Source organism: Fringilla coelebs (assembly GCF_963513975.1).
Source record: "Fringilla coelebs genome assembly, chromosome: 10".
Classification (NCBI taxonomy): domain Eukaryota; kingdom Metazoa; phylum Chordata; class Aves; order Passeriformes; family Fringillidae; genus Fringilla; species Fringilla coelebs.
In genome coordinates, this window is record NC_140036.1 from 6,925,767 (window position 1) to 7,069,945 (window position 144,179).

A 144,179-nucleotide genomic window follows, 5' to 3' on the forward strand; every position below is an offset into this window, starting at 1 on the left:
CCAAACAGAAACATTTGCAAAGCTGCACAAGGAACTGAACTTCAGCTCTGGGCTAAGAGCAGTTTTAACACTTCATCAAAGGAGATGGGAGTTTTACTTTGGACAGTAGACTTTATTAGAAATTTTCTCCTCATTCATCAGTAAATTCACATTAAAATATGCTGAAGGCAGCTCAGTCTAAACATTTGACATTCTGCCCTAACAACAACTTCCAGTTTAAAAACTAGATAACTGATTCAGGCAGATAACTTGAAACACATGTAAGAAACACAAACAGAAAGCAGCATCTTAAAAAAAAGGGATGAGCCTGAAAACTGATATATTTCAGATGGAGCTGGGGAAAAAACCAGAATCAGTCACCCCAAGATGGGAAACAGTTAAATGAGAACTCCAGACGCTAAACAGATAAATAAACATTATAACCACACATACATTAATAAGAAAACAAAGTACTTAGAGTTCATACCACATAAAAATTATAAATTTGTTTGAAAAAAAAAAGTGACAAGCTTCCTAAAATATGAATATCCTAAATTCTTGGGACAATGAACACTTTGTTATAAACTGCAGAACTTTGGAGGGACTAGATTTGGTCTTGAAAACAATGAACGGCACCTTACTGTTACCAAGTCCAGAAACTGATCTGACACATGAACCATTTGTTTCCTCTCATGTTTTTAAACCACATTCTCTTCTTTTAGACAATACTTTGCATTTTTTAAACATCAGAGCTTTTAGATATTATAGGCCGAATTATGCTGAGCCCTGAACACGCAGAACTCTCAACAACTCTGCATACCAAGGCTTAAATATTTTTTTTTAAGAGTTACTGTCAAGACTTTTCCTTTTGCTAATTTATTTTTATTTATTGGAGTAAAGTGTAGGAGAGAGAACATAAAATGAAAATCATAATATTGAAAAATGGTCTGCCTTCAGGAGACTGAATCTTGCAGGTCAGATTTTCTATTGGCATTTACCAGAAGCAACAAAGATAAACCAATCAGTGTATGAGAGATGAGAATTATAGCCTTCAGGACTGTAAACACAAAAGGCAACAGGTAACACATGAACCTCAATCAAATCAATGTTTTCACATTCTTTAGTAGTCCCCCACAGTGATCTGCTTTCACTGGTTCAGAAAAAAATACATATATTAAAAATTAAATAACACTTCAGTGTCCATCACAAAGATTTATATTTTGCTGTAAACAATTTTCTGCCATTTGCATTGATGAAGTCCAATGTGAGGCCAGAGGGTTCTAGATTTCTTATTGGTACTGTAAATAATTTTTCAGAGACAGAGGCAAAGGTAGAATTTCTATGTCATGCAGGCGGTCTCTGCCAAGAGCAAAACGAATTGATCTTCGGCACAAGTCCATTAAAGGCAGGGGTTCCGCTGGAAAAACAGGAGAAAGAAGAGAAAAGAAAACAAAGAGTTAATTTTTCAGCATCTCCATTTACAGACAATGTTTTGTTTATGAACAGAGATTCTGTATTCTATCGATCAGTCACAAAGATAGTAATGGTATTGGGAAAACCTTTGAATCCTGAGGCAATTAAGATAATCAATAGAAGCCAAGGCAGAATTTTCTACATTTCACCATAGTCAGGGGCTGCAAAGTTTCACACTGAGCTTCTTTATCTGCCAGGTTTAAATCAATAATGCCAAACCATTCTTCAGGCTGCTCTACCAAGCACGAGAAGTTACATTTCCAGATCTCAAAAAAGACAGTTTCTACTGCGTTTATAACACAACATTCATCATTTCGTGTTAGCATCAACTACACTGGCAACTTCTGACCTTTACATGCCAGCTCCTTCTGCATCTTAGGAACTGGAAATGGCACTTAGGGGTAACCAAACTTCTCAGCCAACAGTGCTTTTCCTGCAACACTCTCTTAGCCCTTCTTTCTAGGAACTCCTTTGGAAGAAAAAACTAAACAAAACACCCTCCAAAATCTAGAGGAAACATAACCTTTTCCTCTGAGAATAAATTAGCAGAGGAGGATTTGGCTGACTGGAAGGCAGAGTGCATGTTCCCATATGTATGCACACAAACGCCCCCCAAATATATAAACAACATCTTCAGATGTCTTAAGTTTAATTTAATCAAAGTGAATTAAGTATCTGCCAGAAATGCCTCGCTGATAGCACTTAAGACTGGAAACCCAAACTCTGATCCCCAGCATCTCAAACCATCTCACCCCTATATCCCATCCTGGCCTGCAAAACTAGCACAGAATTGCAGGAACATCATAAAATTTCCACCTCATAGTAGCAAGAATCATCTCTGTGACTGCAGTGCTGGCAATGGAAATCCTCTTGCAACAGGAGCTGGAATAAAGCTGTGAAGTCTTGTACCAGTTACTGCTATCTTTAAGAATTCCAACCAGAGGATTTTGTTGCACATGCTGGCTTAAAAGGGTAAGAACTTAAAAGATTAGAGGAAACTTTTCTTCTTTACATGATAAAAGAGTAGGAGCCTTAAAAACCTTACTAGCACTTTCAAATGGAAGGAGAAAAAAGTATTGTGCCTATATTGTAATGACAGCATTTATAAACTTGACTGATTTCTTACAAGTGCTCAACATTGCTCAGCACTCAGTGGTTTTATCCAGATCTGTTGCATGAGCCATGTGCAGATTTACACACACTGCCTAGTGGAAGGTGTCCCCTCATGGCAGGGGGGTGGAACCAGATGACCTTTAAGGTCCCTTTTAGGGACCATTCCATGATTTTATTCTATAATTCTGTGTTAATCCATCAATCTGTTAGCTGATACTTTTAAAACTACTTGGAGAAAAAAATCATTACAAAGCACAAAACACCCAGTTAAGGACTGGATTTATATGCTAGAATTGTCTGCTCTGGTGACACACCACTGACTTAATGGATTTTCCATCATTCATCCCAACATCACATTTGATTTGTGTCGTCCACAGTTCACGATGATATTTCCCCAAAGTGGCTGCAAAAAAGCTTAGAAAGCATTCTGAAAGACTAAAAGGTTTTTTTTAGGTTATAACCACTTCAGTGACTTGATATGGAGTCTACTTCTTGACAATACACCTCATTGATAATTTTACCTATTAAAAATTACAGAATAAGAGCCCTCACATTCCATTAATAAAGCAACATTTTCTCTGCATAGGTGATCTTAGTTTTCATTGTTTCCACAGCAGAATTATGGATGTTAAATCTTAAGGGATGAAGCTGTGAAATTCATTAACCAGGATTAATAAGCAGGAGCAAAAATAGCTCATGAGTTCTGGGACACAGAATACAACACATCTTACAAGCCTTACACCATAAACAACAATTTTCTGAGTATCTTCCCACAATCTCTGAGGTCCCATTAGGAAGATATAAAATGAGGACTAGGAGTGTTTAAAGCCATTAACTGACCATGTGGTCTCTTGTTTTTTTCCTAGACAAAGGAATATGTAAAATGTAACCATCTGTGCAGCCAGGCACAGTGTTAATCCCAAACTTCAAAACACAATTTAGGGAAAGGTTAAATTATTTTTCAAGCTTGAAATGCTAAATGAATGTCTCCTGTCTCACTTCTACAGGGAATTTTCAAATGCTGAAGAAAATGCCTTCAAGTGTTTGCAACAGCTGCTAAATGCACATACTAAATGTGTTTTTGCAACTTGAAAATTGAACTATATTCTTTTTATTCTACCCAACAGCAGTTCAAACCTACAACAAATTCAGAACAGGTTAGTCCTACAATACTAAATGAAAACTATGTTTTCTGGGGTGCTGGGTGTAAGAACTTGAGAAAAAATTGTAATAATAGTATTTTAAGTTAAAAGCGTATGTAGCTGTGCATAGTCCTAAATGAATAAAAATTAAATCCAGAAAAAGAAATCCTCTTAGTTCTGAAACAGTTTATGGGAGAAAGGTTGAACTCCAGAATTAAAGACTGATAATTCTCAGGCAGTCTAACTTGACAGAAGTATTATTTACCATTTGGTGTGTACCTTAATGCTGGCACTCCCACCACATCTCACATTTTCACTACGTATTTCACAAAGCAGGAATCAAAGTACCATGAGTAACTCAGTCCTTTCACAGGGGAAAGGACTGGTTCAACCTGAAGATGTTGCCATGTCAGCACAAAATACTCCACAGCACATTCAAATGTTCAAGCCATACTTCCAAAATGCTGTTTTCATTTGACATCAGAGAAACACTGCCAAGAACACTCCAATAATGCAAGAGATGGGAAAAGATGAATACACTGAAGGCACATCATTAGCTTTACCTTGGCTACAGAAAAAGCCTTTCCTTCCCACCTTTAAATATTTACCTTCAAAAAACTTTAAAGTTCAGGGATATTAACTGTTTGTCAGAACATCCCACTAATTCTAAAGAATATTAGGTGTACCAAGAGTTGTATTTTTAAAACAGCTCCCAATGGATTGGAACTGAAATATTCAAGGCCCCCAGAAGAACCTGAACTAACAATTTTTCCAAAGTTATGTGAACTCCAGTAAAGTCCTTGCCATTAGGAAAAAAAAAAAAACAAGAGGAATGAATTGTTGAGCTGGAATGCAAAATTGCAAAGAAAACATGATTCACAAGAATGGCTCTTTGTACTAAATTCCCGACCAGGCTAAAAAATCCAAGGTGAGACACTGCAGGGCAAGGGAGCAAGCTTTGCACAGGAAACCCAGCACTTCCTCCGGGCTGCAGCAGTGCCCGAGAGAAACTGCAGCTTTGGGAAACAGCTCCCGGCTGGGCCAGCCCCAGGCACCTTCCTGAACTCTGTAACCAATCACCTCCTCATCCAAAGTTTACTCTGAGACCTCCTCACCCAAAGGTAGCTCCTCATATCTGCCACATTACAGGAAAGTATTTCTCAAGAGAAGAAAAAATGAATTTTAAAAATACTGCTTAATTGACATGTCAGAGTTTCATTCCTGTGTCTCCCCTTTTGGCACCAGTAGTTTAAAAAAAGGCCCATTTGCAAACCTTCCTTTCCATACACCACAGTCACACCCAGGGGGACACTCTGGCAGCAGAGCCACAGCCACTCCTCTTACCCAGAGCTGCATTTCACCAAGAGGGCACAATATAGCTTAAATGGCTATTTAACATAGTAGCTAATAACTTAAAAATCTCTTAAATATATATTTGGTTAATTACATTAATTAAAACAGCTATTAACTATTCAGCTGTTAATAACACAAAATAACTGTGTCATTATACATAGAGATATAGTCATTCTAATGGTGTCACTGCTGGGTTAAGGACAAAGGCAAAGAAATGTTTGTAACCAGACACAACCCTGTCCTTGTGAGCATTCCTCCAGTGCACATACATTTTTGTGAGCAATTTGCACATCATTACCAGCTGAAAAGTTCATTTAGTTTTGGCAACCTGTAGTTATTTAACAATCTGGCACTCCAGCAAGGCTGCCTCCTCTCTGCAAACAGGCTTTTGTAGAGGAGATAAAGTCATCGAGCAGCTGATAACGCTAAATGTTATTAACTGCAATGTTACATACGGCTCACACAAAGAGCAGCCCTTAGCAGACAACACTTCTTTGCCAAATGACAATACTATTTTTTAAAATAAATTTGTAAAGCTCTAACAGCACCTCATGTTCATGGCTTTCATTAATCTATGAAGAATGTATTTTTATCTCATGTTATAAAAGCAGAGATGAGTGGGAGGGGGAACCACAACCAGCAAAATTAAAGCTGGGTGAAAGACAAAGGAAGTTTTAAGAACTGATGTCACCAGAACTTAAATTTTTTTAGTTATTTTATATATGTACCTAAGACATTGAGCTACCTTATATTTTTATATTTTGACCTTAAACTTATTAAAAAGCACTTAAATTCAGCAATCCATGTTAATGTTAACAATTGCTGAAAGGCACTTTAAAAGTCAGATTTAAAAAACAAAAACAAAAGCCAACAAAAACCCCAGTATTAGGAGAGAGAGTTTTGCAAACCATTAAATAAGTGAGGGCCATCTCTCCAGTCCTAACTTTGCTTTTCTCAAAATGGACAAGCCAGCTCATTAAGGAGCTGAAGCCACAATGCCTCAAGGAAGGGCACGTGAAGTCTTGCAGAAGTGCTGTATGCCTGGTGCAGAGAGGAGTCAGGAAAGGAGGGAAAGGGGTGCCACTGTTCATATCCTGATGCCACTGCTTGTGTCCTACCTGGGGTCATGGTTTAACACTGGCCAAATGCCAGGCACCCACAAAAGTCATCTGCTCAGCCTCTTCTGCTATAGTTGAGCCTTCCCTGCCTACCAAAAACCAGGCTGTGCCCAATCAACACACCTGGGCACAAGGTTTTCTTTATTTTCTGTACTTTCTGGCTACTGCCCTATTCTCTCCTTCCTGCCCCCTAGTCTTCACCTCTCTAAGTCAGCAGCACTCCAGTTCTGCCCAGCACTGCCTTACATTGCTCCATTTTTACCTCATTCTTCACCAAGATCAGTGAGCATCATGATGGGATGGTGTCCTCCAAAGACTGATCCCTTGGAATGAGCTCCAAGATGGACACAAAGTCTTACACTGGGGCCTGCTGGCACTTCCACATCCAGCAAGTGGGAAGGGAAAGCTTCTCCATGGCTTATCAGCACTCAGCTGATATCTCCCTGCTCTGAGGGACAGTCCTCTGTCCCCTGTCAGAGCACCTGAGTGCCCACTGCACAGACTACAGCATGCTTTTGTTAAATTCTTTTTCCTCAATTTTCATCCCTCCTCCAGTTATTAAGACACCTGCTAAGAGGTAATGTGGCCTAAGTGCTTCCATTAGGGTGATTTAGAATATGCAGAAACTTGTAACTACCATTTAATTATAACACACAATAAGCATACAAATATATGTAAGCCAGGAGTTTTCCTTCCAACCTTTGTGTCAAAGCCTAATTATTGTTTTAATTTTACAGAGTACAGGCCAAATTCTTTCCAACACATAATAGGGTACATAAATACACCCCTTGTGACATATTTATGGCTTCCCTGATGCAACTGATGGAAAATTTGAGTTGTGTTCCTCAAATGGCACAATCTGGAGAAAGGAAATTGCAAATAATATATTAAAGAACACAGGCTATGACCAGCCATAAAAAATGCTAATAAATCTCCTAACAGCAATGGAAACTGGGACAAAGGATAACACTTATCTATTTTCCCTGCAGATGTCTTCAAGCTCCGCAGGCTAAACCAGTGAAGCACCTTAGAAATCCCATTTAAAACACGGTCCAGGCGATCCAGAGCAATCACCTCTCTGAAGAATTCTGCAGTCCCAAAGGGCGTGGTGTGATTTTCAGGAGAGCTTTGTGATTTTTCCCAAAGTCACAGGTTTATCCATCCTCCCAGGGGCAGCCCCTTCCCAGCAGCTGGCAGCTTTAGCAGTGTCTTCCAAAGCTCCCGGGTGGCAGATGGGAGATTCTGTGTTATCAGGCACGGCTGATAAGGAGACACTGTCTCCAGCAGCAGTCTGCCAGCACAAATAAAGCTTTGTGCTGTCCACACCCGCCCTTGCTCTTAGCAGGCACCGTGGGGAAGGTGAAATACATAAAACAACACAAACACCGCCCTGTAGCTGAGCTCACCGGCATCCCACAAAAATTCGGCACTTGAAATTTAATATGTTAAAGGGAGAAAGGAAGGCAAGAAAGCTTGAACAGAGGGAGGACACAAGGGTAACCCTCCCCCCAATCCTCTGCTGCATACCTTGGGCTGGGACGGGAGAACTGGCTTACAGATTTATCTTTTAAGTGTTAAATGCAGTTAAGGGCAGTTCAAAACTTGAATTAAGCAGCATTTAGCAGAATTAAGCTGAAAAAGCAGCAGTGAACAAGCAGATATTCTGCAACATCATTTGTTTCCAGTTAATGCTCTCCAGCTGTGCTTTCTTGAGAGGAAAATGGTTGAAAGGCAGAACAGAATGAAAACAACCATAACCTACCCCCAAAGCCAGTGGCTGTTGCATACAAGTAGAAATATTATAAAAGAAAGGCCTTATAAAATCAAGCCTTGCTGTGCTAAATTACCAGCTAGCCTGTTAATTCTTCTAAGTGCAGCTAGCTAACTTCCCATGTGAAAAACCGTAAGAGTGAAAGCAGTTAACACAACAAGCTATTCTAGTCAGAGAACCATTTACACCTGTAATAACAAAAGATCTGTCCCATGAGAATCTACAAAAGAAAAATGTAAACATCTGAGTAAAACAAAAAGTCTTAGCATGTACACACAAAACACCTTTTAACCAATGAATTAAGTGGCAAGAAAACTATTAGCCAATCAAAGTTAAACACAAACTCTGTAAAAACTATATAAAAATAAGTAATGTGAATAAAAAATCAGCTTTTCTACATAAAGAAACTGAGTCCTGTCTGCTTATTACTGCAACAAGTGGCCTCTTGTTCTGGGCTGGATAAAGAATCTGTCCTTCAAGCACAAATACACAGCTCCATGCAATGTCTTTTTTGCAATTCAGACTTTGAAATCTCCTGGGAGGCAGACACACAAGACTCAGACAACTGATCCTGACTCAGGAGCACCAGAGCCTAAATTCAATTAATTCAACACAGGCTTAAAATTCTCTCCTAAAGATTTCAATTTACTAGGCTTAAACATAGGCCTAAACATTTATCATATTGGTCATAGGAGTGTTCTTAGAAAAGTAATTTTTGTCTGTGTCTCTTTGTAGGAAAGCTGTATTTACAGTCATACACATCTACACCAGCAGCAGCCCCTCTGAGAAGCTCCTTGTGGTCTCTAATAGTTCTTACCCTCTAGGTAGGTTTATTACCCACCCAAAAAAAGGGCCCTGACCCACCACATTTCATTTGAAGAACAGGCACAGTAAAAAATGTGGCCCAGGCCAAATCTACATGCACACCTTACTGTTGAAACTCTAAAAATCTTCTTTTCTGAATAACAACTTCTAATTTAAATGTACATATGCATCATAATGATGCAATTTCCACCAAAATCAAGGGTATAATTAATATTTTAAAACTTTTTACTACACTATTTCTACAGTTTAGATTACTGATAAATTGTACTGTTCTGATTCAGAAACTGCAAAACAGTCAGATAATAAGGAATTTTAACAGCAAACAAATGGCTTTTTTAAAAATGCAGCAAAACCATGTAATAAACTTGTTTTGCCATATCTTGATAAATCTGCATGGTGACAAAGAGCACAAGCAAAAACAGTGGCAACTTCCCTTCTGAAAGAGAAAAGACACATGAATTCATTCCCTATGTGCATCAGGAAAATGCAAATAAAGAGGATGGGCTGGAAAGATTTCCTTTCTGGCCTTGATTTGTTTGCTCTTCTCCTCCCCTCAGACACTTCCCCATTTCAAGCTTTGCTCTTGAACACAGTGTGAAGGTAAATTGGGACAGTTGCTTCAGTGATGATTTAAATGTTCTGTTTTAGCAATGACACCAAAAATGAATAGACACTCTTTAAAAACAACAAACAAAACCATGTGATTGACATTAGAGATGATCCTAAGGCTCCTTGGCTCCTCCCTGATCAACCTTCCCCAAATTTACCACATTGAGAATAAAGATTTGGCTCTGATTAATCTGTAATGTATTCTTTATAGCTTTTAATCTCAGAAATACATTTTTCACCATTAAATTCAGTTTGTGTACCAGCCCATAAAGAGGGGAGTTAAAATATATCAAGGTGAGAGAAGATTAAAGCTTGGATGAGAATTTCACTGAGTAGATGCACTGGAGTTCAAAGACAATGTTGTTCAGGGGTTATGGACAGATTTATAGAAAAAGTAATAACAGAAAAAGTTGAAAGAAAGTTCAAGATTCAAGGACAAACCACTGCAGACAACTATTGCAACAGGCACCTGCACACTGCGAGCAACATCCTGACTGAAATATGCTGAAACAATTCCCTACATTTTATCTCTTCATGAGATGTGCTTCATAAATGGGCATATAAAATAACATGCATAGGTACACACCTATAATTGCCTTTATGACTGTGAACAAGTCCTTATTGCTCAGGAAAAGGGGGCAAGGAAGTCAAAGAAATTTTTGGTGAACCTCTTCCAATTCCTTTAATTCATTTACACATTTCTGCCTTAATAGCACGAGAGCAGATGAGATTTCTTGGTGGGAAACCTAATCATACTGATTAAAATATCCTAAAATCCAAATTTGTACATTTTCACCGCTGTTCTTAAACACATTTTTTTTATTTTGGCTTGGCTAATCAAGGATGAGAGGGGGACGGGGAAAAGGGAAGAGAATGAATGAGAAGCATGCAAAGAACAAAAATGTTGGCACGATGTGCTGAACCCAGTGGGTTCCTGGTTACCTGATTGCCCCCTCTGCCCTTCTCCCATCTGTCTCTTTTTTACCTGTTGCATTTTGTATGACATATTCATTGTGTGGGACAGTGAAGTACTCCCTGTCACCTTTTCTCGTGCTGCACCCAGCATGCTGGAGCCTCAGCACAATTTCTCCGCCCTACCACACTGAAATAACACACCCTCATTCAACATTTCCACTGCTTACAACTCCCAACAATAGTTTCCTGTGTGCCTGTTTAGTATTACACCAAAGTTGTTTACCCTAGTTAGCAATTAAATTGATTCAAAGCATCTTTTGCACCACACTTTAAAGTTTCACCATATTGACAGGGTAACAGAACTGATGACTCACCTACTTATATTAATACAGATTGTGCTGAGCTGTTTAAGACAATTAATATTTGACTGCATTCCTCATATCATTGTTACATGACATTTTCTCAACTACTTCAATTTAAATTACCCAGAGGCTCCAACATATGCAGATTTTCTCAAACCAAGCGAAAAAATTACAGCAGCATGTCATTTAAATTTTAATGCAGTTGTATACAAGCTAATGATCTCTAGTGGAGATTTACAAACAATAGACCTGACTCATCACTTTATTATTCTAGTTTTGGTATTAACAGAACTACATTGGAATAAATCTGGAGCCATGAAGTTGCAATTAAGCTCAATATAATGAATTTGATCCCATTAGTTTAGTACCATTTATATTTTGGACTTGTTGAAAGTGATTTTTTTTCTTAAGCACCATAATCTTCACCAGCAGTAAATGGGTGCTGGAGATTATCTGAATTATTTTCATACTGAATTTAGGATTCATCATTGTTCCTGGCACGCAAACACAGCTGATGCTCTGTGAACACATTTCTAAAGCATTCAGTTTGAACACAAATGTACTCTCATAGCACAGACAGAGCACACAGGGCTGCCTCCACTCACCATTGTGCAGCTCTTCTCCATCACGAACTCTTGTTACCATCTTTCAATGCTGGCAAAGCTCTGTCTGAAATATCACACCCCTTTGCCCCACCTACAATCAGCACTCCTGCCATGTCATCTTACAAACCTATTTTCTGAGAAATATGAGTGTGGAAAGAGGATTTCCATATTATGCCTTCTACAGCCACTGTATGAGATGTGTTATCAGCTCCCAAGCCTCTGAAGCACCAGAACAAATCCAGTGGTGGGATGGGAGAGATGAAAGGGTAGGTGGGCCACAGAGTGTTTTAGGCGGGTTACAGAGCGGTCTGCACACTGAAGTGAGTTTTCTTGTTCCTAGGCAGGTGGGGCAGGGGGATACAATATGAAGATAAACATTAAAACTCACAGAAACACCCCCTGGAATTTCACACAGGATTCCTAGAATCTGATAGCTAACTCGAGTTTTCCTCACAGTGAATTTCTTCACCTCTAGGGCAGCATCACTGAGCAAAGCTTTCTTGTACTTGGTCCTTCTGGGTACAGGGACAGCAGGAGCCCTCTCTGAGCTGCCTTCTCTGGCCAGGACAGCTGAAAGGGGGGTGGCAGCTGGGATGGACATGCTGCCATTCTCCAACCATCCTCAGCCTACTCCTATACACTGCTTAATATACTTTGAGAACTCGGCCTGCAGGCTAATACCACTCACAGCTTCTCCCTGTCCTCGGCAGCCCACCAGATCCAGCCAACACATTTCCTTGGGATCTCAAACTCTGCACAATGACCCTCCCTCCCCCAGGGGTGTTCATTTGTTGTTCCAATGAATTCAAGCACAAAAGGGAGGGTAAGGAATGACCAGGGGGACATTAACCCCAGCCCTGCCTCCTCACATATCTCCCAGCTTCACACTTGGTGCCTTCTGTCCCCACTCATGGTTTTAGGGTCACCATCTGCACAGGACCCCCAGGTGTAAGAGCAGGAGGAGAAGAGGAGAAAGCCAGGAAGAGCTGAAGCCCTGAGTGCTGTGGCTGTGCTCTGGGGTTATTGCTTCTCACTGATTCATTAGCAAACACGCCCTGTCCATGAACAGCCTGCTCCAGCTCGCTCTGCCCCAGCTGCCAGCTGGCAGCAGATGCACAGGTGTAAATGAAAGCATCATTTGGCCTGCAGGAGAGCTATTATGAACAAAGATTTATCTAGAATTTCAGGTCCCAAAGTCAATCTGTGAGGCTGGCAATTAAAAAAGGCATCTGGGAACAACAAAGCAAAGCTGAGCAATTCACCCACCTCTTTCATGTACTTGCACACCTGACTTCTTTAGGAAAGGGAATCTCATCCACCCACTAATACAGCTGATAGCAAATAAAAACTAAAATTAAAGAAACTGAATATGTATGAAAAACCTTATCACAGTTTCTACATGTTTCTGTTTTCAGATTCCTGAAGGAATTCACGCAGGAGCTCGAGGCACTCAGCTCACTATTAACATGTGAGTGTGATTAATATCATAGGAAAAAACCCCATTTCTAGAATTCAACAACCTGAGCAGATGTGCAATAATTTCTTAATACAAAATATAAACTGTTTTCAACATGGTTTTAGCTTCATTAGGGTCTATTTTCTGATCTGTGGATTGGTAAATATGCAGGAAACAGTTTTCTACAGGAAGTGAGTTTATGCAAGCCCATACTGAGGTCCCACAATAAATGACTTGGTTCATTCCAGTGCCAAGCAGACAGCACAGCTCACTGAACACAATGAAGCTATTTCTAGACCCTACAACACGGATGGGGGTTTTGTCATTTTGGGGGATTTTGACATTTTATTTACAGTTTGGAATATCAATTTTGAACTTACACAGTAAGTTCTTCAATGGGAATAATAGTGGGGATTTCTGTTTCAGCTTTTTTCAGATAATGGATTATCAATTTCATGTTAAATTTCCACTATATTTAAATAAATTCTGGACAGACTCCTTAACTATCAGACTCATATTTTGCATTTTTAGGGTTTTATTAATGAGATTACAAGACCAAAAAGGTGAGAGACAAATATCAATCCTATTTTAAGCTTGTGTGGCAGATATAAACATACATAATTTTAATAGTGTATACATAAAACTCCATTCTGACACTTTTCAGTCAAATCTTCTGACCTATTAGACCATTTGTCTTATTTTCTGTCTTATCAGCTGTCTCCTTCCCTGTCTCCTAATCTCCTACTCTCAAACTGTGTCACTCAGTGAACTGGGGTTTAAAAAGAAAATGCCCTTCTACCTGTGGGTGGAAGGGAAACATCAGGCACAGAGTATTTTACTTGTTTTATCTAAAAATCTAGGTGACATTGGTGCAACAGATGAAATGCTAAATTATAAGCCTAAATTCTTTCAAATGGTACTTAGTCCAAAATACAACTCACCCAATTCAGAATTACACAGAGCACAAAAGAAGGCTTCCCACCAAATTCCTTCTGCTCCCTGGCGACTCAGCCTTTCTGACTCTACCAGTGCTGTCAGCAAAGCCAAAGGGATTTTTGCCAGGGTAAATACTGCTAAATGGGGTCCCCCATCCATATATATTTCACTTTATCTCTGCTGCCAAGTCCTTTCTGATTGCCAAGTCAATCTGCCTGTAAGATTAACTGGATTTTTTTCCCCAAGCACTCAGAGTTTTGAGATAAACACTGGCTCCTCGGGCACAGGAACATGCCCAGGCCATTCTGATGTCTTGGATATTTCTTAACTAATTAAGTTAATCATGTAGACAATGACTGAGCAAAAAGCTACACAGAGCTTTCCAAAACCACCCTTCTCAGGGGTGGGAATAGCCAACCAGAGCAGACTTCCTGGGGAGCATTCCAAACCCATCCTCTAAACCCATGGCATTAGTTCATTGTTTACTTTGGATTTGCTTTTACCCCAGGAGGAGAGACCAAGACCTCGTGCTTGTTTTACATCTTACTCAACCATACAGAGAATCAAACCCACCCCCCCAAAGCAGACTGCAGTCCAGCAGTAAAGGGAAGAAAAAGGATGTATCCCACTTCCCAAAGTGCTGAGACCTGGTTTGCATCTCCTTGTCCTTTCAAAAATCAGAAAAAATAATCTTCCATAAGAAGGACTAACACATCAAGAAAGATGCTTTCCTTCAGAGCTGGGAGACAGCAGCAGAAACCAAAGGGGCACCAGAGGAAAGAGAACTGGGCTGGCTTTATCCTCCCAAGTTCCAGAGGTGATGAGGAAAGAAGGGCAGTGACCATCCACATACCTCCCTGGGAACTCAAAATGCAGCTCTGTGTGTGCTGCAGTGACAGATGGGGGATCTGGAGCCCTCCACAGCCTGTCCCTCCTGCCTTCCTCTGCAGACATTCCCAGGGAGGCAGGGCATGCTTCCTCCTGCTGACCCCCTGCCTGGGGAGGTTGAGAGAGCAGGAGATTCCTAATGGACAAAGACAAAAGCAATTTGGGACTGGCCAGCACCATACCAAGATCAGTGTTAAAATGTCAATGAACAAAGGAAAAATGAAGGCTTTCCTTTCTCTGTGTTTCTGTTCAGTGCATTGCTTTCATAATCTCTGCTTGATATATTTGAATGTTGATGTCATGAATTTCATATTCTGAACTAAATATTTTTATAATATATACGGTAATATTTATTTACTGACATAAAACCAGAGTTCTGGGCTTTGGATATTTTGAATCTTGGTGGCAATTGAAATATGCATTTCACTGTCTCTAAGGTAACTTTCCAGATTAGTAAAAAGGGCAATGTTTTAATTTCTTTGTTTTCCTGAAATGTCTTCCAAAGACAAAAGCAGAACTATATATTTTTCCTCACTGCCTCTTCCTTGGTAGGTAACATTAATTAAAACTGACCTTCCAAGACATTGTCCCCTTCAAAACAACACAGCCAAATGACAATTCTTCAAAACTCCTGGACTCCTCTCCCCTTCAGCTTTGAACAAGAACTTCTATGCCTGGACACAAGCAAACTTCATAGACAGCAACGTGTATCACTGCTTGAGGGTCTCACAGAAAAGCAACACTCACCCTGCAGCAACAGGAGACCACAGCTCTTCCAAGCTGATTTCCAGTGTGGACCAGGACTGGGACATTGTGTTTGTAACCTTCCAGCACCATGTGAACACATTCCCAACAAAATAATTTCATCCACTTCTCTCTTAGAAGCATCCCATATTATTTTAGAAGCCAATTGTGCATGACACTTGTAATTTCATCAAATTCATGCCTAGGATGATCCATATGGATTTAGCAATTACTACTGACAGGAAAGGTCTCAGAATTTTGCTGGTTCCAAACCTATCTGTTCCTCTTCAACTCTTGCTCAGTAGTCACAGCAGGACTGAAACCTTGCTTCCAATATTATTCCCCAAGTATGCAAAGCTCAATTAATTTTATGCACATTTTTCCTTATGGGCTTTACCCAGTTTTGATGAAAGATTCAGCTTGTTGCCATGCTCTTGGCAGCAGGGATACAGTTCCTCCCTGAGTTAAACTGTGCCACTGCCCCCCAGAATTCCAACCATGCCCAGGACTTGTGGTTCCTCTTAGGACAAGTGCACCAGAGGGGGAAAGGAGAGGAAGGGGAGGGCATTTATCAGTAGTAACAAAATATTTAGAGAAAAAGTACTTCAGAGCAAGCCTACACGAATTTCTGTCTTCCCTAAGGTCCCAGTGCCTGGTGACCCCTTAGGTGCTGATGGCTCCCTACAGACATTTCAGTGCTGCTCTAAATAGCTACTGCCTGTTTCCTTCCTCAAAACCCATTGCAGAGTTTGGCATTTGTTTCTCCACTGCCTATCCAGGCCAAAGCTGCAGTTCAGAGAAAATGAAGGCCAAGATCAGCACGTAAACAGGTCAACCCCAAAATTATTTTTGGCTGACAGGTAGCCATGATGACACCTGCCATACTTTGGCTTTCCTGTTTCCCCAAAACACACCTCCTGGGCAGCATGGCCCTTTAGACACACAAGTATTACAACAAATACACTGCTAATATACAGCTACACCCATTGCCATCCAGATGGGACATGTCCATAATGAATTTCCAACCCATTACTAAAACCTTAGTAATTAAATTTGACAATTAAACTAATTATATGTGCACGCACAAAGTAATCTAGAGCCCATGAAGCAGGGGAGTTGAAAGAATGACAAAGAAAGCAAAAAGTAAGCGAAGCAGCAGCTCTCTAGAGCCTCCAGCTCTTCTGAGGATTCCTCTCTGCAAGCTGTACTCTGCAGATCTAATATGGGGGGTATGGTCTTAACCCTGCAGCCTCACTAAAATGCCTACTGGAAGCACTCAGCCACGTTTTTGGGAAGCTCAGAATAATGTAAAAGTAAGAACTGTTATCTGAAATTTTAAAAATTGTTATTCCCCCACCGTGCTGTAAATTGGTTTATTTTTTCAGTGTAATAAATAGCATGACCCTCTGAATTTACCATTTGTGAGAATTTCAAACATCAGTTCACTACCCTGAAGTGTATCTGATAAGGGCAAAATAGCACTGCTCATGCAATGCCAGAACAGTTTAAATCTTATGCAGGTCTTTACCCTGGGGTTTCAGGAACAGTAATTTAAATTTCTAGTTGCACCTCTGTGACTCTGTTTTCTCCAAGGAGAAACAGGCTGTTTCTTACTGCTCCTCTATGACCTGTGGGCAGTGCAGGGAGCCCCAGCCTGGCAGCTGTGCCAGCCACCCCGCTCAGCTCCTTCCCAGGAGCCCCAGGCAGCCTCCAGGTGAGAAGCCCAGGCTACATTTTCCCAGGGATGTGGTCTGTGATGTAAATGAGGCTGCTCCCTAAGCCTGCCTTCTGAAAATACTCTCAGGAACCCAGATCTGCCATTTCCTCCTTGAAATCTCTCACTCCTGGAAGGAAAGAGAAAAAAACCTAAGCTTCCCTAGCAATAAACATCTGCCAAGAAATTTTAAGTTTTCCCATCCAAACCCTCCTCCTTTTTCTTCAGCTTTCCATTTCTTGCTCTATTATAAATCACTCTGGGGAAATACCACAGACTCTGAACATTTAAGAATGTTTCTAAGTGGTAAACCATCAAGTTTTACTAGACTCTTTAAAATAGTGTGGTCCATCTGCATAAACAAATTATACATTGCTTTTTCTACATTAATTATATGTTGCACAGACTAACAGCCATATAGAGAGAAAGTTAAACCAGCCCTTATTATGGAAATAATAATTTGTTCTGAAACAGAACAAATATTGCAAGGGTTCAAGAAAGCTTTGGGGAAGGCACCAAAACACTGCAAAGAATAGTTCACTTTCAGGAACTCCAAAATAGTTTGTTAAATAACAGCAAAGTTGTTGTTTTTTTTTTTCATTTGAGTAAAAGCATCTGACCTGTGGTTGGGCAACAACCACAGGCAGCATCTTTCAAAGTCCTGCAGCTCTGGTACACAACAGCAGGCACCTTTTTCCCTACAAGAGCTCCTCCTACACACACCTCCTCCAGTTCTGCTAATCATCTGCTTTCTGCCCAGAAATGGCTGCTGGATCTTTAGCTGGACCAGGGCAGGGTTGGAGCCCAGGAACCCTGGGCACAGTTCTGAGTGATCTCTCTCCGGTGTGCTCCGGACAGCGTGGAGCAGGGATGCTGCACTGTTCCTTTTGCTGGACTGGTTTTCGGCCAGCTTGAAGCAAGAAGGTTTTTCTTCCCTTCCCTTCCCGTCCCTCCAGCAGCTTTTTCCAGTTTTTTGTTCCCTTGAGCTGTTTCTGGCTTGTTTTTCTTTTCAGCCCATCCGAGGAGCAAGTGGGACCACCCCAAACCTGAGAGCTCAGAGGAGCTGAACCAACACGAGCAAGGACATTAAAATCCATCAGCTTCAGCTGCTGCAAGGAGGAAACCCACACCAGAAATTCAACATGCTCCCCATCTACTCTTTTTTGTTTTGGTTTGTTTTTTTTTTTTTTTTTTTAATTGTTTTTTGTTTTTGGTGGTTTTTTTGGTTTGGTTTTTTTTGGTTCTGCTGGCAGTGGGTGTGTGGCTCTGTGTGTGTGGGTGGAGGGTGTCTGGGAGTTCATACCTAGCATTTATTCAATAATTTTCTGTGCCTTGTGGCCCCCCCACCCCCACCCCTTTCCCCCCCCCTGTTAATAAACAGCTCTTTTTTCCCCTGCTTTCACCTGCTGGTATAAATTTTTGTCATTGGCAGAAAAAAAGGGAGTTACTGAAACCCTTTTTCCTTGGAGGAATGCTCATTCCTGGGAGTTTTCTCCTGAAATTTCTCTCCAAAATCGAGATACCAAGTCATTGAAAGGAGGTGACCTTTCTGCCAGGCTGGCTTCCGTGACAGTAGTTTTCACACAGTGAAGAAAATTATAAAGATATTAACAGAATGAGCACCTGCCTCCTCCATGAAATGAAATATGCTCAGTTAAAAGCAATGCCAAAGAAAGGAGTTCTGAAAACAAAGTGGCTGTGCCACTCAGGAGGAACAGTGAGGGAGACAGTGCATTAAACCACATGCTTGTTTCTTTCTTGTTACCAATAAAAACGAGTGAAGCAAAATACTTCTTTATTTTTCAAGAATGCAGAAGAGATGCAACAATATCTAAGCTGGACAAATGAACTGTAACATCTGGTCACCTCTTGAGGAGCTCCAGTGTTTATTTTGCTTAGCCTGGGCCCTTCACCTGGTTCACACACAGCACATTGTGGGACAGAAGGGCCCTACCTGTACCTGAGCAAGCTGTGAAACCACCTTGTCCTGCACAGAGGGAGGAAGCAAGGGCTTTGGGAATGGTGTGAGCCCCAGCAACCCCACAGCCCTCCTTCCCCAGCAATACACATCCCTTGCCTGCCTGTCCTGCTGCAGGGCAGGGCAGCAAAGCCAGGAGCAGTAACCATGAGCCACCACAGCTTGACTCACTGCAGCTTTCTCAACTCTAAAATGAAAGTTTCACCTTCACTTCAACTCAGTCACTGCCCATAAAGGGTAAAATATGGTTCCACAACCAGTGGCAACCATGGCCTAAATTATTTACCAACAGTTTCATCGCTCTGTCAGCATCCTTGCCTTTGAAGCACAATTACCAAACTAAGCTTTAAAAAAACCAAAAGGACTGCCTTTGGAGCATTTTTCTAAAGTGGATGAAAAGAAAATGGCTCATCTAAGTGCCAGCAGTTCCTGCAAATAAACCAAGAGGTGAGGTTACTCACTTGCCAGCACCAAGAGCCAGCCTGGGTACTGCTGACAAAACTCCCAGTGCTAATTTAGTGGCAAAAGCACCTGTCAAATTCATTTTTCAGAAGATGAATACTGTCTTCTTATTCTGGTTTATCATGACAAGCTGGAAAGAATCACACTGGCTGTTCAGGCAGGCAGGAATGACATCGAAGCACTCTGGGTTTGGATGTGCCTGGCCTAATTCCATTATTAAACCATTCAGTCTTGAAAAGCAAAGCTAGACATCACTCATTCCACACAGTCAGACTTATGAGTCTGAAAAAAAAATCTCTTCCTTAAGCAGCTTTCAGCATATTTGAATAACAGTGACTGTGAAATACACTGAGAGCATAACAGATGGCTTGCTCTGAGACCGGGCAGCAAAACATGCCAAGGGGATGGACACACAAAATGTCACTCAGAGGTGAATTATGGAGCGTGACTCCAAGGCAAAGCCCAGCCATGTCTCCAGCTCCTTCCAGTTCATAGCAAGGAAAAAAAAAGTCTTCAACTCCCCTAATCCACTTTCCTGGTGCAGAACCATTAAATTGTATATTGTATATCACTGCATTACGGGAGTACAGTTCTAATGTTCTGACACTTGTATGCAATATTACATTTACATCTGATCTAAGGTTGACTAAATTTAGCTTAGGAGGGGAGATTAAAAGAACTCACACCAAAGAATTTGTTAAAATGAAAGCAGTAATGAGGAGATGGTGGGACAGAAAAACATCAAATGTGGCAGCTCTCTGCATGAAGAACAACTGCTCAGGAAATACTACAAGTTTGGAAACAAAAATGGTCCAAAATGAATACCAGAAATGAGCTGTGAAATAATCTCCTGAGCCAGACTATGGGAGTTTTATAATTTGGTACTTGTAGAATAGGAATGGATGTGTGGAGATGAAAAAGATGCTAAAACTGTTCAGCCCAGAAAAAACAAAGTCTTCAGGCAGATGAACAAAAGCCTTGAAAAAAAAACAAAGTGAAAGGGTCATTGAGTTTACTGTGTTGCTACTCTAAGTAGTGCAGCACACACTTTCATTACCTGATTCTCATCTTAGAGCATGCTGAGTTTCCTTCCCTTGTAACAAGTATTAGAGTAGCAAAAGGTCAGTTCCAACACCTAAAAATAAACTGGGAATTGGAAAAGGGATAGGTAAGTAAAAAATTTTATTTTCTATCCTCTTATTACTCCAACAGGCACTAGAAAATGAAACACCGAATATACAGCTATAATCTGAAGAGAAATATTGTTTCCTACAGGACCTACAGGAAAGTTACTTTGCATTTTTGCAATAAACTTCTAGTTGCCTTCCATTCAAGGGCCTTTTAAAATAAACTGGTTTAGAATAGATGGCTGAGGAATCCAATAAAACACACCTTTTTCATTAATTTTTTAGTTTTATTTTTTAAATTGACTCCTGCTACAAAATATACCCACTATTACCATGGAGCAATGCAAAATGTGCCTTTTGAGCAGGCTCCACGTGGTGTTTGTGCCGGTTGGCAGCTCCCAGGCACGCTCTGGCTGGAGCACCAGAGCAGCAGCACTGCAGCAGGGGCAGGGCTGGGCAGCTGACACAGGCTCACAGGACAGGTGGCTCTCCTTGCTGGCCACATCTGACCCCTGGAACGCAGCCCCACTGATGGATGAGTGACTGCTGCCCAAATTAAAGCTTGTCACTGCCCTGTTGCAGACAGAGGGATAGTTCAAGGAAGGTGGGCCTCAGGTATAAACTGTTTTTCCTCAGAAATTGCCTGGTCGGTTGAACAAAGCTGTGGCCTTTAGTTTAAATTAGTATTCAACTAAATTAATTTAGTTTAATTTTTGTATGTACTACCTGTCTTCATGTCAGTGCTCCAACTACCCCTTCTGTCCTCCTGCAAATCTTTTAGGCAGACAAAAAAGAAGGGAAAAGCCCTGTCCTCTCTGCACACAGTAGCACATGTGAACATTCAGAGTCGTGTCACTAGCTGAGGGAATTGCTAATTACAGTGCTTCTGAAATGGCTGGGTTTCAAGTTGATAATATGGTTAGAACTATTAGCTTCTTCCATTTCCAGATGGGCTGGATAATGTGAAACACTTCCCAGGGTTGCTTAAATGACTGATTTGTAGCTGCAGGCACCTAGTAAGTTATGAATGATTGCTGATGTAAAAGAACAACTCTACTGGGGAGGACAGTAATTAGTCTCTACAAAATTCATTGAAACACTGTCAGGGAGAACAAGACATGTAAGTAATTTATGCACCAATTAAACAATTGTTAGAACTTGCAAAAATTTAAACAAGATAAGTACTGCCTATAACATGCAGCACCTGTGGATTTAAAAGCTTATCTTACAATACCACTTTTCTTTTAGAATAAATATCTCTTAAGAAAAGAAAATAACGCAGGGTTGTCAGCCTAAGTTACTTTTACCATCACCTATTGTTTTCTAAAATGTTTCTCATGTACTGTGAGATGATGTAAGTGGCCTCCCTTTCTCATTTTAGAATGAATAAGAAATAAGACAACACCGAGCTGTTATGCCAATGAATCTCACCTATTGTCAACTATTTAGGACTGTATATAAATGTCACTAGATTCCACAAAAGGCTTTAAATGTTCCTGATTTGCCAGTCCAGCTACAGCTTGCCATGAATCAAAAATAATTTTGTTAGGGTTCAGTTATTCTTTACAGGGGTCAGCACATCAACTTAACCAGATGAAAAATTGTGCCTTGAGAAAAAGCACAATGTGTCACGACCTGGTTCTACCTCCTGTTAACCAGACAGCCTGAGGCTTACTCAGCTATCATCACACACTTCACAGCCTGCCAACCAAGGTATTTCCTTTTAAAGTAAACGTTTGAATTACAGATTATAAAACGCAGTCTGTTTTAGCAGGTGCTTTGTCAATCCCTTCCTTTTGAAGTTTTGCCTTACCTACTCAACATGGAGAGAACATGTCTCTAAACTGAACAGACCACGCCAAAATTCTCCCTGCAGCTGTGCTGGGTAAACAGGAGAAAAAGCTTTAAGCTTTAAGTAAGACTTTCAAAAGGATATTCTATATGGATAAACAAAGAAAGGCAGGTTTCTCTTCTCTAGCCATCCTAGGAAGGGTGCATCTGTGTTCCAACAGCTGCCTGACCTTCAGATATGGTATCGAACATAGAGAAAGGACTGCAAAGGGCACCCTGCCAGCACCTCAGTGCCAGGCTCACTGGCAAGGCCAGGAGAACAGGTGGGACCAGCTGCAGCTCCTGCCTGGTGTGGGCAGCTCCCTGCTCTGCCCTGCCCACCTCGCCCACACAGCAACGCCCAGGGGCTTTCACTGCATCCAATAAAGCTTTACACACAACACTGGCTGAATATTGGCAGGCCAACTGTGTCCACAGCACAAGAGGGATGTTTAGTAAATCCAGAGAGACAAATCTCTGCTGAAGAATTTGAACTCTGGAGCTGCTTTACCCATATAATGTTATTGTCTCCTACATTCACCAGCCTTTGTAGTCTTGAATGTTTGTGGTTAATTCGTTCCCTTCCAACAGGATAGCAGCTAAGTAATAACAGGGAGAAAAAACCCATAAAGGCCAAGAGAATTAACTGTATCTTACTAAAGCCATGAGGTCCTGCATTATTCATGCATGGACAGGAGTACACTCAGCTAAGAGGGCTACAGGGAACTTGAACTCTGAAGCTCCCATGATTTGTAGCCATTAAAAAGGCAAGCTGCATTATTTTATCTGGAAGCAAAAGATAGCTAACTGCTGCATCTCCTACAGAGCCACATGGAGACAAAGGGATTGCTTCTGCTTCTCACAGACAAGGCAGGAGCTTCTGCTGCAGAGCTCACTGAACTTGGTTGTTTTTTCTCAGGGAAACAAGGAAACATGAAGGAATATTTAAGCCAACTGATATTCCTAAAGGCAAGAAAGAACTCTTGGGTTACTAGAAGATGTCAGTGCATGTGGCTATTACACAGGTGCTTTCCTGGGCCCTAATGAGACCATCAGCACTTAATGCTGGCCAGTACACAATCCTTTAAATTAATAAACCAACAGAAAATAGCTACTTTGTACTAAAAGCAGCCCTTTACATTTAAGCTATTTACATTCACTGTGAAGTGCCAGTCCAAACTAACTTTTCATGTTTGGAACCTTCTTTCTAAAAATACACCCTCATAGTACAGTAGCTATTATTTCTCTACAGTATAATAATGGAAACTGCATGACTAGTCCATATGTGTTAAATAAGTGAGCTAAATTTGTAGAAAATTTCTCACCCATGTCTGCAATCTGTTACAATACAGTATTTACTTTTTACTTGGGCTGTAAACTATTAAAACCACAACACCAAATCCTGTAGCTAAAACTCACATTCACTGAAATCCTAATTGAAAACTGCAGAATTGTGAGCAATGATGCTCATGCCACAGACATTGCTGGTGAAGGAAGGCTGAAGAACTTCAAATAATTATTTCATATTTGACAACAAGATGTTTTGAAGGGGGTCTGCTCCCTCAAACCAAGCTTTACAATTTGGCTACCCTTATTTCTAATTTCTACTTCTCCATTCTTTCCCATATGCTGATATGAGCTGTTGCATAATATCCTTAACCACCCCCATCTCACAAGCAGAGTCTCCAGAGCAGATGAACTATTGATCCCTTTTCTGCTTCTTTCACTCCATAAGTCTAATGAACTATTGATTCTTTCCTCCTTCCCCCATTTTCTGCTTTGGCTATGCATGTCCCTCCTCCACTGTCTAAATATCCTTTTCTGTGCAGCCTTAGGCTCATCCTTGTCCATTCTGTCTGTATCTGAGGCACTGCTGCTCTGGCCTGTGGAGGGTGTGCGACATCAAAGATCCAGAGTCAGAAATACAGACATACAATTGCACATGGAGCTATGTCCAGCAATGAAGAGCATTGGAAAGGAGCTGGTTCTCAACTCCACACACTGAAGCTGCAGTAGGACATAACCTGCCACCTCCTGCCCTCCCCATGGCCTGATCCCACAGCCGTGAGAACCACCAGACTGGGCATCCAGCTGCCGGTGAAGAGGCTTCAGTTTTCCATTGTTTTGTAAGTCAGTCAAGGTGCTCTGCAAATAAACTCCAAGTGAGCTTTTTTGATTCCTCTACAAGCAAAACCTATGAGCTCAGTCCCTTATTGTGAGGGAAATATTTAATGCTTCAAACCTCTTTGCTTGCTTATTTTTCTATCCCTAACCAGCTTCCTTCTTCCCCTGCTCCAAAGACAGCCTGGGTGCTACGAGCTGCCCCCAGCTTCAGCCCTGCACACTGTCCCTGCCAGCACAGCCACCCCAGCACAGCCACCACACTGTCCCTGCCAGCACAGCACTCTGCAGCCACCAGCACCAGCTCCTGCTGCCCGACCCATCTCCAAACTCCAGCACCCTGCGACAGACAGAGGCATTGGTAGTTTCACTGTTTACAAGAGATTTAGCTGTACTTTCCCCCACTGAATCCTCTTCTTTACTGCTGACAGCTCCTCTGCAGGCAGGGCAAATGAGAAGAGAGCACTCCCAGCCTCACACAGCCCAGAGATGTGGACAGAGAAGAGCAATGTGCTTGACCGCTTCAGACAGATCTCCCATAATCAAAACTTAACTAAAATTATAAAAGTCCGTAGTTTTCAAGTAAACTTTTGCTATTATTCTGTAGATGCATGATGACTTATCTGTCAAACATCATTTCAGCCAAGAGTTTTCCCCCCATGCTCTCTCTTTGCAGGTCACCAGAGTGATTAATTACCACTTCATTACAGCATCACCACAGACCTTTCCATTGCTCCATGCAGCCTACTTTCCCTTCTCAAATCCCACTCTCCTCTCCAGAGCATACAGACATTAAATCCCATGACAAAGCTCTGCTATAAACTCATTAGCACGTGTCACCCCAGTCAAACACCTTCCTTGCTGCATCTTGTGTAATATTCACCATAACCAGCTGAATCCAGCTGCTTCATCACATGCACACAGCAGTTCTGCAGATCTCAAGTATTTAGAGCAAATACATTCTCTCTGGCTTGTTATTCTATTCACAGAAATGAGAGCTTAAAAAATTTACTTGCTCCTTAATATTTGGAGAGCAATAGAAAAGGACATGCAAGTCTGCAAATATTTTGGGAAAGATCGTCTGAAACCTTTACCCTAAAGTAAGCATTCCAGAGACACCCATTTTCAAAGCCTCATTTCACCAGAACAAACTAGAACAAGAAAATGTTAAACAATTAAACTTGTCTCCCATAGGTAATACAAGCCGAGTGAGAAGGTTTGCAGAGAAACCTCCTGCCATGGTTTGGCACCGAGCTCCTGTCATCTGGCTTGCCTTTTGCTCCTCCACTCAGCCCTTTTCCGGGCTGGAAGGAATTCCTCCAGCACATCCACAGAGAAGCTGTTTCTTCCATTGCCTCAGAGACACAAACCTTGGCCATGCCTCAGCTTCCTGCTCCTTCTGGCAGCCACTGAGTCCTGCTGAGCTCGAGGTCACCTCGGGGCTGTGTCCGGCTTCCTCCCAGCCCCTGGCAGCATGGCCGGGGCCGCTTTCGAGGAAGGAACCGGCACTCCTGGCTCTCCCGCATGCTGGCAGGGGCAACCCCAGGAGCAAACAGAGCAGAGCTCCTCCAGGCTGCCCAGACCCTCCCCTTTTAAAAACACAACATTCAGTAAATGGGGAATGAAGGCATTAAGTTTATCACCAGTCATACCTTCTTAACTTTTGGGAGGATTGCTCAGCCTTCACTGTGAAACCAATATGTGTCTGTTCTGGTTCTGACTTTGTTAAAAACATGTATCTGTAGAAATCTTACCGACTGCTTAAAAGCTGAATGAGAGTAAGTTTTGATGTGCATGAAAAAAGAAATCTGTAACTCAAGCACTGGACTAGGAAGAGGTTGGGTGGGCACAGACTGTGCCCATTCCCTTATTGAGTATGGGGACACTGAGAGGATGGGGGGCAGCAGTGTGACCAGCAGAAAGGCCCTCTGGCAATCCAGGGGCAGGAGTCCTCACTCTCAATCTTAAAGCATATCTACTGAAAGACCTGGGGAAAACCAACAAGAAAAAAAACCACCCCCAACTTGCCCACCTAAACAGCTTTGAGCCACTTTTGTTATTAAGGAAGAGGATGAGAGCAAACATTAATACAGACTTGTAAAGGTTTCCTTTGGGTTCTGCTTTTTGATCAGACACTAAACTCTTTTGCTTAATGGGAAAAAAGTAACTTGGTTGCATAGCACTGTTATGGTATACATTATTACCAATAATATAAAATATTAACAACAAAAGCAATAAACTTGACATTTAGAGTTTGTTTTTACAAACTGCCTTCCCTCCCTCAATTCTGAGAGAGTTTTAGGAGCTCATGTTATTATGAATCATCTACTCAAATATTATTTCCCACCTGGAATGGCATTTGACTTCTTTAATATTCCTGTAAACTTATATGTGAGTGCTTCAGATCTATTACTACTAAATAATTTAATCAACATGTGTCTCCAAAGCTGGCTGCAGCAGGAGACCAAATGAAATAACTGAATGCAAAGCCATTGTTGAATCAAAGCTACGAGAGATGAAAGGCAGTAAAACTTCCCCTTCATGAGCCCTGCTTCTGTAGCTTGCCCAGATCCCAGCTCCCACTCATTAAGGAGGCCACAAAAAGCTCCAGAGGATGATTTCCTCTACAAGGTTTAACTTCTCTTGTGACAAAGTTGCTCAAGTTTCCTTACCAGGCAACAGATCACTGCATCAGCAGCACCAACCCAAGGGTGATGGGAAACATGCTAGGATGAGCTGCCACCCCCCAGGATAATTTTCACACAGCCTCCTCCTCTCCCAAAATACTCCATGTAGCAGAAGTCTCATTGTTGTGGCTCCAACACAGAGCGTGCAGATGCTCGCCAGATGCTGTCAGAGTGGGAATGAGGTGGAAAAAGGAGCTTCAGCTGTTACAAACATGACAGGGCTTGATCAGCTGCTATTGCAGTCAGCAAAACATCACTGCACCTCATGGCAGCAGTGCTGACTGACAAAGGCTTATCCTCTGCAGGCAGACGGCCACAATGACCTAAAAAAAGCTCTGTGAAATGTGGCCTCATCTTTCTATCACTTCTCAGGCTCAGGAAATGCATCCACTAATTTGTCTTGCCGTGTCCATCAAGAGATGCCCTCCCTGTCAAGGCCAGGTGTTCCCAGGCTGGGCAGCACAGGACACACAGATGGCTCCTGAGAGGCTGTGCTCTGTCTAAGGGGCTCTCCAGTGCCTCAGCCAGGAATCTAATTTTATTTTCTGCTGATATAAACTGAGCATTGCTTACAATTATCTCTCTGTGCACATTCCAAAGTTTATTGTCTCAATCATGGGGGGCTCATGATACTGTGATAAGTGTTTTGAAAAACTAACAAATGTTGTAGCCTGAGTTATGAAAACTCTGAAGTTCATCAGGACTTGTGAAAGGAGGAATGATGGAAAACCTGCAGTGATGAGGAAAGAAAATTAATACAGCTGGTAGCATGTATTGCACACCTAAAAATACTGCAATTACATTTTTTGCCATAAACATATTTAATACCTTGACAAATGTGGAAAGCTGCCCCACTGCCCATTGGGTTATCAACATTTATCAACTGATGTGGCTTGGCCAAGCACCTGGCCTGGGCCCAGGGCTCAGTGTGCTGCTGGTGCTGCACTGCAGGCCTGGATAAACCTCTGCCAATGGATTCACCACACCTGCTTGAGCTTGACAAATGATGCCTGAACAACAGCAAAAGCCAGAACAAAAAGACTTTTTTAAAAAATTGTCTTTTGTATTTTAACAGAAAGAAGTTGAAACATGAATAAATGTCTGGTCATCTCAGAGCTAGTTGTGTGCTTTAGGTTGCAGCCATCTAACACAGATAAGAGGCAGTTCCACTTGTCTTTTCCTCCTCCCAGCTTCCAGAAAACACTGCAATAAATGTAGATAAAAATGGTGATTTCTAATGCATTAAAGGAATATCCTGATTGATTTAAAAAAACCCACAAATTTCCCTGCCCCTCCAAAATTTTAAATACACAGACACACCCCAAAACAGATGAAAAAGAGATGTAGAGATAGTAGGGAGAGAAGGAAAATGGGAAAGGAATTTTTAATCTCCTCTTTCAGATAATTATGACATGCTTTGTGACTTTTAGATAACTGAGAAAGCCACAGCTGTTACTAATAAGCACTGCATCCATGTGAGCTGCACTGGGGCTGGAAAGACTTTTCTGGAAACCAAGAGTTTCTTCTGAGAGTGCTCAGGATAACTCTGCTTGCCTGGTGCTGCCACTAAAATTTTATGATCCAATGCTGAGAGGGTGTGCATGTGCATACACTTGTACATGTACTCTGAGCATCTGCACACATACACATCAACATGGTACTTTCTACAAAAGGCAAATTATAAGAAGCAGTAGTTTATGAAGCAGCATCCTCTGATTTTCTGCTTGTAAATACCCATGTCTGCTTACATAAACCACACAATTTCAGACCTCTGCACAGGTACAGGAATGGTGGATCTGACCTGAGGCTTATCAGTCCAATTCTTTCAAATGAAATCACTGAAATACAGCAGCCACCTGGGTCTACATAAATGACATTACCAAAAAGTTGCACAGTCCTTGTAAGGCCAGTTGCATCTTCACAAAGTTATCTCCAGGCACTTTAAGAGGAAGAAAGAAAGATACAAGAAAAAGTACTTGTTTCAGAAGAAAGCCCCTGTAATTACACAGAAATCTTTGTGCTTGCATTAGATTATACAAGAGCTTAAAATGTTGTTTGGTTTTTTCCCCTCATATTATGCAAACATTCTGCACACAAAACAGCCATTGATCTGGCATTACAGAGAAAGATGGGAAAAGACTGATCCCAAGAGACTACACTGTCAGTCTTCAGTATTCCCAGTCTAAAAATAGGTTTTAAAGGGCTCATCAGTGCCACCAGGCTTCTGAGCTCCTGTTAAATCAGAACCTCCTGGAGTCCTGTCTCCATCAGTGCCAGTTCAGCACATGAGAGAAGCAGCACAACCACAGTTCAGCATTTTTCTATGCTTTAACATTCTGAAGATGAGGTTCAAGAAACAGAAACATACCCATTTATTCACTTTGGAACACTGTGGGAGTTTCTGTGCTGCAGGGAGGTTGGAAGGACAGGAGCAGGCAGTGCCTAGGGCAGCATGGAGGGTGACTGAGCCCTGCTGCAGTGACACCTCCTCCAGTGGGCAAAGGAACTGATGTGGGGCTCCAACAAGGAGCCTTCTGTGACTTTCTGTTTGTCAGTCCTCGTGATGCAAGGGCTGCCTGTGTTTACCATAAAGCAGATCAGTGAGTCCACACATGGGGCTGAAACACCCTGTGCTAAAGCAGGGCCAAGAACTGATACCACTGGCCCTGAGCAGCAGCTGCTCCAGATTATCACTTCCATGGAGAGCAACAGGTGCTCATTCATGAAAAACAGATTTATTCCCTGAGACTGTCTTGCTGAGGATCATTATTCACAGACACACATGAGGCCTGGATTGGGTTTCTTCTCCTCATACTCTTATTCAAAGATCTTAAGAAAAAAATCCAGCAGTCTGCAGCAATATGTCAATGGGTTTCCATCACCTTGGATCACAACTAGCCAGGATAGAACCAGACTCCTGGAACACCCCTCTCCCTGGGAGCCTCATGGCTTCTCCACACAGGCTGATCCTGGCTTCTTCAGCTCTTGCATTCACTGACTTTATTTCTGTGCTCAAACTTCCTGTAAGAGTATATTTTCAGATTTCTAATAAAGGAGAAATAAAGTGGAAGGAAATATGTTTCAAAAAACCATCCTGTTAATCCTAATCTGATAATTTCTCTTTTATGAACTGCAGTGTGACACAATTACAAGTTTCTGATCTTGTTTCCTTGGTTAACAAAAGGATAAAAGTTGCCCTTGATTATAGCAACACACCTGGAAGAATATGAGCACAATTCAGAATACGAGCACAATTCAGAATACACAGAGCTACAGCACATCAGCTGAAACCAAAAGGTTGAGGGGTTGGAAACAGCAAGAAAAAGGGTAAGATGCCCACAGGGATGAGGAGGTGTCAGGCCCAGAGCTGGTGAAGCAAGTCCACAGCACTTACTGCAAACTCTGCTGACAGCAGGGAGTGCAGGATTTCCTCCTGCATGACACCACTATGAAGCAAAGGCACAGAAATTTTCCTGGGCTGCTGACAGCTACTCATCCCCAGGTTTTTAAAGGAGAAAGTAGACCACAATACAGAAAAACAAACACTTCATCACAGAAAAGGAAAAGAATAATAAAGAATAAAAGAGAATTTCACGTTCCATATTGCATACAATGTATTCAACAACTTTCTGCATATTCTCCATTACCTAAAATAATATGTAGCATTCAAGTGAAGATTTTTTCCAAATTAAAATACAGGAACAACACTTCCTGTAATACCAATTCCAAGAGCCATAAGAAGCAGGTATCACCACACCATTTGTGCCAGCAGCTTGAGCTGCTGTACAAATTCCTAGAAAACACACAGAAACATAAGCTCCTGATCTGCACCCAGTTATGACCTTCCTTAGCACAGTGCTCACCAGACACCCCCCTGAAATTTCCTAATTACACCTATATGAAATACGCTACTATTTTAGTTTGCTTGATTTTACATGAGAAGAGAGGCTCTCTAAAACTGATTCTGCCCTGGTTTCCCAGACTGTCCCCCATAAACATTGTGTTAATTCATTCAGGTCAGCCCCTAAAGACACAGCCAGCTCTGCAGAGAACACTATCAGCCTGTTCTGAATCAGCAGAGATGCTGGCAGCCTTTCAAGTCATCTGAAAAAGATGAGGTAGCTGCACAAGGAATAAACCCTTAAGTGCTCATCCAGAATTACCTCTGGGAAAGACCAGGCATTTTGCACATGCTAATTCCAACAATTAACCCGAGCTGCTTATGTACAAACTTCTGAATACATTTTTAAATGCAAATAACAAATTTCACATTAAATCCTAAGTCCTTAGAGGAAGACACCACATTTATGCTATACTGCACAAAAACAGTATGTTCACTTTCCAGCCAAAGTTCAAAGGATCCCCAAGAGGATGATTCAGCAGTTAAGGCACATCTTTCAGTATTAAACTGGTGAATCTCTCCCTCAGACCACACACAGTCACCATCCTCCTCTTCTTTTGAAATTTTTAATGCATGACAACTAGTCCTGAATCAGAAGAGGAAACTTTTCATTATCTGTACTGTATGAATGAGAGAGGGCTGCTGCTCTGGCTGGTTCAAGTCCTGCCCTTCATTAGCAGCACTGCCACCTATACTCTGCCCAGCAACAGCAGGGACAGCAGACCTGCTGCTGCTTCAAGGAAGAAGACACCAGAAAAACTAAAATTACAATTAATAATATTAGGTTCCAAAAACTTGGAGGAAAACAAGGAGAAGAAGAACAAAACCCAAACAATGTAATAGCATTAACTCATTAACTCATACAGGTTTCCACAGAGACACTATTTCCAGGATTAAGCAACTTAAACCTCAGTCTAGGAGCTCCATTTCCTGCTAGTTTTGAGCCACACACAGTGTCTGGGGCCCAGGACTGCCAGTACACCAAATCTGGAGCCTCCTGAAGGCACAGGAGCCTGGGGAGCCACAAGCCAAGCTGGATTTTCAGGCTCCCTGCTTCCAGATCTATATGTAGATCCTACTGCACCTATGTTTGATGTGAACATTTCAAACATTTGTTTAACAGAATTACAGACTTTATGTTAATCTGAGACGTTTCCAACAGAAGCTGCAACTCTTTGAATATGAACTATATACAGCTAGGGTGAAATGAAAAAAGAGGATTTGGTGCTTTAGTTATTAAAATATCTTTCACTTCTTTCCTGCCTCCTGTAGCAGCACTAGCAAGACTATCAGAACTCATAAAAGCAACATTTTTGTTTTGCAACCAATTTCCATTTCAAAACAGCAAATCTAGGCATTACTGTTTGAGTGATTTCTTAAATCTCATTTCATATGCCAGGCAGAGACCTGCTTCTTCTGGTCTGTACTGTGGAAGCTTCCAACCTACAGATCCATCTGAGAAGGGCATGAAAACAAAGTACACACATGCTCCCTGGAGCTTTTTGATAAAGAGTTGATTTGCATGAGGCACAACAAATTAGCCTTTTTCAAATGAATGCAAAAGCCCTAATTTACACTGTGCACATATTCAACAGATTATGAAACTCATAATATTGGGTAAAATAAAACTTACCAATTGTAACTGCTGGTTTGGACAGGGCTATTATGGAGTGAACCTAATCACTCTAGTAACTCGAGATAGAAAAAGGGGATTAAATAAAGACTCACTGCTAAAATGCTATTCCTGAAGGAACTAGCAGCTGGCCATAGCAATGTTAGAGAGTGCAATCTCTTCCTCAGTCTCTACTGGATATTAGTTGTCTCTCTGGCTGCTGTTTCAGCCAGACAGAAAATAATGTCAATCCTCATGCTATTCCTAGCTCTTGGCCATGTTTCTCATTTGCCTTTGGAAGCAGATATTTTGCCTTAATGACTTGCTAGCTTTGAGCATTCCAAATAAACACAAGATATGCAGGGGAAACTGGTTCACTTCACTCACTTCCACTTCTTTGAGACTTCAAGTGGAGACATGCAAGTCACAAGTCTTGAACCACACACATACAAAAGCCATGCTCATAAAAAACAAATATACATCCCATTTTGGCCACATCCTCCTCAAATATTTCTGCAAGCAAAATTGAAGATTTCAACCCAAGCTGTCTACAGTTAAGAAGGGTACCATGATGTGCCTGTTCCCCATGCCACGAGTTTAGCTCTAAGCACAGAAACTGCTGTGCCCTCGTGTCTAGATTTTTATTACTAATATTTTTTAAAAGAAAGCCATATTAAGATACACAGCAACAGTGTGCAAGTGAATTGTTCCCATGCAGTTTGTAGAGGCCACAAACACCACAGGGACACACATGATATACACAAGAAGGAGTATTGCTCTTTGCTATTTTAGCACCATTAATCCCTTTCCCCCACCCCCTTTTTTTGAGCAAGATGAGCTCAGAGTTACCCTGTGTGATGTCAATGGTTATTTTGTGCTGATTACTGCAATCCAATCTCCAGACAGGATATATTTACAGCTGTCTACACTGTCTTAGAATAAGCTGATGGATGACTCATCCTTTTTCCCCCTTCAGCTGAAATTACACAAAGGAAGATGGAGACAGAATGACAGCCCATGGGAAGCAGGGAGAGGTGAACTGCAAAGACTTTGCTCTGTGTTTAAAACAGATTAGAATACAAGTCTTATTATTTGAGAGTTCCAGTACCTGTGTGCTTGCAAAGGCTGATATCCCAGTGCCATGAGTGCATGTCTCCTTGCCATGCACATTAAACAGCATGCAATAAATTAAAAATCAATTATCATAAATTTAATACATTACAGGAAGATGAAGCATCAGAAAAAACAAAAACTTGACATTTTCCATCAATGATCTCAATGGGGCACATTTGCCAGCAGAATAAAAATATGACCAGATGATGGGCTGATAGCACAGAGTGGTGACAGAGACAGTCAACTCAGCAAGGCTGCAGGCAAGAAGCATGTCTGCTCTGTGTGTCAATGGGCAAGGATGCCAGTCTGCATTGCCACAGACAAATTCAAAAGAGGGTGAAGTGTATTCACAGCTTTGCCTGCTCTCATTCCTGTCAGCATCAGCAAAAGAATATTTGATAAAAGGCTGGAAAGAGCTTGTGGTTTTGTTTTGTTTTTTTAAACTGGCTAAGTCAGTCTATAATCACAGCCTATTACCTTAATGCAGGGCGTACAAGAGGAGAGCCAGGATCCCTAAGCTCCATTGGCAATGACAGATCAGCTGGCTCAGCAGGATGTGCAGGATGTGTCACCAGCTCCTGCCACAGGTGGGTTGGGCTCTTTCTCTTTTTACAGATTTTGACCAGGCACCAGGAGGTCCTCAAGGACATGCCTACATGTCCTCAAGCTTATGCCTACATGTTGTTGAGTTTCAATGAATTTACAGAATCACAGAATCACTAGGTTGGAAGGGATCTTCAAATCTTTGAGTCCAACCAATGCCCCAACACCTCAACAAGACCATGGCACCAAGGGCCACATCCAATCTGTTTTAAAACACAGCCAGGGATGGTGACTCCACCACCTCCCCAGGCAGACAATTCCAGTACCTTATCACTCTTTCCATAAAACAAAGAAAAAAGCAAGATATTAATCTGGAAATGCTACCTAAACACTGCCCTTTCATCAACAAATAATCTCCATTAGATTACTGAATTAAAAGTGAATTAACAGTAACAGCCATAAGACTTTTGAAGTATTTGCTGCACAGAAATGCTGCATCTTGAACAGAAAGTCTTCAGTACCACAGAGATAAGCAAAAGCTTCACGTGAAATCCTTTCCACTTAAAAAAACAAACAAATGAACAAACAACTTTGTGTTTAAAATATCAGTTCTTGCACAACATGTCCTCAAATACACGTTTGCTACAAATGTTTGAATATATACTTACAATGTGCAAAACAAAAAAATCAAATTGTAGAAACAAACACAGCAATTCTGTTTTTTCAATACTTAATATGCAGGGTAAACAAAGCCAAGCAGGTGTATGTCAGCTCATGCATACAAACTCCAGACTTCTGCAGTGTTCAATGCTGAATTAAAAGCTTCCTGTCAGCCTTCAGGGGAAGCTTTGTCAACCAAACCTGCAACTTGTAGAAGTCCATTCCTTGCTTTATCTAGAAGAGGCAAACACTGCCAATGCTCTCTACTGCCCCATGGAATTGCCATCTCCTTTTGGATATGCTCCTGCCTTGGATTATTTCTGCTAAGTCACAGCGTTCCCTCACCATCTGCAAAGGCACAGGCAAGCTGAAGTTATTCCTCCTTTTGGAGGCAGCTTAGAGGATGCCACTGATCCTCTCAAAGGACACAGCAAACTTGGCACTAGCAAATAGAAGTGCTGATTTTCTCTGAGTGAAGAACAGGCGTGGAAATAGCACGTGCAAGAATTAACAATTCTACTCACAGGCTACCCCATGGAGAAAGAAAAAAAAAAACCAAACCAACAAAACCAAACAAACTCAACAAACCAACACCCAGTTTGCAGAAACATTTAAATACTGATATTACAACCTATGCAGCATAGCAATACAACCAGAATAATCCTACACACTAACCTGTCTTTGCAGTACAACTTGCTTTGCTCCAGGGGTATTGATTTTATTGCATGGCTGTAATTTAGGGAGTCATCCAAAGTAATTACAAAATTCCACTAATTAGCCTCCTTGCTTATAGATGTGACTTCAAGGTCACAACCAGAATCTACATTAAACTGGAGTTACAGAAAGAAATCCCTCACTGTCAAGAGTCAAATTATCTTTCTGCTTCCTTCCCCAAACATACACCAAAAAAATCAATTCTTGATGTGGCCCACACTGCATTATTGATGTAGAGATGACATAAAATATCCCTAATTCCATTAGCTGCTGTCTGAAAGAAATGTTAGTAACTACATGATATTTAATGACAAAGAGACAAGAACCCCATGGCACAGATCTCTCAAACAGCCCCTCATCCTGCCCAGGGATCCATAGAAGCAGCTGCCAGCCAGGCATTACTCAAGGGCATCAGAGGCTTTGCATACCAAAAAATCTGTCACAGCTTTATGCTTTATCCAGCCACCCATTGAAATGACCCAGTATTAAGGGTGACTTTGCAGCATGTTGTACCTGAAAACCTTTAATTTCCAGATGGGAGGCAGAGGGAGAGGAGAGGCTGTGCCCAGTAACTGACAGATCCCCAGCCTGGGCTGATTTTCCATTTCCCAATGGAGACACAATGGCCACATTATGTGCCTCATCACAGCAATAAAACTGCTCTGAGCAGCAACAGGAGAGTCACCTTGGCTGCCATAGCTGAAACTACTCCAGTGGCCAGGGAGGGGCATTTCCAGAGTTGCTCAGTTGTGCACTCATGGAAAAATCAGAAGTGGAGCTGCCCTCACTGTGACAGAACAAAGCCAAGGCAGAATTTGCCTCTACTGTGACTGAATAAATCTCAGCAGCTCCTCTTCATCCAGGAGAACCAAAATCACCCAACTTCGACCCTGCACAGGAACAGCCACAAAATCACCCTATAACTCCCTGATCTGATCCAGTGAGCAGAATTAGCAGCTGTGTCAAGGTAGCTGAACTTAAATGAAAAAGCCACACAACTGGGCAATTTACTGCACATCCCAATAAAGTGTACCAAAGGATAATAAATTACCCTAACTACTAAAACATACAACTTGTAGTTCATATTTTCCTTCTAACCAGCAGCTCCTGCTGGGCCCTGCACATCTGAACTTCAAAGGGCTCTTTCTTGTCATTTTTTCCTTGAATACCAACTCCTAGAGCATGATGTGGGTTCTGGCTGCAGGAGCATTCAGCCAGGAGCACTGAACCATGCAGGGAGTGGAGCAAGGCAGCTGACAGCTGAGTACAGAGGGCAACCTCATCCCTGATGGACTAAGACAGAAGAGGGTTATTCAAGCTCAAGAACCTTATGGTTATTATTTATACCTATAAAAATATGGAGAGGGAGAGAAAAATCTGATACAGGACTTGATGTAGAGTTTTCTGAAAAGCAAACTTTTCCAAACTTTTTAAAACAAAACTCAAAGAAACAAACAAGGCTTGAGTGTGATTTCAAGAAAAATACACATTTCAACAGTTTCAGTGAGTTTTAATAAGGATTTATGGTTTGCTGGTTGGCTTACACATATTTTAAAATCTAACATTGAAGTACACATTTAAACAGCAATGGAAAAATGCATGGATTCACCCACACATTTCTCAACACTTCCTCTCAGGGAAAACAGGAATCCCTCACCTACAGGAACTGCCTGCTTGTCAAGGCAGATGCAGTAAAGTTTCTCTTCAAATGGTCAAAGAATTGGAATTTTATTTCTCCCCAGATGCTCTCCATGTATTTGTTCCACACAACAGTGGGATCCATAGAGTCTGCATGCAGCCCCTGAGCAATGGCAGGAGTGCCAGGGAACCCCAACAGCTGAGGAGAGATGCAAATCATAAATGTGGAGGTGTTTAGCTTGGCCTCATCCCAACACAAGCTCTTCAGCTCAAGAAGTGTTAAGCTTTTTTCCCTGCCTTATGAACCTTCTAGGAGCACATGGCCATGTTAATGCTGCAGCAATCTCAGCTAAAGCAAGAGACAACCATTTTCTCCACAAAAAGTTCCTCTGTAATAAAGCAATGTCAAGCAGGACATGTCTTAATAATAGGGTCTGTGTTTCTATACAGTGGTACTGCAGTCAAAAGAGCTTTGTAACAGAATTTAATAGCAAATAAAAATTTGCAGAGAGCTAATGCAGCAAACAAATGCTTCAAAAACAGAGAATAACAACAAGAAAAAGTATCTGATAAAACTGTTTCTTATACAAAAGCCTCTTCTGTCAGTTTTTCATGTTTCTTATTTTTTAAGTATGCTGATGTCTACTTAAATGGGAGTGAGTCCTATTTGAAGCTCAAATAATATCCTTAATGAAAACATATTTAATAACTCTATCTTCCAATCATCCTATAGCCCAAAGTGACCATACTAGGAAGTTACCCTCCTTTTCAGTCCAAGACTTATCACAGTTTCATTAAAATATATGTTACTCTCCCAGATACTTGAGAACATGAGTGTTACAAATAACACCAAGAGTTATCCTGTGTGATTTCATATACTTTTCTTCCCCCTCTAAGCTGAACTCAGTATGTTCAACACAGCCTCAGTATCTAAACTTAGCTCCTATGCTCTGGGAGCAATCTAGTCAAGTATTAAATGTCAATGGACAACACTGACCCTCAGAGTCCCTTCTTATCTTGAGACTGCAGTCCAAGTTTGCTTACTTCAGTGTTTTCACTTTCCCAAGAGAAAGCAAATTCAGTGCTTGCAAAGGATGAAAAATCAAACTACGAACTGAACATCAAAAGTGACCCCAAGTACACAGAGTGCTGGGGAAGGGGGTGGGGGGGGAAAGAGACTTTTTTAAAAAGGGGGTAGATTATTTTTTTCAATTTCACCCAGACAACAAACCCAAAATATCAACATTAAAAGGAAAGCAATGTTTTTCACAGTCAAGTCCTTTGTATGATGTGCACAACATGTTATCAGTCCCCTTCCTGGGGACTGGGTAATTTTGGCACTTTATTAGGACCTTAACATCAAGAAAGAACATGAAGTGTTTCAAAACCCTGACATCATCACAGCACTGTTACATTATTGTCTTTGAAGAGATCACTTTCACTCAATAAAACAGCAGCAAGGAGTGTAGAGGAGGATTGCACAGACCTCACTATGAAGTTACAGGACATAATAAACAACACTTGGAAAAAAAGAGCAATTTAGAGACACCAAAAAAAAGAAAAAAGTGAGAAAGATTCAGAGCTTAGGTAACTCCTTTAGAAGGACACACACTCGGCTCTGAAAGGATCCGAATGCTGAGGCACAAGCCCAGCAGCTGAGGGGTGACCCCCTGCATCCCCACCTCAGGAAAACACAACCTCCCCAGGCAAAGGGAATTTAAACAGCACTCAATTTAAAGCAACCAACCAAATACAAAACCCAAATGGTGTGGTTTCAAACTGTCATGCAGAAGCTGCTGCAAGTTCTCCCACTAAATTAATTAAATATCTCAGTTTGATTTTGTTTTTTTAAATTCCAAGTACTTATCACTAGGTGCCAACAACAAAACATCCCCTCATTCACTCACTCTCTCACACAGAATTAAACATTAAAAATGCACACTGCTTTCACATGCCACTTCAGGCATTTTATTTTCCTCTGAAATCAACTTTTTTTTTTTTAAATAGGTCAACTGCTGACCTCCCCAACACTGCAGTGCAACAGTCTGACAATAAACAGGCCCAGGAGGTTTGCTGAAAACATAAGCTTGTAGAACATCTGGTGCTACTGAAGGATAAAACCTGGAAGAAACAAGGCAGGGATTGGTGGTGTCATTCTGAGCTGGGAGAAAACTTCCTTACCTAATGAAAGACCTTGCCAAAGTTGGCCAGTTTGGAATCTTAAGCTCCAATTCAGGCAATAACAAGAAAGTGACCTTCTTTAATAGACTGGATCAATGGATGTCAAATAGATTAAGGCTGCTGGCAGATAAGTCAATCTGCAAATGAACTACTCCCAGCTGGTTCAGGGATCCAAGGTATCCATAACTAATTTTCCTAAAATCTCAATATCTTTTCCAATAAACTTTTCAGGTTAAAAAAGAGGAAAGTTAAAAAAAAACCCTTTTTTTTTAATCCATCTTTTTTAGATAGCAAAGTGTTGCTAATAGACACCTCCACTGGGACATTATTTCAGTGATGTATTTGTCAGCAATGCTTTGGTGGAGGTGAGGATTTCCAACAAAGAGTCACTCTAACCCACTGACTGCCAGAAGTGTGTCCTGATGCTTCACTGCTTGCCCTCAGATTCATCAGCAATGATGTTCCACAACCAGCCCACTGAAAGCCAGCTTACAGCAAGGCTTAGACTGACAGCCTTGCAAGGACCTGAGGCAAAATGCAGCTTTTGTCCCATGCCAAACAACACTTCAGGGATATATCATGGAATATAAATGTCCAGCTGTTTGCAGAAACAAGGCAGAGCAGACTGGTGTCAGTCACCAAATGTTTATGATGTAAGTACACCATCTCCAAAAGGAATCAATGCACACACAGTGCAAGCAGACCAGAAAGGGCAGATTTCCCCTAAGTCAGAGAAAACTCACCTTAGGCAAGGCATTTCAAGGATACCTATCAGCAATTTTAGCGATAGCTGTTTCTCCCTGTTTTTTTAACACAACTCCTATTTCAGATACTGTACCAGTTATGTGATCAGTGCCAACAGAACTCTTCTAAAGTTGTGTCTAATTAAGTCAATCTAAAATTAGTCAAGAGGAAGCATTTGCTTCCTTTGCTATGCTGAAGCACTGGTGCTGGGTTTTTATTAACAGCTGATTTTTAGCTTAGGCTTCATAAAGCGCTTAATTCTAAACAGAATATTTTCCCTCTTCATAGGTGAGGCTGTTTCTACTTTCTGCAGTGAGAGAGAAGGCAAAGGATCTGCATCCATTCTTCACCAGGGGAGGTTTTACATTTACAGTGAGTTTGTGATGGCCAGTTCTGAATGAACAGCTGGTCAGTAGCCATAAGGATACCTGCAAACAACATGCACAGCTTCCTTTTAGGTGTAAAGGTTACCTAACTATGAACAGATGCCCATACTCAGCTCAAGAAAAAAGAATTAACTTCACTACCAAGCAACAGCAGGAATTCTGCCACGGTCTAATCTTTATTGAGGGCAGTTTTTAGGCTTACCTATAATAATCCATTTTAAGCTGTTTCCATTTTAAGTGGTTGAAACTATTTTATAAACTGTGTCTGACAAAAACTTGTTTTCAGTCTCCTGGAACTATTTTAAGCATTTACTTGGTAATAGAAAACACATGTGACAAACAGAATATCAAATAATTCTAGCAGCAGTATTTCTATATTTTATTTTCATCTTATTCATAGAGGTGAAGTGGAAATGAAATTCACCTTACATGACCAGACAAACCTGTAATCCCTGCTGCAACTCCTGCAGCAGCTTTAGTGCTCTTCAGAAATACTTGACATTTTACTAAATATCACATTATCCTGTCTCTCCTGTCAGAGATCACAGAATGTGCATATCACAGATTCCCTTCTATTACCTTATGGTGTTTCAAAAAACATATAGCTAAATCTTGTACTTATTTTAATATATGAGGAAGCACCATATCAAATTTCAACTTTTTTTTATGAGCAGATAATTTTATGACAGCTTGGCCTGGCATTCTTTTGGTTTTTGTTTTATTACATTTCCTGTGCTGAAGGATGTAACTGAACTGCATGTCCAACAAATATCAGTAGATCCTTGGATGAATATATGAATGAATATATTTCATTCCTTTTTCAAGCCCATTCATACTTTTGATTTTCACTTAATCTCAGTGCAATAATTTATTAGGCTGATTTTTTCCATGTATAATTTATTTTTTTTTTAACAGGGCACCTGGTATTTTGCTGGAACACCTCCATCATGTGATTTTGACACAGAACCTTCCACAGTCAATGCTTTCTGTGCCATTTATGAATGCACAGCCATTTTTTTTAATATTCTCTGCAGTTATTTTTCAGGCTGAAGAGTTAAGCCAAAACAAATCAAGAGAGGTGTTTTGTCACATAACACATATGTAAGCTGCCACAACGTGCTCTGGATGCAAAAAGCTTACATGGCTCCACAGAAGAAGACCAGACCTTTTAGGAGAGTACCTATTAAGGGTTACTAAACACATATCCATCTGGCAAAGTATGAAATCCAGATGATTACAGGCTAGGAGATCACCCACATGAACTGAAGCTTCAGAGGAATCAGCAAAAAAAAAAGGGTTCACTCTGTCTCTAACCTTACCCAGCTCCCACACTGTTCCTTAGCCAGCTAGTAATTGTTGCTGTTGAGGACTGGATACAGATGTAGTTGTGCTATCAGTCAGATCCTGGTCCAGATATTTATTCTTTCCTTTTGCAGAAGCCATGCTTTTCTTCCTATTCAAACTAATTTTTAGTATCTGTTTGGTTTAGTATTTATTTACATATTTTAACATCTGGGGAGAAGGGGTAGCAGAGGGCAGGTATGGACAAGAGCACGCAGTAATCAAGACACAAGCTGGCCACACCAACATCACCAGTTCCCTGCTCTGTCCCAGTTCACAACATCACATTCACCCTGTGGGTCACTCATTGGTAACATTTTCATCATATGATGCACAATGTCTCCAGGACCTCTTTCCAGGTGGCAACGGTTCATCCTGCACAGAACTCCTCACACACCACACAGAAGGAGATTTGTTCCCCTCACCCTATCCAATTACACAGTGCTGGGCACAAAACATCACCAAACCTCACCTACTTTTTTACTGTCAATTACTACAAGACTCTGCTCAGAGTCCTGTGTTTAGATTTATCTACCTTGAAAGACTGTGTCCAAATTATTTCACCTTATTTTCCAATCCACTGTTACTGTACTGAGCAGAGTAGATCCCAGAAGAGAACCTGCTAATATGCTCCTCCCAACATACAACCTGACCATTTGCTTCCATCTTTTCTTGCCTGTTTTTAAAGAAGGTTCCCAAAAGAACTGCTCAGCCTTCACCAAAATACAGGTTTTTCAGAAGGGATTCTTTCATCAGGTTCTCTGAAGTATCTGAAATTTCAAAACCTATTGGACTGCCCTTACTCCCACACATTCCCACCTTCAGCAACTAAAAAGCATTACATTCCCTTCCATGAAATAATCATATATATTCACCAGCCTAATCATACTATCCTTTGTTACAGTTTCTAGTACCAAAAGCCCAAATTCTTGTTAGATTTTTAACTTGATCTTTATCTAAACACTGGATCTCCAGCTCGGATCAATGGAAGCACAAACTAGATGAGGCGCCCTCTGTAATGGACTCTATTGTACATAATGTGGACTAGATAATTGAAAATATTTCTGTTTTCTCAACTGGAACATCTAGATAAATACAAAAGCAATGCCAAAGTAAGTCTGAGGTGCCAACAGGAGAGATGTGAGAATTGCTGTAGCTTGGACACAAAAGGCCAGAAAGGGATGCAGAGTCACCACAAAACAAAGCCAAAAAAGATGCTGCACACCAGCAAAGCCCCGACAGGGCAGAAATGCCTCCAGGGACACGACACTTAATGACTGTCTCTCCTAATATACTTCAGGGCAGAATCGCTGTCAGCCTAATTAAAACCAGAAATCATTTACTGCTCCTTGTTTTTCCCTTTGAGGCAGGAAACGACTGGAGACCGCTGGCAGAAGTGCCCCAGGAGGCACCGAATTCCCTGCTACAATTACCTGGCAAAAAGAGCAGTAACATCTTTGGAGACTGCTCCACACAACTACGTGTTTAATAAAGGACTTGGTTTCACTTTTCCAAAAATAGCCAAATGTGTTCTATGAGAATTTGAAGAGAGGCCCTAAAATGGATAAGAATTACACACACAGACACACAAATATATATCTGAAATATATGTACCATTCATCTTGGATGGCCATTTAGCACATAAGTAGTTTGGCTCTGTCTGCAGAAGCTTATTTTTAAAATTATAATGTGGCCAAATGTGGAAGATATTACCTAAAAAAAACCCAGATAAAGATCTAAAAAATTACAGATATAATCCTGCTTAATCCAGAACACTTCATTCTTTGGACGTGTTGTGTAATACAGAACATCAGCCCTTTTGTGAAAAGGCTCCCTTTGCTTACCCATTTACTGCAGCCTAGGTAGAACAGAGTAAAAACTGTCAAACAAAACCAAAGAGCCTCTAAAAACTCCTGTGACTGCAACTAACCTGGACAGAGAAACAGAAGAACAGGTCTTTCAAAGCAGTGGCAGCAAGAAGATTCAGAAGGGCCTTTACTCAGTACCTCCCCCATCTACCACCTGAAAATCCATCTCTTTGGCTCCTCCTTACTCTGCAAGGTTAAAGGGGTGTTCTACATTTGAATCAGCTTTATCAAGATTTACCACATTAAACAAAACTAGAGACTTCGTGACAGTCAAAAAAATAGTTCTTTTTTTTAAAAACACAAGAATTTTAGAGTTTATTCAGGGGATCAAGTAAAGTCTAGTTGTGTTCAAGACACATCTAGACAGCTTTGCACAATTGCATTTGTGTAACTCACTTGGTTTACCCCGATTTCTTCAAAGGTAATTTTTCACATTTTAGCTCAAAAGACTACTTTAAAATACTGTTTTTGCAAAATAACTGGCAGAATCAGCTGATCAGAGCCCATTTCAAATCTGTGCAAATAGAGACAGTATCATTCTCATATTAAAGAAAGGACAGAATGAGTAAAAGACAGCTTACAGCTGCACACTCAGAGGAGGACACCAAAAGCACTCTTCTTCCCCAACTCCTGAAAAAACATTGTCATACTTCCTGCAGAGAAACTAGAGAAACAGTATTGCCCACCTGCTCATTAAAAGGAGATATTCCTCCATCTCCAGCTAAAGCAGAGAAGACTTTCGTGTACAAGGAGATACCATTTCCCAGCAGCCAGTGGATTTCAGAGGAGCACACAGCATTACTGAGCTCCACAGAGGATCAGAACATTACTGTCAGATTAGCATTGGGAAATGGATTTACCATCTGCCTTTTTGGCTCAAAATCTTAATCCTAAAAGCCTGAAAAACAAAGTTTATTTACACTTAATGTGTGTTCTTATATTGGTTATATAAAGGTGGTTTTCTTCTTTTCACAGTACTCAGCAATGTCCCAAGTAGAGAGAACACTGGATTTCACTGTCACCTGCTCCAAGAGCAGCTCCTACCAAACACCACCTTTAATGCATTACTTCATAAACTAATACTGCAGAGTTAGCCAAAAGGTCTAGTTGAAAAGCCTAATCTCTTTTTTAAAAATCACCACTGCAAAGGCAATTGTGTACTGAGAACAAAGCAAGAAGGTGCTAAAACTGATAGGGTTTTGGGCCTACAGCTTAGCCAGCTTATAAAGGTAGCTAAACATATAGCAGGGGAAAATAGCGAACAATGCCATTTGTTATTGCAAGGAATTATCAGTGATGGGAAAACAAATAATTCTACAAAATTGTTTGTTATTTTCTACCTAGGAAAGCAAACCTTTTTCCTATTTAACATTACATCCCTACTGAAACAATTTGTTAAGATGTCTTATAAAGCAAATGAGTAGCTTAGAGTAAACTGCTGTTAAACCAAAATAACTGTGATTCACAATCATGGGCAATAAGTGATTTAGTGTACCATGGTAAAAGTGACCCTTAGATTTAATGTCCATATTTCATACAAAACGTTCCTTGGTATATTGCATTTTAAGGAAATTTATATCAGCACAATAATCTGGGGAACAGAAAGCAGATGGTGGTTCCTTGAGCTGTGCATTTGTTGACCAGGATTTTGCTGTGGGCTGCTGAGAAACCCATCCAGCACCACAGTGTAATGGCTCCTCTTGCTCCAGGGCAGCACGGACCAAGGGTCTGCTTCCCCCTCTAGGAGAGAGCCTCTAATGACAGCAGCCAAACTGCCAGACACCCCTCCCCAAACTCCTTTTTCTGTAGTAGTCAATTCCTGGCCAATTCCTCCTGCAGCTCCTTCTCTGCAGAGCTGTCACCACTAACTGCTGCTGTGTGCAGCACCTCGCATCCAACCCAGCCAGGAGCTGAGACATCAAGAACCACAAAAGTACAGAACTGCTGTGGCCAGGGAAGCTGCTGAAAGCATCACCCCCTTTGGTACCAAATCCAAAACATACTGGTTTGTTCCTTCTCTGTTCTGTTTAAAAGACAAACTTATTTTCATGAACATTTTAAGATTATAGTCTATGTATGCATTATGTATTAAAGGTGTTTGGAAAAATGGGCCAGAGGAAGTCTGGAACTTCCTCTACATAAGTGATTTAGGAAAAAAAAAAATCACATTCTCAGGAACATGCTGCTTGCATACAGATGCTTGCTGGTTAAAAGAGTGGCATTTCAGAAATGTTATCAGAGTTTCATATCATAAATGCTGCTGGGGATGATGCTGAAAGGCTGGAACTCCAGTGTTTTGAGCACATCAAGTTACATACAGGATTCTGAAAACGTTTGCATTACAGGTGATTTAGTTTCTGCTTTATTCTTGAAATGAAATTATAAAATGCCTTGAACATCTTCCTGATGATCAGCTATACCTGGAAGTTTAGCAAATTATTTTAGAGTACACAAGATCTATAATGTAGAAATAACAGATTTAAATTTACAGTAAGATCAGAAAACTAAGGAAAAAAACCATTTAAAAACTTATAAAAGTCCACCAGAAATTAAGAATATGTCACTCAAAAATATGCAGGGTTAATTTAGTCTCTCAGATACAGAAATATTAACAGTTCACCCATTTAGACTCAAATTGAAAACTCCAGTTGTAAAGCCACGAATGACAAAAAATCCCGGGAGATGCCAACAGCATCCCAGTGATTCCTGCAAAGTTCATACTAAAAACACAGGGAACATGTCAGTTTCTTTGACTTATACAGGCTCTTAGCCTGCTTTACAAAAAATTAACAAGCAGCTACAAGAAATGTCCAGGAAAGCTCAGCATGGCTGTGCTTAACACAATAGAACTGAGGGCTAGACTCGGAGCTCCTGCCAGAAGAACTGGTGATGAAAATAAAGAAAGTACAGGAGGGATGTCTGGCCATTCAGGAGCTTGGACAGACCTGACCTTTTTTTCCATGTGCTACTTGGCTAACTACATCAAGGCTTATTTCCTGTCAAAATCTCAGCATCTTTTTTTTTAACCCTCTTTCCAGACTTACCTGCCTTTTCTCTTCATTTTAAGCACTGCCTTCTTCACATTTCCTCTTTCAAGTACATCTTTCTAGACTTTGCTGGCACTTCTCACTTTTCTCCTTGCTTTCCCCCCTTCTTTGCCATACATTTTATTGTGCTGCTTGTGTCACAGGTCTCTCAGATCATTCATTCTTTGCACACTACAGCCCTTTGGCCAATGTCCCCACAACCCTAACTTTCAAATCTCAATCTAAATGAAAAGTGAAGCACCTGTGAGAGCTTCCCAAATCAAGAAAATACCACTGAAGCTGGTTTCTCAGTGCAAGCCCAAGCCCCAGGTGAAGCCATCCCTCCTTTCCCAAACATGCCATGAACAAATTACTCAGAAGTACAAAAGGATTGGCTGTAACCAAATACTAACGTACACTTAATGGACTGCAGATTTTGCAGGATGTTTAAAGTTTCCCCTCTGATCTCTCTGAACTTTGGCCTCCATTTGTTTATACAGGCAGAGGCCAGCAGGTCATACCACTAAAATCAGCAAATTGTTTACACATATGGCAAGCATGCATGCAGCAGGGCTGGAGTCAGGGCTACAACACAGCACATTAAAGCAACTGCTGTAGTTAAAACAACAAAGATAGAGTGAGTCCACACACGTGATGAGGAGGCCTTCCAGTGCACTGAAACTCAGTATGAACCAAGAAATTAAATGGTATTTCTTCTGGAGCCAAGGCACACATTCCACACCAACCTAACCCAAGTCACTTACCCCAACATCACTTGTTTCATGAGAAGTGGGAGCCTTTGACATCATCAGTGTCAACATATAGCAAAAATTTTAAGTGCATGAGCTAATTCTCCAGGGTGGCAGTTAATGCTGCAAAGAATAGAAAAGCTCAAAAAGCAAGGCTGGAAGAGAAGCAGTCACTGACAATACACAAACCCCAAACACACTGCCTGGTTGTGGTTGTTTGAGCACCAGGTTGTAATAAAAACAAACTCCTAAGCCTTTAAAAATTATTTTCCCTTTCATAAAGATTTTTTTTTAGTGTCTTCAAAATATTATATTTTACATAATACAAATAACTCGAAAATTAGGAGTTTTTAGAAGCATAAACTGTTTCAGTTTTGAACATGTGAACAGGGCATTAGTATATCCCCACATTCTGTTTTGTTTTGATGGACAGAGAAGTGTATTTTTGAGAGCAATTACAGGCTCATGCTTAAGAGAATGCCAAAATATGAAAGGTAAACACTACAAGAAATGAGGGAACACAGCAGGATCTAAAAGAAATAAATCACTTTATCTTGCTCAGATAAACTGTAGCTGTCAAACTTGCTAAAACCAGAGGAAGGAGAAAGTAGATTTTTTTAGCTTCAATATGCTGTCTCAAAGCTTTGTGGCCCATTCAGTTACACAGTGAATAGACATGCACATATGTGGCACACGCAAGAATATTATTAACTTTTCACTGAAAAACAGAAGCACCATGTCTTTAAATGTCATGTCTGAACCAACACACACAGAAATGGAATTCCCATTTCCAATGGGGGAACAACATGCTGTATAAGTGTCTATTATGAGAAATACAACTGTCGAACAAAAGCTATATTTTTTTAATATTACCTACTTTGCTCATCATGCGTTTTGGTTTAATACAAATCATTTCTCTGGAAGAAGGCAAATTTTTTGGCCAACCAGTGATAAGAAATTGGTAGAGACAGAGCAATGAAAAAGGATTGAGATCTACCCTAATAGGAACCTTCTCAAAAAAAACAATAAGAGGGAAGGGAAAGGGGAAGTCGACCCAGCCCAAAGACATCCCATGTCTGGAATTTCATTGCTTTCAGAAAGAAATGTTCACAGAAGGCAGGGATATACTCTTATATTGCTATCCATGATATGAATTTGACACATACATGAAAATTAAATATGTTGTCTTAAGCATGACCATGGAAAAAAATACAGGCGTAGGTTTGACTAACTGCTCTGAGCTTACACTGGAAATTACCAACAGAAGTTCTCTTTGTAGTGTCATCATTTTACCTTCTGTATTTCATCACCAACTAACACTTAATTAACTGAAAACATCCTCTCAGTACTTGTACATTAAAAAACTTACAGCATCTCCTCTGCCTCAACCCTGAGTTAGCTCCAGCACCGAAGACTGAAATGTCCCATCTCACACTTCTAGCATTGGAGGGTTTTCAGCAAAATCAGGTTTGATAACAGACTGGAAGACAGATTTGATCATCAGTCCCAACCCAAACAGTTTAAAGTGAAAGACGGAAGGTGTATTGCCAAATCAAAGCAGATGAGGGGGAGCTTTGATCCAGTGCTGTCCTGCTAGCAGGGCTTTTCTGCTCTTATCTTCAAAGGGCAACACAAACCTGAACCTGAGAACACAGGGACTGTCATGCTCTGGGGGTTTCCACACTGGCTGTCTGGGGAAACACAGAATACACCAACTCATGGACACACACAGGGCTGGGGAGAAAAGAGTCAAGGAAAAAGTGAGTACAAAAGGATGACTTGCAGCTGAACCTACCACCTTTTAGCAGAGTGAAACACTATCTCCAGAAAGTGGGATAAGGCTGCCCAGCTCAGAATTACAGCAGCAAAAAACCAAATCCCCTTCTGCTGTTTGCCAGCTTCCAAGTACTTCGCTTCACAGCCTCAGCATTATTTTCACACAGTGCTACTGCTAGGGCAGCTTTAGTCTCCTGTACACAGGGAGCACCAGCACTACTTTAAGTAGAACCACCTGCAGAGCACAACAGCATCTCTGGACATGCTCATTTTCAGTCCCATTGTGAGTCAATTTGCCATAAAAATATGAATTTTGCCATTATATGAAGATTGGTATAGGAATTGCCACTCATGAGCCAAAGCACACTCTTTTTTAGAGTGGAATTTTCTCTGAGCTTTAAGTAGAAATCAGGTTGTTTAACTGCTTCTCTAGTAGAGAAGGTACAGTGGATTTAGGAGAAAGAGGCCATCTGCAAAAAGAGCTTGTAATTACAGAAGGGTAAAAACTTCCATGGCTAGAGAGACAAAGGAGTATCTTAAGGAGAAATAACCTACGAGGAAACACGTATGAAACGGAAAACAGTCAAAATTAAAAAAGCATACGTATTTTGGCAATAAAATAAATATTTCACTCAATGACAGAAGCATCCCTGTTTGCCCTGAAACTTGGATTTACAGCCTACAGTTCCCAAAAGCAATACAGACAGAGGAAATCCAAAAATAATAGTCCTTTACAAATTTCCACTTCTAATACATACTGGGAGAATTCACATTGCTTAGCAATTCCATCATTGTAGCTCAAGCAAATTAATAAAAGAATTAAGCAAGGCTATCAAGTTGCTATTTTAGTGTAATAAGTACAATAGTAACACTGTAACTTGTTCACTACAAAGAGATTTGTAGACACTGCTCTTCAAGGTTCTTGTTTTTAAAGAAAAGGATACACAGGAAATCAGTGGAAACATGATCAGAACACATTATAAAGCACTTTTCCCTTAAAACTGCAGATTTGGCAGTTGCCATGGCACTTTTATGAACCAGAGAGGGAAGAATAAACACTAGGTATGTCAGGATGCAAAGAATCCACAGCCCAGCTGTGCACTACTGATGGCTGTTCTTAGCTTTGGGAACTACTGAGCTTGAAAGAAAACATCCCAGCACCTTCTTTTGTGCTAGGCCAATGATAACTGGATCCCTTGCTAATAAACAAATTAGACAAGACTGCAAGGAAAACAAGAAACCAAATCCAGAAATAACTCCAAAACCATAAAACCAAAAAACTTGCTAAGTGTAAAGCTGATCTGTGCCTTAGACTGTCAGAGGAGTCACTGGAGGTCTTAACAGGAAAAAGTTCTATAAAACAAATGCCATTCATCATTACAGCTGAAATCACACATTTAAATCTGAATTGTCCTTCTCTGGAAGAGTGACACTGCACCTAATCTTCTACAGTTATCAGTAACAAAAATGCACTACCTGAAGATGGGGACAAGGACAAAAAAAAAACCCAACAAGGTAAGTAAGAATTTATTATTGTTTAGTGTGGCAACAGAAGAGAAACTCAGCTGGGGAAGGAAAGAAAGAAATGGGGACTGAATAAATTAAGAATATCTGGGAGAGAGATGTAATGCAGAGACCACCAAGAAGGGGCAGGGGGTGGCTGGGGTGAAAAGCCACTTAGCTGACTGGCATATTCTAGTGACAATACAACCTGCTGGGAAAAGGCTGAGAATTAATTAGGAAGTGTCAACAAATTAGAATTAAAAGACAAAAAAATTCACTTAATCCAGGGAACAGGAGTGCATTTGGAAGAAAAAACCCCCCTAACAATAGCTGACTCCTGAAGCAGGCACTGAAAATGCTGTTTCCTGTTAAATTATCTTAAAAGTTAAAGATTGCTTCTTCACAGCATTGGCTGCTTAATTGCTGCTGCTTCATCCTCTGACTGCATGTCTGTAGGGAAAATCCTTTCTAAGGTTTAGCAATACTGGATTTTCAGAGTATATTATTTCCATTGCAGCCCCCAGAGTCTTGTATTATATAAATAGCATAAAACAAGTTTAGAAAAACAAAAAACCAAATCCATTAAGAAATTTTAATTGAAACACATTAAGGGGGAAAACCCAGAGTCTGATGAGATTATGGATTTCTCCTGGCAGTTAATAATGTCACAATTTTGACTTAGATTTCTTTATGGCAAAAACACCTCCAAGGAGAAGAGTGTATGTTTATAGCTAGCAATTGTGGTATGTTAGACGCAGACCAATGTGAATTAAAATAAACCGAGAATAGTAGCAAAGAAGTTGTGCATAGCTCCAAAATTAGTCTTTCAGCTTAGAAGAATCACCTTTAATTCAAAATGCTAAACACACAAGCCTCAAGTCTAAAAGAGTTTCAGGGGTTGCCCTGTGATCTTTGCACAGCTGAGAGCAAAAGGAGTGAAGAGACCCCACAAGCCAGAACTCCTGCAGCTGTATCAGCAAGCAGAGAGGATATGCACTGAGCCCCCTCCTCTCTCCATACAGAGCAACCCCCAGCTCCTCCCTGGAGCTGTAAGTGCCCCAGCAGCCAGGAGAGGCAGGAGCCACTGGGATCATCACCCTCTCTCCAGGCAACCCAGGATGCAGGAATATGATCTACTGTTCCTGGGCCCAGCTCACACACAGGAGCATGTACTGCCTCAGAACTCCCTGAATGCAGCCAACTTGCAGGCAGGGTGAGCAGGCTACTGGCACACAAAAACAGGAGCCAGAATTTCTCTCTGGATGATCTTTAGTCCACCTGTTCCTTCATGGTAGCTAAATTCAAAGAATATATACTTGGAATAATACTTCTGTTTCCTTTGGGGATGCAAGTAGAGATGTTAAAAGCAGGGGATCTGTTGCATGGCAGGGCTCAGCAGCTGCTGACAGAGCCCAGGGAGCCTTGCTGGTGAGGGCCAGATCCTGCAAGGAATGCAGGTAGGTACAGACAAATGCTTTCCATAAATTATACTTGTAAGTAAAGTCTTTCCTTCTGAGACAAATGCTTCCAGCTTCCTGAGCTCAACAATTATTTTCAGAATTGAGTAAGCACTGTGGGAGGTTGAGTGCAAGAACTGCAACGAGTTCAGTTTACCAAGTTTCCCATCACAGCATTGTTATATTGATTGTCCTCACAATGCTTTGTTTAAAAACTAATGGATCAGTCATGATCTGCAATGTACATTTACACAGAAGTGTTTTGCTATTTCTTTATTCCAGTCTATAAATAGTTTCCAGGACTCCTCATCAGACACCAGATATAAATACACCAGTTTTTTGTAAACAAGCACATACCCTGATCTGAAAAGTAACATTTAATGCTTTTATGTTATTTGAGGCTTCTAATTATTGCAATAGGCAGTAAGTTAGATGACTGATGTAAACTTCTGTCTTCTGTCCAGCTTAGGAACTGGGCAAACATCAGTGTGGTAGGTACTGATAGCATTTGATCAAAGGAGTTTGTGCTGGGAAACACTCAATGTACTTATTATGAGCACTCTCCATCCTGTCTCTCTGCCTTTCCTCCCAAACCCTGAAAACATTTGCAACTCCCAAATTTCTCAAAACAAAAAAGGGGAAAAAATGTCTTGTGTAAAATCACATCATCATGTGATGTTCAAGGTAGTTTCTGGAACAGAATACTGTGGGTATCAGATGCAGCTGGCAGGAGTGCAACTGATTTTAATTACAGCATTATTCGAGGAGCAATATCCAGAGTCCAGAGGGCAAACAGGTCCTTGATCTTTGACCTGCAGCCTTATCCTCCTGTGAATCTGCCATCTCTGCAGTAATTAACACACTTGGAACTCTGCATCATCTGTGACGTGTGTTTAAGTTCATTGCAGCAGCATGAAAGCCATCATCTGAGCCTTTCACTCTTCCATTCCTGCAAGCCTTTCACTCTTTGCCAAGCAACTGAAATACAGGGGCCTTTAAAGTATTCAGAGGTCTTCGATTTAAGTAGAAAGTATTGAAAACACTAGAAATCCCTGCCGTGGAGGTCTCGGTTTGCCCTGCAGGACTCCACACAAACAACCATCCCAAGCTGTGGTTTGCATTCTGAACGGCAGCAATCAATCACTGAATAGAAAGTTACCAGGCACTGTTGACAGCAGCTTCAAGACCAGCTAAGTTACCATGGCCAGATCTACCAAAAGCTGCACTCAGGAGTATGAAATATTTCCAGGGAATAGGGGGAAAAAGGATTAGGGGGGAAAAACAGAGGGGAAAAAAAAAGAGCTAACTGGTAATGTTAGACAGGAATCAAACAGTAACAACTCCCCACATACATATATGTTCAAATGTATTTAAATTTGTGAACACAGCTGTTCTCCAATACCTGCTCTGATTTTCACAAGAACAAGCCATTATAAAAACCTGCAATCAAAAGTGCAATGAGAGCAAACATGGAGAGTGCCACAGCCAAACTTGCACTATTGCACAAGGGCTGCCTGGATAGAAACACCCTTAGTGGAAAAAAGACAGTGTTTGCTCTGGAGCACCAGCCAAACAAGCTCATTTGGTTTCTTGAATGCTGTTTTTGTTTCAGGACAGCAATGGATCAGTGAATATGTGATAACAAATAATGTGATGCCAGGATGTCAAACTGCCCCACAGCAAAGTGGCTTTAAACTTCCTCTTCACATGATCAGATTAACACTCAGGCCTACATAAAGGTTTGGTTCACAAGTTAACTTTTATCCATGGGTTCATGTGTTTAAAAATAATAGAGACTTTGACTTTCTCAGGGATAGTTTAGGAAGCTACCCTGCCTCTTCCAGCAAAATTATCCCACGAGAAACCAGATGGGAATTTTTCCCTCTGCCATCTCACAGACCACAGCTATCCTTCTCCACTTAGTCCCTTTTATTTTGTAATTTCTACCAAACTCATTCACATCCTCCTCCTGTGTTTTCATCTCCTAGAGCTCCCTTGAGCAGCCCTGTGAAAGCTACAAAAGGAATGCAGAACAATTCCTTGTGTGGACGTGATGGACCAAGCTGAGCTGTACTTTGCTTAGTTTGGCAGATATTCACAGTATTATAAAAACTGCTTTCACAAACAAATACTCAGTTTGCAAAAGTCTCTCTCCCCCACAATTCAAGAAAAAGACTGTCAGCACATCATTCTGCAATGACTGAGTAATTGCAAAATACTTAAGATCCTTGGATATTCCCCTGTATGAAAGCACTTGGGAAGCTGCCATTTAGCATCCAGCTGTAAAACCTGCAGGGCTTCTGTGGATAAAAAGTCCTTCCCCCAGAGCTTATTACAGATGTTTAGAAAAGGTAATCTTAAGCAGGGTCAAACTATTTAATTTTGTTTCTACTTGGTATGTCAAATATAAGGTTAATGAGCAGAGATTAATTTTTGACAGAAAACAAATTTAGACCACTCCATCTGAATGGAAGAGGACAGTAAATTCTTTTAGAAATTACTAATTAAAAGGCAGGTGTTGAACACTTGCTTTTACTGCCTTCTTGAAATACCAAATTCCATTCAAAGAGCCCAAAATAACATGAAAATGTTGCCCAGTCATCTGTTTTTTTCCCTATATATTTATTTGTAGCTCCTACTACACCTCAGATAATACAGTTTTAAACAAAAATCAAGTTCCACTTGCTACCTTGTCCATTCTTTTATTCCCCAGGTTCCAGCAGCTGAGAAGCTGACAGTGAGTAGCACCCCTTCTTGCAGGATCTGGCCCTCACCAGCAAGGCTCCCTGGGCTCTGTCAGCAGCTGCTGAGCCCTGCCATGCAACAGATCCCCTGCTTTTAACATCTCTACTTACATCCCCAAAGGAAACAGGAGTATTATTCCAAGTATATATTCTTTGAATTTAGCTACCACGAAGGAACAGGTGGACTATAGATCATCCAGACAGAAATTCTGGCTCCTGTTTTTGTGTGCCAGTAGCCTGCTCACCCTGCCTGCAAATTGGCTGCATTCAGGGAGTTCTGAGGCAGTACATGCTCCTGTGTGTGAGGTGGGCACAGACCTGGCAGAGCCCACACATTCCTGTGCATGGAGAACTGGACAGGACCCACTTCTGCCACTCACCTTCTGCTGGGCCACTGCTTGGGGGTCACAGCAGCAACATGCTTCTCCTTGTTATCTAACAATTTCATTAGATATTACCCTGTTAGATCAGAAATAGCTTGTGCCTACCCAAAAACCTGGATTTCTGGACAATATCCAGAGAGACTACCTTCTGAAATGAACTACGGAACACAGCTCTCTTTCAGAAAAACTACTGAAAGCAGTATTTGACCCGATTTTCCAGATTCTTGGGGATTCACAGCTGCTTCTGAGGGTCCTGAGAAGGCAACTACAGAAAGAAAGTTGTCTGGCCAGTCTTCAAGTATGTTTATGCACACCAAGTAAGAGTTTCCACTACTACAGGAAATTTATACAGGATCCACAAATCCTATTTGGAAACCACAGATTTAAAACATATCCTCCAGTAAACAAGAGTTTTACTGTTAAATATACCCAGGAAGTTTCTCAATATCTTCTTCTCAGCCTGTTCAGTTTCTTTGGACATAGAATTCTTGCCACTCTGCCTGTCAAAAAGGAGGGTATTTTGACACAATCCATACCATCGTTACAAGACACAGAGATATATTCACTGTGGGCAGTAAATATGGGGTGCAGTCCCCTCACAGCTGAACAGCCTGCTCCCCCCAGCATAGAGTCCACAGTAGAAGGAGAAAGAAAAACCTCTATATGAGAAAAATCAAGTGGGTAACAAAAAAACGTGGTAACACTTACGGTCAAGTCCATTGATGTATCTCATTGTAATTTCACAGTGCCCCCAAACTGCACTGACTATGGGGTAAAGTTTTTTCCCTTTTAGTCCTCTGAAGGCCACTCCAAGATACTGTCCATCGACCATGAAGCTAAGCGTCCCTTCATCCATATCCAAAACCACCAGTAAGGAGTCTGGGAGTACAAAAGACTCATCTGGTTCCAAAAAGACGGGGTACGTGACCCCGGGCTGGTTTTTACAGTTGTGGTAGAGTTTGTTGCGCCCCAGATCCCAGCCCCAGGATTCATTGTTGCTACCAACCAAGGACGTGTATCCCACCGAGTGCAGCGGCGCGTCGGCCGTGGAGACGCCCACCACGGCGTGAGTCCCCCGCTGCCTGGTGGGCCAGTGGATCTGCCACACGTGCAGGCCCCGCGTGTAGCCCACCTTGCCCCGGATGCAATCTGTGCTTTGGGCCACCGGGTGCCTGTGAAAAGTCAGTTTATCGTCCTCCTTTACAAATATATTTAACGAGCGATCTTCGTTATTCCAAGCGTGCTTGTACTGCACCTCCAGCTTGGCAGGGGGCATATCCAACAGCATGTCCAGGCGCGCGGGCTTGCAGAAATCCGGGCCTCTCAGCTCTCGCTTCACGGGTCTATAAGGGGGCTCCCTCACATCCACAGACTTTATGCTCCCTGAGATTTTCTGGCCCATTGCTTGGCTGCAGGTTTACAAAGGAGAAAGAAAAGTCGACTTTGGCCCAACGTCACCTCATGAAAGCACCGTTACACTGAGCCAGTGACCTGACAAGCTGAGTGGATTTACTCCTTCTGTTTGGAGTTTTTTAGCAGCAATGTTTTCAGAGTAAAAAATGCTCCTGAAAGAAAGCAGAAAGTTTCCAGTTAGTTTAAGAAAGCCAATAGGAAACCCACAGCATATTTTTGAAGCGCTTCTTCTCATCCCTAGGAGCTATTTTAAACACCAGAGCTGAACTCACTCCTCCTTGTGCAGTGTCCTGCAGCGCTAGCCAGGCTGCCAGCAGGATGCGGAGCCCACCAGCGCACAGAGCGCAGACAGTCATTTCCTCCAATTCATGATAGGATGCAGACATTCCTCACCTTCTGCCCTTCCACCTATTTTGTCTGGCCAAGTTCACAGCAGGCCCAAAGCAGGCAGATGCTGTTCCCCAACAACAGTGACAAACTTGATGTGCTGTGGTAGCTTCACTTTCACTTGTGCTTTTGGTTCAGTCTCAGACACACACTAGGTCAGAATCTTTTATTTCCAGATATGCTCTGTCCTGGGCCCTGGTGACAGAGACTTCAGCTTCTCTGCCCTTATTAAAACAAATGCAGCCAACTGCAAATGGCAGCAAAATTTAAATGTTTCTTTTTAATTTACCCTGATATTAAATAAAAGGAGAAAAACATCAAAAATTCATCAAGATTTTGAGGTTCTTTGTTGGTTTTTTTTTTTGGGTTTTTTTTTGTTGTTTTTTTTTTTTTGTTCCTTTTTCTTTCTTTTAGCTCCTTTATTAAAAAAAGGCAGTAGGAAAAGGAGCCATGGAAGGACAAATGAAGAATGGTTGTTTCAGTTCTTTGGCAGACATTTCTAACGGGCAGCTACTGCAACAGGGGATGTTCCTAATGCTAATGGACAGCAGGCTAATCCACAGTTCCTGTATTTCAGTATTCAGCTGACCCAGAACACAGTAAGACACATTATGGGGAATACATGATTTTGAAATGTATTATTTCTTGGCTTCCACAGACAAACAGGGAAAAAAGCACCAGGAAAAGCTTCTCTGCAGCCTGGATAAGTTAGATTTGTTCACATTTCAGAGCTCAGGTGGAGTGTAGAGATAAATCAAAAACCTCTAAAAGTACCAGAGGAGTAGAAATGAAGACAAAGTCCTATAAACTCAAATACATGATTGACATGGGATCAAACAGAGTAGCTGCAGCAGCAGACATACTTCTGTCCTCTAGCAAAATCACTGCCAATTCCAGGAATGCTGAAATATAGCAGAGAAGACCCACTCTGTTTATTTATTGACAGAGTGATGATGTGCTTCAAGAAGCAAAAAATCTCCACACTCTCAAGAGGCTGAAGAGCCCAAGTGACAGTTGCTTGTCATAAAATACCAAACAGCAGATGGGCAGAAATATTCTTGCAAAAAACATCCTGCAATATTTCACTTGGTAAGTCAAGCCCGTGTTCTTCCTTTTAAAGAACTTCTACTCCAAACACACAATCCCATTCCAAAGATAATTTCTGAAAGAAGCTAAGAAACATTTATGCGCAATAAAAGGGAACAAAAAGAAGTTTAAGAAAAAAACCCCTATAAAATTTACCATCCAACCAAGTTTGAGAAGTGAATGAAGTCCTCTTACTATTTCCAATGGCAAATAACATGTAAAGTATTTTCTGCATGTATTACAGACATTAAACCACGTCTAGTCTTCTTTCAAAAAAAGCAGAAAAAAAGTAGTACAAAGGTGATTTTTCAAAACCACATCACAGTTATTACAGGAAAATATTTTCTGGTGGCTGGTTCCCACAAGAGCATATGCACACACGTCAGAACCAGCTCATTGCAGCTACTTTTAATGTTTGAAAATTAAACAATATACATAAGTATCAAACCCCCTCATATCACATTTGCATGAAGACTCACAATTCACAGGAGCTCTCCACGCGAGGTCAACTTGATGATCCCCCTTATTCCTTTCCAAACCATGTAAGAGGAATCCAAAACTTTGAACAGCAATTACATTTAAGCTGATGCTTCCCATTTCCAATAGTGCACAAGCACTCATGGGTTGTTTCAAAGCTAGGATGCCGATTTGGCCCAGCAAAGCAAGCTCAGTACTTTATTCCACACCTATAATCCCAGGAGAAAGTAAATAGTGACACTAACACACAGGGAAGCAACAGGAGTAAATGTTGTAAGCAAACTTTCATAGGAGGATACATGCTCAGGGATTGGGTAATGCCTTTTTAAAAGTGATTATTTGAGCTTGATAGGAAATGAAAAGGGAAAACGTCAGACTTTCAAAGGGAACGTCAGTGACATCTATTTGAGATTTAGCTCTACATGCCTTTGAAAATTTCTACTTTAAAGCACAAGACAATTGCCACATTCCTGTCAGGGTGCTGAGGGGAGACAGCCGGGGAAGTCCTCAGTGCATCCTGCTGTATCACTTCCTGATCACATGAGAAACTAAACTTGGCACAGATGTTTGCCTGGCAAATCACCAAGAAATTATAAACACTGAATTGACTCACTTGGCAAGCCACAGACATTCTTCCTCATGTGCCCCAAACTGTAACATAAATAGGCTGCTAATAGATAGATCAGTAATTCAAAGGAGTAAAATGCATCATTATGAGTACCTTGATATACACACAACTGTGCCTGCACTCTGGGATGCCCTCAGTAAGTATTTTAATTTGAAACTGAATCTTACAATATTACGTCTTTCGTCACACATGAATGTTACCACAGAAATTACTTTGATAATGAAATATTTTGCCAAATAGCTTTGCATGGACATAATATGGAAGAACAGTGCAAAAATCTTAGTTAGGCAGCTCTGGTTGCTGGAGCTGAGTAGTAGCTGACATGAAGACTTTATGTGAGAAGCAGTCTTGCCTCCCAACCCAGGCAGCAGCAATGAGAGCTCCATGGGGAGCAACTCATCCATAAAGTCCTCCTGGCAGCTCACAACAGTCCCCCTGGGTGCTTGCAGGAGCAATGTGTCTCAAAAGCCAGATCATCCACGGCCTTGCCTGTGTCCTGTCCTTTTTCACCAAGCAGATGGCAGAGACCCAGCTGAGGCGCAGCACAGCAGGGAAGCACCACTGCGCCCTCCACTATCAGCAGCTGCTGCTGGAGGGACACAGCTCACCAAGGCTCAGCCTGTCTTCACCAACAAAATCCTCCCTACTTCCACAGGTGACACATTTGCAGCACAGAGGCGGTGCTCAGGAAAGTCACTCTTGCCCCACTACCATGGGGATCTGCAGGCAGCTTCTCCTCCCACCAGCAGCTGTGGGAAAGCCATGCACACTCCCATGGAGGGAAGGGGAGTGACAAACAATTCATCTGGCAAAGGTACCCCAAACCTGCTTCCTGTCAGCAGCACGGGATCAATACACTACACAGCATTACCAAAAGCTGTGGGTTAGGGACAACAGATTATTCCTGTCAGACTCGTTAGTGTTCAACCCACTTATAGAAATATTTGGTTGTAAAACCTTCTTACCATCGCCTGAGTCAACAGAAACTTGTCAAAGCACAGTGTCATTCAACTGCTCTTTTTGCAGTCTTACACTAAAGTAGACAAACTTTGATTTCCTTGCCTAAATCTTCTCACCAGATACATAAATATTCAGAAATAGAAAGAACATAAATTTTCACTGTATAGCTTTGCTTTCAAGGTTTTCCCAAATCTTTGCTCTTCCCATAATTTCAAACCACTACAGGAGTTAAAAAACAATAAACTATTTCAAACTGCCTTAATATATGACCTCTCCATTACACTGGTTTAGTGACTAACACTAAATTTCACCACTTATTCCTCTGTGAGAAGACTGCTGGTTTTTGCAGCCTAAATAATTTGTCCCACAGTTTCCCATTCATGCTGAGCTTTGTCAGGCTACAATGCTACAATGATTAGAGTAAATGCACTGTACAGGAAGAATACAACTCCAAACAGGAAAAGCGTGTCAATGTCACTTAGCAGTATCTTCATTCAGACTGCTAAAATATTTAGGGAAATCATTCACAATAAAACCACAAATTACATTTATTGCATAAAGTGTTGCTGGGACATCACTTTGCTGTAATTAAATAGGGTGCATTTCTTAAGTTTGGTATGCTGGCATCAGTAGAACATAACTGATAAAAGAAACATGCTTTCAGCAAAGTCAGCTTTCAGCATTCATAGTTGTGTTTCCCTCTGGATCACAAACTAGACACGCAGGAAGCTTGACAAAAATGCATAAGAAATGACAGGACATAAATACAATTCAAAACTACATTAGGAACACGCTAGGACTCAGGTTAATCCTCCTAAAATAACACTTACCCGAAGAGTGAGCAGCAGAAGGCGAGTCCCAGCTAATGACACTGACCAGTGAAAGTGGCCATCAGAAAAAGCAGGGAAGGAGATGCCTCTATCCAACAGCATTGCCAATGTCTACAGAGCACTTCTCACTCTGCTATTGGCCCTCATTCATTTTTTTCCTCCTGCAGCCAGACCTCAGTGCCACCTCTCCTGCCAACGTGGGCTTTGTCACCAGCCAGCAAGAACTCCTGAATGCCAAGAGAGGCAGCACTGAACCAAGGCCACTCCTCTGTGGGCAGCAGAACTGCTCCTTCCCCAGATGCCTGAACAGAACAGACACAGTGTCTGAACACTCTGAATGTAACACCAATCCCAAAGTCCCTACAGAAGGAACAGGAAGAAGAAAAACACATGATGTGCTATGCTGGGCAGATCAATGAAAGGGGTTTATGCATGTTTAAGGACAAGGACTTTTACCCCCAGCCAGACAATGTGAAGGCACAAGGCCCAGTGTCTATCAACTTTGTTCCCAGTGTGCAAACAGCTACATAACCATGACAACACTGTTTTGAGGGTGACAATGAATTAAGAACATTTTTGGCACTTAAAGAGACTGGGTAGCCTGGATTCAACTATAGGTCCTGGTATCCAACATTGTTCAGAATAGGCAATAAATCAACAGTGTTGGCTTCCTTGGTCAAACTGGGAATATGCAATAACAATGCAACCAGACAAAAATGCTTGGCTATTCCAAGCTATCCTGTGCTACAGACAAAATTTGATGCTGCATGCACACTTAGCAAGTGACATTTAATATGTGGGATGAACAATGCAGCAGTAAATCATGACTTCTTCGATTCCTGAAAGGAATGCAAATCCTGAAAATCCCAAGGACATTCCTCCATAAAGAGTAACTTGCTTTGTAATGTTACAAAAATGTAATTGTTTCAAAAATCAGGATAAGCTTGTTATTAAAAAAGACTGTGCATTTAGCTGCTTGGAATTAGAATAATCTGAAATACCATACCATCTGTACCATCTGACTTAGAAGCAGTTTAGTCATACGATGAAGAATGCAGAAAGAATCCTGAGTAGCAATGAATACAGTGGAATGTATATTTTTAAATACTTCCATCTACTGTATTTTGGAACAGAGCTGACTTGAGGTTTTGGGTTGGTTTTATGCCTTCCTCTCTCTGCATGTGTTTCTGTAATTCTCCCTTTTCATGCTGAAAGTTGGTTTTAGATGAAGACATTTCTATTCTGAAGAAACATGAACTGAAAATACTTCAAGTCTGTAAAATCACTTCTCAGAATACAGCAATGCAATTTGAAGAACAAATATAGTGACACAACGCAACAAAAACTACTTTTTTAACTACGCAAGTACTTTTAAAACTAGAGATATTTCAGTTCTTAAGTTCCTGAAAGGAAACAGCACTTTTCTTTCCAGGGTATATAACAGGAATACCCATGCAATCCCACAATTACCATAAGGGTGCAGATGTTCAAGCTGCTACATCCTTTCTACCACCCCTTCCTAGTCATTCCTCCCTTTTGTCTTCAGCCACCTGCATTCAAATGGCCTTGAAATGGGTCTGCCTCAGAAAACTGAAGTGAGTAAAATGTAGTGTTTTATTTTGCCTGGTTATTTTCAGGTGAATAAGCCCTCTGATCTAGAATACCAGACAGTTATGTAAATACTTGCTCTGGCAAAAGGAAAGAGAGAGAAAAAAAATTCAAATCTCAAAGGCAGAACCATTCCTTTAGGCAGCAGTCCAAACCATGGAGCAAATTTCCAGTCACTTCAAGCTGCCCTAAGGGGCACAGCTAAACTTCATGTCTGAATTCAGCACAGGCATGAGCTTCTGCTTACATCTTCCTCTCTCTTCAAAATCATTCATCTTCCACCCTTCTGTCACAGCAAGTACCTTCCTGTTTTTTCCAAACAGCTGATGTGGCCATTTTTAATATTCAAGTGTCAGGGTTGTATCAAAAGAGCAAATTAACACACAAGAAAGACTTAACACTAAATTGAAAATTATGCTTTCAGCTCCACTTTGCATTTTACAGGATCCTTTGCCATTTTATATTTCTACTCACCATGCTTCACCAAGTAAGTAATACCAATAGGTGTCACACACATGAGATTTAAAACCCAAGGAATAATTAAATTTTGATATTGCAATTTCTCACCGGTCATTACTACTTTTCATCAGCCTAACCCTTTTCTTTTTAGACAATTCATTTTACATTTTAACTCTACAGCTTTGTAGAGGATCAATAGCCCTACAGCTTCAGTTTCAAAATCAGAACATCCATTAAGTGACAGCCTCAAAACGTGGCTGAATACATTTCCACTGCCTTTCTTTTACTGCAGTTCCTTTTGCTGTAATGTGCAGTGGAGCCAGTTGGCCTTTAAAATGAAATAAGTTAAAAAGCCATAAATGAGAGAGATACTCCTGGAAAGCATCATTCTTCAGTCTAGCCAGTTGCAAATCCCAGGGAACGTGCCAGAGATGATCCCTGAGCAGACTGAGGGAAGGCCTGCAGATGGTAGGAAGTGACAAGCAGACAGATGAGAGCTCCTCTGGCTCGACAGAATGGTTCACCAGAACTTTACTGCAGCTGCAGAAACTCTAACATCACACTGGAGAGAAAATTTGGCCCCTCAGCTCAAGCTTCAGTCTTTGATTGTGTCAGTGTTTTCCAAGCTTGGCAAGGCTTTGGAAATCATAAGGGAACCTTGGTCTGCAACTGGTTTTTACTGGTACCATGGTAAGGATGGAGCTAAGGAGGAACACTTGCTAGTAGCAGCTCTGTGGGTGCCTACAACATCACAAGGCTACTGCAGATGTGCCGGACTCCACAAGAGATGGCTCCACTCTCACAGTGCCTGTCTGTACACTTTGCAGTGGATGATTCTAGGGCCTCAGTATCTTTTATAAAAAGACATTCACCACCAGCTTAAAAGTTGCAATGCTTCTGGATTGGCCAGGACACTTTACTTATCTTCTTTTGCACCCAAGTCTTACTTTGTGTAATTCCCATTTGGACTGAAGCAGTTACAGACAGCAGCCATGAGACGTGCTCATCTGAAGCAGCCCATCAGAGGCAGTTCCTGATGTCACCTGGATGTCATTAATACTTCCAGCAGTGCTGCAGAAGTGCAGTGACACACAGAGAGCATGCCTCTGGCCAAACACAGCAGACAAAAGCTGAAGATATTCTTCCCCTTGTGAACTGCACAGACTGATGTAGAAGAGATGCCCCAAAAGGCTGTCTTGGACAAACCACGGGTGGACACAAATGCACACGGGGTCAGGCCCATTCCCCCAGTTGGGGCTGCAGAGCGAGGGGGAGGGCAAGGCTGGAGGGAACCCAGCCATTGTTCTTGCATAAACATTCAGGAGATGAATGCAAGAGAACAAGTTTGATGCTGAACAAAAGCGTATTCTTTTGTTTAATAGGAAAATAGACTTACACAATCACACCATCTGCATCCCTCCCAATCCTTCCCCCTCAGCTACTTCAGTCAATAGCCACCCTCAGCCAACTCTGACAGGGCAGCAGCAGGCTCAGGAATAACTGTTCCTACAGGACAGGACAGACATCCTGGAAGTGAGCACATGGAACACCGGGCTAGGCTGCCAGGCCACATCTTGCCAAGAAACCCTGATGAGAAGGAGCTCACATCAAAGCTGTAACTGCAGGCAAAGTGTCCTGAAGATTTCATGTCAAGCCAGCCACAAAACCAGGAAGCAATGCTTCATCAGTCCCATAGTTCCTTCTTCTAAACAACAGAAATTAAGTAAACACACTTCACATATGTTAAGGAAACATCATGACAAAATCAGATTGCACAGAATCTGTATTTCCCAGGTGAGGCAACGCATCAAGTTTCTCTGGAGTGCTGGCAAAAAGACAAAACAACAAAACAACTTCCTGTTAAACAAATAAATGTTTTTGCAAAACCCCAACATTATTTAAGCAACAGCAATGAATTTCATCTGTTTCAAACACCAGCCACTACTAAAGCCCATCTGTCAGTAGACAACAATTGCACAGACAAGAGGAGATAATGGAGAAAGTAATATCATAGAAACAAAATGCCTAAGCTCTAAGCAACAAAATTGATTTTCCTCATGCTTATAAAAGCTTTTTCATTTTACCAAGTAATATTTTTGTGTCTGTTTTTATTTATTTAGGAAATTTAGGAAACAGGGCACTTGGTAATGCAGGAGAGGCAGGGGAAAGGCACAGGGCTTCAAGGAGTTAAAAGATCCACAGACAGTTATGTCCCCATGTCAAAAATCTGACTCCTGAAGACACAAAGGACACCTTGGGGAGAGCCCAGAATGGGTCTCACAGTGGTGAATCACAGAATGGTTTGGTTTGGAAGGAACTTAAAAGATCATCAGGACTTGGGTTAACAGCACAAAGCTGAGTAAGGGGAGGTTCAGTTTGGATATCAGGAAAACCTTTTCCACCCAGAGGGTGGTTGGGCACTGAAGAGGCTCCTCAGGGAAGGTGACAGCACCAGGCCTGTTCAAGAAGTGTTTGGTCAATGCTCTCAGACACATGGTGTGACTCGGAGCGTCCTGTGCAGGGCCAGGACACTCCAAGAGAGTGGCTTAATGATCCTGTTGGGTCCCCTCCAACTGAGGATATTCTGTGATTTTAAGATTTAGTTCCAACCTCTCTGCCATGGTCAGGGACACCTGTCCTTAAACCAGGTTGTTCAAAGCCCCATCCAAGCTGGCCTTGAACACTTCCTGGGATGGGGCATCCATAAAATCTCTGGGCCCCCTGCTCTGGCCAGCTCCTTATCCCACAAATGACTCTTTCATCAAATCCATGTCTCTCCAGTTTAGAAACAAAGATGTCTTGTGGGACAGTGTTAGATGCTTTGCATAAATCCAGGTAGATTATATCCACTGCTTTTCCCTGATCCACCAATGCCATAATCTCACCACAGAAGGCCATTAAATCTGCCCTCAGTGAAGCCCCACTGGCTGTGTGGAATGGGATTTTCTGGCTCTTTCATTGTCCTAGAGCCAGATTAAGCAGAAAGGCTGCCTTTTCAAATCAATACTGTTCTATGGAGAAAAACTATACCAGACTTGGCAGTGTTAAAATCAGAGAGGGCCTCCAGCTAGGAAAAGCCATGGTGGAAGAAGTTCCTACTTGGAGTAGCATTTGCATCTCTCTATTACTGACCTAACAATAAACACCCTCAAAGAAATTCATGCAGCAAGTGCCAACAATTCCAGGTATTTCTGACCACAGGAAAGAACTTTAAAAAGCCCACACCAGACTTCCTAATAGAGGTATGGATAAAAATAAATCAGCTTTGCGCCTGCCTACAGGGCAACTCTCAACACAAACTGTGATCTATAAGCTCAAACACAAGGCCTGTATTTCTCAAAATAACTTTACACTCTAGTTTCCTCTACTAAGCAGTCTTCCGCAGGGAATTTTCTTTTAAGCAGTATTTTATTATTTAATTGTAACAATTAATTACTAACTATATTTCTTTCTTTAATGCATTGGATGGAAAGGGAGGAAAAAACCATTGAAAGTTATTTGGAAGAAAACTGCACCAGGATGTAAGTTTTGATGTGAATACAAATATACTAGGACTTAATCTTTAGGTGTACTGCTGCTGAAATAAAATAAGTAACATTGTGTTTTGGAAGCCTTGCAAAAGCTATATTAAAAGTAAAAACATAGCATATTCCAATTAATCTCTGTACAACCCCCCTATATTTGATATGATTGCAGAAAATCTTCCAGACGTGATCTAAATCTGCCAGACTCTGATTCTCCAATAACTCAGGAAGGGACCTGTTTTGCCCTGGAGAAAAATGTGTTCAGTCTAAATTTGGATCAGCAGTACTTTAGACAAAGAGAAAGCACATCAGTAATTACAAGCTAAGCTTCAGCAACAGGTGGAATACACTGAAAACAAAGTGCTCCGAGTTTTTAATTCTGGAAAAACAAAACCCTTGATTATATTGGGATATACAGATCATCTTGATTTCCAGCATGATAAAGAATAAAAGTAATATTTAGAAATATCTTTAAAAGTAAAGGACTGCCTCCAGGAAAATAAATCATCTTCCCACTGAGTTATAAAAACTGTAACACACTCAGTACAGCCTGCATTCCTGAACAAATACGGATAAAATTATTTTTTTATACTTCATCAGAGCTAAACTTGTTTTTGTTAATTACATCCTAAAGAGCAGCACAAGTAGCATAAAATGAAGTAGTTTTATACAAAGATCCTTCCAGAATCATTTGAACTAACCAAGATGTTCACTTGAGCCTAAATGCAAACTTGCATTTCTCAAACAAACTATCATTTACTGCTGCAAAAGACTTGCAAGACCTATACAAACCACACCACTGTTGAATATAAAACCATGTGGGATACTGCACAAACACTACAAATAGTTTCAGAGGACGAAAGCAAGTCTTTTGGCCAAGAGGTTAAGGAAAAAAATATCTAAGGATACTGGAAATCTGAGGGGGTTTAAATTCCAACCATTCTTTGAACAGATAAACTGTTCCCTGAAGTGCTGTGTGGACACAGAAATTGCTACAAGAATCATGGGATCCAGAGGAGTTGTGTATTTTCATATTTAGCATGAACTCTTGTCACAATTGACAGTCAAGTGATCAAAAATAGAGGCAAGTTTGAAGAAAATAATTTACACAGTATGAAAAGTTTAATGGAGCTTTAAAACCCAGAAGTCTATTAACACTTCTAACCACCTGAAGAACCTCTCTCATGAACAGAGGTCTTTCTCCACAGTGAAGAAAGAAATGGAAAACAAAAGTATTTTCATTTGCCCCACATATAATCTTCATCACATCTATGGCTAACAGCTTTTTGTTACAATCCCAGTCTTTCTAGTTCCCCTCTCCTTTTCAACCCTTCCCATCCTTTTCCTGTATATCTCATTGTCAGTTTCCTTAATACTGGGAAGCCACAATTGGGTTAAAATTTTACCCACTTTTTAGCAACCTTTTAAGATATTCACCTCCCCACCTGGCACTGCTAGAAAGAGAAGCATATGGAAGAACACAACCCTCACCTTTCATTAGGTAGCAGACTCATGAGCAATTATTAGAGTACATATCATCTTATTAACACAGCATAATCAAGGGGAGCTGAAAAAGTCTAGGTAGTGTCAAGCTCCTCTCTGAAATTCTCCTAAGAAAAAAAAAAACATACCTGTAAACACAGATCTAAATTTCTGAAATTATTGTATGGATTTAATGACAATCTGTGTAAGACACTGCAACTTCTGATACTGCAGAAATAACTTATATTTATACAAAAAACTGTAAGCTGGGACCAGAATGAATGATTGACAATTTGGAAAATAATTTGTTGAGCCAGTAGCTGTAAACACAAGAGCTGAGCCTTGCAGAGCTCCTGGCTGCCACAATACTGAGCAGTCAGTACTGCTTGTGCTGCAGCAGTTACTGATGGGTGGGTTCCCCAGTACCACAAGAATCTGTAGGATAGAAATTGGTTCCAGCTGAGGCCACTTTTCTGTGCTCTGAAAAATATAGGATACTGTAACATAACCACCATCCTTGCTGGAAAGGGAGGGGATGTCTGCAAGGAAAGCCGACAGATGGACAAGAACTCTCTGCTACCATCTGACTCCCTATTTAACACCCTTTCCCTATTCCCTAATGACACATGCTGGGAAGATAAATCATTGGGTAGAAAAGAGAATGCACTGGGTTCCCTGGGAGGGACACTGGTGGTACAATTAGGAAATGCAATTCCCTTGCTTGGGAACCACAGGGCACAGAGAAGAGAGCGTTCCCCTCTCTCCTAATGGAGGATTCAGAGTGATCTAAGCAGGAGGGAACTTCCAACACCAATAAAAAAATAAGGTAGTCAGGCTCCATTCAATTGCGCTGGGCAGAAATCACCGTGATTTATGACTTCTGCCAAGAACCAAGTGCAGAGAGAGGAAACACCTCCCCTGTGTGTGCCCCTCATACTAAGCACACACCATCCCGTGTCTGTGAGACAGCAGCGACCACGGCTGCCTGCCTTACACAGACACAGCACTAAAGGAATTAATTCCTAAGGCAGGGGGAAAATACTACACGGGAGAACTTCCAAGTCACAAATTCTGCTTACTTAAGCTAAGCTGCTTAATCAAGTTAATTGAAGGAATTAAAAAAGCATCTGGAGAAGAACATGTTCACCAGTCAGTCTCTAGTCATTCCTGAGCTGGTGTAACTTCTGGGAGCCAGTTCCCTGCTGGCACAGCACAATCTATCATCAGCCATTACACTGATTACAATCCATTAGTTTTGCTAAGTACTAATGAATTTAAGCCTACTTTTGTAATTTACTTACAAGCTATTCACATACTGGATATGAAGCATATATATACAATGCTTAGTGTTAACAAGAGAAATGTGGCTGAGTATTAAAGAGTTTCAAATTAAAAATGACCAATGTAAGTAATAATTCTCTTCACAAGGAACTGTTTGTGGAAATTTTTTTGGCAAGAGAGCAGGACAGAAGCTTACAGTATTTAAAAATACAGCTGGTTAATATACAGGGGGAAACAGGTAAGAATCCACAAGAATTATAAGTTTTAAGTATCAGTCCCATAAATATAAAATTCAATTAAAATGTCATTTTTAGAAAACACAGGGAACAGAGCTGGCACTCTAATAAAATGGTTTTTCTTCCCTGCTATTAAGGCAGGGTGATTAAAATGAAAGATAATCCTCTTTATTTCAAAAGCTAATTATTACATGTAATGAAATTTCTTCTTGTACCATGAGACTGAACTGAATTCTACCAAGACCATGAACCCACACATCTTTGCTGTAATAAAGTAACTGCTTGAATTTTTCCTTACAATCCTATTTCTACAATAGACTGTTAGGCTCAGCTTTGATTGCAGCACACCACATTCCTTACCACTACAGAAACCAAATGCAGAACAGCTGTGGAAGCAAACCTCACTGTAAGCAAATATTCAGACCAAAAAAAAAAAAAAAAAAAAAACCAAAAAAAACCACCAAAAAAACCTACAAGTATAAAAATCCCTTGTGGAAACCCATTCACTGGGAATTCTGAAGTTAAACTGCCAGTTTAGCCTTGGCTTAAGGATTATCCAGAGGAAGCATCCCACACACATTTTTCCCAGGAGGTGTAAAGAGATCCTGCATCTGCTAAGTGCCCAGATTTTCTATCGTGCCAGCCAGCAGTGCTCCGGAGGAACTGAGCTGTTTGCTACACTACTGCTTCCTGCATTGCTAATTCAGATGTCTAAATTTAGATGCTAGGTTTAGCCAATGGTTTTTCTACTTCTTCCAGTAGTTAAAAGAAAAACAGTTCTGCATCAATTCACTATCTTCATCCATGTGCAGAAGAAAACATGATGTCAGAACTACACACACTGGAATTACATCCCCAGCCTCCAGCTACAGGGTGAGAGAAACAGTTCCTGCTCTTCTCCTGAATGACTGCACATCAGGCACTACTGAGTCACATTCCTATCTAACCCTGGGCACTGCTCACCCAGGTTCCAAAGATTTTACCACAGGGAAAACAAAATCTAAAAATAAAGGGAGTGAAGGGAGGGGGGTTGGCTTCTGCATTCCCAAAGACTTCCTGCTGCCATGTCCTCTATTAGCAGGATGTGGATGGAGTAAAGCAGTAAAAGCAAGCTCATCAGTCACTCTCACGCCCCCAGAGTGTTGAGACATCTCACTTTGAATTTCCCTTTGGTGTCTTTTTCCAGCAGTCAAACTGTCACGGGCTAAAACATAGGGATTTTTTTCTTCCCTTGCACTATTATTCACCATTGCTAGACAGAGGTGTATTCAAGTGAAAACAAACTATTGATTCTTGTTACTGGGTCTAAGAGCAGGAAATGCAAGCAAATTATCAATGCTGAAGGTGACTCACTGAAAAAACCCCAATTATTGTAAACTGAAAGGCCACTGTATCCCTGGACATTAACTCAAGGCTGCAGCCTCATGCACCTCCTCCCATCCCACTGCAGCTCACTGAGGTGAGGGAAGTTCTGATACCACTTCACTGCCGACTCCTCGCAGGAGTTGGAGCACCACAGGAGGAGGACCTTGCAGCAATTCCTGATGGTTCCCTTTGTGTACCCTGCCTGGAAGGTCTATTTTCACTCCATCTCTCATTTTTTAAATCCTGACAAATACTTAGCCTTAGTCCCTTTGACAAATTAATCACCTTTTTCTACATCACCTTCAGAAACTGCTGTTGAATGTTCCTCTCTTTCCCTGTCCACACTTCAGTACATTGCTACCAAAAGACCTCACAGGTGAGCCTCTCTTCCTTCTCTCCACCCACACATTTAGTTTCGAATAACATTAATAAGAATGCAAAAAAAAATTTAAAAGAACAAGGACATATGCCAGGTCTCATGCTCATGCTTGTTTAATACATCTTGTTCTATTTAACTCAAAGGATAAGACACTGCACATGTTGTAACAAATCCTTCCTGAGCACATTCTCACATCTTTGGTAGATGATCATTGCACTTACAACACAACATCTTAGTCTAAACAAGCCAGCAGTGAACTCTGCAAGGTTTTCTAGACTCCTAGAAACAGTTACGTCAGCACTGACCCAAGTACAAAGGAACTTCTTGATGTGATAATATTTTAAATAATCACCAGCTTCAATGTATTATTTGCCTTTGAATACAAAAGATGATAGAAAACCCACCCTTTTTATCTTGCAACATCAAAACCAAAGGACTCTATAAATATTTAGTGAATGACCAGTACACTTAGAAGTGAGAATATCACAGCAAGTGTTACCCAGATGTTAACAGGATCAGAGGATGATGGTGCTGAAGTGCAGGGACAGTTAGGTGCTGGAACAAACCTCAAGTTACACTAATATGCAGCAACACAGTAAAATGAGGACGGGATGGAAATGTTTGTCTTTTGTAGACTTTGATGTACTACCATCTTCAGTTCAAACAACTTCTGTCATCTCTGACATGTTTGACAACAGTTTTCAACAACAAGGAAAACAGTACTTTGATTTCTTTATGCTGCATCATAATTTTTGAAAGCAAGATGACAATGCACCTGAACTTCCTTGCAGGGTCAGACTCCCAAAATGTGCTCCATAGACAGAGACTTTGCTCAAGCATGGGATAAAAATACCAAAGGGCAGAATTTAATTTATTATTCTCAGGTTTAACAAGGCTGCTGCTCCTTTCCTAGGCAAAGTAATGGCCCTGCCCAGGTGAACTAGCTGGAGCCTCAAAATACCCTAAGTCTCTGAGAGAGTTCAGCATGTGCTCCTATTACACTCTCAGATCCTCAATTTAAATCCAGCAGACTAGTGATAAGCCATGAGGAACAGATACTCAATTCCCCATGCACAGATGTTACACAAACTTGAAGTATCTACAAGCACACCTTTTTACATGTTAAATTAGGATTAACTTTCAAGATAATCAAACAAATGAAGCAGTAAATTTTCATTTTAATGGCCTTTTTTTTTAAACTCAAGAAAGTGTCTCAGCCAGAAAATACCACAAACAGCATTGTAAGGACCAGGTTTCAGTTTTAACACTCTTAAATCCCCAGGTCAGGAACACTGGATTTTGGGATTATTTATAATTTGAGCCAACAATTCACATAAATGGAGTAAAATAGAGGACACATTACAAAATTTTAAGCAATGACATCATTGAGCAAGGAATGCAAGTACAAACAAATTAACATGTAAACTTTATTTTAAAGCAACCATTCACTTCACAACACTGCAATGATTCTCTTGTCAAAAGCAAATGACAGCAGAGCTTATTCTGGAAATGAAGTCTAAAACACTGGGAAAACAAAGTTTCAAAAGTACCAGTTACCAGTACTGGCCACCAGATTACTGGGTGTGTCCAAGCCACTTTAAAGTCATTCTCAAAACAAGAAATTGTTTATAATTTCACTAGTAACTTAAAGCTCAAGTAACTTAAAGAAAGTACTTAAAGCTCAAAATTCCCTTTACCACTTAAACCAACTATTTCTTTGGCTATACATATAGATTTGACTCTCGTGGCATTTTCTCACATGTGAAGTAATACAGTCCTTGTTGAGAACACTGTGAATTCATTGCTTCATTTTATGTGGCTTCTATCATGAAATAGTTTAATTAGAAAATAAGCCAAATATTTTTGAGAATTAGTTCAGTGTTCAAAGACAACAGCCAAGTCAAATGGCTTTCTTCCAAGCCATTTTCATTCTTCCAGAGCAAAACAATTGTTTAGAATATTCTTATAGAAAAACAAAGAACCAACACAGAGCTCATAACTATACCTACCACCACGTAGGGATTTTTGTGGACAGCACATTCTCAGTATGAAATGTAGCACTGATGTAAATACTTCATGCAATGCGGCTCTATTATAAAATTATGACCCCCAATATCTAATGAAAAAAGGTATCCTTCTGCTGGAGGTAATTTGTTTCTGCATTCATTTGAAGAAGAGATAGAGGAGAAGCAGTTAAAATTAAATTAAGTATGTAAACCTTTCATCAGATTTGAAAAATCACACCTTTTTCCATGCCTAAAGCTATACAAGTGCTCTTGCATGATTAATACCCCTTTAAAAAGCAACTCTAAATATGCTGATTTTTGAACATTCCAGAAACTCTTTTCAACAAAGGCTACACGAGGCTGCTGCTGTGAGGTGTAGATGGAGCCTGAACAGTCTCTAGGTAGTGTCCTGGCTTCCCCCTCTCACCAAGAGCTGGGCCACATTGAGGTGCCAAGCAGAAAAACTGCTGAAGGAATAGAACAGCCAAGTCAGCTGTCAGCAGTGCCTCTGCTGCCTCAGGACAAAGCAGAAATTCCAGCCCCTCCCGCAGGGAATTCCCTCAGCAGCTCCCGAGCAAGGGGAGGCTCTGGGGGATGAGCTCCTGCAGTCTGGGCCATGGTTTGATCCCAGGACATGGAGCCATTTCTGCAGGAAGCAAATCCTCATTCTTCTGATGAGACACTGTAAATACAACCAATCTTTTCTCTTTCTCAAATCTCTTGGCAAAATTTTCCTTAGGGGTTGCTACTGCAGAAAGGCACAACAGCAGACAAGTGCACAGCAGACTTCAGCAATAGGTTAGGATGAGAAATGCAGAACAAGAAAAAATTTTTGAAAACACATATTTAAATCAAGAAAGTGAACCCATATAAAGACTCTGCTGTACAGCCCTGAAAGAAATAGCTTGCAATCAGCTCCAAAATGGATTTCCTACATTGCTGCACACCAAAGCTTACTTGTCCCTTCAGCCTCTGACAAATCCTCAAAGATAAAGTTGCTAAGTCACCACACTCTGCAATGCAACACAATAAAACTTGTCATCTGACACTACTCATGAGCAGGATTACCCCACAATGTTCAATTCAAAGATACAGAAAATAAGCACAGGGAAGCAAAAAATTATACAGAATACTGCTCAGCATTGGTCTAAGTTCAAATGACTTCTGCGTGAACAGATTTTCAGAGCACCCATGTTTAAGTCCAGGCACCTCACCTTTTACTAAGGATGGAAATAGATATAAATTCTCCTCACGTGCTTCTTTGCTATGGCCAAACCACAGCAAATTATGTAAAATTTCTGCATTTCAGTTGCTACAGAAATAAAATGCTGCATCACATTGGCCTCTGAGGCAAAGGTGACATTCACTTAAAAAAGACACCCCCCCACAAAAAATACAAACATACACAGATGTGCATTTCAGCAGGCTAGTACCTGACACTGCTCCATTTCTGGTGGAAAAGGAGGCGAAGGAAGGAAAGAGGTGAGCTCTGCCCAGCACTCTCGATGGGCCAAGTCTTTAATAGAGCAGAGGCAGCCAAATTAGAGCCATCAAGTTTTAATCAATTACTGCCAGTCAAATGGCAGCTCTTAGCCCCAAGTCATGGCACCCTGTGAGCACTGATCTCTCTTAACCATGACTGCTACCAAAAACATAACCCACATTTTCTAGCTCTCCTTTCTGCATTTTTCCATGCTGCCACCAAGGCCACTGGAGCACTGTAAATCTCTTCAGGGCAAGGATTTTTCCCTGATGGGCTGTGAATGCTGCTGAGTATCCTGCAATCTTTCCAAACACAAAAAAACAAACCAAAACGAACTTTTAACTTTATCACCATCCAATCTAAATGGCTGTGGGCTGTAGAGCTGTACAAGCAGCTGAGGAAAAGGCATTTCCTGACATCATTGCAAAGGTCACCTGAAAGCAGGATTCAGACAGCATCCACCATTTCAGATACTTTTTAACTCTTGAGGGAGCACAGGTCAAGTACACTACACCGCTGGCTTCAAGCAACAGCAGGTTGGACACTGTACCAAAAGAACACATCTGCTGTTCTTTGGGAAAGCTGGTTCCCCAAGAAGCTGCCTCCAGCTCCTCTGGAGCAGCACTCTCCAGTACATGGGCAGTACACAGCCCAGCACCAGGAGTAGTGATGCACACACACCTTCTCAAGGCAAAATGCAAACAATCAACCTCCACAAACAACCTGAGCCTGAGTTAAGTTAAAGTCAGAAGACATGAACTGCTCTTCCAGGAAGCACGTGATGCATTAACATCTTATCCTCCACAACCTGTGTCAGCTAAGAGAGCATGTTGCAAAGACAGCCTGAAGTCACCCCCGAGGGCTGTGTGTGCTGCAGAGTGACACAGATTCACCAACATGTACACAAGCCCATTAAAAATACAGTGGGTGAGGTAGCTGTCTGGTCTGGCAAGTTTCAACCCACAGCATTGGTTGATTTTCAGCCAGTCCAACAACATCAACTTCCAGAATTATAGGCAAATGTTTATCCATAACGTAGAAACTTTACAGAAAGTTTTGATTTCAGAAACTGGGTAACTGTACAGTGGGCAGATTTAACCAATGCCTTTATCACAGAAAAAAGGATCTATTCTGACTTAATAAACACTTAAAACTCTCAGGACAACACGTGTGGCCTGCACCTTCACTAGCCTCAAGGTGCACGTCGCATTGACATAGCTCAGATGGACTGACGGCATCCATCCATCCATCCATCCATCCATCCATCCATCCATCCATCCATCCATCCATCCATCCATCCATCCATCCATCCATCCATCCACTGCCAGCATAGAGCCCTTTATCCCTGCATCCATGAGCCCAGCTTTGGTTCCTGGATGGTGCCAGGAGGGCAGGCACCCAGCAGTACCTCCACTCCTCTCTACCATCAGTCTCACCTCAGCCTTCAGAGAGGATTTATGAAGTCCAGCAACATTTACATCCACCCTCTGTCCTGGGAAACTTGCTGAGAAGAAATTACATCTAGATTTCCTTTACATGGATATTCTATTAAGAACAATGCAATTATCCTCACTAACTGATGCAGGAAATAGATGTGAGTATCAAGGGCACTCTGCATTATCGTTATTCAACCTGGGATTTACCACTGCAAGAGCCTCAAGTTTACACTGAAGTGAAGTTGCCCCAGCACAAAAAGAATTGAGCAGAGGATATCAGTGCAGCAGTAGTGAGCAGCCAAGCAGACTAAAGAGAGCAGACAGCTAAAACACAGCACGGCTTACAGAATTTCTTCCCTCTTTCTACCTTCCTCTTATTGGCCATGAAGAATTACCAGGATGGGACAGCTGAGTATCTAGCATAATCTTGCTTATCACTTTAGCCAAGGATTTTTAACAATAATATCTCAGAAAATCATGTAATGCCTTCTTCCTCAATTGCTGTCACTATGTCTCAAATGCTAAGCAAATCAGCTCCTTATAGGAAAACTCGCCAGCTGCCTCAATTAAAAGAACACAAGGCAAAGTAACCATCACATGGAGTCCTGCAACATGTCATTGAGTGCCGCTGTGAAAATTACTTTCCTTCTCCATAAAAAGAGGTCAATGTCCTATAAACAGAAGGGGGGAAAACAGTGATTGTGAAGGAAAATTAGACAAAAATAGCTGCCTTGAATTTTCTTGGTACATGGAAAATCCATTTAAAAAGTTTGTACAGCAGCAATGAAGCCTGACAAGTCCGTGACTTGTTGCTTGTGGAGTCATAGGAGAGATGTTCCATCATTCAGAAATTGACATGCTGCACAAACACGAGTCATAAAGATGAGTGTAATTTGGTCAAACCAAGAATCAGAAAAATCTGTTCTTTCAAGAAACAAGATATCCAACTTGTACTTCTTGGGGGATGGGTTATGCTTGTCTTTAAAAAACCCCAAATATCTAAACCAAAACACCCCCCCCCCATTAAAAACAAACAAACTCAAACAAAACCCCCAGAAACAACAACACCCCCCAAAAAAAAAAAAAAAAATCTCACAATTCTGAAAAGCTCCTTGTAAAAAGGTGGCACTGCTTTCTCAGTCCCAAGCCCAGAGCCTGTTGAGCAGGAAGCCGGGTGCTTCAGAGCTGGCTGCAGTGATATTTGCAAAGACAAACAAGCCGATGGGATGGGATGGGATAGAACACAGGGCTCCCGGAGCCCAACAGCACCAGTGTGTACTTCCAGAGCAACACCCACATGAGTGCCTCAGGAAGGCACGGCGCTGGGAAGTTTTCTCATCCTGGTGATGCAGGGAAGTACCGAGTCTCCCCTCAGCCCTGGCAGGGTCACTGAAGCACAGGACGGTCATCCAAGGACATCCGGAGTCAGCAGCAAGACACCGAGGCACATTAGCTACCAAGGAAACCAGACTTACATGACTAAGGCCAGTTATAAAACTTCCGCTTGTTGTTAGGAGAACTTACAGTATCTGGCATTTCTCTGTCAGCAGCACCAAATAATCTAACAGCAATTTGATATTCATGTCCCTGACGGGCTGCTTTAGTTACAGAAACAACATTAAAAATGTAGCATCCTTCGAGATACACCGCACAAGTCAGGCCAGTTTCAGCCACAAGCATCAACTCTCTGGGACTGCTTTTTTTTTTCTCCTGATAAGCTCTTTTGCAGCGTGGAGATATCTTATCAGGGATTGCTTCTGTCACCGGAAGGCAAACAGAGCACAGTGAAAATATCAGGTATGACTTCAGCACCGAAGGGCTGTAGCCAGCATCAAACCAGCAGCTGAAGTGGTAGCTGGCCACCTCTCTATATAGGGCACTTTCCACCCTGTAGCAGTCTACGCTCCAAGTCGTAGGCACAAAGAAATACGAATGACTTGCTGCCAGCACGGATGCTGCTGCCACATCAACGCCGGAGCCCCTCCAGGAACGAACGGGCAGCACTCAGCTGGCCTGCCCTGGGTCCCTGGGCAGGAACGGCTTCCCAGCAGCGACAGCAAACCCACTGCCTGCCTCCGAACGCTTACAACTAACGCCAGGGCAAATTCAGTCAATACCTTTCTTTGTTGAAACTCAAGTCTCGCATACAAATTCAGGTTCGTCTTGATGAACGTTCAGTTTCCCTCATATTCTAACGGAGAACATAGTTTAATATTTCAGATTTGTCTGAACACCTGAACTGTGGTCTGCCTTTTACCGCCCGAAAAAGCACCAAGTAATCACTGTAAAACATAGCTTGTGGCAATCGTGAGGCAAAAGGGTTCGCGTCCGGCAGCGCAAAGTCAGATACAGTCAGTTTATGAGAAACGTAGATCTCTAGTCATCCAACACCTAGAACTAATTCTCTTACGTAGCTCAAGAAACTAATTTATACTGTAAACTTCATTATAAAGCAGAAAACGGTTCGCAAGTGTATTTCATCAAACACCAGCTTGAAACCCAGCACTACTAAAAACCGAAAAACAAACAAACAAACATGAAACCCCCTCACAAACGCGTCCTTACATACTGTGGAACAAAACACCGAATTCCCACGAACTGAGGGCTTCGCCCATCGCAAACTTACCATAAACCCCCCGCACGGCACCGCCACCGATCCGCTATGCCGGCAGAAGGGAGACACCGGGGACGAGAGGCGAAGCACAAGTAAACAAACTCGGGAGCCGCCGTGGCCGAGCTCGCCACGCTCGGAGCCCGTGCCCGGAGCGCGCCCGCCCAGCAGAGGCTGCTCCCCGCCGCCCGCGGCTGCCCGGGGAGGCGACAGGAGCCGGGGGGAGCCGCGACTCGGAGCGAGGCGGGCGCCGCGCCCGGGGGGCCGCGGGCGGCTGCCGGGCCGCCCGGGAGCCCTGCCCGGGGGCGGCGGCCTGCGGCGGCTACCGGGCTTTGTGCGCGCTGCCTCCCCCTGCGCTGCCCGCCGCCGCCTCATGCGAGAGCCGGCACAGCTGGGGAGCGCCGTGCCCCCTCGCGAAAGCCGATCCCGCTGATCTCATCACCGCTGGTTACTAATCCAATGACCGCGGAATTAACAGCAGATGGCAACGCCCCTTCCCCCCGGCCCGGCCCCCGCGGACGCGGCGCGGCTCCGGCACCCGCAGAGCCCGGCGCGGCCGGAACGCGCCGGGCCGGCCCGGCAGCCCCAGCCGCTCACGCGTCAAAGTCGCCCTCGGGCACCGGCAAACTTTCTCAGCACCGCGTCTCGCCGCCGCCCTACGGGCCACAGCGAGCGGCTTCGCACCTCCGGCAAAGCGCAGCAGCATCTTCCGGCGTGCGCTTCCAAGGGGAAGCAACAGGGAGGCGCCCGAAGTCCAGCTAGCGAGTCCCTGCGGGCGGCCCGTGGCGTGCGGGGCAGAGCCCAGCCGCAGCCGCAGCCGGGCGGGGATCGCACGCGGGATTAGTGCCGCGCATCGGGCACTGCCGTGAAAACTCAGCACACGCGTCCTTGGGGCTGCCGGAGGAGACGGAAGGTTGGCATTATGCGGGCTCTGTAAGCCAGATACATGCGGGTGAAACTCTAATTATACTTTTGGCTGCCAAAACCAACCCAACCCCACACTCTTAGGTGAGCTTCACGTCTTCTAGAAGGCTACAGGCAAGGCAAGTCCTGTCAAACCAGTGCAAGTTACAAAACAGTCATAAGGCAATCGCTACTCATTAATATCAGTAAATAACAACCTGAAAAGCTCTGGTTTCTAACCTTAATAAGCTCGGTCTAAATCACCCTCCCTCCCCTCTGCCCCCAACACAGGCTGACACACATGTATTCTCTCGGGTATTCAGTGCTTGGGTCCACATTCTGTTACATGCTGTTTCTGTTCAAGTTGTGCAGTTCTCGGGTGAAAATAGATTATCTTCTCTTAGAGACCTTAGACCAGAAAGGTGACATAAAATAACTGTCTCTTCTAGGACAAGAAAATAAAAATTGAGAAAGGTGAGGAAAACCTTACTGATTAGTAAGTATTTTTCCTCAAATTCTCCTGTTCTACCTACACTCTATACTTCTGGCAATGGAGAAGGCAAAATTATTCCCCCCTCCACTTTCATGCTGATACTTATTTCTATAGTATCTTTATTTCTTTTACTAAAATGTTCAGACAGGCTTTTAGGAAAGAACTGAGCCAGACAAGAGAAATATCCATGCTCAGACCATAAAAAAATTGAAAGGAAATTCTGCAAATTCTTTGAGAGTCTTCAGTCAATAAATCCTCCATATGAGCTGCTGTAAAACTGGCTGTGTTTCACACATGCCATGTGGGCAGAAAAAGTGTCAGACAATGGCAGCACCCCTTCTGTGGGGACCTAGTGGTGCCTCCAGGGGTCAGACACTCCTGAACCCAAATGAAATCTTTTCAAGAGAGTATTAAACTCCACTTTCTCTCCAGGGTCTGCACACAGACCCATCCCTACAGCCTTTGGGATGTACAATAAATAGAAAGCACAGGATGAATGGGAGTTTTCTATCTGCTCCACAGTTCTTTATGCCTAGGAAAGGCTTTCTGCCACTTCCCATTCCCTCAGGCAATCTTTGTCTGGTTTATATATACATACATGGACATGAGTAGTCATCTGTGCTCTTAGCAGCAGACAAGTTACTGAATGTAAATCCTCCTCTTGGATGTGACCACCAGCTAATGTCTGTCCCGTGGTGCTCAGTGGGAAGAGGAGCCCTAGAATGAGCCATGTCTGAACAGTCAGTGGGGCAAGTCTGTGCCTTGGAGGATGTTTTGCTTTCCTCAGTTTTTAACAGTCTTATTTCTCTTACACCCTTTCCCAAAACAGCAGTGTCTCCTCACACTTCTTTTGGCAGCCAGCAGTGTGTTTCCCAGCGTAAGATGGGATGTGGTCCTTTGTGCCTGTGCCAAGCTTGATGCAAAAAGCGAACTTGGAAAGACTTTCTACATGGTTCGTAATACTAATTCTACAAAAGGAGATTAAAGAAATCACATTAGAAGTTAAGCTTTGTATCTTTTCAGGCAGCTTTAGACACATAGGTCTGAAAACTGCACAATGCAGAGATCAATCAGGCAGCACAGAGTTTTGGGAACACGCTTCATGTGCAAATGTGAAAACACTTGAGGGTGTAGAAAGTGTCATTTTGATTAATGAGGGCTACAACATGCTATTTGTATAAAGATGAGAATGTAAAAGAATAGGAAACAATCACCTGTTAAAATATTAACGTGGCTCTAAAACACACTTGAGCATGGTACACATACAGCCCATTCTTTTGAGCTGATCCTGCAAAATACCTGGGGAGGGGAGGAAGAGGCACATGTTTGTGTAACACTACAAACCTTTCAAGATAAACTCTGTGACACAAAGTCAACAAAATGAACCATTTGGTACAGTTCCCGAGCTGTGCATCACAAAGGGCAGAACCCAGGCTGTGTCATAAGCACTGTGCATTGCTCGCATTCCCCAAAGTCTTCCAGTACTTCGAAATTACCTCACAAAATAAAAATCACAGTCAGAAAGGAAATCTTGAGAATAACACACTTGGTGCTTGACTGAGAAACACCATGGTTAGGTGGTGAGGGCCAGGTGAGAAATCTCCTGCATCTCCAGTCACTTGGAATTCATGCACAGAGAGTTGAGAGTAAAAATTGTTCACTGTTACCCATGAAACAGTAAGTGCAGTTAAGAAAAAGTGAGGAAAAAAAGTTGATTTAGATCAAGAAGATAGTAATCTGCTTTCTACTTGTGTCTCACATGAGACTCATCATTTGAAGTTGCATCTTGGCATCTGATAGCAAAGAGGCCAAAAAATATAACTGCCCAAATTTGTTCTTCTCCTACACACTCACCTTCAAGCTAAGTTCCACATTATTGCATGGTGAACCTTCCTACACACTCAACTCCACTCAGAAGCAATTAGGAAACATTTCCTACACACACTCACAAAAGTACTGAGTCCTGATCCTGTGATCCCCATCTAAATAACTCATCAGAACACTAATGACCCACCTGATTTTATACTTGGGGTGGCTACGTCTGCTCTGGTTTGTAGTAGCAGTCTGAGCTGCTCTGCTGACATTCCAGGCTGCCCTGCAGCTGCCCAGCTTTGCAGACAGAGCTGTCTCCCAGCACAGGTAGGAGGAACTCACAACACAAGGCCATTTAGGCACTGCTATATCTTGTGTATTTACATCCCTGGGATTCTTCCTCCTTCCAGATTGGAGTTTTGGGTGAACTCCAGATAAAGGTAGAGGGGAGAATTGAGTGAGGCCACAGAGAAAAGGTTATAAGTTGATGGACAGTGTGGACAAAGCCCACCTAGAAATCCGTAAGAAAAAAAATACACATCTGAGATTTATGGAACTGTGTTTCATTGCAGCATAATTTTCATTTATGGAGCTTAAGTAATGCATATTATTTCTAATAGCCCTCTTAAGTACAGAAATACTACAGTCTTCATTCCTACAGAGGAGCCAAAGTTGAAAGTTCTTATGAAAATCTGCATTTCCATGCATTTTAGATATCCACATGTGAAGATGTGACCTTAACTATAAGTCTAAAGCCCACAGAATTCCCACACAAGATGTTTAAACTTTAAGAGTGTTCCAGTCCTATAGCTCTGCTTCCATGAGCACTGGACATTTGTATGAAATTACCCAGAGAAGCACAGCAGCCTCTGCCTTGCTCCAGCCATTTAACACACTGTCTGGACAGACCTTCTCTACCTGGGTGTTTCCATTCTGACCTGGCCATATCCTGGTAGCCATGAAATCAGATTTACCACTGGTCCTTGGAGCCTAGCAAAACCATTACCCAAGAAGTCAGGATACTGCATCTCTTAATGAACTGAACAAATTGCTGCTGGAACTGAGATCTGCTTCCCTAGGCCATTGGGCAGAAGTTAGATTTACCTTCTTACAGTTCATCCTCCTACAAGCAAAGACAAAACCCCACAGAGATTAGGAAACCAGCACTTGCCTAAATGTTTCTTTAGTTCAAAAATTCTTAAGTGAGCATAAAGATCCTGCACACCACATTAGACAAATAAGGATGGCATTCAGAAATACTTAACAATTCAAAAGTAGAGTATTTTAAAATGTCAGAAGTCCATCCATTCAAAAGCAGAGCTACCTGCACTCTCAGATGTGTTTCCAAAGCTTATTATGTTCTTCATGTTCTGTGACACAGTCAAGTCCCTTTCCCAAACACATCAGATAAGAGAAAAAAAAAAGTCAGACTATAGGTACACAATACTCCCAGGTAAGAAGAAAGCAGCTCAACTTCCCCTTCATTTTCCTGGTGTGTTATCTCCATCAGAGCTCATGGTCTCAAGGACTATATGAAGGAGCTGGTTTCTCTATGGAGCTGCTATTCAAGTATTTCTCTCAGGCAAAATTTCATTGGACAAAGACAACCATAAGTTTTCACCCAAACAGAAACAAGAGAGTACAAGGTTTTTAGGGAAGGGTTTTCCCTTAAACCCTGTAAGGATTCCCTGGCCTGGGCCAGCAGTAAACAGGGTAGGGACATCTCAGAGGCTGCAACAGAGTCATTGATAAACAATGGAAATCATTATTACAGTACTAAAAACAATCCAAAACTCATTCTACTTACTTATTTTTGGTTCAGCATAACTTAAGGAGAAAATTCCAGTGGTTAAATACAAACACAGAAACGTCTGTCTGAGAATAGTCTCTGAAGTGGCAGTTCCTGTTTGGGAAGCCCAGAGAGCCTGTGCCTCCTGCTGGCTCCTCCAGCTGGCTGCTGCAGTCCAGGTCACGCAGGCATTTGCTTAAAACTTGCTTTGAAACTACATCTGACCCTTTAAGTCATTACAGTGCCACAAAGCCCATCAGAACCTGACTGGTGGCTAATTGAAATCCCAAACTCTGTGGTCTCTGCTTTGAAGTCCAATAATAATCTGTAATCATATCTTGCATTAGCTTTAATTTCACATGGTATTACTACATCATGCTGCCTTCAGTACATTGCAGGAATGACATGGAACTATAGGAATGTGTATGTCAAGAGAAAAATTAAACACAGATTTTTCAGTTAGAAGAGATGGATATAGAGTCTGGGGCAATGGCTGATATGACACCTAAACTCAGGGCAGTATAAAAGATTGCTAACACTGTACAAAATGTGGTTGTTTTGCTTAAGGACAGGACAGTGACACTGACAAGTTTGGGGTGCAAGTGGGTCCTCATTAGCTCACTTTTAAGTCTCTTTGATGCATCAATAGCATCTCACCTTGATTTAGACTAAATCATGACTGAGCCAACCTCTCTGGCTACATTTGGTCCCTGTGCATTCATTCTGTTGTTACCTCAGCTACTACACACATGAAGGAAACTCAGATGTTATTGATACTTTTGATAATATTGGTTTTAGTCCATTGAGCCAGGGAGAGAATAGGTCTTTATGGCCTCCCACAGGAAAGTTTTGACTCTCTAGTTAGCAAGAAGTGGCTGCAATAGTCTTTCTCTCCTTTTTTCTTTTGATGTGAATACAACATCCCAAAATAATTAGTTGTGGAAAGCCACAAGGTGCATACTTTGGATCATAAGCAATTTGGGTGAGCAGAATCACAGCATATTAACTGCTCTACCAAATCCTGTCATGAGCTCATGTGGGTAGGTCTGTCACCCAGATTTCCCCACAATGTATTTCTGGAAATGTAAATAATAGTAATGTATTTCTCACACACAGTGCCCAGAAATTTTTTAACTGAAACAGACTGCTTTTGTTTCAAAACTGCTTTCCTAAACTGCTTAGTGAGAAATTAGTGTTTCAACTGCTTACTGTTGAAATCCATGAGATTTCAACATATAACTATCAGACAAATGAAGAGGGAGGTCCAAAAATGATCCTTTTTTTTGAAGTGCCACAGATTATCCTGCATTCTTCCTTGCTTCTGGAAGAAAAATTCTGCATTTCCCAAAACTTATGGAAGCTGTATCAAAGATGGATTTATCCTTCCTATAAAAATACACTATTGCTGTTCCTCAGCACATTCCAGACAATCACCTTTGATTTAGAGGGTTTTAGAAATATACTTGTATATATAATATTCTGGAAGCATTAGTACACCTAAGTCTTTTACTCTTTTATAATCTTACTCTGCATGTTAAAAAGCCTGGTGATAATTACTACTTCTAAAAAGATTAAAAATCTCTGTTTAGATATTAGAAAAACATGTCCTAGCAACATGCCTTGGAGAGCTAAAAAAATTTACATTAACACGTTTTTTCATCCCATTAAAAAACAACCAAACATAAAACCCTACAGCTTTGTTTTCCAACCCTAGAATACTTACTCCAAGTTAACACTTAAGTCTGACTAATATCATTGTGGACTCTTTTTTTTCTCAGACTGACTACCAACATCTGAAACTCTCAGGATGAGTCACATTTTTCTGTTCCCTTATTTGAAGGGCAGAAGAGAGGGAAGAGAGCCTCAAAAGTTTTCAGTTGTTGCCACTGGAAATTTCTGGGAATACTCTAGCAACTGTAGAGTCCTCTCAAAAGCATTTTGTTTCAGTAAAATCAAATTGCTAAGCAGTCCAGGTATCATATGAATTCAGACATAGGAAAAAAGGCTCTATTAGTTTCTCAGCTGCAATAATCTAGAAAGCAGGATATAAGAGATGCTCTATTAATTTTATGATATTTTCTGGGGTTTAATCTTCAATTTCTGAAGTGCTTGTTTCCTCAGCAAACCCAATAAGGAGTTTTAATTTATTCAGCTTCCCTCCCTCCCCAGTTCGAGATTTGCAATGATACATATCTTCAGCAATTTTCCCCAGGAGATCTTGTTTCTTCAACTTGAAGGCATCCAATTCACCTCAGAAGCAAAGTCAGTACTGTTTATTATCCATTAGACAATCAGAATATGATTCTCCTGCTACAGGCTGTGTCTGCAGGCAACCATCTGGGGTCTGAACACACAAAAGGCTGTTGGGAAGGGTGCACACACAAAAGCACCATGGGGACAGGGAAGTGTGTGCCTTACAAAGGCCCCTGTTTGTCTCTGGGTTAGCGAGGGGGTTTTTTGAGGGTGTCATAAGCAGCTCATCAAAGCACTGGGGACGCACCCTCAGATGGCAGACGTGAGCCCCAGCAAGGACAGATGGTGAACAAAGGTGAAAAACACACAATGCACAAGGGCCAGGAGAGCACTTCCACTGCTCCCTTCAAAGCTGCTACAAATCCTGGGACATCCTGGGCTGTGAAGTGAAAAGTGCTGCCCTGCAGGGCAGCAACCCACTGTTAATATTGTCTCTGAAGTATTGCCAGCCCTACCTGGGAGGATGCAGGAGGCTTACAAGAGAGGTACCACCTCTGTGAAGGAAAACAAGACTGCAGCCAGATCCTGCTCTGGCTTATTGTTTGTCAGGGGAGAGACAGTTCACTGGCTGACTTCTGCAAGAGAAACTCAGGGTCTGAGCAGACAAAGAAAACAATTGTCTCATTTGACACGCTCAGCCATAATTCACTTATCTTCTAATCACTAATGATTGATTTAAAAATAGGATTCATAAAGTAACAAGCTGCTTTCCAATAGAACCCTTTCTCATGGTGGTTTATGTGCAGTTTACACAGTGTCAGATGCACTCTGGCATACATCCCACTGCTAACCAAACTGTGAAAGAGCAAGGGTTCTAGCCTACCTTGTGCTTTTCTAAAAACTAAAAAAAAAAAAAAAAAAAAAATTAAAAGAAAGAGAGGATAAAATGTTTTACATCTTATTTAAACAGCAAGGATATAGTGACTCAACAGGCAGTAAAGCCCAAATATTTAAATAAAGAGCAGGAATGTCAGCAGAAAAACCAAAAAATCAAAGAGAGCATAGCTCAATACAAGAAAGCATATCAGTCTTCTTATCAGGCACAATCCTTGCCAAATTTGTAAAATATTTAAACTACTGCAGTTGCTGCTGTCTAGGAGAGAGAAGTCCTTCCCTTTTCCTTTTGCAATATTTTCTCTCTTGAAAAAATAAACTGAAATTTAAAAAGGCAGAGCACTTGCATATTTGGGTACACAAAACCACCTCCTAATTAAAAAAAAAAATTACTGTGGTCTGTCTTTCTTCCTATTACGAGAGAGACAGAAAGAGGAATATTTAAAAGCCTTGAAAGACTTTTCTTGTTTTGTTAAACATTGCCCAGGCATGGACATGTTCAGCATCTTTGGAAAGGTTGTCAGTTGTTCACTTTAGACTCTGAAAATTGATCCATGAACAAATAGTGGCTCTTTGTGGATTAGCCCATCTGCCTGCCAGCTGGGGGAAAAGGTGGTATTGTAGTAACAGCTGCTCCCACAAGTTGGGCTGGTTTTGGCTGGGATAGAGTTAATTTTCTTCAGAGCAGCTAGTTCAGGGCTCTAGTTTGGATTTGTGCTGGGAGCAGTGTGGAGAATGCAGGGGTGTTTTTGTTACTGCTGAGCAGTGACTACACAGGCAGGGCTCTCCTGCCGCTCACCCCAGCAGTGAGTGGGGTGGGGGTGCAGAAGGACTGGGGGCAGACACAGCCAGGACAGCTGATCCCAAAAAAGCTGGGGGAGAAGGGAAGGGGGGAACATTCCCAGTGATGGTGGTGGTGTCCCAGGTCACCCTGACATTGGAGCCCTGCTGCCCTGGGATGGCTGAGCACTGCACCCAGGGGAAGTGATGAATGCATTCCTTGCTCTGCTTTGCTTTACCTGTTAAACTGTCCTAACTCATGAATTTTGTTCCTTTTACTCTTCCCATTTTCTCCCTCCATCTGACAGGGGAGTGAGTGAGGGGCTCTGTGGGGCCCAGGCACCAGTACAGCAGGACATGGATGAACAAGGATGAGGAACACATTGAAGAGAACTTTTATTCAGGAAGCATGTGAATTTTGAACGATATCAAGATAAGCCAATTTAGAAATGTGCCACTACCATATCAGCATAGAGAAAACACAATGCAACTTTAAAAAAAGAAATCAAACAGGGCTACGTTAATTTGTTTACAGAAAGAATAAAAATAAAAACTATTCAGGACTAATATATAGTCCCCTCTAATATTTGCAATTTTGGTTTAAAGGTTCCTAAACCTTGAGACCCAGGTTTTCTTTTGTATTTCTATCACAGCAGAGCTCCCTCCAACCCAACTGTTTCAAAAAATGAAAATGAAGTGTGTGTGCAGCTGGAGATATCTTTGTTTTTTCACCTTTGGAGTTATACATTGTCATCAATCAAATGGTCCTGTTCATATTGATGTAGCTGAGTCAGACAGAATTTCCACTGTAACAACCTGGTTTTCTCAAAAGTTAATGCTACTGTATATTTTGTCTCTAAGTTGAGCCTGCTTTTCAAATTTTAGCCTGCATTTAGCTTGAGACCAACTCCATGCTACAAACACCATCCTACAAGCCAGTTAACAGCTTGAGTTTCCTTGAATTCACTGGGGTAAAAAGACATTTAATGGAAACTGTGGAGAGCAGAACTGGAAAAATTAAGATTTTTCTGTACTGAAAGTTAAACAAGGACTTAATAAACTCTAATTTTAACAGGAGAACAGCCTTTTGGGAAGGAGTGCTGTCACATACCTCACTTGGTGGCACCAGGAAGTGCAGTCAGTACATTAAACAGGATATGCCAAGAGCTCCTGTCATTTGAAAGACTGACTGGTTTGTATCTAAATTAATAATTGCATGGTACTGTGGATCTCCTAATGCTGAACTCCAAGTACTTCAACTGTTTTCACTTAGAGAAAACTTTTCCTTTTCTTTCTTTTAATCAGACTTATCAAAAAACATCTTTAAGGAAAACAAAGTAATAGTTTAGCTCTAATCATGAACTACATTCTCAGGGTATACTCCAAAATATGTTATAAAATGTCTTATGGATTCTGTATACATGCTATTGTGCAGGGAACAGAGTTAACTTTATTGCAGCTCAAACCAGCAGCTCCTCTCAGCCGGCAAAGCCATGCTCATCTCTTACATTAGCTGCCCACCACTTGCAAAACAGAAGCCAAACATATACAAATACAGACATACACATCAACGATGATACCTTAAAAAAAAAAAATATATGTATGCACATACATATACAAACTGGGCTTTCTTGAGCTAAAACGAATTTCCATGACATTTTTGTCAGAAAGACATTTTCTTACCCCTTCTGAACAGTCACTTGCCTTCCTTACCAACCAGAGCTGCAGTCTATTTCAGGTGTACCAAAAAAGGAGGACTGAATATTTGATGAGAAAAGACATCAGACCTAAAATGTTAAGTTCAAACACATATGGAGAAACTATTCTCTTTGCTCAGAAAAAGGGAAAAAATAGATTGTCATATTATCACCTCTCCTTGTTTTCACACAGTAGACAGAACAGCATCAGCACAAATCCAGTCAAAATTATATATTTCATGTATTACTGGAGACCATGTGGTCAACTGCTTTTGCCAAAGATTTTTCACACAAGGAAGCATTAAAGGCAACTATTTCAATCAGGGGTTAGGAAACTAAAGTTTCACATTAAATCCTGGAAGGAGGGTCAAATTATTTTCCCCCCTCCTCATATCCTGCAGTAATCAGTCCAATCCCAAAAAATGCGATAAGAGAATTTCTGTTACTTCTAAATTTCAGATGATGCTCAGAGTTCTACTACACGGGTACTTTACAACAAAATCAGTGTTTGTTTCAGTATGACTTGAAACAACGACATTCACAGCAGAACTCTGGGCAGCAGAGGCAGTTTGAGGAACTTTTGGAGCAGCACCTCCTGTCTGGTTTTGGCAGGGGCTGCCCATGAGCTCCCCGGAGCAGGCAGGTGCCTCCAGCAGGAGTCTGCACAATCAGACTGGGAGTGAAGCAGGGAGGAAAACCAGCCCTGCCACCCCCTACAAGGACCTGGCTGGGTGCTGGGCACTCGGAAGAGAGCCCCAGGGGCAGCTCAGAGGAGCATGAAATTGCATTCTGCACCCACCTACTCTGAGCTGGATGGAGAATGATCCTCCATACCCTTTCCCTAGCTCTGCAGGAAGAGAGCAAAGCAAAGCTGAAGTCACAGTCACAGGAGGTGATGGCTGAGGGTGTGGAGGGGGATTTCACTGTTGCCTGTCAGTTTTAGGACCTGAACATTCCCTGTTAAACCTGATACAGTGGAGTAGGGGGAGTGGTCAATCCTTCCCTCCAGAAATCATTTGAGAGCACAGACCTCTCCTCCCCAAAACGTGTTACCATGGGATGCTGAAGTGAACCACAACCGTGGAGTGTGAGACATTCCCAGGAATCTCTGCCAGTGGAGCAGGGAGGAGGACAGGCTGCTCAGGAGGCTCTGTAATTGCACACTCACTGAATTGTAACCCAGCAGCTCTATCATTAAACTAATAATGTTACTGCCATGCAGAGAGCTCGAGTCAGAGACGGAGTTAAATTGTATGTTGTCAAAATGTTGGCAAATAAATGAAATCTAGCTCAAATGAAACTTCCCTTAATCACACCATAATATTACCACATGCTTAATTAGAGGCTTTTTTTAATTAAAAGAAAGTTATTTAATGGACAAGATAGTAGGCTTTCAGAAGTTATAAATATGCAGCAAGTTATTTATTATATAGCTGATCTCCCATCCATATAAATTGCTGATGCAGTTGCCACACACTTCAAAAAGCTTTCAACTCAAGTTCTTTAGATCAACACAAAGAACTTAACCTTGACAAGATTCTTTACAATTTTATTAGGTTTAAAAAAATAAAAATTAATTCCCCCCTACAATACACAGATTTATTTTTTTTAAATACATCGCACTGTCAAAAATGTTTTCAAAATCTAAGAGATGAAAGGAGAATGCTACAGAAAACCCCAAACGGACAAAGAGCACGTTCAGTAAAGAGGCACCCAAAGCACATCTATTTAAAGAGAATGCTGGAAGCTGAGTGCATTGTTCAGCTGGGAGCCTCTGCGTCACAAACTCCCGAGGCAGTGACTCAGCCTGCCTTGGGGGCTGGCAGGGGGCATCGCATTCTCTTTGCTTTTGGCTTTTAAGGAGCAGGTGTTTGTTTTATAATTTAAATAATTTGCTTGTTTGCCATTGAAACCTTGCTTTTGAGACATGGCTCCCTGTGAATGTGTTTCTCTCTCTGGGCTTCGAGATAGTTACACTTGACTTTGAATAAGGAACTCTTGAGAACATTCTCAGGGTTTTTTTTCCACTGATAAAGTGGATCCAGATAATTGAAATAATTTAATACAGTTCAATCAACATTTCAAAATGTTAGTTCAACTGCATACATTTACAGATTTTCACTACAGAAGTATTTTCACTAAGCAAAAAAAGTTGATAATTCTCCTCAAAACAAAGAAACAACCAACAAACAAAACCCCAAAGTTACACCCTGAAAAATTCCTGGTAAGGAAAAGCCCAATAAAAACTACACTTTTACCAACAAAATGACAGAAACATTTTTGATCCCTTAGTAAAAGATAATCTCTCTATGAAATTTCTAAAATGAAGACGCTAAACGTATCTATGAAAATAAATAAATTCAAGATCTGATTTAATTATGTAACATTGAAACCATGATACAAATAGCTTTAAAACGCTGATGGGAAAAATTTAAAAATATTAAGTGCAGAGCCCTTTATAACCAATTTGAGTCATAAAAATTAAAAAGTAGGCGGCAAAATATAGACATTAAAAAATCTCAACAATTTGTTGGGGGCTAGGTTTCTTTCCTTTTGTTTCTTTTTATTTATATTTTTTTCCCCACATAAGTTGCTAAGAAATACTAATGACTGAGTATTTAAGAAGAACAACAGAAGTGGCCGGGCTCAGGAGAGGAGGGTATCCAGTTGCACTTGTCTTATCTGGGAGTTTCTCTCAGAGGGGCAGAGAGACTGCGGGGATGGGGCAGGCGGAGGATGGGGCAGGCGGAGGATGGGGCAGGCGGAGGATGGGGCTCTCGCTCGCTGCTCCCGCCGGAGCCCAGCCCAGAGCCGCTGCTTCTGCTGTAGGGTGAGCGAGCTGTTTCTCCCCTGTGTGTGAGAGCAGCCACTGCAGCAGCACCTCATGAGCAGCCCCCCGGGGCAGAGGGACCCCGAGCCGCGCTCTCCCTGCCGGAGCCGGCCGTGGCAGCGCTGCCCGCGGGAGCGGCAGCGCCCCTGCCGGCCGCGCCCGGAACTGCCCCGAGGGGAAGGGGCCGAGGGGCCGGGACTGGGTCTCTGCGCCCGGCTGGTGCCGGTGCCAGCGCTGCTGCTGTTGGCTTGCCTTGCTGTGCAGAGCTGTAAAGAACTGTTATTCCTATCCTCATATCTTTGCCTGAGAGCCCCCTAATTCAAAATTACATTAATTCAGAGGGTGGGGATTTACATTTTGTGTTCCAAGGGAGGCTCCTGCCTTCCTTGAAAGGCACCAGTCTTTCGAACTAAGGCACCAACTACCATTTCACAGAATGCAGGCTTTTGAAAATTATGTTATGTAGGAAGATAGCTTGATTGATAACAATAATTCATGCTGCTGACAACAGACCTTGTAAATTGAAGTGTTGTTGCTTTGGAAATACGGGAATTACAAACAAAAATAACCCTCAATATTTGGTACAGCTATCTGAAGGCAACTACAATTCAAATGTATTTTTAGGACCTCTTAAGCCATTTCTAATTAAATGGTAGACTTTTAAAACTGAGTAGAACTGCACATAGCTCCAGTTAGTACCATCTAGCCATATAGCTCAGGAAAGATGTTTGCAAAAACCAGGCTGATATGGAAAGCTATTGTTGTTCATTTCTCTCATTGCTCATTTAATTTATTATTGCTCATATCTATTATTGTTCATTTCATTTATTATTGTTCATAATTTCATATTGTTTCATTTCAGAGCACAGGAATTAATGTCTGTTAATTTCATTAGCAATCAGCTCTAAAACAATGGCAGCATTAACTAATCTTCAAGACAATGTACCAAAGTCTTAATTAACGTCAAGTACTGGAGGAACCGCGGTGGGCAATCCCTGAGGAGCAGCACGAAGTCTGGTGCAGCTCAGCTGTCCTGTCCCCTGTCCTGTGACACCCCCACAGGGTCAGTGAGCCAGGGGACAGGGGCACAAACCTGCAGAAAGCCCAAGGAACACGTGCAATCTCCCATTCTACAATCTGTGAAACCAAGGAAAAGGAATTAAGCTAAGGCTGAATGTTTCTCCTCCACGCTTCTAAGGACAACCCCCTCCTTAAGGACAAGTTCCAAGGGCAACAGACAACAAAGACATTTCCAGAAGTGTGTTCTCATTACTGCTGTGCTTCAAGCAAGCCAGGAAAGTCACTGCTGACCTTGAGCCAACAGGGAGGGGAAAGTCTTGTAAGGGAAAAATATTCCTTAGCAAAACAACCTGGAGGAAGCTCTCCCTGTTTCCTTTGCAGTCTGTCCCGCCAGGGCTCTTCTGCAAAAGTAAAGTTCTCTCTAAATAATAAAAAAAAAAATCCTGAAATTGGTTAAATGCTCTTTTATGTTCTTTCTAGAAAAAAAGTAATTCTCAATGTATGAGTTAACTACAATTCTCTAAGCAATTCACCAAGTAGATTTTCTTAGAGCAGAACAAAAAGGATCAATTTAGTGAAACAAATCCGTGTTCTAGTGAACCTACTCTGAAAGAGACTGGTTTTACTAAGATGGAGGAAAGCCTTCTTAGGTTAGGATCTATTATTTTAGGCTTTATTTCTTACTTTTAGAAAGTCATATTTACACGCATTTTTGTGCATCTATCGCAGAACCTATATTTAGATTAAATATGCCACTGATACCCTACTAAAGCTATCCCTGTGAAACTTTCCTGTTCAGGTACAAGTTTACAAAACTACTATGAACTGTCAGGAAAGGTGTTTTTAAAGGCATTTTCTTAATTACACCTGTTTTGTAAGTAAACTCACTCTGAAATGAGTGGCAGATTGGCTATGTGTCTGAAGAACATTTGTTTGCACAAAATTTGCTCTTTGAACACAACATAAGGAAAATTCTACTATGCAGAAATCAGTAGTCAATCACAACTCGCTACACATGGAGACACCGATGGTCACTGAATAGACAAAATGTACATTAAGGCTCATCATGGAGATTAAAATCTTGCCTGAAGCAGCCTTTCCACATCAACAGGTTCTCAGATTGCTGTGATTCAGAGGCATTACCAGGTATGTTTATAAAATTAGGTCATTAAAAGCCATGGAAGTCTGCCCAAGCCTAGCTGCAGAGGTGTGGCTGACAGCCCAGAGCCCGCGAGGTCTGGGTGTCCAAACCAGGACAGCCAGAGCTTCTGTCCTTTCTCTGGGCACTCACCCTTGAAGGGGTGTCTGTAAAGATCTGGGCATGCTCATCTAGAAATCAATCAGCTATGTGACAATTATTGTTACCTTGTTAATCAACTTCTGGGGGTACCTGTGTGTTACTTTTAGCTCTGTGGGAATCCTGAGCCTCATGTGAGGCTGTAAAGGCAGAAGCACTGCTCAACAGCATGAATACACTGATTTCACCCTCAACCTGGGGAGCACTCATTTCCCCACATAAATCAGAAAACAGCCATATATGCACCACCAGCTTTGCAGAAAATAAGCAACACAAATCCATAACTCACAGAGCCTTTTGCTTCAGTAATCCTTAATGCTTTTCCTAGACACTTCAACTCAGAAATAGAACTATTTCTTGAAAGGCTGAAAAGACTGAAATCACTACATAAAAGCTTCTAAGAACTTACATAGTCCCCCAAAATATGGTAAAAACATGCAGCAACTGCATTAAATGCCATTGCACAACCAATGCAAGCATGCCAAAATGGCTGTAATCCACACTTAATTTGGGAAGTTCTCCAAATTGCTGCCAGTTTTAGATTACTTACATATGATCAGACATTTGGTTTGCTTTTCCTCCTTTCTGGTTAAAAAACCACTGCATTTCTTATTTTCAGACTATCACTACAACTGCAGAGCTGTCACCTTATATTTTTAATTAATCAATAAGACCAGAAATCTGAGAGGTTGTTATGATAATGGTTCATGAAATACCTTGAATTTTCAATAAACAGAGCAAAAAGAAAACAAGCTACATGAGTACAGTGCTCTTCATCTAACCATTTTTATTTTGTTCTGGTAAAGATGTCCAAATATAAAGATATGAACCAGCCAATAAAGACATATCCGTCTCTACCATACCTGTTCCTTTTCCGCCAAGCTATGCTAAACATTCACAAATACAATTTCCCTGATTTTCTGCATGTGTTTCACCTCATTTGAACTGCCAGAGAAACGCCTTATTTGCATCAAAGTAAATGACACAACTCTCTCCTTCTCCTTGTTACTTCACACAGATTATCATCTTTATCACTTCACCATTAATTCTTAAAACTGCAAATTAGACTGCAACACCTGTTGTGCTGTCCAGATCACAAATTGCAATGTCAGCCCTTGGCTTCATGCTCTGGCTCAGTGGAAGGAGTGGCCATCTGCACATGTCTTTAAGCAATACAGAGTATGCAGATGTGTTATTCTTTACCACACCAAGTTCAACATGGAAATATTTTCAATCCCAGTTTTGAAAATTTCAGAACTGCATCTAATGGTACGTCAAAGACTATTTCAAAGGCAAAAAGTATTTCAATATGTCACCTGAAAATTCAATTTGAGGATTGAGCTGAACATTTTACTGAAGAAAAGGTTCTACTGCTCAAGGAAATGTTGTGGTGAAATCCTCAAGAGCCAACAGCCACGATTGTCTACACACAGTCCTTCTCCACCAGGTTGTTCCTGGCATGAGGCAGTGAGAGAGAGAAGCAGTGTGAGGGTTCACCTGACACCCAGCTCTGCTCGAATTCGAGCTGTGTGTGATCAAAACATGCGATTTTTACCTTCTCATTAAACCAAATTCTATAGCTGATAGAAATCAGAACTGCCCCTTTATCGTGGAAAAAAAAAAACCCAACTGGAAACCTCAAAGTTTCTGCCGGCCACCAATACCTTCTCTCTCCATCACCACTGACGCCTTCTGTACCTGGAGAATAGCCAAAACTTACAGAAAGGAGGTTTTTAAAAGGATTTCTGTCATCCCCCTCTGCCTTCATTTTTTCGTAAATGATATTGTTGCCAAAAATATAACAAAAAGGTTTTGCCTATTCACATCACTCATGGAGGGGGGAGGGAGAAAGACAGCCTATCTTACAATTCAACAGACTTTCCAAAAATTGTGCCCCAGGAGTTTTCAAATTCTTCTGAGATCTTTTAGAAAATCAGATCAATACCATTTTGGAACAAGTATTTGATCCCCTTACTCCTAAGTGTGTAGTTATGGCCTGTCATCCCTACAGAGGAGTTGGAGTTTGGGTGCCTCACTCATTTGTTACCCCTCCACTTGGCAATCTGCCATCCCGGGGCAGTGAACATGGAGTTAAAGGAATTTTAGAGGGTGCTCCACTGCCCTATGTTTATGATAACACTCTACTGTATAAGCTACTAAAACATATCTATTATGGTCTTATTTCAGGTACAAAGCAGGAGGTGTTAGAAATTCTCAAACAAGCATAAGAATTTGCACCCCAAATCTGTTTGTTTTAACACAAATTTGGGGTTCTTTGTTTACTACAAAACTAGTGTTCATATTTGTTTCTTTTGGGAAGAGCACTCAACTTACTTAAAACAAAGACATCTGTGTTGCTGTGCTTCAAAAACAAGCTTGACTTATATAAAATGTGATTAAAATTTCTAAGTGCTAAGAAATACCCTTTCACTTTTAAATTTTTCATGTTTTCTTTTTTAAGACAGTCTGACAAGGTCTAAATTGTTATATTTTCTTTTGAAACCCCTCTAATGTGGAAAGACCATGGAGATGTTTTCAGAGACATGAAAAGAAATGCAACTGTAAGGGAAAAAGAACTCATTTAAAGAAGAAAAAAAGCAAAATCTATCTAAATTATTGGCTTTGAGGGTTTTGATTTGGCTTGGTTTTGTATTGAGTAAATGAAAATGGAAGCCAGTCTCAGCAAATCTACAGCTTTATCTTGAATCCACTTCAACTGTACCAATCACACAGATCTCAAGATCCAAACCAACCTGAGGCCACACACTGCTTTTTGGGGGTAAACCACTATCAAGCTTCATATGCATGGCCAAGTCCCAAACACTGAGCTCCAGCCTGTACAAACATGCACATGAACTGGACCAGCATCTCAGAAAAAAACATGTAATTCTGAAGTGGCCTCAGAACATCCCCAACTGTAATTGCCTGGAAATAATACAGTTCTGCCACAGCATTTATAGTGCAACATTGAAGAAATTCAGAGTTACCAGTTTTGGGTTTGGCTTTTCCCCTACCCCACACTCCCCTCCTTCCTGTCTTTGCATTTCTAAGCTTGAGAAAGCTTTAATGCCTGAATCTAGATAGTTATGGTACAGGTCAGAATAAGACCATGCTCATGGTCAGACTTTTTGACTAAAAAGATCACAGAAGCAATCCTTAATTCTCACTTCTAGACTTTCACTATGATACAAGATTGAGAACAACCAATACAATTTAAAAATAGAAAATAAGTTTGCTCTGCATTTCCCAGGATAGTCGTGTTCTACAGTTGCCATTTCTGTTTTTAGACTGATCTACCTCATATTCACACAGTGCCAGGCAACGTTTCCCTACTTCTCCACTCTTTGTTGGAAATCTTTTTGTATCAGTGAATTACTGTAAATAAAATCCCCTTCCACATGGAATACTAAATAACTCCAAAAAACTCACAATCCTCCCAAACCCCCTAAAATCTCAGCCCCTTCTCCTGCATTCCTTCTCACTTACCACAGTCCCATTCTCTCGATGGCTTTGTAAATGGCCATCTCTGTCTTTGCAGGGAGCATCCCGGATGTGTGAGGCTGTACATCCCATATGGTGTGAAACACAAAATGAAAAAGCACAGGAGTGCAAGTTTTAGCTCGTATGCTCTAGACAGAATTGACTTGGAGAAATATGCAGTCAGCTGTGCCCAACACTCAGTGTTCCCCCCTCTATTCCTCTAAAATAAACATTCCAATCCCTTCCTACCAAACCCATCTGACACGTTACAGCAGCCCAATATCGAGTGCCTTACTGCTGTTCTTTTCAACACTGGATTTTCATCTGCAAAAATAATCTAAGAATGGGAAAATTCATTTTCCCATGAACTTAGATCAGCAAGACTCACTTCTCCCCTTCCCCTTCTTCTGAGAGAGGTGGTTCAATACAAGCCCCTCCCTGGCAGCCAGACAATAAAGCTGCAAATAACTTATTCTGATCAAAGCCCCATCTGCTTGGCAGCAGCAATTCAACTGCACTTGTGGTTTTTGTATGGCTGCAGCTTCGGAATTGAATGATCCTTTCATTTAGATGGAAGTTTAAACAAAATATGGTAATTAGCATCAACCACTGCTTTCATGGCTACTGTCTACAAAGACATCTCTAATAAAAGGACTTTGCTGCTTTTCCATCTAATTACACAACATTGTTGAACAATACAATTTAAATTTAAATCAGGCAGCTCTTTCTTGAAGTCAGTTAACAGACTTCCCGTCTTACACTACCTATCGATGGTAGGGGATAGGACTAAAATGAAGAATTCCAACTCCAAATCATCTCACTGGATTTTGTTTCATCATTTCCTGAGGAATATGGCCGAGGTTGGTAATATTTAGCGCTAATCTTGCTAGTATAAAACTACCTATCTATCTTTCAAAAGGAAAGCAGGATTTAAGCTTTTTACCAGAGCAGAATGAAAAAACAGGCATTATGTAGCATTGCAGTTTTATGACATAATAAAAGATGCCAGCATACAATGATGAATGCTTTTAATGAGACACACACAGGGCTGTAGTCAATAAAAAATTTTATAGGCACAATCCTCAGCAATATAAATAAGAGGAAAATTAATTTATTATAACCACTACCAGTTTTTTTGTTTAGGTACTATAATTTCTCATTACAATAAAAGCCAATAGTGGAAAAATTAATCTTAACCCCAAAAAAGAGTTTTTTTGGCAAATGATGCTTTTCACAATCACATTGGGCTGAATGTACCTGACCTTACAGTGAAGCCAAGGTGGGCCTGACCTTGGGTTCAGAGAGACACCCCTGGGGTATATCAGCAGATGCTGTAGAAAAAAGCCAGTGGCTCAACTAAAACACTTCGTTAACATTAGCCCACAAAACCTGACTGAATGGAAAGACCTAATTTGGCCCCATCCTGCTGATGAGCTGATAGGCAGGAATAAAATACCATTTTAAAGCCTCTGGCTGGGGCAGGGATTTTTACACACGAACTCCCTTAGGCCATTCTAACAACTCCAATCTAAAGGTTTATCCTAAAGATTTTTCTTGCCATCTCCTATTTGCCAAGTGAAACAAAAAGGGCAGGTAGACGAAATGTATCTGAGGGAGTCACGTATTTTAGCAGTATAATTTGAGGGAACAGTTTTACTGTGTACTGACATGTTTGTGAAACTCCTTTTTAGAAATCTGATTGGAAGAGAAAACTCCAGATTGGTAAACGGCACCCTCCATTAGTTCCTAAATGATGAGAGTAACACAAGGCACCAAGAAGAAAAAACCTTTCTGTTTCCATATCATGTATTGTGCATTCCCCAAACAGCTAAATTCCAAACAGATTGGGAACTGGAATACAGAAATACATCATTCCTCACTTACATCCTGTTAGAGAGCTGAACAGCAAATCAGAGCAAGTTCAAAGAGAAACTCTGTGTTCAATCCAACAGCTTTTAATTGCCATTCCAGGGAAGTGCTCTCCCACCCAAACACCTCAGGCAGAACAACCTGAAGCCTGTCACGTCCCACCAGGCAGCCCAGCTACTCTCATCAAGCGATGATTTCCTGCTCTTCTCAGCCTGAGCTTTCTCTCACCTGACACATAATAAGCAACTCATCCACCAATCCTCCTCACCTAGCAAAAAAACACAAACACGCTGCAGTTTTCCACTGGGGGGGGGGAAAAACCCCTGAAACCGTAGTAAATTAACATATTGACAATTTTGGAGAAAAGCGGCAAAAAAAATTGAAACTGAAAATGATACTTGTCAGGAAACTGCTTGAGAGCCATTCAGCTGTGCCCTGTGCAAGGAAAGCTCAAGCACTCTGGAAACCTGCAGCAGACAAAAATAGGAATTCTCACCATAAATTACTGCTTTCTCCAGAATTCTTTTGCCTGTTTCTTCTAGATTACATAGTAAGGTGTGTTTAGCAATAGTCAATACAAGACTCATGAATGTTTAATAAGCTTTCCTATTATGTAATACTGATGGTTATCCCCATGTTAAGGGACAACATTTCACACAAGATACAATACAACTGATACCCATAAGACTCTGAAACAGCAGAGACCTTTCAATATCCTTTAACCCTCTGCAAGGACTCTGATTTCCTTGTATCTACTTCCCTCACCCAACAGGATGTCTGTCCTGGCACTCTGTGTTTGACAGGAAGAAGTTGGAGGTTTGTGTCTGGGTACAGTTTCCAAATGTACTTTATAAAAGGTATAATTTTGTTTCATTTATAATCCAAATACATTTTTTAATTTAGGGGAAAAAATAATGAAAAAGCAATCTTCTAAGGTATATTTTTAGCAGGAACACTGCCAACTATTGTGCCTTTAACTGCTGCAAGCAGAAAACAGCATTAACATGAAAATTATGTGTCATGTGCACATTATCAAAAAATTACCTACTGCCCAGAGGAAAAAGTACTTGCCAATTGCACAGGTAGTGCCATGCCAGGAAAACCCACAGGGGATTTCATTATGATACAGCAATTTTGTTTGGAATTTAACTTGAACCTTTCAGCAAAGAGTATTAGATAAACTGAAAATATTACTGCTAAGCAAAGCTGAAGTACCTCCAGAAAGGAAAACCATCCATACTGCCATGGCTAGGGCCACACAGGCTCAGAGCTGCAGCACATGGAACAGCTCCCAGGGAGCACAGGGAGATGGACACATCCCTGAGGAGAGGCTCCCAGGCTGGGGCTGCTGTCACAGCCAGCTGCAGCACAACTGAATCAACCTTGCCTGTGCAGTGGGCACTGCCTGCACATTCCATCTCCTGCTTTGGGCTACAGAGGCTGTCATTCTGACGACACCGTGAAGTTTGGGAAATCACTTTTTTCCTAGAAACCTCTCACATTATCAGAAATACATATTAAATGTAATCAAATTTGCTGGTCAGCTTGCTGCGTAGCTTTAGTTTTTCTTTATATCAGAACCAGATGGCAAACACAGAAAATATTCAGCTTCTCAGCACTTCATCAGCTGCTTCAGCAAGCCCTGACAAAAACTGCACAGGTATCCTGGTAGAGAATGGCAGTGAAGTAGCATGGAAGGGGGCAGTCAGTCTTCCTCATATTGAAAGCACTACAATTAGACAGCTTCAGTTCCAGCAAGGACAATGATGAATGATCTGTAACTCTAATGGTAAAATTTTAAATACTAAAAAGGAATCAAATGTGGATTGAAAGGCACCATGTCAAAAAGAAATATTTTCCTTCCATAAAAAAACAAAATTCCTTTTTTGTACCGTAAATGGCTCTAAAAAATAAATAGGAAAATGTGGGTGTGGAATGCAGAAGTTTTTTATGGAAAGCGGCCCACAAAACCCACGATGCATATGAAGCTCACATTAGTCAACCTGGAACTAAACAATGAGTCCTGAAGGCCTACAGGTAATAATTTTGCAGTATTCAGCCTCATGAAAAAGACTTCTGGACCCAAAGGAGCATTCCAGCTGCTTACAACATCTCAGTTATCAGACATCTGCATCTTCACATCATCAGGAAAAAGAGGGTTTGAACCTCAAGAAAGTTGATTCTCATGGAATCACATTCCCACTGACAAGCAGCCAGGACAAATTCATGCCCACCACAGGCACCTGTATGTGTTCAAGGTTCATTCAAACAGAAGAGGCTTTACTTTACAGCGGCCTTTGAAATGTGTTCCCCCCACCTCAGATAAGGGTAACACCCAATCTAATTCCAGTCTCCAACTGGCAGACCAGCTACTACCAGCCAGGAACACACTCCCTGCTACAACAGCCTGGGAGACAGAAATTACAGGAAACAGTTCTCAAGGGAAGGGATGAATACACAGCCTGCAGTAAAACTCCACAGAAGATATTTGTTTAGAGTATCACGTTTCCATGAAATGTAGTTGCAATTATCCAAAGCCATTATTATGATTATTTTTTCCCCGTGAATTCTGTTACTTGGCAGTACAGTGTATTTCATTCCACTACTTATAGGTAGTTTCTTGCTTTCAAAGCCAAGCACAGAAATCCCTCCATGGAATGCAAATTTAACATTATAAAATGATGAATTTTTTTTTTATTACACTGAGAAGCAGAAACAAGCCTGCCTTTCCCCCTGCTTCCTGCTCAGCAGCACTCATTTCTCAGTGCACCTGCTGATCAAACTGTCCCTCAAAGGACTTGTCACAACTCACCCCTGCTTGTTAAAACACAAAACTCTGCATCCAGCGGCCATGATTTGACACGGATGAGAATTGCACATTTTTTATATTTGCATTGATTATTCCCTTCCTGCCTCCCCTCTATCTCTCCTGTTATAGTTCATCTTAGGAAGCTGTTACAGTTGACACAACCACAATACACAGAGTATCACGACACAATTTCAGAAAGCTTTAAGCACTCACCCAAACAGAGTAACTCCATTCTGCATCAGAAGGCTGCAAGCATCTGCCCATACTCAGTAACATCACACCACCTCAGAAGGCTGCAAGCATCTGCCCTTCTTGCTTTTTACCCAGCCTTTTATTCCCCTCCTGTCCCTGCATGGCACCTGTGAGCCCTCTGCTCCCCTTGGTGGTTGGTCAGTGCCCCTGGGCACTCCCTGGCTCATTGCTGTCAGTGCTGCTCACCTGCTCTCACAGCTGTGCCCAATTGGGGATCAGGCTGGGCCAGCCTCACTCACAATTACCACAAACTGTGTGCCTACAGGAAGCTAGACCAGATGACCTGCAGAAGTCTCTTCCAAAAAAATTACTTTATGATTCCATTAACCCTTGTACTGCAAGAATCCTGCAGGTTCTCCAGGGAAAAAGCAGTTTGTACAGAGATCCAACCAAAAAACAATTTTATATTTCAGACCATAAAAGTAAGAATTCTGGGTATGGCCACAAATATTCCACAAATAGAATTATTTGTGGAATGCCATGAGTTTTCTCAAAATATATATCCACTATATCCACATATGAGAAGCTTGCTGTCCATTCTATGCAGAAAAACATTCTGAGATTCAATTTGACCTTGTTTGCATTAATGTATGCACAGTAACACTCCACCGGGTCTCCTGTGCTTGTTTTAACAATTGTGACAAGATTGGCAGGCCAAAAGGGATTAGCACAGGGAGCAGGAACAGGAGGCATTTCAAATTGATCAAGAGTCATAAATATGTTTCTTGTAAAATGTCATCAAAATATTCTTCAGGAAGATCTATTATCTGTCCTAAAATACAAAGCCAGCCTCAAGTCTGGCCAATGCCAGTGTGACATCTTCATCTGCAACACTTATGTGGGAGTGTGTTACTGTGTGGTCTTCTCACCTTCAAAACGTCTGCTTAACATCAGTATAGAGAGATATTTAAAGGATTATTACAGGTGTTCCAGGACTGAAGTCACTTGCCTCTGGCCTGATGCCGTTCAGCACAGCACAGTCATACAATAACCCTTCAGAAAAGCATTGCCTGTCCTGTCTTGTTTTTTAAATATTGAAAGGCAGATAAGTATTCCACTTAAAAGAGACAGCTTAATCTGTAAACACTTCAAAGTGATCTCTAATAACTTGGTTTTATCGCATCTTTTTTCATTTTAACAGCAGCTTTGATGTTCCCCCTAATCCTCATCTAACCCTCGGCTCAAGAGCACATCCTCACGCTGGAGTTTTGAGATTGTTCCATGTATCCCTGACATATCAAATAAAAGTCACAAATAGGTTACAGCAGGCAATCTGGAGCACTTGAGAAGTGAACAGGGTGGGTGTGTGTCACACTCACTGCTGACAGGTGTGTGAGGACACGGCCCCGGGACCTTATCTTCTGCTGTTTGCCACATCCAAATGCGTGATGGTGACAGCGACAACCTGCAGGTGAGGGAAGCATTTGCAATACTATTGACAAATGTTTCACCTTCACCACCGTGATTTTGTCAACTTGTCACAGGCAGGTATTTGTGTTTCCTCGAGAATCTATCCATGTTATTCTACTCAGAGATTTTTAAATCAATAATATACACAAACAATGGACACTTCTGGCAGACTAATTTTTTAACATTTCCTTTTTAAGGCAAAGCAAGCCCCAAGCAAGCTAATTTCCAAAGTATCAAGCAGATATAAATTAGGATTGCTTTCACTCTAAAAATGTTTTTTATAACCTGATGTTACTTTCTATGTGGAATGGAAAATCAGGGACTGTTACTCTCCAGAGAAACTACTTGCACTGTAAAGTCATTAAGTAAATGTTACACTGTCCAATTTTGGTTTCTACGCTCATTGCACTAAATTACTCTTCCTAAAATTTCATGTAAGAGCATCAAACTAAAGATCCTGTACATATGAAACTCCCTGTGGAACAGAAGCCCAAACCATCAGAAAACAAACAGCAAATTTTCACAGAAAGAAACTCAAATGATTTGTCAGCCAGGAATGATTTGCTGAAATAACCTGTGAATGACAAACATAAACCAAAATAAACAAGAAGTTGTCCACAGTCTCCTTGAGGACAATGGGGAAATAGAAAGATTAAAAAGCTACAATTCATTCAGTAATTCACAAGTACTGATTTATTTGCTGAGTTACAATGGCATTTGGTCTGAAAACCAAATAGTGGTAATTCCCATTACAAAGATTTCAAATATAGTATTTCAAGCAGATGGCTGGGGCAGTCTGGATCATTTTCTTGTTTACTTCTTCCATTTGCTTGTTGATTTTAAATTTAGACCAATTCCTACCCAAGCACAAAAGTACAACTAGGTAAGGGATTTTCACTTGTGGATTTGCAGTCTGTACTAGTAACAGTGTAAATATTTATGTCATACAGTAATCATGTCCAACTGAGCCTGTATTTTTTAAATATATTCTTTTTGTGTCTTAATAATAAGAAATCCCACTCTGAACTGGGCACAGATAGACTTTGGATGGCAAACCTCAGAGAACCTAATTTCTACATGTTTGACTACCTACGAATATCTACAAACTTTGGTTAAAAATGCCCAATATATTTTCATTTAATTATAACTTCAGACTCTGCCTGGAGATTTATTATTTATTAACTTTACATATCACTGAGTATGGCTGTGGATATCTGAGTCACCTCGTGCAATTTCTGAAGGTGAAAAAGCCACAAAAGGAAGGAAAACAGTTCTGTCAGCATCAGGGTATAATCAATAACATCCCAGACAGTGCCACACTATATCATTCCCAATTTAAAAAAAAAAAACATTCTAAATTGAATTCTTAAATAATTTAAAGAATCTATTTCATATATATATATGAGCGATTAAGAAAGTACTTTACAAGATACCTAGAACTTTCATCACCTTCAGCTGAACCCAGTTGAACTGAGCCTAAACTTTCAACATTTGTATAGACAGATTATAAAGTCCTTAGCACAAAAGGAAAAATTTAAGAGATGCCTTAAGAAATATATTTAAATCAAAAAATTATGTCATTTAACTACATATCCACAATTTTTAAGTTCACCATGTGCTGTTAAAAATAAATAAGAGCACACTGTTTGCACAATTGGTGACTGGAGTCCATTTGGATTCCCCCTCCTTTTAATTTTCCATATATTAACATTCCCTGAGTAATTCTACACAGATTAATTTTCAGTGGGACTTAAGTACATACAGAACCTGTCCTTTCTATTAATATTAGTTAAAACTGAGGCTGAAACAACATGCTCTTCTACTGATACTTTCACTAAAAGGTAAAAAAGACTTTAGATACTACATTTAATCAAAAGAAAGTAGACTATGAATCACACATGAGAAGTTTAAATTTTCTAATTTTTTCAGTAGAAAGCCACAGAGAGTTATATGTTATCAAAACTTAATAAAATTAATATATTAAGAAGAAAAATTTTTATACATTGCTTCAAAACTGTCCTACAGAATATAATAGGATTTCATTTTATGAATGCACTTAATGAATGCACTTTATTCAGAAACGTTTACTATTTCTAGGAGAGAAAAATACCTTTTCCCAATTTGTAAAATATTCCTGCTAAATGTCAGCCCTAGTATGATTTCATAAAAAAAGAAAAAAATCACTAGGAATTCTCTGAAAGAAAACTACAAGTTAGTTTCCCATGGCATAACTCATAATCTGACACACAATCAAACCATGAAAATATAGGAATTTGTAAGGAAAATTACAACATTTGTACCACTTAAGTATAAAGAGTAGGAGATAAAAATTTGTATTGAAGAATGGAGACATTTATAGTTTTAATATTTCAAACATTAATTTATTTTGTAGTAATTCCTGTGAACAATTACAGGGAAAATTCATAATAACATCATATATTTACAAAATTTATTCTCAAGTCCTCTCAGAAAGCAAGAATCCCGAAGTTCACAGTAAGTGTGGGCAATTACACACCTCTTTCACATGCATAAAGGAGTGCATGTGCCCATGGCTGTTTGAGAGTCCCTTTAAATGCAGGGTCAATCAGCTCCAGCTTCTACAGCCAACTGCAATTATTCATTTACAGCAATCAGATCTCCCCAGTAACTGAACATGAAGATTTAAAACTCTCAGAGAGAACTGGTATTGGTTGTCAATGTCTGCAAAAGTATTATTGAAAACAGTGTTAAACTTACCTAGCATTTATTTTTAAGTAATAAACATATTGGTTTGTAAGGATAAAAGGGTATTGAGATGGGAAAAGATGAGAAGAGTTTTCTTTTAATTCCTCCTGCATGGAAAATTCTGCAAGCAACCTGTGATAAATATATTACAGTGCTGGCTTTCACAATTGTTAGAGCGAATACTGTGTATTTTATAATGTTGACTTTTGTAAGAGAAGTTTTGCTAAAGTTTAGAGTTCTTTTACAATGTGACTGTTGTGTCCTGATACCAGTGTTGGCTGGGAGTTGCTGTAATGTTAACATTTAACCAGTGAAAGAATCAGGCTTGTTGAATGTATTGAAAAGTAGCAGATGGCCACAACGAGGATGACTGCACATGCTCTGAAGCGGAGGGACAGACCAGGAACTATATTAAAATATTTTAATATCTGTAACCATTTGTGAATATGTATTTGGCTGATGCAATGTAAGAGGTGTTGCTGTGTTGACTGGTGCCCCCAGCTGCAACTAAGCAACTAAAGCTGTTCCTTTTGCTTTATTGAATTTGTCCCCTATTATCTCTTATTTAATTTTCTTTACATTTCAACTGAGGAGTGGGCTTTGTCTCTCACAAACCCAACACTGAGTTAGCCAGGGGGTGCAGCTGGAACCAGTCCAAGCTCTGCTTTAGTGACCAAAAATTACTGAAGTGTTGATCTTTTTGTTCAAATAAACATCTGGGCAAACTGGCCAGTGTGAGATTGATTTGGAAGTCATTATTCACCACTACAGACACTATTTTGTTTGATGGAGAAAAGCATTACAAAAAAGCTTTGTGGTATGTCCTACCTGATCAAGGGATGGTGTTAACAACCCAGCCCCTGGCCCGACCCAAAAAAGCTCTGAACACAACTGGCTCCTCACAGCTCAGCTCTTTGCCCCACCAGCGAGGCTACTGCTGCAGGGCTGCTCTGTGCTCCATTGCAGGGACTGACAGACACGGACCATGCAATGCAAACAAAGCAGTTTATTACACTAATCACCAGTATTTATAGCTCTCTAACTTCCCTACAAAATTTTCCATTTTGATCCCTTTGCCCCTGTTCCCTTAGTAACACAATCTTTTCTGTTATCAAGTCCCTGTTACGTTATTTTGCGCCAGCAATGTCCTTGTTACATCTTCTCTCCTCAGAGGGGTCAGAGTGACCAGACATGGTGTCTTCATTTTTGTTCTTGCCTGGAGTTTATCTCTCCCATGGCTTCCAGGGCAGGGACGTCTGTGGCACTGCCCAGCTCAGCTTCTGTGCCTGTCTGATCTTCCACACTCCATTATTTACATCTTGAACATCCCAATTGCTGCAGCACAACACACCACCAATGAGCTCCTTGTAAATCTGCTTGTTGCCAAAATGGCTAGCAACAAAACAAATAAAGAGTCTGTACACACACACAAGGATTATTTCCCCCTTACTTTAAGAATTCTTGTCTTCCCTTCACCTATGTCTTCATTTTCTTCCTTGGTTTATACATCTTGTGACTTGAACTGCTATTAAACTTCTGGGGAAGTAAGAGCTGCAAAGACTGTGAGGGATTAGAAATCTCCTGATATATTATAAGACAAAAATTCTGTAAGTCTTGAGAAGTTTCCATTGGATGTGTCCATCCATTTGAGCAGTCTGGGTAGCATTCCCTCAGTGCCCAGCGTGCAGCCAAGTGTAACAGCACATGGACAGCCAATTTGCCACCACTATAGCAATCCAGGTGCACTGTGCCCAGAAAGAGACAAGTAGTTCATATGATTTCTTCAAGTGCAGATGATGCTGGTTTAGGTACATTTGGGCTGCTTTATCACCTCAAAATTATTAGAAGCATGGAAAGAATGTAATAAAGAAACAGCAACTATCAAGTGCTGCCTCAGTGCATGCAGAATGCCCAACTGTCGTCCACAGGTCTTAATGTAAATAAACCTCAGCTGCTTCTTACATTTCCCCCAGTGCCCAGTGTTTTGGTCTGGAGGTCGTCCCTCCTCTGTGCTCCCTTGGCTGGAGCTCTTCAGCCCCCTCACAAGTTAGCAAGAGTGGAGGAGGATTCTGTATGTTACCCCTGGCAGGAGGCTGACACCTCTCCCTGTCCCTCACTATCTGGATCAGACTAACGGGGAGATGGGAGTGCTGCAGCTTGTGTGTGGCCTGGGTAAAGCTCATTTCTTAACCCTTTCCTCCCCGAGTCCTTTGCCTCTTCAGAGAGCACCACCTACATTCTAGCTTTTAGATAAATATAAATAAACAAGCAAAAATTAAGCAAATACAAACAAACCCCCCACCACAATCCCACTGTCCCACCTTTTGTAGGCTTACAAATGGTCTCGAAACTCTGTTATTTTTGTTAAAGGTTTTTGGTGGCATTTTGTTGCTATTGGGAGCTGGTTTGGTGGGGGTTGTGTTGTTTTGTTGGGGGGTTTTTTGAGACTGGAGGCATAGTAAAAAATATCTAAATGCATTGCTCATATGACTTCGGTAAAAAAAAAAAAAAAAAAAAAAAAAAAAAAAAAAAAAAAAAAAAAAGAGCAGAATACCCATTGTCCATGGCTACTTTCTTAAAACCCAGGGGACCACATTAATTTCTGATGCAATACATAATCCTTGTCTGTCTGCTGCCAAATCTGTTCTCTCACAGGGAGCTGTAGATAGGATCAGGGTCTAAGCTTCCTCCAATGCATCTCCTGATATTGCTGCCATTACCAGTCTGCACCAGGGCGTCAGCTGAGAACGTGGCTCCTGCACCAACTGCCTGTGGTTAAATGAATTTTAACCAGAATGAGATGCCTCACTTGGCACCGTTACAAAATAATCTCTTTCCAAGGGGACTGAAATCAATCCATTCACCAGCGAGCTTTTAGGAGACTGCTCTGCCCTGTGCTCATTAGTCGTGGAAGTGGGAAAGCAAGTCATTTACTAATGTACTTTATGATGTCTGATTAAAAGGGCTGAGAGAAGACACTCGAACTTCAATTCAGCCTGAGAGGAACGCTGCAGCTCTAGTGAGTAACAGAAGAGTTTCTGTAATGTAAGGACCAAGCCCTGCTCTCATCAGATTGAGGAATAACTGCAGCAAACTGCTGGCATATGCTGAATTTACTGGTGTCCGTGGTGCTTAATGGGCCATCACCAACACGGGGGGGTGTGTGGGTGTGGTGTGTTTCTGTTCGGGTTTAAGAGAGAAAATAATGCTGGAAAAGGAGAGGTCTCTAAAAGACGAGCGTTAGACAAATATGAAATAGAAGAGGGTACCCTGATTTAGGAAGAGAGGATAAAGAACTCAGGCAGATTTCTGAACGAATGGTGACAGTAATCTGACCGTCTGGCAGAACCCATAATGGCTGGTTAAGAAGAGAAAAATGTGATTAAAGCATACCACAGTTTCATACAGTACTGTCATCTTTAAAGCTCTCAAAAAAGGGATTTTTATAAGGTTCGACAAAGCACCATAAGAGCAAGAAGCTAAAACAAGCGAGTACAGAAGAAAAAAAAAATACTAATTTAAAATAATTTGAATTAGCACAGAAGAGCCTCAAATTCAGGTCAAACTGAGCAGACTTCACTAAACAGATTCAAAGCCACTTAGTTTAAGTATCCGGGACGCTATTTTAGTTTCTTTGCTAAAAAAGGAACATAAAGAAGCTAAACCAGGCTAGTACGAGCAGAGAATTGAAAACAAAACACCCCAAACCACCCAAACTCCAACACAGCTCTCCACGATTACCCTTAGAAAGGCAAATGAGCATTGTCCCTGTTAACCGGCCCTGGAGAGCCTGGCCCCGCTAGCTCAGATGTGTTACGGATGAGCAGACGCCTTTCTGTGTTCCCTGTGATAGCCTTAGGAAAGTGTCACACACTGAAAAACCAGAGATCAAACACTGCTCTAAGCTGCCTGTGAGCCTGACACAATGCAAACCCAGAGAGGGATGAGAGGAACCGACGGCAGAAGGGACACAGGATGCTGGCATTGTGCGGGACTGGGGTCACTGTGCTGTGAACGGGGGAGAGTTGGTGGACACAGCTTCGAGCTGCAAGACTCTCCTTTTAGCCATGCTAGAGTCATCTGTTATTTCCACCCCAGACTTGATGATTCCTTCAGGATGATATAAATCGGGAATAACTTCAGACAAGCAGAAGGACAAACGACCCAAGGGAGTTCTTACACCGGCATAGATTTTCAGAACTTTTATCTCCTTTGACTATTTCATACTCCCTTGTCACCATGTACCTCACAATCACTACAGCGACATAGGAGAAAGCTACTTTTATTTCACAGATAGGACATTTCCTGGAATAATAAAACCCCAGCAGCACAGGGACAAATGCTCTGGTGACGGCCTACGTTCAGGGAGGCAGAGACAAACAGAACATATATAGGTACCTGTGATGAACAAGTATTTGTGTGCTTGTGCACGTAGCAGCCTCTATGTGTGAGCCGCTTTACAAACCTTGTTCTCCTGGGATTGCCGGCGCTGACAGAGCACACCCGCACCGTGTAATAAAGAACAGGAAAACGACACCTGAGCTCCCAGTGCCAGCTAAAACAAAGCAGCATAGTCCCACCAGCAGGGCTTGGTAAATCACATCCATTGCCCCGGGGCTATGCTGCTTTTCAAAGAACGAGAACGGGTGTCTTTGTACGGCCCCATGGATCTGAGTGCTCCAAGAGGTGCTTGCAGCCAGCTCAGTCCTTTTTTGTACCCTGCACACAGTACAATGGAGAAAGAATGACCAGAGTCATTTGATGGATCACAGAATTAGCTTGACAGGTATCAAATCCCAGACCAGTCCTCTGAGCAGAGGTTCTCCCCCTCCAGGCTGTATTCACTAGCTAGTTCTGTAAACGAAGCAAAATCAAATTCTGCCTAGCAGTGTAAATGAACATTTCATGTACCACTTTGTCTGAAACTCCACCAGATGAATTTAATCCTGCCCTGGGGCAGGGAACTAGGTTAAATCACTTCACAAATACTGTAGGTTCCTGTTTCCCCTGATTCTACTACTGCTTGGGATTGCTGCTCTGTTCCCAACCTGCCCCAGTGGCATTCAGATGATGTGCTCATCTCTGCCTCGAAATATTTTAATAAGTTCGATTTTCTGTTCCCCCAAAAAGTCAGTTACCAATATGGAATATACCAATCATTGACATGGTGAGAAATTACCCATGTTTATGGAAAAAAATGTTTTAACTTTTTTAACTTAAAAAAAGTTTTTAACACCAACACTATTTCTTCCAAATACATAAGTGGAAGCCTGTCCCAGTTTAGGCAGCAATCTTTCCCCATCTCAGGTCAGTTTAGAGGGCCCAGCTCACAGAGTCTGTTTGCATTACTGTAAAGGATCTCAGCAGAGGAACAGATGATTTAAAAGGATACTGAAATAGAAGCCCAAGGCAGGTGTAGCTGACTCAGATTTGTTTTGCTCTTTCCTGTATCACCCATTGGGAAGTATTGAGTCATTCTCTGCAGTGGACATTCATTATCCACAGCTTGGTTCTAACAGGACTCGTGGACAATTCATCCCTTGACAGTGAAATAGTCACTGCAAGGAAAGAAAAGATACCCCAAGGTCAAATATTGCTTGGTGTGAGCTATTCACACAGCTCCATGCTGCTTCCTGCTTTCCTTGGTTATATTCAGGAGACATGACTAAGTCAAAGGAAAAATAAAGCTTCCAAATGATCTGAGAACTCAGCAGTAAGGGAATTGACATTTTAAAATATACAATTAACATAGATAATCTATAAACTCTAGTTAACAGTTATGTGGAGATTAAATCAGGTATGAAATCTGACTGTGAATATCTGACAAGTATTTCCACTAGGAATCTAACAACACATTTGAGGAGAGATGCTTTCCTGCAATCCTAAAACATGTAGTAAGTTTGAGGAAAAACCTCTGCTAGACCCATTTAGTAAACTGATCCTTCTGCAAACTGCTTTTACCCACTAATAAATTCCTTAGACACCACCCAAAGCAAGTACCCAATCAGCTTCACAGCATGGATTTGTCATTAATCATGTTCACAAGTGACTGCCTCTTCTCCAGAAAGGCCAGTTCCCACATTGCTCAGAGCACATTACTTCACTCCTCAACAGAAAAAGTACTCAGCAGCTGCTAGTTATAGGTGTTAGGGATATTAAAAAAAATTTTCTTGTAGTCAGAATATGCTCATTTCAGGGGTACAGGAAGGAGGAAAGGAAAATTAACCTTTTCCTTGGAACACACCCATGTCAAAGAGGTTTTATGGGAGACATTTGTAATGACTGGGCTCTCTTTTCCCATCAGAGTAGGGAAGTGGTGCTAGGCAAGTGGTTGGAGATTGCAGAGATGAATCCAACAGAAAACCTGACCAGTGGTTACTGGCTATTCTGAACGATGTAATTTCTTTGCTGGAGCATTTGTTTTAAGTGCCTTAAAGGTCACTTTTGTGGCAGAAAAGGAAACTCCACATTTTGCAGAAGAGAATCTGGATTTCTAATTAGGCTGTAATTGCATTCTTTCCTTTCCCAGTGAGAGCCTGGGCTCTCCGTGGCTGCTTCACAGACCACCCAACTGTGGAAGCTCACAGGCTCCAAGCGCTCCCAACACCTCTGCAGAGGCTTTCTGGGAAATAGCTCAGTTAATGCCCTCACTATCACACTGCTCATACCCTCAGCTTCCTCTGCTGTTACAGAGAGGCAAATGGATTCAGTTCTTCCTGGAAAAACAGCAGAAGCACAAGCTGAAAGGCTGAAAATGAGGTTGGGTAAAACAGCAACAGGCAGCCCAAATGTTCTGAGAGCATTAAGGAATTGCTGCTCTGTTCCCAGCTTATCAGAAATAGATTAATTTTGTATATGTTATTGGTACATCTAATTAAAATAGGCAGCAATGGAAACTAAGGACTGTGTGTTGTAATACAGAAGTTACTTTGTAACATTTTCTTTCAGTGCAACCCCAAAATTTCCCAACACAAGTAAATCCCCTCAAACTTTTTCTGTGGTCTTTATAAATCATTCATTGGTGTAAGGCAGTCCCAGCAGAACCAAAATAGCCACACTGAAGAACAGGGACAATTCTCAGTGAGAATGAGATGGAGAGAAAATGTCTACTACCAAGATATCAGACAAAGGGAGCATATTTATATTTTTTCAAAGGGACATGTTTTTCTTTACTAAAACTAAAACTTTAAAGGTATAAAACTTATTTCAGTGCATAGGTAAACGTAGGACTACACATCACACAAAGAAAGAAGTAATCTTGACTTCTGTCACTGTCACAACATATCTAGACTGCCCAAAAATACTTTAAACACTCATAAAAAATACAGATTTTTTTTTTCTTATAAGTACCAATTTTCCATATGATTTCTCTTTATAAATGTTAATTTTTCCTTTTATCAGAGCAGTGTGTGAAAGCTTACAGCTATCATGGTAACGAATTATCCAAGGAGGATGGTTCTGAGCTGTGATTCTGACATGTGCTGATGCCTGGCTGACACTACTCAAACTGGCAAGCACCAAAGCATGTTGCTTCCAGCAAGAGCAGGGAGACTGTAATTTCTTTTCCTCTTTCCCCAACAGAATGTTACAGTGCAGCTAGCATGAGCCACAGAAACAAAGAAAATGGGCAGCTACAGATGCACACAGGATAGAGTCAGCAAGACCAAGGCAAGACTCATTCTGCAAAGGACAAAAACCCTGTCCAAACTCAGCTCAACGTGACAATCCAAGTGAAACCCCAAAGACACAGTGAGGATTCAGCATACAACACCCTTGTCCTGAGGACTGCACTCAAGGCTCCTGGGCAGCCCCCTCAGCACAGATCATCCGGTGCTGGTCTTCTCCCAGCAGCCCTGAGGCTTCCCCACACCATAAGAAATACTTGTTATTTCCAGAGCTCATGAACTGGAGTTCTCTGGCTACACATCATTGCAAGACCTGAACTTCCTTTGCCTCAGCCTCCTCAGAAAGTCCTTCTGTAAGTACCAGCAGATCAACACCGAAGAGTGTTTGGTTTCCTGAGGTGGCTTTACCTCCTCCTGTTCAAGCCCTGAGGCTGATTCCCAGCACACAACAGACTGTCACATGAGGGAAGTGAATGCTGCATAGCTTCATTCTGTAGCTGTTCTTCTGCACACTTTCTAATAGATAGGAACAAAGAGCTTCTTATCTCCTAGCAATTCAGATCATAAACACAAATTAATGTCAGTCATACGTATCCTTTTATGTTTTTTCCTGAGAGTTAAAAAAACAAAGAAAGCAAAACAAAATGCCCTTACCTATAGAGGAAGAAAATGAAGGAAAATACAAGAATACAAGCCATGCCATAAAATAAAGATTCACCTTAATACTCATTTAATAATTTGGCACTTTACTGATTTAGTCAGAGTTACTGAGTCACTATTGCCACTAAAGTGAACCAATAATTAGAGTTACAATCCAATGCAAGTAAAATACAACAGATTACTCACTTATCTGGAGACAAAGCAAAAATATCTTTCATCTCTGCTAATACATGCTTTTATGCTATACCAATTAAAGATAGTTTTGGGACATTTTCTCTAATTATTCACCAAAAGGGGTCTTTTATATTTGAGCCAGGATTATCCAGAGAATAATACACTTTTATCCCTTTCCTGAAAACACACTTGTGCCCCAGGAAATTTAACTGCCTCTATCTAATCCCATGAAAGTCCTTTTCATTGTTATTTCTTGGTGGGACTGTCAATCAGAGTTGAAAAAGGGGAAAACAAAACACAGAGTGAAGTGGTTTGCTAGAAACATCACCTCAGCCAGTGCCAAAATTACAGCAGATGGCATAAAGAAGAATCCCTTAGAAGAAGTGGCATAGAAGAAAAGTGTCTCTTTTGTTCTTTTGTGTCCTTTTCCTCTTTTTTTTTTTTTTTGTTTTGTTCAGTTTTTTTTTGTTTGTTTGTTTTTGTTTTTTTCCCAGTCATACTCAGCATTGCGTTCTATCTCCCAAATAACATCATGGGCACTTCACACAAGTTTATAACAAAACCCCAGCATCAGCTGTGTTTTAACCAGTTTTCTTCAAACCATCCTCAAATCAACCACCACAGGAATTTTTTCCTTTGCACTTTAATGCAATGACATTCCCAACAGTGACACAAACATGGAAGGTGGGGCTCAGATCCCACGAGGTGTCTGATCACTGCTGACAGTCAGCTGTCAGCACAGAGGATGTTCTCCCACAAGCAGCAGAAGCCAGACACTGTTCCTCTATCTCCCCACTGGGCACAGGAGCTTGGTGCAAGCAGCCCACACCCAGAATCACTCAGGGGTCCCAGCCACAAACAAGACCCCATGAGTGCTTTGCAAATGCTGTTCTTTCTCTAAAGGCCAAATTGCAACCTGTTCAAAGGAAGGGAGAGGCCATGTGGCAGTTGTAGGACTTCTGTCAGCCTTTTCAGCTGGCCTTAAAATTACCATTTCTCTATGAAGTATGTTCTTTTAAGTTAAAAGCTTTGAAAAGTAAATCTTTTTAGCATAAGAAAGGCAAAAATGAATGGTCAGAAAAGAAAAGACTAGAGAGAAACGCTCACAACTGAGAACTGAAGGCACTGAATTCTCACCCCTGAAAGCTACAACTGAGCACAGGGCACTGGACCTGCCATGCTCAGGTAAACACAGATAACAGGAGCACTTTGAAGGCACTGCTTCTATTCTTTCCAGGTTCACATTAGTGCTTTCTCCATTTCTATGAATTCTGTATTACTGAGGCCTTCACATCTCTGCAAAATAAGAATCAATCCCATTCAAGCTCCAGGATGGAAAGATGTCAAATAGGGTTATAGATTAGTAATAACCTGTGTACACATTCTCTTTCCATATGTTTGATACTACACGATTTTAAATTAATTTACAGTGCAGTATGGTCAGTGTTCTCTATAGAGCTCCCAGACCCTTGAATATTTGCTTTCTTGCTGGCTAGCAAGGTTTTTCTATTGTGGATTTAAGCAGCACCACTGAACCTGAGCTACGTGGGTCTGAATCTGCTCAGCCATTACAGAGAATTCAGAATACCCTTACACATTTGCATTAGAGAAGGGGCCAGATTTTCTTAATCAGTATAAATGAAAAGTTTACTTGATATGAGAATAAACAACTCAAAGCTTACAGAAGGGGCTCTACCTGGGAATCCCAACGCTGTTTGGAGGTATTCAAGGGGCAACCTGAAACTAGATTTCTTATTTTGGGATGAACTTTGAGTTTAAAAAAATATATATCTAAATAAGTAATTGTAAAGCTAAACAAGGGATTTGTGAGATAGGAAGGAGGGCAGGTTTCCTCCAACATTGCTCCCTGTGCAGCCTGACATTTGTGAAGTCAGAGGCTAAGCCTCTGCAGAGCTTTCCTACTACCACTGCAGCTGCTCTGGGTCAAAGGAGCACTAAGAAATGTGGGTTGGTTTTCAGTTGGTCACTTTTTGTTTGGATACTTGGTTTGGTATGGCTGCTGGAGAATTAATTCTTTTGAAGCTTTTTTGTTTGTTTTTACTGGACCAGTTAAGTTGTCAGGCATGCATTGCAAAACTGAGAGTTGTAAACATCACTCTATTTTGTCTCCTCCTGCCCCTTTTCCACTACCACTGCACCGGTTTTCCCTATTCAAAAGTTTAAAACAGGATTTCTCAACCTACCTGGAGAGAGGAAAGCTTAACTCTCCCAGCAGCAGAATCAGAGCAGCTAAACAAAGGGTTAGTAGGAACTTGATGTTAAATAATCACCAGAGACATGTAATGGGGGAAAAAAAAGTCTGTGAATAGAGAGATTTTTTTCCAAGCAAACCAAGAAATTCTAAGCTCTGAGAGTGAAAAATAAACCCTTCAACACTAGTTAAGACCACATTCTTTCTAGTAAAGAGATGCTCTTTCTTAAGCTTTCTTTCCAGTTTTGTAATCATCTTATCAGGCATTTATATCTTGTATCTTTGAGTTTGGTAATTCTTGCCTTATTGGTTGCACAGGAACAGCTTCAATACGTACATGAAATTTCTCAGGCATATCCCGGAATATTTTTTTTAACCTTTTCATACAATGAAAAAGGAGCCTCAAGTTGGAATTTAGCAACCAATTCTCAGACAGGTGCTTTCATATCTGATCAAGCAGGCAAGAAAGGATGAAGATAACTTTAAAGTCTTTAAGGCAACAAAAAGCAGAAAAGCTCCCAAAAATGGGCAGCAGCAAGGGGAAGCAAATGTCTGATAGAGGTATTTCTCAAACAGGTACAATTTTAACTGCTTGTTTTACTGAAGTGACTCAGGTACAGCTCTTTGGCAGAGGTTTTGATTTTCAGAATGTGTGTTTACTATGTAACATACATACATGTTCCTTGTAGGTAAAAAAGGCTGGGTTTGTGTGTTTGTCAGAGCAACCTGGTGACTTGACACACTAATCACCCTGAAGAGACCTGAAGTCTCTAATCCAAACTCCTGCTCAAAGCAGGGTCAGTTAGGAGGTCAGATCAGGCTGCTCAAGGTTTATACAGCCGAGTCTTGAAACTCTCAAGGGATGGAGACTGCAGAATTTCTCTAAGCAACTTGTTTCACTGCCTCACTCTCATATATTAAAAAAAAAAAAAAAAGAAAAAAAAAAAAAGAGAGATTTTATCCCATCTGCACCTGTTTTATTTCAATTTTTGTCTGCTGTCTTTTATCCTTTTAGAGTGAAAAGCCTGGTGCTTCATAAGGAATGGCACACTGTTTTTCCCATAAGTTTGACTGCTTGGTAAAATACATGGGAGATTTCCAGAAAACTTCTTCACCTAATAAGAAGAACCAGGAATAAATCCCACAGCTTTTATAAAAATTTCAAATTAAACTGCATTTGCCTTGCAAAAGGTCCAGTTCCTCATCACTTCATGGTAAGCATAAACATTTTGGAGAAGTGGAAAATATTAATTAGCTAGAAAACAGGCAGAGTAAAAAGGTTTCAATTTCAAGGGTGAAACTAACTAAAATATGTTGATCAGGGACATATCAAGATCAAAATTAGGCAGCTTAGATGGCTGGTTGTGACATAAACCATAAATTTCCAATCAGTGCTTAAGGCAGAAATGTCAGAGCTGAACTAAATTACCTAGATTAGGATGTTTAACATGACATGTTTATTCCAGCTGAAAGCCAAACAAATCTTTCTAACTTCCTAGATTTTTTTTCATCCATTTTTGTTTTTAGAAAAGATAATAAACTATTTTTTCTAGCAATTCTACAATATGAAAGTAGCAAAATTACAAATGTACACATGCAAATATACAAATGTCCATAAAATGCAATGTTTCTATACTATTTTTATATATATAAAAAACTGATCAGATTTTTTACTGTTTGCAATGGTAGCCTTAGTTGGCAAAAGGTTTCATATTTATCTACACATAATTACTATTGGTCATCTTAGGCACAGGTAAATGTACTTTGAACAATTACAGATGCTCCTGAATGCCTCACACAGCTCAGTAAAAGTCAATCCATGGGGTATCCATGAAATTAGTTCCTGGGAATCAGCAGCTCTCTGTGCTGCTGGCACAGTTCAATCAGAACAGAGGAGAGGGAGACCTGAGAAAAATGGGCTTTGAGGGAGCTGAGGCTCACTCAATGTGTAGGAATTCATCCTCCCAACACCAGGGTGTGCAGCCACAGGACAATGCCCCAGCATCCTGCTAGAGGAGGAAGAGAAATTCCTGTGCAGGTGCACTTAGGCTCCATCCAGTACCTCTGGAAACAGTTCAGGGCTGTTGTGATTATCCCTGATTTACACTGCAACACTGATCCATCTTCATAACAGTATCCCTTATAACCCAGGACAGAAAAAACTGCTTTTTGCCTTTGAAATTTCAGCCTCAGAAAAGCATCAGTGGGTATGTGGAAAGAATCTGAAAGAAAAGGAGCCATTATAGAATATCCCATGTGTGTTACAAACAGTGCTTACACAAGAGCACGACTCATTCTGCTACATGTGCATCAGGGAAGTGAAAGTGAAGCGATTGCTGAGAGAAAAGACAGGAAAGTCTTCTCAGGCATAGGTCAAGAAGACTCTTCAGTTCAGTCATGGAGGGTGTGCAGCTCATGGAGACTCCATGACTCAGTTTTTGGGCTGTCCAGTAGTACAATGCCCCAGCCAGGAGTCAGGAATGCACCTCTGGGAGGAGGACAGAAGAGGGATTGAATGAGAAGAGCATCCTCATGTGTGAATGAGCTAAACAAACAGCATTCCTCACCTCTGCTCATGTGTTTGGTTGGTAGAGAGCAGCTGGACCCAGGCTCTGTGGTCTCTCCTACACAGAGCCCTTAAGAAGAGGCAGGGAGCAGCTGCTGATGGGACAGCTCAGGATGGGGATGAGCAGCCAGGACCTCATGGAGGCCTGGAGGAGTCACACACAGGTACTTGGCTATAAAGCATACCCCACTATGCCACTAGGATTTATAAACTGGGGGTTAGGAAGTGTTAGGGGGAAAATTACAGTGGAAAATTAAGATTCTGCTTGTCTGATCTCATCCTGAAGACTTGCTTACTGAAACTGACAACCTATTTACACCCATGTCTTTGGATCTTCCCCCACCAAATAAAGATATATTTTTTATGTTTAACAAGTAGAGATTCACTTTATTTAGCTTCTATATCAAACTGTATCCTTTATATTAAACAATAAATTCTGTTACAAAACTCCTCTTTTTGGTAATATTTTAAATACTAACCACTAAATGCCCATTGCTCAACGTCCTAGACCTGCTCAAGCAAGAAGTAAGTACATCAAATTGGACTGTAAATTATATGAGTTCTATTTTGAGCATGACATCATTCATCCTGTTGTTTCAATTTAATTATATTTAGTCTTCATCCCCAGCAGCCCCAATATTTCACATTTTGTTAGTCTGCTCTACTCTGACTAGTGACTTACAAAAATAACCACATTTCAAAACACTACATCAGAAAATTAACCCTAAAGCAGTGTTCCCAACCCATCAACACTTCTGGGCAGGAGAAAAAATATCCTGAGTGCCCAGTTGACAACAGTAGTTGCTGAAAGCAGTAACAGAAAAACAAGGTGAAAACTCAGAAAAACACACATTCAGATTTCAGTGCTGGACTGTTTAATACTCTAGAATCTGAATCTGACAGCAAATACTCTCATTACTTTATTATAACCTAGGTACATATGCTGAAATCTTCTTTTTTTTTTTTTTTCAGATGGCATTTTCTGTGCCACGTCCTACTTATAAGATGATACTTTTCTTTTAGTGTTTTCAGCAAAATTACTTGGAATAATCCTTTAGTCGTAAAGGTATTTTACAGGTCCTTATTTTCAAGAAAAATGTTTTAAAGACATATACATTATCCTCACTGAACAACAGTATTTTTGCTACTTTAGACTTTAGACTAGGGTAAGACTATAGAAACTCCAAAAATTGCTCTGTAACTTGGAAGGAAAAGATTAAATGATGAAGTTTGAATTTTAAAATTGTATTAATTTTTCTTGGATCATGGAATAATGCATCAAGCTTACATATTTCTGCAGGTAGCTTACAAATGTTTGTATCGCCATGGTACAAACAATTCATTTGGTACCTTCACTTCTGCAAAACTGAGTTTCTGCAAGCACTCACTCACCTATTTTCTGTGTGAAAACCTCTTCCCATAAATAGACCTAGTTCTTCTGAACCGCCTTGCCTAAGAAGTTTAACAATGTTATGAATTATTTTATTTACAATTACCCCAGGACTGGACATCATGTCCTCTCAATACTCCAGCAAGTGCAGACATTTCCCAGCCTTGGTGGTGGCTCTGGCTTTACTTCTCAAGCCTCTGCAGAATTTCCCTTTCCTAAAGAGAGGCTTTAGCCTGAGTCCCACCTGCACCCCCTGAGACAGGGATTGTAACATCTGCTGGGAACAAATAATGCTTCAACATTCCTTATGGGAATGCAGTATTTATCTACCAAATAGGGATCCTACAGCTTAGGAGAGAGTCTAAATAGACATTTTTTTTCCTTAATTCAAATTATAAGCCCAAACATAAAATACAAATCTCAACACCCCAACTAGCAAAAATTATTGTGACTTTGTTGTTGTTCTGGTGGGTTTTAAATAAGCCAGAAGTTCTTTATTCTTTCCCAAACCTACCAACAAAAAGATGGCACTTTACATTGCAAAAGACTCAACTTTCACTAGTGGAAGTGGCATTTCTGTTTTATTTTATTCAGTCTAACATGAAAATCCTTTACTTCCACTCCTGCTAAAATGTGGGTTAGCCGTGTTAGGGTGGTTGGACAGAAGTCTCACTCCAGGGCCTACTTTCACAGAGGACCTAATGTCTTATGGTACAGTTTTCTACTGCTTATTATTTCTTCAAAATATTTCTTTGAAAGTGACAAAGTTGTCTTTGATGTAAGGCAAGAAGACAACTTATCAGAACCATCTTTCACATAAAAGTTAGTCTGGTTCAAAGCACCAACAGAAATTATTTTGTGTGAATAAACATATTTTTAAGGCCATCAGTTGGAAATAGAACCCGATGATTACATTTTGAATGTATCAAAAATGAGATTTAACAAACTGAGAGTACAGTTGAGGCCTAACCTGCTTTATATATCCATCAAACCCAGATTTATCACTGCCTCCTATTGCTGGGTTTGGCTCAGCATCCTTGCCCTAGGGTGTTGAATGACACCCTCAGGGTCCTGCTGGAAAAGAATAAAAGCTTTCTCTCTCAGCTAACCAATAAAGAGCAAGTCAACAGCACTCCAGGAACACCTATTAAAGCCTACAAGAGTCTAATAAAAACAGTTACTTAAATATTAAAGCCATTTCATTGCTAGTGGCTGGAACACATGAAGCAGGCATTTCAGCTCGTTCAAGTCTTTATCAAAGACTTAAAAGGAAAATTTGTTCTATTTATAGGCACAAGTATAGAAGCACTGTGCTTGCCAGCCCATTTTATTCTAACATCAAAGAAAATTAATGTTTAAACCAATTTCTTAAATCCTACAACTAAATGTGGTGTCTCAGCCCCCTCCACCAGTGCTACTGTACCCAGCCAGCCCAAAACAAACCATGGCCCGTCAGAACCAATCATGTCAACCACGGGGTCAGAGTTTATAAATTCCTTCAGGGTGTTAAAAACATCAGAAACACCATTTGTGTTTATACAGATGTAAAGGCACAAGAGATTAGAAACTTACAAGGCTCAACAGAAACAAGGGGTGCTAAGGGAAAGAAAAGGTAATGGGTACAAACAAGGAAACAAACTTCTTACCACTGAATTCGAGATAAAAATAAAACCACTCATAAAATGAACTTGTCGTAAGTCCTTAATTGGAGAAAAAACAGTAAGATCTTTACTTTCCTTGAGACTGGATTCTAACACTGAGCACTAAAGTCAAGGATCATTTAATCTTTTCCTTCCCTCCTGCAGCACACCATTTCCACCCTGAAAAGCAGCAGCAGGGATTAGCTCAGTTCAGACAGGTTTTGTTGTGAAAGACTCAGCTTCACTGGAACAGCTGTGGGCTGGAGAGAAAGAAATGCTCATTGCACTGGGAATTTTGGAAGTGCCCAGGTAGAAATCTGCCGCATCAAACTTCATTTTGGGCTGCTTGTGGATGTGCTCACTGTCTGCTCTCCTCCCTTTCTCTGCTTACCTGTCTCTGAAATATTCCACACTCAGTCAAGGTTTGCAAGTTGATCCTCACATTTTGTTTATTCCTATGAGTGCGTAGCCAAAATAATTTCAGTAAAGGTTTGACTTTATTTCACTCCACTCTGGAAGATTCCTGCTTTTTATTTCAAAGAAAATTACACCTCTTACATTTACACATGTTCATCCAGTTCCTTAAGCCATTTATGGATGTGTCCAACTAAACTCTTACTCAGAAAGCCACTTAAACATGGTTTGTTTTTTGCTGACTGGGAAAGACACAGCCTTGTATCTCTTTGGATTAAGTCCTTTTCATAACATTACATTAAGGAAATTCTCAATACCCATGAGTGTACATCTGGATTATTTCTCATAAATAACTCAACAAGTCTAATACATGTGAATGTATGATCTGAGTATTATCAGCTGATGGTGCAGTAATTCCTGTCTTTCCTCAACTAACATTTTCCTATAGACAGTGAGCCTGCATCAGCAAGTTTTGTCACATCTAACATTTAGGTTCAACACACTTCCATGGCAGCCATCCTTTTCTATTCAATATACAGTGGTTCTCTATAGCAACATTGGCTACAAACAATCAGCTTTTTAGGCATAAAAAAAAAAAAAATGTTCCAGACAGAGAGATAAATGCAAATTTTTAGAGTGTGCAGGGATCAAGCTGACACCAGAACTGCTCAGGGCAGCCTCAGGGAGCACACCATGCACAGGATTAATACTGGGGGACTCCCCAGGACAGGCACATCAGTAGCACTCGAGGTACAAATGCTTTAAAGAGGTGGGTGCTGGTCTTGACAGTGCTCAGAGAAATTCATGTCATCCAGCATGAGTGTGCCCCAGGAATTTTTCCACACAGCCAGGAATGCATCACCCTCTTTGCATCAACCAGGCTGAGCCATACACAGCCAAGGGTTCCTAGGATGTGGTGCCAGTTAAAAAGAGGACTTGAGTACAGCTCCAGTCTGTACTGCAGGGGATCAGCTCATGTTAAAACAACAGCTACGTGTTGGCCAAATGGTAAAACTCTGAAATGTATCTTTAAAATGGTTTGCTATGTAACAATTGAAACTTTAATGAATTCTAAGAATTTTTCTGTGCAACTACAGAGATGTAAGAAACATGCAAATGAAAGCCTAAGAGTATGACTGCAATGTCCATCTGCCAAAGGCACAGCACTCATCATGGATCATCCAGTTCCCTTCTGCAGGCAAACCATAATTAGGTGCCCAAAGAAAGAGAACAGAACAAAACAAGCTCTGACACATCACTGAGAAACAACAGCTTTGACCTTTCAGCATCCTGTGCAGAGACTTGCTGTAGCTTAACTGACGAATCATAAAATAGAAGTTTTTTTAATTTACTCTCTTATACCAAATTAAGATCACCTACATCATGCAATTCTTCTTACATTTTCCTCCTTATGGAGACTACTAAAATACTGCTGCAAAGTAATACACTGTAGGGATTCACTGTTGAGCAAAAGATGGAAGATTATTTGTTCTAAAGAGCAAAAAGGACACATTGGTAGCAAAACTGGACTCCAGTCTGAGTTCTCATTAGTTTACCTTTCTCCTTAAAGACTTCTTCCTGAAAAATCTCTTCGGAAAAAATAATTTAAAAGTGTATGAAAATCTCAATAAACATAGCCTTCCTGCCACTTAAAACCCAGTCTAGCCTCTCTGGTTTCCTAATTGCTACCAGGCAGAAGTAATTATAACTAAAATAAAACAGTTTTGTTTGACTTTGCCATCCCTGCAGTGATTCCCAAAGCTTAGAGAACCCTGCAAGACAAAGAAGTACATTTCACTAAGGAATGAAAAGGAAAACCAGAAATGAAATCGGGCCCATTGCTTCTTGATATTATGAGAGTAGAGCGATTTCAGGACTAAAACTACCAAGCTCATCATCTTGAATTATTCCTTCTGCTGGAGGAAGGAGGTCACTTCAGAACAGTAGGGAATTTTTCTAAGACTGTTTCACATCACACCATCGTGGGTGTAGAGCACATCTCCTGTCAGCACATACCATGGTTGTACAGAAGAAACAGAGGCTTCTTTCCTTCCTGACCATTAAAGAGTCAAACCCCAACATTAAGCAGATAAAGAAATTATTCTTTAGCTTGAGAGATACAGTCTCTAAAATAGGAGTTCAAGGTAGGCATCAGTTTTTTTGCCTGTTTGTAAGCAGACACCAAACTGTCCACACAGCCAGAAAGTTTAACCAGCCTAAGGACACTTTTCATGCTCCTGGTTAGGAACCTGTGTCGCCAGTTCCAATTCTTTCAAAAGTAGGATAACACAGCATGAAGGATTATTTCATGACTACTTCAAAATCTATGTTTAAAACTTACCCTTCAGTTTGCAGCAGAGCTGGAAGATAAATAAAACTGAGAATGTGTCCACTCCAAATACACACTTCCCAGCTCAACCTGCCAGCTTTTCCCCTGAATCAGCAGGAAACTGAAGGAGACTAAACAGCTTCCCTCTAAAAGCTTCAGAGGTTAACTTCCCTCAGCTGATACCCTACCAATTCATATGAGTTGAGCACAGAAAGTAGGAGGCTGGCAGGAGATCAACATTTTTAAAATTTAAATGCTAACATTTCCAGTCTTTTTAACCTCATTTTAGCAAGTTGATGGATTTGTTTGTTCTTTTTCACTCTGTCAGTGGATCTTTTTGGAACAATCCTATTTGACATTGACATAAAGGTTACCATGTGCATCAAGAAGTTTGAACATCTTGCTTAAGGAAGAGAAAGACAAAGTAACTCAAGAAAGACTCAGAGAAAGGAACTTTGGAAAACAACATGGGGTACAGTTAAAATTAGTGCTTTGCTGTAAAGGAGGATGTAATAGTTGACAGGAAAAAAGTATGCTTAGTACAGTACTTATTTGTCTACAGACAATAAAATTTTCATTACAAAATATTTTTATGAACTGTCATATTGTTCTATTAAGATAAGAAGTTACATGCAAAGAAGGCTGTTCATTAGCACAATCCTAGAAGTGACCTACATGTGATAAATTATAAGGAGACACCACACAGTAATTGCACACAGGTATGCATTCTTAAGTTACCAATGACAAAAACATCAAAAATAAGAGTGTTTCATCTGCAATAGGAAAAGGACAATCCAAATCCAAAGCAGAGAAGCCTTACATTTTCCAAATTAAAAAAAAAAAAAAGCAACCAAACCTGGTGAAATGGTGTTGATGATGTAGGAATGAAGAGCACCAGAAAGCAGTTAATTACCCAGTTTAGACTGCATTTCATACACTTTTCATTGCATTAACCATTATTTTGCCAATTTTTTCCCTAATAGCCTTTCCTTAAATCCACCCAAAGCCACTGGATGTTTCAATGAGCAAAGAAACAGGAATGGAGACTCAAGGCTTGGATCACAGCCAGAAAAAGAAAAGCTGCTGCCATGTGTTAAATGCATAGGAGCATGTCACATCAGAATCGAATTCAAACTTCCTCAATGTCTGCAATTTCACTTTTAAAAGTGTGGCATGATATGAAAAGACATTTTAATATAAGTTTCAGTAATTTTATAATGTTACCTAAACAATGATCTTACAGCAGATGCCACTCATTAGTGATGTACAGAAATTTATTTATACTCATATAAAAAAGCAAGGTCAATGGAAGAACATCAATACAAGCTCAAAGATAAATGCAACACTCTGCTACAAGATAAAGAAGGATGGTGGCTAGTGGGGAGAACAAACAAGGAGAAAGAAAAACAAAAGGGTCTTAAATTAAAAATCACTGTAAAAGTCAGCAAAATATATTGTCTCCAGAAGTGAGGGAAAAAAAAAGTGCTACAAACTCCATAAAATAGTCTGGAACCTTTTGATACTAATTTACATAAGGAACATAGAAGGTAGTGACAAAACAGTGTGTTATCAATGCAAAACAGAGGTGTGGGAATGCACTGGAAAACTGACAAAAAGACTTCTGGCTATTCCCAGGCTGCTTGGATAGCATGCAATGGAGCAACTTTCCATCAGCCTAGAAAGGGAAAAAGCCATGTCAGGGAAAACAAAAAACCCCAACCAAACATACAGCTACACTGCTGAACTCCAGATAATGCCTCTGTGCAATCCTTCCACTAAAAGTAAATTAAGAAGTACAGTAGGCACTTGCTCACTTCAGAAGGACAATTCTGATGCCATTCCCTGTTGAATAAGGGCTTTGTTCTTCCCACTCAAAGAAAACTCCAATGAAAAAGAAATACTGAAGGCTTAATGAAGACATACATTATTGTTCATCTGCTCTTCTTCTGCCATACACATCCTCTACAAAATCTCCAAACATTAACAAATAGAAAAAGCAAATTACTAGAAGTTAACCCAAAGGTCAGCTGTCTGCACCAAGGCAAAGATGCAGTCCCAGTGAGCAGGTCCTCAATGGAACCAATCTCTGTGAAAGGAAGCTGGCTGGCTTTGAATAGCCAGAGAGCTCTGGGAAAATGCACCAGGTACAAAATTCAAAGGATGAAATTTCTAAGAGCATGAAAATATTTCAGCATTCCATGAAGGAAATGTAACAAGACTGCATTTTATTTAATGCAGTATTATTTTTGTATTATATTATGACAGCATGGTTAGCAAAAGAAAAACATTTTTGTCTTTTCATTCATGGAGAATTTGAAAATGGATCAACAGGGAACTGAACCAAAAAAGCACAGAAATACTGAAGGCTTAAGCCCATCACAAAATACATCAGAATCTGTGGGGGACTGCAAATAATATGGCTGATCTTCCCATAGAATTAAAATTGCTCTACAAACAGTATACTGCTACTATCGCTGCTTCTTTGTAGGTTGTTTTTTAAGAGGGGGTGAACTTCACAAATATTCTAAGTCAGGAGTAAATTTCTAACTATTTAGGATAAAACTGACCAACAGTAGCTTGTGTTATTCCTCGTGTTCCATGACAATATGACATGGAATGACTGCTGGAAGTTGGCTGCAATGGAAAGGTGAGTACACCTTGGCTGGTGTTAGGCTGTGACAGGCAGCAGTCAAACCCTGACAGGATGGATTGGCATGAATCCACCTTGTCAGGCCTACAGAGATTCACATGCCTTGTGGGTGACAGTATTTTGGAAAATGGATGTGCTTCATTATCGAATAGCTTTTTACAAAATTTCACTACTCCCCATCAAGCCTGCAACCTCAATGTTTTTTACATTCAACCCATCCTCCCCATAACCTCTCTTCTATTCAACTTACTTGTCCCAGCAGTCTTTTCCAAGCATTACTCATCTCCCCCCTTCTCAGGCTCAACACTCAACTTGTTCTGCACAGTAACACAATAAAAAATGTTCACTATAACGCAAGAGACTTCAAACATCTTAATGGAGAATGCCAATGGGAAGAGAACTGTATGGATGTGATCCTCAGGAGAAACAGCATTTCTAGGAAGAGCAGTGAATCCCTGATTATTAAGGGGGAGGCTGCCTAGCAGTCAGCATTCTGGCCCCTGCAGCCTCTGCCTAAATTTGTCATTTTGTTATTTAGCAGAACACACTTCACATGTGTGACTAAGAGCAGTGTATTGCAATTGCAAATATTTCTATATCATCTTCAACTTATGATGGAACACTGGCTTTCTACAGAGTTTGCAAATGGAAAGAAGAACATTCATGTTTACTGGGTCTTTTTGTCTTTCTACCATTTCTATAGAGGTTAATCTGCAAGGAGAATAAGACAAAGAAAACTGTAAATGTTGCATCAAATTCTCAAGTTCTGTTACTGGTGTCCAGCAGTTAGAATCAGAAAAAAAACGATTCCATGCAGCACTAGAGGACCTTACATAAAAAAAAAAACAAACCACTATAAAACTCAAGAAGTTACAGAAACTGTTGTCTGGGACATGCCTTTTTTGTTCAATATAAAATCCAGAAGGATGATGGGCCATTTTTATTAGTCTCTGAGTCATAACTTTTAGGAATGAAGACCAGAATTGAAAGTTATTTTCAGTTAATTTTGAACAGCTGTGGGTAGACAAGTGCATGAATTCTGGAATTAGTGGGAAAAAATCTGGTATGAGAGCTACAGCGTGACTCGAGACTGAAAACAGAAGGAAATGGTGTTTTGTTTCCCTAGAATCAATCACTGTGGATTGCCTGACAAAATTCTCTGGCACTGGAACAGAACACAATAAAAGAGATCTATTAACAAGCCTGGGAAGCACAGCTGGGGTACTCCATTTCCCTCATAGAGGGAAAGGTTCTTCAAATCCTTTTCCTATAAGGTGTGAGAGGTTCACACCATCATAGAGATGTTAAAAAAAAAAAAAAAAAAAAAAAAGAAAAAGAAAAAAACCCTAAGAAAGGAAATAAAAATAAAAATGGTTACCAGAATACAGAGAGATTTCATATTAATTTTTGTGAAAAAGTATGCTGGTGTGGGCTAGTGGAGCTTTCCCAGGCTTCTTCCCAGTCAGCAATCTGAGAGCACAACAGGCATTCCTATTGTGGCTCTCTCCTTCTCTGTATTGCAGGCCATGCACATGAGTTCCAGACTCCAGAAATTCTGCCTGGGCTGCTGTTCCCCATTGCTGGGGATGAGCACTCTCTGCAAGGTGTCTACTTGAGACAGTCAGAGCTGGAAATTAAAGTTCCCTTTCCGAGAGAAAACTTGTGTGGGAAGCAAAATCAAGTGGCAGTTTGCAAGCTGATTTGGCCAATTACAAAATTCAACTGCATAAAGTTCCCACTGAATCAACTGGCTCATGATTATTTGAGTGCAAGACAGGGTCTGGCACTGAGGAGAGGAAAAAAAGAGGAAGTCAATCATGCTTAATGAAGTCCATCTTCTAAAAAGAAGGTGGGACAGTGAAACACCCTCAAGAAGCTACCAAATCTGGGTATCAAAGAACATGTGCTGTTACTTCCATGTCAAGAGTACTGGAAAAGTTTCAAAAAGCCATTTGCTAGGTCCACAGCTGACCTAGATAGAAGAAACAAGTTACAACAGGTGAAATGGTGAGCAGGTGACCTATTTACTACTCCTTAACAAACTACCAAACACCTGAGGCACTGACTGCACAAATGTTCTTAGCCCATGGGAAACATAAAATAAAAATTCATTTGCTTCAATACTATGAGCAAAGTTTTGCTGTGTGTTTTCCTCTGTCATCTCTGGTTCTCCCAAGTGGCAATGCCCTCTCATCAAACTCTGTTCCAAGAGGCTCTGTGGACTGCTTGTCCTTGCAGACCATTTCCCAAAGCCCAGCAGGTACCAGCAGCAGTCTGCACACCAGAGTTTCATAAACCTGGTGCTAGAAGCAGCATAGAACTGCCAATGAAATTAGTTTAAGTAATTTCAAAAAGCCACATGGTGAAAGAAATCCCATCAAAACATTAATTAATTTCTAGCTAAAACCCAAGAGCCATATCTTTAAAAAACAAAAAATAAAAACAAAGCATCATCTAGTAAGAGTTGGTAGCTCTTAGGATCTATTGCTTTGGAAAACTTCATGCAAAAACCACAAAACTAGACCAAGGTGAAGAAAAAAGGGAAAGGAGTTACTAATAAAAGAATCTTTACTAACACACAGAGGCAACATCCAAAGATAGAGGCACACAGAGATGTTCAACCAGACTTTTTTTCCCAGGGTGTTTTAAAGACTCATGAATTAGAGGTATGTCCAATGGTAAAGACATGTGAAGTATTACATGCAGGCATCAAATTATTATTAATCAGCTAAGAATGTGTGCATTACATTAAACTTCCATCATCCTGTTCTCATTATTCTGTATATGCTATGAAATGTATGGTTATGTTAATCTCCAATGCTGTAAACATTCCTGGTTGTAATTAGTAACTGCTGTGACATTCAGACTGCAGTTCTACAAGCAATAAAATTCTCCCAGGGTTTAATAAGCAGACTTTTTGTAATTTTATGTTGTGCTTGTGAAACTCTTTGGGAAACTTCGTGTGTTGGAATACAATTTCTCCTCCGTCTTCCTTCTGCATGCAGTACCTCTGCTTACAGAATGTTCTACAATTCTCTTTTCTGTGCAATCCCAGATTTCTGCCATTGACTTTCCCAAGTCTCTCTTCATCACAGAATTCTTTTTATTATGAGGGACAGCTGAAAACTCAAGCTTCCCACTGAATGTGCAACCTGAAACTCTGTAAAGACTTCCCTAAAGTATAACCACCAATATTCATAAAGAAACCACTGCTCTAAATTCAAGTGTTGATTTTGAAGCTCAGATGACAACAGTTTGAATGCAACATAGGTGATTTCATAATTACATAGTATAAGCAAAATCAATTAACTAAACTATTCCAGGAGGCCACTTATCCTTCATGAGACAATAGATCTACTAAATTCTATTCTACTCCCAGAATACTTTGCTTTCCTCTGGCAGAATCTGCAGGAAGCCTGTATACTTTAATTACTTAAAAAGAAGAATTAGTAAGCACACACTTATTTAATTTCCAATTCAAAGTAAAAATTCTTTTGATTGTGTTTATTTTATTTCCCTTTGAGAGAGAAAATAAATAGTTGTGGATTTAAAAAAATTTTTAGTTTTTAAAAAAAATTAATTACCTGAAGCTCCCGTGGAAAACTAAAATAAACTAGAACACATGAAAAACCTATAATTTGATTTTCAGAATCTATGTTTACAATTACAGAGTGTAGTTGTAATTTATGGAGGAATATACAAAAGAATATAAATATTACATTTATACTTAAAAAATAGGTCAAAAAGTGTTTGTATAGTCTGACAAAGGAATAATATGAATTCATGTCAGCTATAATAACTGTCCCAAAAATACACGAAATACTGGTTAAGACTGTAAAAGGCACAACACAGACCTGTATCTTTCTTACCAATCAACTAACTTGAAATATAATTAATATTTCAATGCGGGGTAGGAAGCAAGGGGAAGGAGAAGGCAGTGAAATTCTGAGTTATCCACATCTTAAGCGATTTTTTTTTTTAACTAGGAAGTTTTGAGATGAAAAGAAAAATTAGAAATGTTAAGTTTCCTTTGTTTAGAAAGCAGGAAGGCTTGGTTCACTAAACCCCTAATCCAAAAGTAAAATACAACCGAGATGTAAAGTAGTACAGTCAGAGATCACTAGGGAGCTGTCTTAAAGAAATCTTTTAAAAGGAAGAGAGAACAGCAAACAAAAATCTCAAAAATAAGTTATCAAACATCCTTCAAGAGCTGAGGCACAAGATCAGCACTGTGGAGCTGCCCTGTTTCATCTCTCCAGGCACCTCTGCACTAACAAAGGCCAGCAGCACCACATCCATATTCATCACAGCCTCTTGCTCTACATCAGGCAACTTCATTCACATTCAATATACTGAGATCAAAGGCAAATTCCCAGATTTTATGCTCATTTAGAGAATAAAAAAAGTCTTTAGGAGGCATTCTAGGCAGTTCCCAGTTACTGTGCTGATGAGGCTTATGAAATAATTCAGATTTGTCACCGTGGATTATATCTCAAACAAACATGGATGAAGATGTAAAAGGCCAAAACCTCTCCACTGGTCCTGCTGGGGTTGTCTCAGATCACTCTGCCTCCCTCACACAGAACATCCTACCCTGGGATTATGCCTAAACCCAGAAACAAAAACTGAGGCTATCACTATCCAGCTATCATTTTTGAAAAACTATTAATTCATTAAGCTGGTGTCTTCAGTTTAGGTCTAAACTTGATATCCTAAATAACCTTTGTGAAAACTGTAAACCAGGACCAGAATCTGGACAGTCACACAGGAGCTGTGTTCAAAGACCTGAGCAATGTGGCTTAGCCATCCCTCCAAGGCTGCAGCTAAAGAGGCAAAGCTCTGCTGCAATGCTGGCTCTGGTCACCTACTCCTGGTCTCAAGCTTCTCTTCCAAGTGGAAGGTAATGGAGAGCCAACTCATTATCTAAAATCTTGTGATTTTCAGGCTATTACTGCAATGTTTAAAACACTTGGTTTTGAAGCTACTAGTGCTGAAAGATCATTGACTTTGCATGTAATCAGAGTAAAACAGTAATTGCATGTTGTTTTTGTGATGACAGAGCTTAACATCCCATATCAGAGCATTAGGTTCCCTGGGTTTAGAATTTTCTTTTAATTTAATATTCTTTCCATGCTGGTACAGCCAACGAGCTTGCTGAAAACTGCTTTAATAAAATTACCCAGATACAGACTCTGCCTGTAGTACAAGTCCATGAAAAAAGAAGTTAATAATGGAAACACTGGCAGAAGTTGAACTATCAGTCATAAGCAGAAGCGTAATTACTCCATGGCAGTATCAGAAATGCTGCAGATCCATGTAATAGCTCTTAACACCTTAGGATACACATTTCACGTCCCAATATAACTGTTTTAACAGTTTACCCTTCACTGCTTTCCCCAGCTTGCCTCTCACCCCCATAAAAGACAAAACCCACAACAAAAACAACCAACACCAAGAAATAGATTCAGCAGAGCTCTAAAACCAGAGATCTGTAGACCATTTGCAAGGAGGTATTTACCCATCAAAAAAGCAGATCCAAACCAGAGACATTCAATTTACATGACCAGCTCAGAGCTCAGATAATCCAAATATTCAGATGTCAGGCAAAGGAGCTGTGGTCTCTGAAAAATGGCCCAAATTGGATTTAAAGGAGTAAACAGAGAGATTTAATTATTGAAATGTGAACATGGATCTGCCTGGCTGCAGATAAAGAAACCAATGCTGCAAAAAGCTGTTCACAAAATCAAACTCTTCGCACAATGTCTTGTTTCTCCAGGGCTCATTCCCGCAGCTGTGAGACATCACTTTATTCCCCACACACCAATTGCTTCTCTCAAAGCAAACATTAACTTCCCAGAGACAGAATCCATAAGAACCACACATCATGGGCCTGAACTGCAGCCTGAACACTGTTCCAGCCTGGTCACAGACTGATTCTCAGCAAGAAAGAGGTTGGAGTCCAGAGTTATTCTAATCAGGTTAACTAAGCCCCTGTGCTAAGCATCTCTTGAGACTCCATGGAAACTTTTCTTCACTTTTCAGTTTACAGACATTTCAGAGATGAAACTGAGACTTTTTACATCATATCTTACCAAGATAAATCAATCACCAATCAAACTTTTAAATTTAAAAATTAAATTTTTAAATGTAAGAAAAGAAAGAAAATACACTTAGGTAGAGTTTCTCTTCCACGTTAAATTGCCTTCTCTAAAGAGGACTGGTGAATAATTATCCTCAAATTCCTAATTCCATATAATATATAACAAAACTCCTAGAATCAATTAGCACTGGTGAATAATCATCCTCAAATCCCTAATTCCATATAATATATAACAAAACTCCTAGCATCAATTAGTTCCCTGAGGTCCATTTCAAACTTTGATTTTGTAAATTGCACCTTCCATATTTACAGAAATAGAATGGAGGAAAAAAATATCACATGTCCTTTAAATTTACAGGAGAAATAAGAAAGGAAGATTGTAACTTTATCCTGCATGACAACATACAGGTTTGTAGCTGTGGAGCCTGGCAAACAGGCCCAAGGTCTGTGATGACCATCTCTCCTTACACTGCCAGACAGAGCTGTACCCTGTGCTGTACATTTGTGACTTGCTCATGGAAAATGGAATGACTGACTGCCAGCTGGCAGGAGAGCAGTGGGCTTTCTTCTGGTACCCAGCCAAATGAAGAAGATTTGCCAACATCTGGCCCCCTGAATCCATCCCACAGTAATTATGCTGCCTCATCTTCCACCCACGACTTGAAGGAAACATATTCATGGCATTTGGAGGCTTTGAACTCTAATCCTCCTGAAGTCACAGGACCTACTTCAACTCTAACATTTTAGCACTGATCCTCTGGAATACAGTACTTGATAGAATTTACTGCATAAACCCCTCTACCCCTCTAAACTGGAGTATAATTATTAGACAGATAAAATACAGGAGCAGATATTTGTTTTCAGAAACACCATAACCAATACAAGCTCTGGGGGCTGCATGTATTTTTTAATACTCCTCAGCTGAGTTAAAACGTGCACCAATGCTCTGATCATCCCTGGATTTTTCAAGCCAATTGACGAATGACGAGGGCAGTGGGGATTAAAATATTGTGTCAATCACACACAGAAAAGTCAAAATCAGTTTCCTGGAGTCAGTGGTAAAGAAAAAGGAAGATGCTCTCCAAGAGTTCGTATTTCCTTGATTTAAATCTTCTCATCAGTCCATTAATGATGAATCTTAAATCTTGCTTGCTCACTTTCAAACTGATATTTTGTTTAGAAAAAGTGCTAGAGAATTTTACATAACACAATTAATATAACATTTTTTTCCTAAGACTAAAACTAAAACCTGATACTAAAAACTAATACTAATTAGTTTTGGCTAGCCCGGTGGTATTCCCAATGCCTGAACATATGGAAAAGAGGGGTTAATTACAAACAGGATTTTGAGAATTCATTAAAATCCATACAAATCAAAAGGACAGTCACTGGTTATAGTAAAGATTAAGATTTCTATGATACATTATGATAGGAAAACCCATCAGGCTAGTAGATCAGTTTTCAAATAATTTATTTATCTTTCTCCTAAACCTAAGCTCCAATACAATTTATTTTTATTTTGCATTTTTTTCTGTTTTCTCCAAAGCCAGGCTATTCCACTGCCAAATGGCCAACAGCTCATTCACAGACACTGTTATTGATTTCTCTTTAAGCAGCTACCTTCTAAGAATGAAAATAATTGATTTTTTTTCCTTATCTCTGACCTGGTTAAAAAAAAAATCCCTTGAAATAACTAAATAAAACTTTCAGTCAAGATGAAAAGTACCTACAAATGCACCTGCAAAGAGTGAAGAGAATGAACAAAAGCTTCAACAATCAGAACCTCCTCGCCATCAAAGAACTCCATTATCTGTATTAAGTACTTTCTTTGGAGAGGGGGAAACTATATTAGAAAAACCAACCAAAACAAAATTCAGCTGAAGCTTTACTCATTACCTTTGCTTTAATTTGCTCTCCCATCTGTGGGTGGCAGCTAGCTCTCCATCACAGAGGAATGTGAGCTTGTCCCCATCCTCAGGAGAATACAAATTTCTTCTTCCTGGCAAAGGCGTGCCATATTCTATAGCAACACGCAGCCACGCAAATGAGGCAATCAATTACCCTTTGTAAACTCTACTTACTAAATCTTACAGGGATTTTCTTAAAAAAAAAATAAGGCACTTTGATACCTCATTGGGTTTATAGGACATTTATAGGACATTATCATTAAGCTGGGTCATCTAACACAAAACTAATAACGTTTGACACACCCAAAGCCATGTGGGAGAGAACATCTGGGGACTGAACAATGACTGCAATTTATTCCACACTTTCTCAGCCCCAGGGCTGGCCATCCTCCATTGCCAACTGACAATCCTATATATTAGCACCAAATCAGCTGCCAGTCCTGCCCTGCCTCCAGTGCATAACAAGAGCACCTGGTACTGCAGGACCAGGGGGTGCCCAGCCTGGCACTGCCAGCACAGCTCTGCCCAGGCCAGCCAGAGCCACCTCGTGCCTGTTGGTTCTGTGCTTGAAAAAAGGCAGTGAGGGAGGATATTCAGTCTGCCTTAGGTACCTATCCCTTAGCATGTTTATTAGACGGATAAGATTCCTCTTGTGTTAGGAATTTCAGCCTAACACAAAAAGATTTATGGAAATACTTCACCTCAGGAACTGGTCTAATGAAAAACTGAGGCCATTTCCCAGTTCTCACATTGCTCTCATACCTGTCCTGTATAAATAAAAATCACCACAAACAGTTCTTCCCAAAACAGAATTAAAACTTAAAAGTTAAGCTTTGATTCTGAATAAAAAGGCATCTGCCTCACTTGACATACTGCAATTTGCTCCATTAACAGTGAATTGTACAAGAAGAAATGAGCCCCCACAGGCATCTTTTGCAATGTTACAGCATGAATGTTTTAAAACTCTACAGAATAGGTTAAAAGGATATTTAGGAGATAGTCAAACAACATCTGGTCATAGCTGACACTTTTTAGATCTAATGTCAAAGAACAGAGAACAGAAATTAAACAGAAAAAAAATTCTAAAAAAATAAAAGAAGAAACAGAAAACATGACAATATTCTTAGCACACTCATTGGAAGTACTGACTAAATGAGAAATTCTGAAGGGAAAATAGTCAAAATCATTGGCCACACTTGAAGTTATCCAATTATTTTAGAAATATTTACTCTAATTAACATTAACAATGAATTAATTGTGGTTACATAACTGAATTGCTGCAAAATTAAATTCCTTTGAAGAAATACAGATAAGTAAAACTTGTTTTCTAAAATTGGTTTTCTTATTGGGAAATGAATTAATTATAAGACAATCATATCCAGGCATCAAAGCAATGTAGTTATTTATATATTGGCAATGTTCTATTTATGGAGGGAAAGCATTTAAGGCATTAGTTGTTATCAGTAATAAACTCAAAACTGATTTTTCCATTAAGCACAGAAGAATCAAAGCAGACAAAAATATCAAAACTATATAAAGAATGTGCATGATTTAATATTGTCTTGCTATTAAAGCACAGTTTTTAAACAAAGCACAGTTTTTAAATAAGCTACTACTGCTCCAGAAGATGACCAAGTTTGTCACCGATTGAAACCTTGTCCCAGCACACAAGGGTGACGCTTCTTAACAGTCCAGCCTGTCCAGACTGGCATGATCCAATTTTGACATTTATCTGCCACGCCTGGCACCCTGCACTGGAGGCACCACATCAACAACAGCTCTGATCTCTGACTCTGGTATTTCCCAAGGCCACAGCTCCTAAATTACACTGAAATTGCTATATATGGGAAAACTACCCCAAGTTGTACTCTATTTTATATCCACCACTAAAAAGTTAAGATCCCCATCAGCAGGAGAGTTATGCTGTTTAATTTAACACCTGACAGTTTACTAGTTTCACACATTAAACTTACTGCCTCCTTTTATGGCCCTGCCAATGAAACTGAACAGATCAACTCCCTACCTAATTATTGTTACCAAAGTATAATTGGTATGGGGAGTCACACAGCACCATTCATTATCTGATTACACTGCAGTTCTTAATCAGCAATAAAAGCAGCATTTTTTGGACTACAGACCCATATAATCTCCATTCTTTTCAAACAAATGTCAACTTCAAGTTATTGATTTTCTGAACTGCTTTCTATGTAACACCTGGCTTCTATCAGTGAGACAAACCCCACATTTGCATATTCACTTTTCATGAAAGCAGGAGCTGATGTACAGCCCAAAATCTATAAACAAAGCAGTCTAAAAAGACAAATCTACAGCCAAATCTACAAAAAGCAGTGAAAATTTACAGAACCCCAGGCTCCCTTGGGTGGCTGCTGCTATGGGATGAGTTGCTCAGAGGCACTCTATTTCTCACCAGAGCTGGGATGCTTTCAGTTTTAAAAATTCTGTGTCCAGCCTCACGGGAAGAGGGCCCTAATGGCAAACCAGATACTGCTAAGAGATCAAACTCTTTACAGTTATATTTGTGCTTAGAGAGGCAAGCAAAAATACCTTGGACTCTCTACAACTTTACTGTGTCTAGAGATTTGTAGTATTTTTCATCTTTATAAAAAAAATTAAGTTTAAACCAAAAAATACTGTGGGAGACTCAGCATTTCCTTTTTAAATACCCTGAAGGTTTTTACTCTTGGAAAAATTAAGATACTGATTAAGCAGCAATCTATACTATTTCCATTTTTTGAAATTAGGAATAGAGATCTTAAGTGTCCTAAAATGGATACATTCATTTATTGAAATAACCACTAAGGCAACTTAGTGGCTTTCACTGAATTTTCTACAATTCATTGTAAAAAACAGATTATTATTTACAATTTGTTTTAATCAGCAGTGACAGTGTTAACATCTGCACCACAGCAATCTTAATCAGGAAATGCCTGACTTAATTCTGTCAGTATTTGGAATTCTCTCTCCTAAAAGCTCTTCAGTGTTTAGGTATCTTGGTGCTGTAATTTAGTGTTCAACTGGCTGTAATTAATCAAGTCATGATGTAATAAAACCACATGGATGTTTCCATTCAAGATGGTCAAACAATAAGCCAATGAGCCACAACCTGTCTAGAAATGTTTACAGACCCCACTTAACTTACTGACATTTTAAAATGCCACATCCTGCAAATTTACCCTGATTCAGGCAATGAATTTTCTCGCATGTAAGAGACCACCAAGCCATGCTGCTCTTACAGCTGAGTACCTGCAGTAAAAGCAGAAGCCCCACAAAGCTTCACCTGCTCATTTAGAAAACACATTTAATCAGATTCCAGATGGTTAAAAGAGTTAGAAATGTAAGTGCTGGTTTTGTTGATATGAATAAACTCAGCAGGGTGTTTACCGTCCCAGATTTCTGCAGGTCTCTCAGTGCTCAGGCGAGCTTAAGGAAGAGCAGTCCCCTCCTCAGCTGATAGGGACACTCTTCCTGATGCTGTAGCAGCAGATGCACCCCGAGGAGAGCACATCTGCCAACCTCTGTGAACCAGATTCACATCTGGGCCTTAAAACACAGACATGTACTCACACACTACTCACCTTTAAACTCCTAACTGAAGTGGTTGAGCATCAATTGGAAACAGGGATTTCTATAGAGCAATCCATAACTACCAAAATGCTGGATCAGCTTCTGAAAGTATCAGTCTGTTTGAGCCAGCAAAACCAAGATTTTCATTTGAGACCATAGCTCATTATTCTCTACAATTTTTAAATTAGTTAAAAATTGTAGAGAATCAAACCACCTAAACTTTATTTCCTAAACCAAGCAATGCCACCTCTTTGCAGAATAATTTTGCCAGTATGACAATTCTAGCTTTTTGTTCTGCTTGATTGTGCCTAGGTAATCACAGCCATGAACTATTTTAAGGTGCAGCCCTGAAGCCAGCACAGTGCATACACTTCCTCTCTCCAGCAAAATCAGCTGGACTGGAAACAGGCAGCTTGGCTAATGGAATTACCATGTTATCCAGTGCTTCTGCATGCACAGATAAGAGAGTTGAAAACTCCCCATCCCTGGCCCACCACAGCTCTCCAAGAAAGTTCTGTAGCAAAACATTCACATTCAGTCTGTAAAAATGAAACTCTTTCTGATACTGGCATTTGTCTTCCAGCAAAGTTGACATATTGTGGTCTGTTCCATTAAAGTTTTCCAATTGCTTCAGACATGGCAGGGGAAGAGACAAACGGGACTTCCTGTTTGTCAGGAATATTTTCATGCTTGATGTGTTTTGTAGGCTTTTGTTACCATTTGTCCATATTCTAACTTCTGTACAGCTTGACACTGGTACAGAGTTATCCTGATTTAATGTCTTCTAGAAGTTTTACTGGCATGCCAGCTTCTCCTTACAGGGAAGTCACAGGACAGCTTTATCAATCAGTCCTAACAGTGATCCCCAAGGTATCATTCCTGCCTCCCAACAGTCCAATACTTCTCTTGCTATCAGTATTCTTTTTTTTTTTTTTTTTTTTTTTTTTTTTTTTGTGGTCAAACCACTGGTACAGTCAGTGAGCAGCAGCACAGCCCATTCAGGAGAGAATGGCTTGTGCAAACTTCCCAAAGAGCAATTGTGCCCCTCTCAGTGTTTCTTCACTGTCTGGAGCCCTGATGTTTCTACCCCAGTTCTGGCCCAAGTTTTACATTGATTTCAGAGTAAAAGCAGAGTAAGGAAATGATTATTTAAATCCTTGGCAGAGTAAGCAGACAATAGTATGATACAACAGAAGAGGATTTCCATTAGGATAGACAACACAAATCTTTCTCTATGACCAAAGCCCACCAGTGAGCCAAACACAATCAACAGTAAATGCCATTGCAAAAGAAAAGCAGTCAGTGATCATTTTCTGCATAAAGAATGAACAGATGCATCATCGTGCAGTTCCTAAAAGAGGAATTCTGATGTAAAGTGACACTACCCACATCTAGAAGGAAAAAAACCCCCAAAATAAAAGGTAATTAATTTTTTGGCCATTACCTTAGCTAGCATTTATTCCAGAGAAGAATTTAAAAAATAGGTGCACGAGATTACACCTGGCCTGAACAGCAAAAAAAACCTGATAAACTCATAAATGATTGGATTAGTTCTGCCCCAGGAAGGCAGCCTGGTGCACAAATCCTCTACAGACTAACTGTGCACAGTAAGAAATAGAAAAAGTTGTGCTGCATTAATTTCTCATTAGAAACAAGGGGGGAAAAAGAGAAAAACATGCTTAAATGCTGAGTGCAGGCTCCCTCCATAAACTACAGTATAGCCCACATTTGACAGCACATTTCTCTTGAAAGCACACACTGTAAGAACTGCCTGCAGAGATCAATTCCACAGTTCAAATGCTTCATCCATTTTGTGTTTGTTTTAACCAAACTGGCTGATAGACTTCTAATTATTTTTCTAAAATTTCCTTAAGCCAGTCTGTGGAAAAAACCCCCAATGAACTAAAAAAGCCCAAACCCCCAAGCCACCAAAATGTTGCTCTGAAGTGGGACTGCTTAACCAGACCTTTTACATTTTTGCAGCCAAATTAAAAAAGATACAATTGGGAACCAAAGAAGTCAAAATGGTCTGGAGTTATCACTGGACCTTATGTCTCTGGTTTCTTGTATCTGCAAAACTTTTCCCACGACTTGGTAAGACAGCTCCCCACTGTGCCCTTTGCTACCCTGCCCTGCCTGAACACACAAAGCTGGGAGGAAAATCCTAAACCAAACCCCAAAAGGTGACTATGCAGTCCCAGCCCTGCTACTTCCAGACAAGAAGAGTCCAGACAGCACCAAGTTATGGGACATGATGGATTTTCCTCTATGTCTGCACAGCACTGCAAGCTCCCTTCACTTCCCTCCTTTGGCCTCAGTGATGAGTCCACTAAAGGCATTTCAAGACAGGCAAATACAGTGTCACTATTTTGCCAGGATATATTTGAAGATGTACTTGAAGTGGGCATAGCATTTTGGTTTGAAATGTAGTTTCTTAATGACATTTAACTCTACAACCTGCAAGGTTTAAATAATTTTTATCTGGCAAACTCTGTTCAATTCCCTGACAGAGTTAGAGCTGGATGTCATGGACCAACCTTTTCCATCTAAAAGGGCTGTCCTGGTTTTCTTCTTCTGCATCTTGGTTAGGTTAGAAGCCATCTTTAATTGATGCCTCACCTGTGAATAATGTTTAAATATACTGGCATTGCTACCTACATTGAAGAGTGACATTTCCAGAAAGAAATAGTAATAAATAAAATTATATATTCACCATCCTAATTACAACTAAACATAGCACCATAGATTAAGTGATCTTTGAAAATTGAGGCAGGACAAGCCATTGACTAAATCATCTATAGGTATTGACTTCTCCACCTACATGAGCTGGGTGAAAAGCTCATCATGTCATTATGTAAACAAGCACTGGACTGCTTCCAAGGTTATATCCTTCACAGCTGTGAACAAGCAAGGAGCAATATGAAAACACACAAAAACCTCCCACAAGGCAAAGAATCTGATTTGCATCAACCAAGGTACAAAGGACCACATCTTCAGGCTTGCCAGTATTAATTACAAATCAACTTACAAACACCAAGTATGATGAAAGTCATTCCAGTTACACGCTCACAAACACAGAGTATTTGCAGAGAAAATAAATCTCCAGAAATCCTATCACAGACAGAGTTATTTATTCTCTGCAGAGGAAGGCAGTGCTGCTTCTCTGACATGGTTGGAATTGATGCAGGCAAGCTGCAAAGAAAACTGCAGGTGTTTCTGCTTTTACATTTAAAGTTCCTTCCACTAACTTTCCATGTAAATTTTAAATAGTTTTTGAAGAAGCTATTCACAGTCCATCCTAGAGGATACACATTTCACTGTGAAGTCTCCTGAACTATCAAAGTCATAAAGGCTACTGAAAGAATCAGTCCTAATGCTACAGCCATGATGCTGCCTTCCAGACCCAGTCCCACAGAACTGTACAAAGAAGGGATATCTTGTCCAACTGGAATTCCTTCTACTCCAGCATGTAGGCAA

The 144,179-nt window shown here is 40.8% G+C and overlaps 1 protein-coding gene across 1 annotated transcript; it reads right to left on the reverse strand.

Annotated features, from left to right (window-relative positions):
* Positions 1 to 267: 267 nt before the first annotated feature.
* On the reverse strand, positions 268 to 79,463 carry SPSB4 (splA/ryanodine receptor domain and SOCS box containing 4). Its single transcript, XM_084212254.1, has 3 exons — positions 79,214 to 79,463; positions 56,256 to 57,112; positions 268 to 1,396 (listed from the first exon to the last, which is right to left on the reverse strand). Exons 2-3 carry the CDS (start codon positions 56,947 to 56,949, stop codon positions 1,269 to 1,271), a joined length of 822 nt encoding a protein of 273 aa, XP_084068380.1. The 5' UTR covers positions 56,950 to 57,112; positions 79,214 to 79,463; the 3' UTR covers positions 268 to 1,268.
* Positions 79,464 to 144,179: the final 64,716 nt, after the last annotated feature.

Excerpts from the sequence above, each read along its gene's own strand:
- SPSB4 (XM_084212254.1), bottom strand. The coding sequence starts at position 56,949 with ATGGGCCAGAAAATCTCAGGGAGCATAAAGTCTGTGGATGTGAGGGAG. Across the intron at positions 1,397-56,255 it reads ATACATCAATGGACTTGACC|CGGAACCCCTGCCTTTAATG; the intron begins GTAAGTGTTACC and ends CTGTTTTTCCAG.